The sequence below is a fragment of the Peromyscus eremicus genome, chromosome 5 (genome assembly GCF_949786415.1).
Source record: "Peromyscus eremicus chromosome 5, PerEre_H2_v1, whole genome shotgun sequence".
Taxonomy (NCBI): Eukaryota; Metazoa; Chordata; class Mammalia; order Rodentia; family Cricetidae; genus Peromyscus; species Peromyscus eremicus.
In genome coordinates this window covers 103,058,967-103,200,851 of record NC_081420.1, presented here as the reverse complement: position 1 = coordinate 103,200,851, position 141,885 = coordinate 103,058,967, and the positions used below count along the sequence as shown (strand labels likewise).

Below are 141,885 nucleotides of genomic sequence, written 5' to 3'. Positions count from 1 at the left end.
GATGATCTTGAACTCATGATCTCCCTGCCTCAGCCTCCCAAGCACTAGGATTTCAGGTGTGTGCTACCTTACCTGGCTTGGGAATTTTTTTTTTTTTGCATCAATTCCTAAATGATTCTGATCCATGGCTAGGGTATGTAACAACTTGGATCACATTTGCTTTCTGTCACTTTCCTGAGTGAACTCCAAGGAACAGGAACAAAGAGCAGTTCTGTTTTGATACGGGAGGAGAGAGAGAAGCTGACAGGGCACTTAGAAAGGGACAATGGATGTGAGTGAGGCCTCAGCAACACTTGGCAGAAGAAGTAGGGCAGAATAAGAGCCTGGAAGAGGAGGAGTACTCATAGGCAAGGGCTGGAATCAACCTAGTCTATTCCATATCTATTCCAAAAGCTTTCCATGGTGTGAGTAGGCTTGCAGTGTGTGTGTGTGTGTGTGTGTGTGTGTGTGTGTATACACTGTGGGTGAATATATTATAAACCACATATAGCTGCACTTGTATGCATATGTATACTCCCTGTGAACATGCATTTGTGTGTTTCTCATGTATACCTGTGTATGTATAAATTCGCAAGGGTGCATTGATGCAAATGTGTATGAGTAAGAATGTGTATAGATAATTCCAGCCATCCCAGAAATGAACCAGGCAGGGGCTGGGGAGGTGACTCAGTCAGTGAGGTATTTTCTGCACGTATGTGAGGACCTGGGTTAGGATGTCCAGAACCCATATGAAAAGCTATGGGGTGCATGACTGTACCCACAGTGCTGAAGAAGGAGAAACAGGTGGGTCCCTAGGGCTTGCTGGCCACCCAGTCCAGCCACTCAGTAAACTCAAGGTTCAATGAGAGACCCTGTTTCAAAAAATAAGGTAAAGAACAATTGCAGAAAACACCAGAAATCAACCACTACCCTCCATATGCATGTGTACAGCCACCACCATGGGCATGTTTACATCACACACACACACACACACACACACACACACACACACACACACACAGTAGGAAAAAAAGCAAATGAAAAAGAAACTAATCAAAAAACTAATTAAACCATTTAACAACCAGGAATAAAAAGGTGTAGCTATGTTCATATCAAACAGAAGTTAAAATAAATGCCCCTTTCAGCCCTGCATGGTGGCACATGCCTTTAATCCCAGCACTCAGGAAACAAAAGCAGGTGGATCTCTGTGAATTTGAGGCCAGCCTGATCTACATAGGGAGTTCCAGGACAGACAGGGATACATAATAGAGAGACCTTATCTCAAAAAATAAATAAACAAAATAAATGTCCCTTTCATTGATGTTAAATGACATAAAGAGAAATGGTTTATATAACAGACATGAACTTTTATGTACCTACCAACATGGCTTTGAAATCTTAAATAATGAAGAAAAACCTCATAGATGCACAAGAGAAATGAGACAGATACACAATTGTTTTTTTATACTTCCAAGGTTTTTTTAATTATTGTTTTAAGAAGCAGCACTAGGCTGAGGAGATGGCTTAGTGGGTAAAACACTTGCTGCATGAGCACAGAATTCAGATCCCCAGAAACATGTAAAAAGCTGGTGGTTTTGCCACCCTGCCTGCAATCCCAACCCAGGGGAGGCAGAGATAGGGAATCCCTGGAGCAAGCTATCTAACCAGACTAAGCAAAACAGCAAACTCTGGGCATGGTGATAGATCCTGCCTCAGTACATACAGTAGAAAACAATCAACTAACACATCTGATGTTAACCTCAAGTCTCAATATGCACAAGCAAACATGTGCATCTACACACATGCATGCACTTACACAAATGAACACATACTCGAGCATTAAAAAGTAGTGATTGGGACTGGAGAGATGGCTGAGTGGTTAACAGCACTGGCTGCCCTTCCAGAGGACCTGGGTTCAATTCCCAGCACCCACATGGCAGCTCACAACTGATTATAACCCCAGCTCGAGGGGATCCAACACTCTCACACAGACACAAATGCAGACAAGACACCAATGCACATAAAGTAAAATAAATAAAACCTTCTTTTTAAAAAAGTAGCGACTGAGGACTAGGGAGGTGGCTCAGCAGTTAAAAGCACTGGCTGCTCTTCTGAAGGAGCTAGATTCAATTCCCAGCATCCACACAGTAGTTCACAGATGTCAGTAACTCCAGTTTTAGAGAACCCAATGTCCTGTTCTGAATGTGGTACACAGATATACATGCACACAGAACACTCACAAACATAGGACTTTTAAATACTATTAAATATTAAATATTTAATAATAATTTACTGGTTGATTTTTATATATAAAGCAGCAGCAGCAGCTACCCAGGTCTGGCAGCGCACTCCTGTAATTCCAGCATTTGGGAGGCTGAGGCAGAAGGGTGATGGGTTCAAAGCCAACCTGAGTTATGTAGTGAGACTCTAGAGAGAAGTGGGGCAAGAGAAGAAAGAGAGGAGAAGGGAGGGGGAGGGGAGAGGGAATGGATGCCATGGCAGGGGTACCAGAATCCCGTCTGTGGCTGACAATAACGAGACAGACTGACTGTTCCTCTTCTCTTCCCAGGTGCTTTGCACACCAAGGAGCCTCTCGTGGTCACCAAATACGGGATCCTACAAGGAAAGCAAACACATGTGGGAAACATAACCGTCCAAGTCTTCCTGGGAGTCCCCTTCTCCAGACCTCCTGTGGGTGCCGGCAGGTTTGCTCCTCCGGAGCCCCCGCAGCCCTGGAATGGCATCAGACATGCCACCACCGACCCACCTTCGTAAGTGCCAGAGGATTGCGTGCGGGCTGGTAGATGAGCAGACCTGATGAGTAGGGTGGACCAGCGCCTAAAATAACTCACTAGAAACACCCTGTGTGACCACAGCAAACCCGGGCCCATGCTTGGCCTGTTTCCAAGCCTGTGTGTAATGAGGAAATTAGACCAAATGGCATTTAAGGCACTGATCGAACTGTGTTGGGTTCCTCACGGGAGAGGGATGTAGTCACTGGCTTTGCCACAGGACCTTCTGGGAAGCTGAATTTCCTAAATGCATCCCACCTCCAGTTCTCATCCACACTCCAGGCCCATGAACGATGGGCTCCAGCTTTGTAACAAACCCACAGGATACTGTCAGCCACTCCCTGCAGAGGGCGCTCCAAGATGGGAACTACAGGGCTGTTCCAGCTTTGAAGTTCCGGTGTCTTGCTGCCACCTACATGTAGCCTTCACACTACAAGACTTGAACAATGACTGCCCTTTGGAGGCCTGGGCTTGGCAGCTCAGCCAAAATAAGTGTATTTACTCTTTATTCAGACTACTGAGTAATCAACTGACCATAACATTGTGTGGCAATCATTAACAACGTTTAGCAGCAGCTGGTTAAAGCACAGGGTTTAAAACCTGGGTGCGAGTGATATTTTAAAAAAAAAAAAAAAAAAAAAAGCCCTATAATTCCCACTTGAGTGTCTATTCGTTAGGAAGAATTCCACTGTTAGGATATGATCAACCCGAGACCAAGGGTGGTCTTGCTCCACATCATCCATAGGAGAGGTACGGGTTCAATCTCGATAGACACACAGACAGATCAAGCCCCAGGCATTCTGATCATTCTCTGGTTATTATTTGGAATCCCTGTTGGCAAAACATGGAATGACCATTATCTGAAACTTGAAGGTGAGGCTTGGAGGTGAGGGTGCCCATTTTATACACGTGTGTGTCAGTCATTGGAACTCGCTATAAGCTGTCAGAATAAGGGATGTTTAGAACTTAGAGAGTCAAGTGTAAGAATCTGTGGATTACTTAGACCATTCTATAGGGTAATAATTAAGGGAGAGAGAAATGGTGCTTCTACAGGGAAGCTGGAAGGAAGCGATTGGATTCTAAATTTGTTTTAAAGGGAAAATGGATACTATTTTCTGGAGAATCAGATATGAGCCACGTGAAAAAATAATTTAATATAATGACTATATTTTGCTCAAGAGAATAAGGATGTCATTTCCCAAAATGGTGATCATAAGGGCAACAGCAAATTTGGGCAAAATAAGAGAAAATTCATTTGGCTACCAAGCATATGGCACACATTGATAATCCCAGTAATTTGGAGGCTGAGGCAGGAAGATCAAGAGCTCAAGGCCAGTCTTGACTACACAGCAAGTTTGCGGGCACCCTGGGCTATTTAAGACCATACCTCAAAGAAAAGAGAGAAGGACAGCCAGGTGTGATGGCTCATGCCTTTAACCCCAGCATTTGGGAGGCAGAGGGCAGGCAGATCTCTACTAGTTTGAGGCCAGCCTGGTCTACATACTGATTTCCAGGCAAGCTAAGGCTACATAGTGAGTGAGACCTTGTCTCAAAAAATTGTTTTTAAATAATAGTAACAATAGATAGATAGATAGATAGATAGATACATAGATAGATAGATAGATAGATAGAAAGCTTAGGGACTGGAGAAATACTCAGGGGTTAAGAGCACTGGCTGCTCTCCCAAAGGACCTGTGTTAGATCCCTGATACCCATTGGGTGGCTCACAGCTTGTCTGGAACACCAGTTCCAGGGGGATCCAATGCCCTCTTTGGTCTCTGCAGGCATTGCATGCACATGGTGCACAAACATATATGCAGGCAAAACACCTACACACAGAACATAAAAATAAATAAAATTCCCTAAAATTTTTAAAGAAAAATGGGAACCTGTGCTTCATAGCAACTTCTAGGCTAGTCTGTGCTATAAAATGAAACACAGTCTCAAAAAAGCAAAAAGAAAAGAGAGAACTAAGAGAGAGAAACTTGGGCTCTCTTTGCTGAGACCCGGGTCAGCAGGGGGATCCACCAGGGAGATAGAGGGAAAAGTTGGAGAGTAGAATGCTATAGAAACCTGGAGAGGGAATACTGTTCAAGCCCCAGAACCTATATAAAAAGCCAAGAGCCATGGCAAGAATTTGTAATACCAGTACTGGGGAGACAGAGACAAGAGGATAGCCAGCCAGCCTTGACTACTCAACAAGATCCAAGTAACTGAGAGGTCCTGTCTTTTAAAAAAAAATGGATGGCCTCCATAAGGAATAACACCAGAGGTTTTTCTCAGGCCTTCACATGCGTTCATTGACCTGTATACAAAAAGAAAAAAAGAAAAAAGAAAAAAAAAGAAAATGAAAGTTTGTCCTTGTAGGAAGAGAGCTTGGCTGGCTGCTGGTAAGGGTGGATGGGGACAATAGTTTGGGATGAGGCAGGTTGAAGTGTTGTGAGAAGGACATATGAAAACGGGAAAGGGGAGGTAGGCTGGGACAAGAGGAAAGCTAAAAGGAGGAACAGGCAGATAGGGATTCCAATCAAGTAAGGCCAGCTCCAGACTTGTAAGAATAGCCATTCCAGGGACTAGGCCAGCAGCAGAGAAGAGGGAGGTGGCCAGAGAGCCCATACTCTTCAAATGCTCCTAAAGTCCACATGGTGCCTGGCTGAGTGCTAGGACACACTGTCAACCTGCATTCAAGGAGTGGCTGAGTCACCCAGGAGAAAAACAATTAATTAAAATAATTTCAACCAGCACTACAGTCAAGAGTGGAGAAAGGTTTGCAGGACACAGATGGAGTGCCCATAAGAAGTGGGGTACCATTTGATCTGGCCTTAAACAGAAGTAGGAGCTTGCTGGGCAAGGAAGAAAGCATTTGGGAGAAGACACAGTCACAAGGGCTTGGAAATCAGAGGCAAGCAGCCAAGTCTCTCAGGAACCAAGGGTGGCTGGTGAGGTGACTGGGTGGGAAAAGGGCCTAAGCCAGACTGAGGGTGTATGGACTTTTTCTCTGAGGGCAGTGGAGAGTCAGGGAAGTGGGTTTGGGGGACATGGGTTCTTCCATGGTAGCTAAGGCTGTCCTGGGACCCTCTGTGTAGCCCAGAACAGCCTTGATTCCAGGTCTCACAAGGAAGAATTTAAGAAGGAAAGTGCCATGGTCTGCGTTGTGTCTTGCTTTGTTTTTAATCACGTTTATCAATATCCTCCAGAGAACAAATTGGAGGACTGTGAAGAAGTTGGGGGTGGGAGGGGTGTTCAGACCATAGATTTGATGGTCCTGTGTTTGAAGTGGGAAAACATGTTCTAGAGCTCTTTGGCCTGCTTGGGAGATAAAAGATTCTGGGAGGGTGGAACACGAAGGCAGAGAGGTACCTAGGGCACCCAAGTGTTGGCCTAGATCTCATTGGCAGTCTTCAACATGAGCAAAGACTATCCAAGCTAAGGGGTGAAGGGCAAGACTCATGGTAGAAGGAAGGATGGATCCTCAAGAGACCTGCCTGCCTCGAGGTCCTGGACCTGACCACTGGTGAAAGACTCCAGGAGGCATGCACACACGCACGGAGCCTGCCAGGCTTTTGTCTTAGGTTGCCCCCCCCCCATCACTGTTGACCCCAGGATTGAAATCATTCTCTTCACTGCCAATCCAAATCCACTGCATACCCACAGGTGCCTGCAGGAAACCTGGGGGCAGATAACCTCCATGTACTTAAGCACGCGGAAGCGGTATAAGTGGCTGCACTTCAGTGAGGATTGTCTCTACCTAAATGTTTATGCCCCAGTGCTCGCCGCTGGGGACCCTCTGCTGCCGGTGAGTAGTGTTTTCCACCACCCGTCATCCCCCTCTACTACCCTACAGCCCAGCTCAGGCTTTGGAGACCTTTCTTGCCCAGGTGATGGTTTGGTTCCCCGGAGGCGCCTTCCTCGTCGGCTCCGCTTCTACCTACGATGGCTCAGAGTTGGCCGCCCGCGAGAAAGTGGTGCTGGTGTGTCTGCAGTACAGGCTGGGGATCCTGGGCTTCTTCAGGTGGGCCTTGGACCAGGGGCGGGGCCTTCACCTACCTGCCTGGGGCACAGAAGGCGGGGACTGACGGAAGGGGGCGTGGTCCGTGGACCGAACCGAATGACCAGGGTGTTTTGAGCCGGGCCTGACCCGGTGGAGACGCTGGACACCGTCTCACGAGTGAGTCTAAGGAAGCCTTAGGTAGGGAGCCTTGGCAGCTCTCTGAATCCTAACCATCGAAGTTTGAAACACTGACCATGAATCTTGTGTGCCTAGCACGGGCGACAGCCAAGCCCGCGGAAACTGGGGGCTGCTGGACCAGGTAGCGGCTCTGCACTGGGTGCAGGAGAACATCGCGGCCTTTGGTGGAGACCCGGACAGTGTAACACTATTTGGCCAGTCGGCAGGAGCTATGAGCGTCTCGGGATTGGTGAGTGCGATTTCCATTGGACCAGCAGAGACACGGGCCAGCCTGTCCCCACACTGCACCTGTGTATCCACAAACCCCCGCCATCTCACCCCTCCCAAGGACACCATTCACTCCAGGAGCACAGTCGCTCGCAGAACAGGGCTGAGGACCAGAGTTCAATTCCTGGAGCTCACAAGGTGGAATTGGCTCCGGCAACTTGTCCTCTAACCAGGTTTCTGCCATATACACTAAATAAATGATTTTCTAGAAAAGGAAAAAAGAACAGCACTGATGACAAATCCAAGCCCCAACAAGGACAGGGTGAGGCTTTGTGGGTGCCTACCACCTCCTGCCTCTCTCAGAGCTCTTTCGCACAAACAGGGGCCAGGATCTACCCTCTAGGCAGAGCTGTGGACCAGCCTATGCCTGGAAGTCAGGGGCCTGCGTTAGAGACTTCACAGGGGTGGACGTGAGCAGGAGTCACACCAAGTATGGTTGTGAGGGCCACAGTAGTAATAAGGCCCAATCCTAAAAGAGTTGAGTGTGTTGATCCTAAAACTTGAGGGGATAGGAGAGTCACAGCTAACCTTAGCTACATAGTAAATTTGAAACCAATATGGACTACATGAAACCCTGTCACCAAAAAAAAAAAAAAAAAAAAAAAAAAATCCAAAGAGACAGGCAGATCTGTAATTCCAACATTCCAATGGCAGACCTGAAATGCCTGGCCAGCCTGAGCTACACAGCAAGGCCCTCCCTGTGCTAGTTCTTTCCATCTCCAGCCTCATCTTTGTTCTTCTCAATCAATTCTCCCCTGTGCTCTCAGAGAACCAGTATATATACCGAAGCAGTAATTCTTTGGCAAAGCAATGCGAGGCTTGAAGCTTTCAGGGTCACAGAGAGAGATGATAAGGATCCACACATAAAGCAATAATTTTCAGCTTCCAATTACAACCCAAAAGGGGAGTGACTAAAGAGGAGTTCTCTGATAGGGTCAACTAAGGGCTAAGATCATTTAGGGAATTTGTGTGCTCAAACTATAGTCTAGAAATGCTAGGTAGAATGTTAGGGGTCAATAAGTCACAATAAAGTAAACTGTCTTTGACGCCACTTTTCCCACTCATCCCGGCTGCAGCTGCTTTCTGATAGGGAAGGGGACACAGCTAGGTGGCTAAGCGACCCATATCAGAGCATGTAGTATTCGGTTAGTAAAAGCACTTTCACTCAGAGTAATTGCTGAGGAGAAAATCTAGGAATAGCACCTGGCTGCAGAGGAATTAAAACTTAATTTGCACAAGAAAGAAGCTTGGCACCTATCACCTGTCTAGCCTTGTAGGCAATCTCCTTGGGTCAGTGGGAAGTAACTGCCTTAACTCAGTAACCATCAAATGGCTAAAACATCATCCCAGGAATGTGAGCAGTAAATCTCTTAAGTTAGGGTCTTGTATAAATAATCCGGGGTGAAGGTAAGGAGTTGAGGATATAATTGTTATGATTCTTTTCTCTATCTGTGAGTGAGATGAGCTAATGTTTATCTATGTGCAGTTTTGTCCTTGGAAAAAGGTATCTTTGCTGAAATACTTTTGTCTGGAGAATGACCATGGTTAGATTTACGTTAATGAAAAATAAACACAGCTGGAGACAGTTATCCAAATATCCCAAATGTATAGGGAAAGTTGTGCCCAAGATTGAGATGCAATTGTGAGATTACATGTACACGTAACATGGAAATGCACGGTAAATGGGGAGAATCATAGCTGTTATTGCACAAGAAGTTTACAACAAGAGAAAATCAGTTCATTCAAAAGGCAGTATCTCCATAATGCCTTGGGTGATGGTTTCCTCTAACAGAACCCTTAGTTCGGATAGGTTGACCTTCTGAACTCTAGCTGTCACTGCTGTGTACTCATGGACTTTTGCCACCAGTGGCTCTCAGTAGTTGGCCTCAAACTTGTGGCTTGCAGCCATCCTCCTGAGAGCAGGGACAGATTTTAAGCAGGGAAGTGATAAGATCAGACGTGGATTCAGAGAGGTCTCTCGGTCTTCTGCATGAAGCAGGAACTCGGACTCGGAGGCCCAGTTGGGAGGTGAAGGAGCAGGGTTTATCCCAGAGGAGACAATGAGGGTAGGAGGAATGGAGAACAGAGGGTTGTTGCTGAGTGATTCACAAGACCAAATGGTCAGGAAGGACTGGAATAGTTACATGTGGCAGAGGGCAGAGGAGGGACAGACCCCAAGCTGGGTAGATAATGTCAAAGAGAGGTTCTACCCAGTTGGAGGTTGACTAGAACAGGTTTAAGACACATAAATTCTGAAGTATCCAAAGACGTAACTTCTCTGAAAGAGCTATTAGCATAGATAATTGGAGCTGTGACTATGGGGTCCCACCTACCCTCATTTGTAACCTATAGCAGAGGAAGGCCCCCTTAGCCATACCAGCAGATCACCTCCCATATCCTCAGGTCAACTCTGGGACCTCTAGAGCCCACTACATAGACCAAAGACTGGAAGATGCTGGCTTTAAGTCTAGGACTCTAGCCTAAGACCCATGGCTCCCTCCAAGATGCTCATCTCTCAGGCTACTGGGAAATGGCTAGGCGGGCACCCAAAATAAGTCAGTTGGCCCTCCCTATTTATGGGTCTCATGAGTGCTCTGCTTCCAATCCCTACAGCTGATGTCACCCCTAGCCCAAGGTCTATTCCATCGGGCCATTTCCCAGAGTGGTACTGCAATACTGAAATCCTTCATCACTCATGATCCATTGAAGGCAGCCAAGGTGGGCATCACTCTTCTCCCAGGGCTCAACAAGAAGGGGGAAGGATGGAGGCATCCCTGTGTACCCCTTCTCTCTACAGGAGGTTGCTCACATGGCTGGCTGCAACCACAACAACACTAGGATCATGGTAGAATGCCTGAGGGCTCTATCAGGGGATGAAGTGATGCATGTTTCCAAGAGGATGGTAGGTACAACATTCCAGTTGTCTTCCCTATCAGCCTGTGTACTATAGCCACCCATAGATACTTCCCTGGGGCACCTGTCACTGGAGCACATTGGGAGTTTCTTTTGATTCCTATCTTCTTCTCTCCTTTATAGTCATTCTTTCATGCCAACTTCAAGAAAGATCCAAAAGATGTGAGTAATCAGTGGCCTGCAATTTGAGTGTTTATTGAATACCTACTATGTGCCAGGTCCTTGGAATACCTGAGGAACTACACAGGCCAAATTCCCTTCCCTAGTGGAACTGATGCCCCTCTGGAGAGAGAGACAACAAGCCCTATAAATAAGTAAATTACTCAGCTTCCTAGAAAGCAATAGCAACAAGGAAGGGGTCAGGCATGATGAGAGTTATGGAACCTTAAATAGAGTGGATAATAAATGCCTCATTGAAATGATATTTCATAAGGATTTTCAAGAGATAAGGAATGAACTATGTATATGCCTGGAGCAAGCATCTAAAGTTGAGTAGCCTGGTCCTGTCTGTCCTGGTCCCTCCCAACACTCACCTTCTTAAGTATCAGTATGAGCAATCTTAGTTTTTACCGAAAGAGGTTAAGCTAGAGCAGCTCCTGGGACAGACCTGATGAGCTAAGCACCCAAGTCACAAAGGCCCTCAGAGGGTATGTGGGATGACTAGCTGGAAAATGCCCCTGGCCTTGCAGATTGTATGGTTCCTGAGTCCTGTGGTGGATGGTGTGGTGTTCCCAGAGGACCCTGTGGTGCTCCTGACCCATGGGCAGGTTACACCTGTGCCCTACCTTCTAGGTGTCAACAACGTGGAGTTCGAGTGGGCCTTGCCTTTTGTGAGTGGATGGGAAAGGTGCTCACTCAGTGGGTTTGCAACGGGATGCCCCTTGAACAGTGTGTGGGTACCAAGTTAGATCTCAGTGGCCCCATTGAGGATGTAGACATTACCTCTATTCCCTGTGCAGGGAGAGCTGACCAGGAATGATGGAGGGGAATTGGGAGAAGTGTAGTCAACCCCTGAGCCTGCAAACAACTATACACCTTAGGGACCTCCTTTATTCCTTGGGTCAAGGCAAATGCTGTAGCTCAAGGCAGGCCCTCCCAGCTCTGCTTCAGCTCAGAACCAGGTGGTAATGACAGACAGTGAGCAGGACAGGTTGTGGGTCTTTCTTGGGCTGTCTTGTCTGAGAATTCTACATGCAAACAGGCAAGAACTCAGGCCTGATTCAACCCTGTGTTCTTTTCTTGTGAGCAGCTCATGAAGTTCCAGATAACTCGGCATATGATGAACAAAAAATACTTCACCAAACTGCTCTGGAGTTTCAGCACCCTGCTGGTAAGGGGTCCCATGGTTTGGGTTGTTTAGTGTGAACAGCATTGAACACCACACACACTTCTTTAAAAACGTAGGACCTGCTCTATGCAAAGGTTCCTGAGACCTTAAAGGAGTTTGACATGGGATGAGATGGTTGCTGATGGGCAAGGTCTCCGAGGCACCCTTAGGGTCGTGGGAGGCAGTTCTCCTGTGGCAAAAGGGGGGGGGGGGGCGCGGTAAGAACAATCAGGATGGAGATCTTCTAGAAAACCCATTCCCAAAAGTCCTAGGGAGCTGAGGCTGGGTGCAAGCGAATGGTGAACCCATCCATGGCCCAGCTGGTATAGCAGACCTCAGGGTGGGTCTTGCATCCCTGGCCCAGAATATCACTAAGGAGCAGATCCCACTGGTGGTGAAGGAGTACTTGAACGATGCTGCCAATAAACATGACTGGACGACGTTCCGAAACCGGGTGATAGACCTAGTTGGAGATGCCACCTTCGTGTACTCCACACTTCAAGCTGCACGCTACCACCGGGGTATGGGGCCCCTAAGAATAATCACACCGCTCCCCTGCACTATCCAGCTGAACTGCTTCCAACTGGGGTCACCAGCTCTTCCCCCACACACTCCATACTTTGGGCTAGTATAGGACTCCAAGAGGCCACAGAGAAGGCAGCAAGCCAGAGGAAGAGCTGTCCTTAGGGATAAGGGCAGAACCTCAGCCACCCTAGAGGAGAAAGCTGGGGTGGCAGAGACAGTACCTAGGTTAAGAGGATGGGCTTAAGAGCAACTTAAAAAGCAGGCTGGCCAGGCGGTGGTGGCGCACGCCTTTAATCCCAGCACTCGGGAGGCAGAGGCAGGCAGATCTCTGTGAGTTCGAGGCCATCCTGGTCTACAGAGCAAGATCCAGGACAGGCACCAAAACTACCCAGAGAAACCCTGTCTTGGGGGGGCAGGGAGGCTGATTGGGCTTGGGAATATGAGGATGAGAGGTCAAAGGTGAGGCTGGAAAAGCCAGTCATTAAAAGCCCTTAAATACAGTGTCCAGAACAGAAGGCTCAGGGGAGGGGAGAAGACAGCTTCCATGACCCTTGCTATAGGCTTGCCAATTAGGTTTTAGTGTCCCCAACTCTGCAGATGAGGAACTGCAGCTCAGAGAGTTTGAGTGACATACTGATGGCTAGTGTGGGCAGGATTCTAACTTGCTCCACGACTGTAAAGCTGAAGGCCTGCCTGATTGTCGGTGGGTAGGACACAGTGGGTAGATGGGGAGCTTAGCTCAGTGAAGGCTCTTCCTGCAGCCCTCACCCATTTCATTTATTCACAGATGCTGGCTTCCCTGTCTACCTGTACGAGTTCAAGCACCATGCTCCCTCAGGCATAATTGTCAAACCTCGACATGATGGTGCAGACCATGGAGATGAGCTTTCCTATATCTTCGGAAGCCCTTTCTCCAAAGGTCCTAATGCCCTACCTGACACCTAGTCTCCCCACCATGTATGAAGACCCACACCTCCATTGGCTGACCACAGGAAGCTACCTAATCCCTAGTGTGGAATGTACTCCCAAATGCAGAGTGGGAGGTTGGTACCCCTGGATCTTTCCAAAATACCACGTCCTCTTCTGCCCCCAGGCTCATCCACCAATGAGGAAAAGGAATTCAGCCTCCAGATGATGAAATACTGGGCCAACTTTGCCCGCACCGGGTGAGTCTAGCCCCTTACACATATAAATAATACTAGGACCACAGGAACTAGACAGTCAAGCCTGGGCCCTTCTCCTTTTCCTTGTCAGTCATGGCATCTTAAATGTCCCTAGAATGTGTCCCCTCTGTGCAATGATGCACACTCTTCATTCATTCATTCATCCAGTAGTATCTCACCGATGTTCTCCTTTGTATCTGACCCTAGTACAGGAAGCTGGGGTGCAAGGATGGCGTAAGCGTGTGCTACATCCTCCTCACCCAACCATATGAAAACCGAATTCCAAGCAGGCACAATGGGAGCTGTCCCACTGGGAGCACTGGGCTGTAGAGCATCAAGGAGGGGCCTGGCCCTATTTGAGTGGCAGAAATGGCTTCCAGTGGAGGTGACACTTGAACCGAACTTTGGGTCCCCCATGCGTATCTTCCTAGCCCCACCTTCCCTCCCCCATCATGCTGTGACACTAGAGGAGTTGTTCTGAAATATCACCTAACGAAGTTACTCACTTGCTTAAAACCCTTGCTCATAGCCGGGCGGTGGTGGCGCACGCCTTTAATCCCAGCACTTGGGAGACAGAGCTAGGCAGATCTCTGTGAGTTCGAGGCCAGCCTGGGCTACCAAGTGAGCTCCAGGAAAGGCACAAAGCTACACAGAGAAACCCTGTCTCGAAAAAACAAAAAACAAAAAAACAAAAAACAAAAACCCTTGCTCATGTTCCCAGAGTAAAGCTCCATTCCCTTAGCACACCCATCCTCTTTATACTCGCCTTTATATTTTACCTCACCTTGCACTGCCTGGAAGCTCACTTCTCCCACCTCCTTCCCTGGGGCTTGCTATGCAGCCTACACTGGCCTCAAACTCACGATTCTCCTGCCGCCGCCTCCCGAGTGCTGAGATTCTAAGTGTTCACCTCACACCTAACTCTCCTACTCTCTCATAAAGACCTGTCTAAGCATCACTGCCACAAAGCCTTCTTGGATCTCAGCTTCCCAAGCGAAGGTACATGAAGGAAGGGTAAGAGGGACAAGCCGAATAAAAAGGAGTGACAGAAATCTCTTTCTACCTTGGGGTCAGGGACCCCAATCACAGAAAGCTGCCCTACTGGCCACGCTTTGACGAGGATGAAAAGTACCTGCAGTTGGATTTCGACACAAGTGTGGGTATGAAGCTCAAAGAGAAAAAGATGGCTTTCTGGGGGAGGCTGCGCCAGCCTCGGAGGACTTAGAAGCAGCAGCGACACTGAGAGTGACCAAGCAAGGGGGAACTATCCTACCGTCCTGCCTCAGGGAGATTGGCCCTGCATACAACTGAGGACAGCCGTCCTGTCCACCAAATGTAGGACCTGTAGACACTCCCGGCTACCTTCAGGCTATCGCTGGAGCCCTAGTCCATCATGGGGCTCAGCACTACCTGTCCAGCCTGACATCCCATGGCACCCCACATCTCACTGTCTAAACCAGGCCAGGGCCTTTCATCACACCGTGCTCTGCTCCCCACAAGCTCAGCCTCAGGATAATCTCTTCTCTCCCTTTTCCAAGTCCTCTTACCCTTCATGATGTATTTGCAGCCCCCTCTTATGGAAACGTCACACAGGCTGTCACGTTCTGTCATTGCACCCTGCTGTCATTGATCATCTACCCTCTTCAACCTGCCTGCTCATGCTGGCCTTGAGGCCCCAGACAATCTATTCATGACATGGTGCAAAACTTTGATGGCTTGGGATCTGTTCCCCTACCCACACTCATCTCCCCTAGGGCCCTTCCAAAGCCGGTACCTAGAAATGATGCTCAATTTAAAAAAAAAAAAAAAAAAAAAAAAAAAAAAAGTGTTCTTTTGATCCTCAATTTCTTTCTCTGTAAAATGATTGGGTGAAATGAATGTTATCTCAGTTTGAACCCTTAGGGTAATAAAATATTGCTACTTGCTGCTTCTTGGGTTGTATTTGCTAGAGGGGCTGAAGCAAAGTCATTTAGAGTGTAAAACATTTAGCTAGTGCCAGATGTGGTAGTTTATAAAAAAGAGGTAGCCCCACTTCAGAGTCAGCACAGGACATATCCAGACACCAAATTCTCAGCACAAAGGGGATTTATCACCCAAGAGGGGCAAAGGGGGAGGGTCTGCAAAGGCAAGCAATAAGCTGCAACAGCAGCAGCTGCAGCAAGCAAGCAGGTGTTTTTCTCCGGAGTGGGCTTTTTGTTTGTTTGTTTGTAGGTTGGTTTTTTTGTTCTTATTTTTGTTTTTGTTTGTTTATTGGTTGGTTGGTTGATTGGTTGGTTATTTGGTTGGTTTTTTAAGACAGGATTTCTCTGTATAGCCCTAGCTATCTGGGAACTCACTCTGTAGACCAGGCTGGCCTCAAACTCACAGAGATTCACCTGCCTCTGCCTCCCAAGTGCTGGGATTAATGGTATGTGCCACCACCACCCAGCAGGAGTAGGCTTTTAAGGAGAAAAAGGGGGAATCTGTGCTAGGGTGAGTTAGTAAATCCCGATCGGATATGTTAGCCAAATAATTAATTTTGATTGTTGGACCTTAGAATTTTGTCTCACGAATGAGTCAGTGGCTAAATAAAAGAATGAAGCTTGGGGACTAGCTTTAGAAATGTAACGTAATGGCTGTTAGTGTTAGGGGAGAGTCGGAACTTGTCAGCACCAGGTTTGCTGTGCTCCGGCCTGCTAGAGCCTTTCAGTAACAAACACTTGTAATCTCAGCATTTGGAAAGCGAGAAAGGAGAATCCAGGTGTTCAAGGTCATCTTCAGCTACACAGAGTTTGAGTCCAGCCTAGACGACATAAGACTCCATCTCAACAACAACAAAACCGAGAGAAAGAAAACCTTGGCTTGCTCCTTCTCTATCTTAAATGCAACATGCCTCTACCCCAAGGATATCAGGACACCACACCTCATGTTCACATCCATTCAGATCTAACCCTTCTATCCTCCTGACTCTCCCGAACATATCCCAACCTGTTCCACAAAAAATTGTGTTCTCTGTGTGTGTGTGTGTGTGTTTCTTCTTTTCATGTTTGTTTGTTTGTTTGTTTGTTTGTTTGTTTTTGAGACTGTCTCACTATGTATCCCTGGCTAACCTAGGACTTGTTATATAGACAGGGCTGGTCTTGAATTGCCTCTGTCTCCAGTGTTTTGGGATTAAAGGCACAAACCGTCATCTTTCTTCCATTTTGGGGGACCAGGTCTCACACTGGACTGTAACATAGGCTAGCAATTGCTCTGCCTCAGCTTCCTGAATACTAATTGGGCCACCAAATTTGGTCCTATTTTCCTTTTTAATATGCTTATTCAAGCTGGGCACGATGGCACACGCTGCAGAGGCAGGCAGACCTCTATAAGTTCCAGGCCAGCCTGGTCTACAAAGAGAATTCCAAGACAGCCAGGACTGTTACACAGAAAATCCATGACTCAAAAAAGAAACACGGGGGCTGGAGAGATGGCTCAGTGGTTAAGAGCATCGACTGCTCTTCCAAAGGTCCTGAGTTCAATTCCCAGCAACCACATGGTGGCTCACAACCACTTGTAATGAGATCTGGTGCCCTCTTCTGGCCTGCAGGGACACATGCAGGCAGAACACTGTATACATAATAAATAAATAAATCTTAAAAAAAAAAAAAAAAGAAACACATTCATTTATTATTTACTATTTTTTTCCATGTGGGGGTTGTGTGTGTGTGTGTGTGTGTGTTACTGTGCCCATGTGAAGGTCAGAATACAGCTTTCAAGAGTTGGTTCTCTCCTTCTACCATATGGGTTCCAGGAATCAAACACAAGCCATCAATCCTAGAAGCAAGCACCTTTATCTGCTGAGATACCTCTTCAGTCTCTTCCTTTTTTTTAAAGATTTGCTTTAATTTTTTATTTATGTGCATATATATGTATGTACCTGCATATGTGTGGGTACCCATGGAAGCCAGAGGAAGATTCAGATCTCCTGGAGTTACAAATGGTTATGAGCCACCTGACTGGGGTGCTGGGAACTGAGCTGGAGTCCTCTGGAAGGGCAGCAAGTGATAAGTGCTCTGCTGAGCCATCTCTCCAGACCCTGGGCCCCCACTCTCTGTCTTCATGAATTTGACTCTTTCAGGCACCTGATAGAGTAAATTCATACTTTTGTCCTTTCATGACTAGCATAATATCACGATGTCCAAAAAGTTCATCCATGTTGTTGAACGTAACAATTTTGTTTTATTTTATGTGTTTTTTATCCATTAGATATTTAAGTTGTTCAAAAGAGAAAAAAAAGATTTGAGTTGGGGGCTGGAAAGATGGCTCAGCAGTTAGGAGCACCGGCTGCTCTTCCAGAGGTCCTGAGTTCAATTCCCAGCAACCACATGGTAGCTCACAACCATCTGAGTGAGATCTGGTGCCCTCTTCTGGCCTGCAGGGACACATGCAGGCAGAACACTGTATACATAATAAATAAATAAATCTTTAAGGAAAAAAGAAAAGATTTGAGTTGTTTGCACCTCTTAGTTACTGTGACTAATACAGCTACACACACTTGTGTAATATTCTCCTGTAACACACAATAGGCTGATACATCCTCTAAAGATTTCAGCCTAGGTGGATCTCTTTCAGTTTGAGGCCAGCATGGACTACAGAGCAAGTTCCAGGACAGCCAAGGCTGTCTTGAAAAACAAACAAAAACAAACAAACAAAAAAAAAAAGGTATTTTCATTGATTCAATTCAGACTCCCCAAATTTTTTCAAAGAGAGCAAACTTTCTAAGGTTCTGTGTTTGTTTCAACCATGTCCAACTTTAGCAAGAGCCCTGCCAAGACCGTTTAACCAGAGATCCAGCTCCCACTCAATATCTGATCACCCTCCATAACTAATGGAGTTCCTCATCCCACACATCCTCCAGGTGATGTCTGAGCACCTGGGCCTATCTTCAGCCAGACTTGTTAGTGGGCTGGAAAGATGGGTCAGCATCTTAAAGCGCTGGCTGCTCTCTCAGAGGGCCCAAGTTCAGTTCCCAGCACCCCATCTCTGTCTCCAGTTCCAGGGACCCTGATGCCAGCCCTCTTCTGGCCTCTGCAAGAACTGAGTAGTGCACAGACACACGCAAGCAAGACATCCATACACATAAAATAAATATTTTTATTTTTTTGAACCTTTAATACTTCTTGTTAGTAATTTTTTCCAACTACTGACCACACTGCTCTTAACTATAAATTCCCACTTAGCTATGCTATATTGGGGTTTGAGCCAAATTTCTTTCTTCCTCACTGCAAAATCTCATTGCAAAGGTCCTATGTTCGTGTCAGTGACCTTGAATGAAGCCTGCCTGCCTTCCCTGAGCTTTAATGTTTTATTTACTCTATTTTTTAAAGATTTTTTTTCTGAATATGAGTGTTTTGCCTGCAAGTATGTATGTGCACTGTGTGTGTGCACACCCAGTGACTTCAGCGAGCACCCTGAAACTGGAATCACAGATGGTTAGAGCCACCATGTGGATGCTGGGAGTTGAACCTGGGTTTCCTGCAAGAGCAAAATGTGCTCTTAACCATTGAGCCAGTTCTCCAGCCCCTATTTGTTCTGTTTCTCAGATAGGGTTTCATATTGCAGTCCAAGCTGACCTAGAACTCATTAGGTAGAGCTGGGTCTGGCCTTGAACCCTTAGCAATCCTCCAGCTTCCAAGTTGCTGAGATTACTCACATGAGTCGCCACGCCCAATCTGATTTTCCTTCAACATCCTTCTTTAGGCATTTTCATCCAGACCTAAGGAAGGCTATTTCTCCTCCAAATTAAAGGAAGTACAGCTGAGCAGGAACAAGCATCCAGACTCCAGCACGGCTGTGGCTGACAGAATAATAAAGGACTACGGGAAACCCTTGGACCTTCGACCTCCCCTGGGGTTCCAGAATAGAATTCCAGTGGGCAATCTGGAAGGGAGCCAGGTGGACTACTGGTCCCACGTGTTCCCCATCCATCCAAACTGGTCTTCCACCAGCTCCTTGCCAGAGCGCACAGCTGGATAAGCTACCCGCTTGCCTATACCCTCTTCCCTCCCTTTACCTTTGCCTGCCAACCCCTCAGGGATGAAGAACACTCACAGGTACCAAGTCAGAGCCTTCCTAGCGCTCACACGTTCAGGATGCCCACCTTGGGGCTGGAGCCTGCCTTCGGACTTCCGCCTCCGGAAGCAGCGCCCTCTTCTTCTCCGACACCTCTATACCCGAAGCAGCAATTACCAGCCAAGCAGGCTGGGAAAGGGCCAATTAGTGTGGAGGACTCGGCTCTTCCATCGTTGCCGCTGACCACAGGCCCCTCAGCGAGGCAGCTGACTCCTCCTCTCGCCCCAGGCTCCCGCTACTCTACCCGGAGCGGGTCTCAGCCCTCCCTGCACACCGACAGCGCCAGCTGCCTGGGAGCCCCCAGGGGACGCGCCTTCGGGCCTCTTGCCAACTGCTGTGATGGATCTCGTCGCTGGCTCTTGTCCAGAGCCCAGGCGGACTCAAGGGCGCCTAGGCCTGGAACTCGCAGCGCCTGGTGGCTAGGCAAGAAGGTTGGCCCCGCTGCCAGGACTCCTGAGCCTCCCACCTCATGTGTCTCAGAGCCGATCATCAATTCGTCCTGCAACAGCTAGAAAACTGGGACAGTACAACCCAAATCTTAAACTGCCAGTGAGGCGCTTGGTGTCTGACTTGACTTCTAGCTTTCTCGGGGCAGGGAGGGGGAATGGGGGGTGGATGCGGGGGCACAGGCTTCATTGTTTCTCTGGGTCTGGTTAGCAGTGTCCAGACCAGTTCCCTAATGACCGTGGCAGGATCAGGTTTTGGAAACCCACCGTGGGTGCTTGTTCGTGCTCCTGCTGCAGTGAGGTAGGCAATATGAAGTCTCAGGTCCTCAACACTGCTAAGTGAATGTATGGACTTCCTCTCTAGGTCCCTGCTCTGAACAACACAAATCATTCACCCCAAAGGGATCAAACCTTACCTCCAGGCATCTGCAGGGTGCATGGGCAGAGGTTCTGGGGCTTTTAGCTTAGACCTCAACCCGTTAAAAAGCCTTGAGATCCAGGCAAGCATCAGGTGAAGAGGCGCTGGAAGAAGGAAGAGTGGGGGCCAGTGTGGACCACCAAACACTTCAGGACCCTTCTAACATGACTTTTGCAGCGGCTCTTGGACACAGCGGGGGCCCTAGAGTGATGGACCCAATGCCTAAAACATACAATGGTACGAGCTGAAAGGTCTCAAAGAAGCAAGGGGAGAGGATTTAGGAGGAATGGCCACAGCTGGGTTGACTAGAGAGCCTCCAGTGTGCAATGCTCTTCTTCCTCTATCAGTGCTACAAGGGCCTGGGCTAGAGGAGCTGAGGCCCTTGACCAGTCTTGGATGCAGTGGCCTTTTCTATGGCCACACTTCCTCTCAGATTGACCTCAGTGGGGAAAGGGCTGAGTGCCTACCCTGTGTTCAGAGATTTCCCTCAGGCCTAGTGGGTCCAGATTCTTTGGGGAAGAAAGGGTCACTTATATTAAAGAGTTTGAGACACCTTTCCATGCACCTGGGCCATTAACTGTGTAGAGAGAAACCAATGCCTGTGAGAAACTGGGCATGGAGACTGATAACGAAAGCATACAGTGACAATGAGACCACCTAGGGTACTTAATAGAGCAAGAGCAGATGAATGGGTGGGGAATGAGGAAAGAAATAAAGACAGATAGAGACAATAAAACGATTGGCCAAGAAAATCAGCGGGTGAAGGAAAGAAACAGAAGTCGGTTAAACACAGAGACACATTGGCAGAATGACAGAGAACAAGGACAGTGCTGAGGGCAATCTGAGCTGGGAGAGCACAGTGCTTACTTGGAGGTGCCAGCAGCAGACCAGATTCTTATCCTGGATGGCCGCTGACAGAGTCTGGGTGCGGAGGATGATAATAGAATGGGTCAACTGGAAGGCTATGGAACCACAGAGGAAACCACCTTACAGGTGGCGGTAGGGAGTCTAGGGGGCTTTCAGATGCAGCGTTTAAAAGGACTAGTAAAGACTGGATATGATGAGAGGAGGGAAGCTGTTCAATGGGAGGGGACAGCAGCAGCAGAAGTCTCAAGTCAGGCTTCTTTGTTTCCAGCAGTGTGGCTCAGCTGGCGCACCTGGTCCATAAATCCAAAGGAAGCATAGACCCTGCTCCAAAGCACTGGGGACCACAACAGGAACATGCCCTAGGCATATTTACTTTCCAGAAAGATCTTGGAGGTTACATAGTACATAGGAGAACTGGAATAGGAGAGAGTTGACCAGAGGGTGGTACAGAACTGGACAGTGAGTTAATTCTTCATAGAATGGAGTTAGCATGTTCACAACGTAGAGGGCTAGAACTTGGGGACATTTGAGGGCAAACAGGAGTTGAAGAAGGCTCTTAGATACACTATTTTCCTAAAGAGTCATGGGTAAAGGCAGGAGGTCAGCTCCAACCAATCCCAGCCCTCCATACAAGATGGCTCCTGAGGCACTCTGCCCAGAGGTCTCTCAGCCAGTCTAGCCTAGAAACTCTTTTGATCCTCCCTTGGATTGGAGACTTCATCTACTACCCAGTAGGCCCAGGAAAAGCCCCAAGAGGAAGTCCAGCCAGAGCCAGGTGCTGTCTAACCTACCCCAAAGAAAGCTAACCAAGACTGGACTCCAATCTCCTATCACCAACTTTGTGGTCAAAAGGGCTTGAGCCGGGCGGTGGTGGCGCACGCCTTTAATCCCAGCACTCGGGAGGCAGAGCCAGGCGGATCTCTGTGAGTTCGAGGCCAGCCTGGACTACCAAGTGAGTTCCAGGAAAGGCGCAAAGCTACACAGAGAAACCCTGTCTCGAAAAACCAAAAAAAAAAAAAGGGCTTGAACTTGGGACGTGTCTGGGGAGCCATTGATGGAGGTGTGGGTCTATTGAGCCCTGAAAGACCTCTAAGGCCAAGACTAGAGCACTCCACAGAACAGTATGCCCCATGACTCCTAGGCAGAATCTGGGAGCATTGTGTTCTTGTCTGGGCCTGACCTTGGTTCATCCTCAGGTAGGCCTCTTGCCTTCCATGCCCTACTTCTCCTCATCTGTACACTGGGAACAGTCCCTGTGCTGGAACAAGACTAGCCTCAGCTCCTTCCAGTTATTATCACAGAGCTGTTTTCACTTCCAGCCCTTCCTGTCATAGGAATTGGTAGACAAACATGGTCGTGACCTCACCAAGTAGCTACTGAGTGAATGTTACAGATCTTGCTCCTTTTAATGGGGAGGCTGAAGGTGGGAGAGAAGGGCTTTCAGGAAATTAGCACTAGTGGCAGGAAAATCCGTCAACATGGCAGAGGTGCCTACGGTTGATTCACGACTTCTGCCTAGGGAGCAGCTCTGCAGCCCTGGGGGAAAGGCTAGTGCAGCATCCAGAACCTCCCAAGGACATCAGGCCCAGGACTCCAAAACTCTGTCTGTTACTGGATCTTTCAAGGTCTCCTGGAGTCATCACCATGGATTTGCTCCTCCTGAGTCATGGCAAGTCACAGCGCTCAGAAAGGCGGGGGGTCCTGGGTTTTAACAAAGCTGTAGCCTCTAGTCTGTGACTTTTTAAGGTACTTTTTAATTCTTTACGTGTGTGTGTGTGTGTGTGTGTGTGTGTGTGTGTGTGTGTGTGTGTGTTTTCACGAACACACATAGGAATCTGAGTAGGACAGAAGAGGGCATTGGAATCCTCTGGAGCTGGAGTTATAGGTAATTATGAGCTGCCTGATTTGGGTACTAGGAACCAAACTTGGGTCCTCAGCTAGAGCAGTACTCACTCTTAACTGATAAGCCACATCTCCAGCCCCACTCTGGGATCTTGAACATTCAGTTGGCTTCTCCAATTCTCTAAGTCAGGAAAAATCCTGACCCACTTGGATCTTAGGTGAACAATCCATCCCAAGCACATCTGGGAAGAGTTGCATATATGCAACTATACCAAACCCAACATTTGTAGTGAGTGGGTCTAACGTGAGAAGTCAGGAGACAATGGAGAACTGAGGGTTCTGAGTTCCACTCTTCTCACCAACCTCAGGTATGGGTGACCGAGGAGCTACTGCAGTGTACACCTCCAGGAGGCACTGTTTCATTGCTTACATTTTGGAGGCCTTGAATGTGTGCTGACCTTCATACCTTGCCTACACTGGCTTCCAACACGAAAGCACGCTTACACCATGCACAGCTACCAAAGAAAGCACTGATTAGGCAGTCACTGGTAACCTCCCAACCCAGAGTACCCACACTGGCTAATTTCAGCTATCCATCTGAGCCAAGCCAGGCCTCTGGTCGGCTAGGTCGCTTAATGCTGAAAGAAGCAGGGGGATCATTTGAAGGGGTATTGAAAGTAGCAGGCCCTAAGGCCTCAAGCAGTACCTTCCAGAGCCATGCCCTGGTTTTAACACGTCTGCTGTTCCTAGCTTTCCTACAAAAGGAGGGAGGCCACTGGCACTTCTCTGTTACAGGAAAACATGAATTTCCCAGGTTTGTTTTGCTGGGGTTTTTTGTTTGTTTGTTTTGTTTTGTTTTTTCCCCAAACCCTTCTGACCTCGTTTTATAAGATTTCAGCTAGACCTTCTGTTATTTTCAGAGTTAGAAGGAACTTTTAAAAGTGTCATAGCCTGGGGCTGCAGAGATGGCTCAGCAAGGAGCGCTTGTTGCTCTTGCGGAGGACCAGGCTCAGTGCTCAGTTCTCCAGCTCTTGAGGATCTGATGCCCTCTTTTGGCCTCCACAGGCAACTGCACACATGAGGTGCACAGACATTCATTCAGGCAAAACACCCAGACCACATAAAATTATATATATATATAGTGAGAGAGAGAAAGTGTGTGTGTGTGTGTGTGTGTGTGTGTGTGTGTGTGTGTGTGTGTGATAGCCATTATTATTGGAGAGCTTTATGACTATGCTAAACATCAACCAAGGTACTTTCTGGTGTGTTGTCTACCTAGTACAGCTATTCCTTTTCCTGCGACATCACCCTATCCACAGCAATTCATTGAATCCAATTTTGAGATAAGCAAATAACTCAAATTTGGCCTATTGAGCTCAATCCCCAGATTTCTGTGGGAATGTCTGGAAAGGGCAGTCCTCAAGTCACAAACAGAATGAGTCTAGTGAAACTAGAACCGAACCAAGAAACGGGGCAAGAGGCACATTTTTGGTGATGGTGTTTGAACACCTAGATCCAGCCAAGCCTGAAGTCAGTGAGACAACTAGCATTTCCAGTCAAGTGAGCTAATACATAGTATAAAGTACTGCTGTTTGGTTTGGTTTGGTTTTTTGAGACAGGGTCTCACCATGTAGCCCTGGCTGACCTGGATAGAACTCACTATGTAAACCACCTGGACTCGAACTCACAGAGATCTGCCTGTCTCTGTCTCCCACGTGCTGGGATTAAAGGAGTGTGCCGCCATGCCCCGCTACTACTTCTTTTTTAATAAACCAGCTTCCTGATTTCCTCTTTCAGTTCTGGAGGTTGATCGTATCTCCTCATACATACTAGGAAAATGCTCTACCACTGAGCTGTATCAGCACTTTAAGTCAGTTTTGATTGGCTTTCTATCACCCACACTCAAAATAGACCTGGAAAGATAGCAATAGATGCCTTTTGGGGGGTGGGGGGGGATAAAGAGATGACTCAGTGGTTGAGAGCACTGACTGCTCTTCCAGGGGACCCACATGGCAGCTCGCAACTATCTGTAACCCCAGTTCCAGGGAACTCGATACCCATGGCAAAACACCAATGCACATAAAATTAAAATAAATAAATAAATAAAAAGATAATAGTTACCTTTGTCCTCGATTTATAAATAAAGAAACTGACTAGCAAGTTCTGGGTTTTGTTTTGTTTTGTTTTGTTTTTTTTCTTTTTGGTTTTTTCGAGATAGGGTTTCTCTGTGTAGCTTTGCGCCTTTCCTGGAACTAGCTTTGTAGACCAGGCTGGCCTCGAAGTCACAGAGATCCACCTGCCTCTGCCTCCCCATCGCTGGGATTAAAGGCATGCACCACCACTGCCCGACCAAGTTCTGGGATCTTAAGCAACTCACCAAAACTCTCAGACATCAGGTTATTCTGTAACAGATTAAAAGACTGGGCTGGGGATGGAGTTTAGTTGGTAGAGTGCTTACCTAGCATTACAGAAAGCCTTGATTCAATCCCAGGCACTGATTAAACTAGACAGGCTGGCACACATCTTTAATCCCAGCTCTTGGGAGGTGGAGACAGAAGGATCAGGATTTCAAGGTCATTTTGGCTACCTTGATTTCACTGTCAGCCTAGGATCCCTGCATACATAAGACCCTATCAAAAAAAAAAAAAAAAAAAAAAAAAAAGAACTGAATTTCTTCAATTTCTGTGTTCTTCCATCCTCTTGATCTCGCTGGGGTCTTCTACCTGGCAGTGAAACCTTTTGAATGACTCAGTTATCTGTTCTTAGTCTTAATCTCACGAGCTGCAAAGCAAGGCAGTAATCCTGTCCCCTCTTTACGGTGAAGGCATTTGTGAGTCCCTTAAGAGGGTGTCTGGAAATTGTTTTGTCATAAAGCAAATATATAGTACCTATATTTCACTATGTGGAATCTCAGGTCATACCAGACAACCATTACTATTCCCAAATGGCTATCTCTTCCAAAACATTTTTTAATTTAACTTTTTTTTTTTGAGACAGGGTCTTATGGATCTCCTGGGTTCAAACTCACTATGCACACTCCCTCCTAAGTCTGAGACTACAGGAATCTGCAACCATGCCCAGATTCCAAGACAATCTTTAATTTAAAAAAATAAAATAAAATAAGAGCTGGGTGTATTGGTGCATGCCCTTAATCCCAGCACTTGGGAAGCAGAGACAAGAGGATCTCCAAGTTCAAAGCCAGCCTGGTCTGTAGAGTGAGTTCCAGGACAGCCAGGGCTACACAGAGAAACCTCGTCTCGAAAAATCAAATAAATAAATAATTTTTAAAAAATAAATAAATAAATAAAGAGTTTTTCCAGAACCAGGAATCAAACCCAGGGCCTTCGTGTTTGAAAAATGTTCTACTACTGACTACATCCTCAACCCCATAATAAAATCTTGAAGTGTATTTATGAAGTGGCTTCCCCTCAGTATCTTCTTGGAAACAGTCTAATGTAGACCATACTTGGATGAAGGATGAGGGATGGCGCTACATAAAGCTTTCTTGAGAATGAGTCTTTGTCACTATCACAGTGTGAGCTATCTAGGAAGTTGCTTCCAGGTTAGAATCAACACTTGTAAATGCTACAAAGCATGCTGGGAACTCCCCTGGGACAGAATGGTACAGAGATGAAACTGGCATAAGGAAGAACTAGAGAAGCTACTGAGAAAGAGGATGAATATGTCTGATGGGAACTGTGCCTGCCTGCATGGTGTGGTTGGGAAACTTGGGAAAGAATCCAAGAGCAGGACAAAATGTCAAGGTGTCATCATCAGACATATAAAAGGAGAGGAGGTAGAAAAGGATGCATCTGGATTTCACAGTCAATAATGAGCCAGAAGTGAGTGTTAAATTATTCAACCTCCTTTATTGATCCATTGATCTCTATTTGCAGGTCTTGTTTTATTCTTGGTTGGCATTTCCTGTGTCTGAAGACACTGAAAACAGAGAAGGGAATAGATTTTGAGGCTCAGAAAGAAAGAAAAGGTAAAGGGCATGGTGTCGCACACCTACCACCCAGCACTTGGGATGATGAAACATGAGGACCACGAATCTGAGGATAGCCTGAGCTACTTTTGTTTGTTTTTTGAAATCGCTAGTTTGTTTGTTGTTGAGACAGGGTCCCACTATTTAGCACTGGCTGGCCTGGAATTCACTATGTAGACCAGGCTGGCCTCCGACTCACAGAGATTCTTTTGCCTGCCTTCCTTTCTCCCTCTGCTTCCCAAGTGTTGGGATTAAAGGTTTGTGCCATCATGCCTGCCCAGTCATAGTGAGATTTTTTTTTTAATTAAGAAAAGTTTTATTCATTTTACATACCAATCACAGATCTCCCTCTCTTCTTTTCTCCCACTCCACCTCCCCCACCCTGCCTTACCCCCCTCAACCCACTCCCCTATTCCCTCCTCTGAATAGGTAACGCCTCCCATGGGGAGTCAGCAGAGCCTGGTACATTCAGTTGAGGCAGGTCCAAGCCCCTCCCCCTCCATCAAAGCTGTGCAAGGTGTCCCACCATAGTGAGATCTTATCTGAAGAGGAGGAGGAGCAAGAGGAAGTGGAAGAGGCAGTGCCACAGAGAAATGTAGCCACATAACTTGTATAAGGAAATTTACAATGCCTATGTCTTTGGAACTAGTAGTTCTGCTTCTGAAAACTGGTACTAAAAACACTATCCAGAACTTTTAAGAGAAAGTCAATGTATTACAAGCTTTGTAGCAGCTTTAACTGCAATAACGAATAACAGGAAACAATCTAAGTGTCCAACAGTAGGGAATTGGAACAGTGAATCAAGAAGACACTATTAAAAATATTAAGTGATATCAGGGGAAAATATTTGTACCATAGGTTTAGGGCGATACCCCTAACAGAGAACAAAAAACTGCACATGTAGAATGTCAGAGCTATGTAGGAAAGTGTGTGGATGGAACAAGGCCAAGGGAAATACACTAAAATGTTAACAATTGTTCATTGTGGTGGTGCTAGTTTCTTGGGCTATTATTGTTGGTGGTGGTTTTTGAGATGAGGGTCTCACAGAGTTGCCCAGCCTGGCCTTGAACTTCTGGGATTAAGGTCAAGCAATCTACCAACTTCAGTTTTTGGGTCTGTAGCAATGATTGTTTTAAGGTGACAAGACTCTTTTTTTTCCTGTAATTCCTAATTTTTTTTTTTTTTTTACAAAAAAAGTTTACATTTTTGAATAATTTCTTTAAAATCTTAGTGCTGGCTGTATGATAATAGAATAAACACAAATTAGCAAGGAGCCAAATTCTTACAGGGTCAGGAGTGCTGCTGTGAATAGGTGGTAGGGCTAGGAATGTAGCTTAGTAGAATGCTTGCCTAGCATGTACAAGGCCCTGTGTTCAGTCCCCAGCACTTCAAAAAATAAAAACAATAAGCATGAGGCCAGCAAGATGGCTCACTGGGTAAAGGCATTTGCCTCCAAGCCGAGCAACCTGAGTTTGATCCCTGAAACCCACATGGTAGGAGAAAACCAATTACCACAAATTGTCATCTGATCTCCACATACCCTCGAATCGTATCGTATCGTATCATATCATATTGTATCATATCATAGCATGCATGCTCCCCGATCACACAAAATAAATAAAATGAAGAATAAAAGGGCTGGGAGGGGTGCTCAGTTACTCTGTGGGAGACAGAGGCCCCTAAACTCATATTTAAAGAAGGATGAGCTTCCCTGCAGAGAAGGGGGAGAAAGTCATGCCGGAGGCATGTGGGAAACATGAGCAGGCCAGTATGGATTGCAGGGTGCCATGAGGAGAAACAAGAGATGGAGTTGGAAAGGAAAGGAAAGATTGTCTGGGGTCTGGCATGCTACGCTGAAGGCCTTTGTCTTTCTGCCAAGAAAAAAACAAAAACGGGAGACTTGGGGGAGGGGTCTTAAGTAGGAGCATGGTGTGGTTCAAGTTCATGGCTGATATTCCCTAGCCTCCTGTCTAGTCTGTTTCCTATCACTTGCCAGAAGTCGGTGGGGGAGGGGGACAAAGCGTCAATGCAGCCCCATAAGATCAGCGGGGCCTCTTGACCTGAGCCAGGACCTCTTCCCACCACACCAGGCTCCCTCTCCGTCCGTCCTCAGGCACCCAGACAAATCCCTCCACCGCCTATGACAAAGAGGCTCATTTGGAGCCTGGGCAAGATTTGCAAACGTCAACCTTGTAATTACAAGGATGAAATCATCTGGTTCCTTTTAAGCAAAAGGGTTTATTGATCCCAACACTGAAGAAATTCTATTCTGGGTAAATTTGCTCTCTTTCCTTTCCCTATGGCTGAGCTGAGCTGGTGGGGGAGGGTGGCAAGAGAGCTGAACGGGGAAAACACTTTTGGAACTAAAGAGAAACTCTGTAGGGCCCAGGGGCAAATTTTATGGAATGTGAGTTCTACATAAAAAAAAAAAAAAAAAAAAAAAAAAAGAAGACGTTAAGGGCCCAGGAAACTGCCTTACTCAGGCAGATGACACATTCGTCCTGGATATTGGCCCATTGCCTTCTAAAACCTAGAAGCTGAGTGGAGCCAGGACTTTAGGCATGGTGCCAGTTACCAATTTCTCTTCCTTTCCCTCAAGTCTCATTTGTGGCTCAGATCCCAGTTTCAAGATGGTACAATATTTCCTTAGTAACTGAAGGGAAACTGTTTCCTTAGGAAAGAAGATGACAAAGGCACAGAGACCTGGAAAGTCGGATGTGGGGAGCTCAGGTACCAGACCCAGATAAAGCCATCCCTTCTGCGGGACTTTCCAAGACAAAGAAGGACAAACAGCTGGGGGCCGGGGCAGGGATAAATAACCTCAAACACAAGAGCTGCATCTCCTACAAATGCTTCCAATAGGACCCTGGTATTATGGTTAAGGAGTCTCTGGGACATGGCGGATACTCCAGTAGGAGAGATCCAGCTACAGCTTTCTATGAGTTTGCAGCTCCGTAAGAGGTATAGGCAGGACATTCACCATCTCCACCAGCAGAGAAGGATATGGTTAAGATCATTTTGAAACTGGAGATTTAGCTTAGTGGTAGAGTGCTTGCCTAGCAAGTGCAAGAGCCTAAGTGTGGACCCCAGCACCAGGGGGGGGGGGGGCAACGACGACACATAATAATCCTTTTAGGGGCGGTGGCACATACTTGCAATCCTAGCACTTGGGAGGCTGAAGCAAGAGGATTGAGAATTTTGGGACAGTCTGGATAACATAGAGAAACTATCTCAAACCACAAACTCACACAATCCTGGGATCATTTAGCCCCTCTGAGCCTCAGCTTCCTCATCTGTAGAATAGGTGCACTTACGTCAAACTTGCAGGACTGTGTGGAGGAGTAAATGAAAACGATATACTCAGTGCTTATAATCTAATGGGTCAGAGTCTTGTAATTTACCTTAATGCCTTTTCACTCTCTAATTTCCTCATCTGCCTGACAGGCACACAAGACCTGATTTAGAAAGTGGTTGTGTGAATGAACTGAAACAGGGACATTAAAACACTCGGGCCAGAGTTTCATAGTTGGGCTGGACAACTAAAGTTTCTCCATCCTTGCCCAGCACTGTTGTGTCATTTTCTTTGTGTGTACATTGTGTGTGCAGGTATAAATTAGCATGCATGAACGTGTGGGCCAGAGGTTGACATCCGTGTCTTCTTCAGTTGCACTCTGCCTTATTTTTTGCATCTTTCATTGAACCCAGAACTTACCAATTCAACTATTCTGACCAGCCAGCAAGTTCCAGGGATTCTCCTGCCTCTGCACACCCAGCACTAAGATTACAAGCATGAGCTCTGAGGCTCCACTTTTTAAAAATGTAGCTTCCAGGGACCTGAGCTTAGGTTTTCATGCTTACACGGCAGGCCATCTCCCTAGTATCCCTAGTGTATGCTTTCTGTTCACCTACTGGAGATCAGACTGGGGTCCCAGGAAGTGACTACCCAGATGGAAAGGTAGGGAAATGTGCAGAGGAGCCCCTGAGCTAGTTAGATGCTTAAGAAGGTCCCAGGTAACAAAGCTTCAGAGGAATCACTAGTGGCGGGGAGGTGATGGAAAGGGTATTTCTAAGCAGCACAAAGACACTCCCAGGTTGCCATCATGGACCTCCTAGAACTGGGTCTGAGCAAACTTCACAGAGCAGTCTGAATCCAGTCTTTACTCAACCAGACTGCTGCCAAAGCTGTTAGGAGTACAGACCTAAATGTACCTCATTTGGATGAAATTTTCCTTTATAAATTTCTTTTAATCCCATTTTTTAAATAAGAAAAAAAAATTTTAAAACAACTAAAACGGCATACCGAGGTCAGCTGAGGAGAGTTCCTAGAGCCAACAGCTTGTTTCCCAGCAGCGTTTTCCCGGACCAGGCCACTCAGATGCCAGACCATGCTGAGTGTGGGTTACCCTGTGGCCTGGAGTTGCCAAAGGCTGCAGTGATTCCGGGTGTGCTGGGCAGATTTTGCCATCTATTTCCCAAAGGACATCGTTCTCAGCCCCATCCAGCTGACAGTTAAAGTACTCTGGCTTGCTCTGTGTTCCCTGCATTCACACCCACCTAGGTCCAGATCCCTTGACCTTGCTACTATTTTTCCTTTCAGGGCACTAATAGAGATTGATTTTTCTTTCTTTCCTTTTTGTTTTTCAAGACAGGGTTTCTCTGTGTAGCCCTGGCTACCCTGGAACTCGCTCTGTAGACCAGGCTGGCCTCAAACTCACAGAGATCCACCTGCTTCTGCTTCTCTAGTGCTGGGATTAAAGGTGTGCACCACCACCACCCAGCTTCTTTTCTTTTATCTTCTTCTTTTCCTTTCTTTTTCTGCTTGTTTGGTTTGGTTGGTTGGTTGATTTGCTTTGTTTTGTTTTTGTTTTGTTTTGTTTTTGACAGTTTCACTGTGTATCAGTCCCTAAGCTGGCCCAGGACTTAACATCCTCTTGCCTCAGTCTTCCGAGTACTAGTCTAGTGTTACAGGACTGGGTCATTCTTCCCAGTTTCAGCTTTTATTTCCAATGGAAGAAACAATTACTGTTAGAAACAAAAGGCCAAGATGAGACACAAATGAGTAGGCCCACTGGAACCCACTGTAGAGCACTGGTGCTTTCTTAAGGTCACTTTGCAGAGGTTGAAACGGAAAGTGATACAAATGTCTACCTAAACAGAATGTGGTGGTGCCGGCTGATACCATATGGGATACACTTTATTCACTACCAACCCCACATGAGGGCCAGCAGCAAAAATGCCAGCAATAAACCCCTACACTAGCAGACAGGTCTTGCTGACTGGGAACCACGCCATCTCTTCTTGCTTAACAATGACTGTGCTGCCCTGTGCACAAAGATTCTCTTGGCTGGACTGGGAGACTTGAGGGTGATGCTGTAGATGCATAAAAGATCTTACTCCTGTGAGTAATTCAGATCTGCCTTGGGTGAAGGCTGCCTCACTTACCTCCTAACCCATGTGTCAGACATTTAATGCTAGTTTTGTCAATTATTTTGCCTATGGAAAATTTTTCCATCAGTTTGACCAAAATATTTATGCACTAATAAGAGTGGGATGCTTTGGGGCTAGAAATGTATCACTCATTTGATAGAGTGATTGCCTAACATGAGCAAAGCCCTGGGTCCCATCCATAGCACCACATGAACCAAGTGTGATGGATGGCTCATGCCTGCAATCCCAGCACTGCAGAGGTAGAGGCAGACGAAGCAGAAATTCAAGGTCTTTTTTTTATTATTATTACAAAGTGAGTCATGAGAATGAGAGCCCATCTTAAAAATAAATCAATAGAGCCAGGTAGTGATGGCACATGCCTTTAATCCCAGTACTCGGGAGGCAGAGGCAGGAGGATCGCCGTTAGTTCTAGGCCAGCCGGGTCTACAAAGGGAGTTCCAGGATAGTTCAAGACAGAGAAGCCTGTCTTGAAAAACAAAACAACAACAACAACAACAAAAATCAATAAAAACTGCAGCCAGATATAGCTGATACAAATTGTTTAGTGGTCCTGTAACACATTTTCATTCATTCCCTCTTTTGGGAAAATTTGCTTTTCCTTCTCTTTCAATTTATCAAACTGTCTCTGGCGCTGCCAATCACAGGCCTTCAAACCCTGATAAATAGGCATAGAATGTAAACTGATAGATTATATCAGTACATCTGTCTGGACATTATGATTTTACAGAAGGGAGTCTATGTGAACCCAGAAGGAGAATCAAAGTCCTTCCCTGTAATTTTCAAGAAGTTGAAGGGTAGCTGATGCCATCCTTTGCCAGGAAATGGAAGCCACCTAAGAGAGCCTCTGAGAATTGAGCAGTGAAGAGAAAGGAGAAACGGAAGTGAGTCCTTACTGTTGGGATGAGGTTCATTTACACCCCTCTTTGTTTACTTGAAATAAATGACCTCTTTGAGTTTTAAGTTTGTTGGGATAGGGTTTCCGTCCCTTGCAATTGAAAGGGGCCTGAGCAGGGCTGGTGAGAGAGCCCAGCATCATGTTCAAAAGCACTTGCTGTGTGAAAACCTGATGACCTGAGTTCAATTCCTGGAACCCAAGTAAAGGAGGCATTACAGAACTGACTACACAAAGGTGTCCTCTGAACTGTACATACAAGCCATGGCATGTGTGCACACATCACACACATCATACACACACACACACACACACACACACACACACACACACACACATTAAAAAATAAATAAATGAAAAGAGGCCAGAGTGGAAGATTGTGAAATAGCTGAAGGTCCATCAGTAGTTATTGTTTTTATCTACAACTGTACCCTTTCTATTCATGTACACATATCCGTTCTACAGGCTTAGAAGTGCGGCGGGTGATGTCTGTTCTAAGAAGGAGCTGATTTGCCAAGCATAATGGTGCAAGTCTTTAATCCCAGCACTCAGGAGGCAGAGGCACTCTGAGTTCGTTCGAAGGCCACTCTTGTCTGTAGAGCAAGTTCCAGGACAGCCAGGGCTACACAGAGAAACCCTGTCCCAGAAAACAAAAACAAACAAAACAAAGAGGAAGGAAGGCAGGGAGGAAGGGAAGGAGGGAGGGAGGGAGAGAGGGAGGGAGGGAGGAAGGAAGGAGCTGATTCCATATCTGCTAATGGAAAGAATATGACTCTCAAAACCATCAACTTACAGGACCTCCTTCCTCCTCCCCCCCCCTTTTTTTTTTTTTTTTTTTTTTTTTTTTTTGGTGTAGGTCCTAGGCTCAAGAAATCTTCCTGCCACAGTGCTGAAGTATCTGGGGCTATAAGTACATGTTGCCTACAAATTTGACTGCTAAAAAAAACTTGACCATGAAGGCTGGGAATATAGCTCAGTGGTATGGCACTTGCTGAGGTGAATCCCTGGGTTCGAACTACATCACCCAGGCTGTGGTGGTCTGAATGAGAAATGTCCCACATAGGCTCAGATGTTTAAATACTTAATCCCCAGTGGTAGTATTATGTGGGTAGGTTTAGGAGGCATGGCCTTGCTGGAGGAAGTATGTCCCTGGGGGGCCACCTTTGGGGTTTCAAAGCCACTGGCATTCCTAGATTTTATTGTTTCATGTTTTTTTATTTAAGATGTGAGTCCTCAGCCAGGCAGTAGCAGCACATGCCTTTAATCCCAGCTCTTTGGAGTCACAAGCAGGCAAATCTCAGAGTTCAAAGCCATCCTGGTCTACCAAGTGAGTTTCAGGACAGCCAGGACTACACAGAGAAACCCTGTCTCGACAAACCAAACAAAAAGATGTGAGCCCTCAGAGCTTCCTACTCCTGTCAACCATGCCCCATCATCATGGACTCTAACCTGTTGGAGTGGTAAGCCCAAATAAACTCTTCTATTAGTTCCTTGAACATGGTGTTTTATCACAGCAGTAGAAAAGTAATGCACACAACACACAAACCCAACAACAAACCCTTGACTTCGGGCAATCAACTCTCCAGACTTCAGTTAAGACGGTCAACCACCCTATGGGGACTGAGCAGCTTCAGAGGGTTGGGCAGGGGTGGGCCATTGCTAAAACAAGGACAGTCTCTGGCAAACTACGACAGTTGTTTACCCAAGTTTAGGTCTCTATCTATAAAGTAAGATTGAACTGGGCTGGCTGTAAAATTCTGCCAAAATCTGTATTCAAGCAGGCATTGCCAACTGACCTCAGAACTGATTCTGGTGACTTTGGGTGTATCCTCACAAGGCTTAGCATCTGGTCAGCTGCTGTCAGAACTGGCATCTATTTGCCATCCTTGAACTGAACTTTTGTTTGTTTGTTTTGTTTGTCTGTTTCGAGACAGGGTTTCTCTGTTTTGTTTTGGTGCCTGTCCTGGATCTCGCTCTGTAGACCAGGCTGGCCTCGAACTCACAGAGATCTGCCTGGCTCTGCCTCCCGAGTGCTGGGATTAAAGGTGTGTGCCACCACCAGCCGGCTTTGAACTGAACTTTTAACAAACTGGAATTTTAAGGATCGGGATTTATTGAGGATCAGCTTTAGATCAAGCTCTGTTGCAAATCCAGACTTTCTTCTGCTCTGGCTAAATGACTTCTCTAGAACTTGCAGATATTTTTCGTACTTAACTCCATATTTGGGTAAAAATATAGACTGGCAACGGGTTATATATAATTTAGATTGTTTTTCTTTAAATGATGTGCTAGACCTACATAAACACTCTCATACCAACGCTATGAATTTATGAGTGCATTTTGGGAATTACCAATCTGAGTCTCTTACTGACAAGTACTGGTGTGGTACTAAAACCTTCGTCTGCAGACAGACTCATTAATGCCCACCTGGCTCCAACAGCCACCACCTTTCCACCATGATTCAGCTAGATGTCTACTTCCACCTTTCAGTGCACAGTCCACATCCCTCCCAGACTGTGTGAAGTATGCAAAGTCTTCAAGGACTTAAGTTTCCTCGAATTCAAGTGGCTATCTGGGGTTACTCTGCGTGGCTGGCTAGAGAGCCAAGAAGTTCCAGATAGCCCAGAAAGGGGCAGAAAAAAAAGGGTCTGCGGGGCCGCTCCTAGCTGCTAAGGGAGGGGCAGATCCCTTCTGGGCGGTTGTTGGCTGAGAAGCCAGCGCACAGGCTAGGGTAAGGAGATTGTGCTGCGGAAGGAGCCGGGTTTCACTGCAACCCAGCGGCCCCGCAAGCTGGTGGGTGGCGCATGCGCGGCGCGGGTCGCGGAGTTGTGAATGGTGCGTCTTGTTTGCTAGAGTTTGAGGCGGGCGGGCGCGCGAGAAGGAGGGGTGGGGCCGGCGGGGAGGTGGGGAGAGAAGGGGGGGGCGGCGAGAGGAAGTGGCGGCCGCGGCCGGGGGAGGCTGGAGCTGTGTCTGCGCGGGCGGCAAGCAACGGCTGAGGCGGCGGCGGCGGTAGCGTGGGTTGGGCTCAAGCAGACGGCCGCACCTCAGACTCCCTGGAGCGGGAGCCCACGCGGGCGGGCTCCTGAAACAAAGAGCAGCGGGAGTCCAGACGCCGCGGGTGGGCGGTCAGCCGGTCAGCACCGAGCCCGCCAGCGGGTGCACCGCGCTAGCCCGGAGCGCGGCCGGCCGGCGCGGCCTGAGGGCGGGAAGATGCCGCGCGTCGTCCCCGACCAGAGAAGCAAGTTCGAGAACGAGGAGTTCTTCAGGAAGCTGAGCCGCGAGTGTGAGGTGAGGCGGGTGGGAGGCGCGGAGGCCTTGGCGCGCCCCGAGTGGGCCCGGGCGGAGAAAAGTTTGAGCGGCTTGGTTCCCGGGAGGCCCGAGGCGGCGAGCCGGCGGAGGGGTAATCTCACCCCGGCAGCAGTCCGCCCGCAGACTCTGCTTGCCCTTATCGGAGCCGCGGGGAGCGGGCGGGCGCCGCCGCGGATTTGACTCCTGATTTCGGGCCACCTCTGCCTTGCAGATTAAGTACACGGGCTTCAGGGACCGGCCTCACGAGGAGCGCCAGACACGCTTCCAGAACGCCTGCCGCGACGGCCGCTCGGAGATCGTAAGTCGGCGGGCCCGGGTGCGCGGGGAGGCCGCGGGGACCCAGGCGCGCGCCAGTCACTTGTTGCGCGCGGCCCAGGCGGGTTCCGGACCGCGCCGCGGACGCTGCGGCTCCCGGAACTGAGCGGGCGCAGTCTCACTTCCTAGTCCGGATTCGAAAGGCAAAAGGCAGACCCTGGCGGGTCCCCCGCCCTCGTCCCTAAACGGCTGCGACGGGTCAGTGGTTCCCGTGCAGGCTCGGCTCTCGGAGAGGAGCTCAAACCCGAGCCTGGCAAAGGTTATCGCCTAGCCCGTGACCTCGATCAGGGATCGGAGTGTTTATAGGAAGAATACACCCATTCGTAAAAAGAATCATTTGGGGTCAGCGATAGTTTGTTTCTGAGAAGCGAGATTGGTAAATCTATATGGGAAGATATCTCCTAATGCAGCCGAGAGTAAATCTACTCCACTTATCTGTCGTCCTAATAGTGGAGGGGGAGGGGGAGGCCCCAAAGGATGGACCTTTTTTTTTTTTTTTTCTTAGAATGTTGAGTCTGAAAGAAACGTTTATTTTCTTTTTTTCTAATCTAAACATGTCCCTCTTAGTATTGGAGTCCCTAAAGAATTGTCTGCCTCTACGAAACCAAACCCGTGGTTGATCTAGAGGCTCCTGTTTGATGTTTGAAGCCTACTACTCATCAAGTCCTGGGTGGAAAAATATCAGTGACCTAGTTCTTCTCTTGTCTGTTAGTTGTCCTCTTCAGATGGGTTGGTTAGGAAGCAACAAAGGGAAGAAACTGTAGGAAAGAGATTCTTAGGTTTCAGTTTGGGTTGTTTTGTTTTGTTTTTTTTGTTTGTTTTTTGTTTTAGTTGAAGCACCATGTAATGGAATCTTAATATTTGCTCAGTGACAGACCAATTGCCTTAGCCCAAACTTGAAGCAAAGGTACAATTTGAATATAGGTTAACTGTACAAGACTATTGATGAATGTATTCTATCCCCCCCACACAATTTTTTTTAATTGAGATGTAATTCATATCATGAACTCAATCAACTTTTGGCCACTGAAACCAGATTTATTTTTAAAGGTTATTTTAGTATTTAAAATGAAGGCTGTTGGAATTGAGTTGGTAGTGAGATAACTCTAATTAGCTATATCAAGAGCTGTTAACTATTCGATCATTAAGGTGTTTTATAAAAGAAAGCCCTGCCGCTTTCAACCCGTATCTGGTTTCTTGAGTAATTGTGATAGTTACATGATTGAAAAAGGCATTAGAAATGCTTTTTAGTTTTGGCTCTGAGTGGTAGAAGAAAATTCTTCAGTGGTCCAGTGATGATGGCATCCTTCCTGCATTTCAGAAGCAAAAGGTGGATGGTAGGTATGCTTGATAAAGAATTTCCTGGATGTTACCAATGTTAAATGTAAAGAACAAGATACAAATAAATTACTGTTTTTTAAAGCTGAGTTGATTTTTTTTAATGCAGTGATGCATAGCCAGTAGGATTTATTTATTTATTTGTCCCATCAGAGTTTGATGCATGTAATTATAAATTGGGCATAATAATTCAAGGCACAGTATGTCTAAACAGCTGTATTTTATTGTTGTGATATATCAGTGTTATAGTTATTTGTCATAACTTTCTTTCAGAGTGAATTAGACATCCTAGGCTAAGTATTTGATTCTTCAAATTTTATTTTCCTGTTTTTCTTTGAGAAAAGGTCATATTTAACCTAGACTGACAATATATATAACCTTGGATGAATTACAATTCTGCTTGGACCTCCCAAGTCCTAGGATTACAGGTGTTTGCCATGCCCGGTACAACTGAGAAGCACCCCCAGCTGCTTACAAATTTTAATAATCTTTGTTTATTTTCTGGAAAATTTTTTAAGTTAAGAAAGGTAGATTGAGTCGGGTGGTGGTGTCAACGCCTTTAATCCCAGCATTCAGGAGGCAGAGGCAGGAAGATCTCTTGAGTTTGAAGGCAATCTGGTCTACACATTGAGTTCCAGGACAGCCGGGGATATACGGAGAAACCTGTCATGGGGGGGGGGGGAGGAATGAATGAATATGTTTTTATTCCATATTCTTGGGTTTTTTTGAGATTATAATTACATTTCTCCCTTCCTTCCTTTCCTCCTTCCAAGCTTTCCCATATACCCCTCCCCACTCTCCTTCAAATTCACAGCCTTTTTTTTTCATTTTATTCATATACATGTATATATTTTATATGTGAATATATAATATAAATATATATATTTCTAAATATAACCTGTTCCATCCATACAATATTATTTGTATGTATGTTTTCAGGGCTGGACAGCCAATTGGTGTGTGCTTTTCCCTAGGGAAGACCACCTCTCCGGATCCCAGCTTCCCTTGGTTGCCTCACTTCTTTGTGTAGGGTTGAGGCCTAGTGGGTTTGTCCCCATCCACTTTGGCATGTCCAGTGTCATCCTTGTTCAGCTCATGTTTGCCCAGTCGTGTTGGTGAGATTTTATGAGTGTAGCTTCTGACTCTACTGGAGACACAGTCTCACGGCAATTCCCTGCTCTCTGGGTCTTACATAGTCTCTCTACCCCTTCTTCAGTGTTCCCTGAGGGTTAGGTACAGGAACGTTTTGTAAATGTATCCACTGGGACTGGGCTTCACAACAAGCAATTAATTGTTTAATTTCCCTTTTTAACATTAGTTGATTGAGTGGAGGGGGCAGTATGTGTGCCATGGTGAGTGAGTGGAGGTCATAGCGTAAGTTAGAGATATTGGTTCTTTCCTTTACCATGTGGGTCCCAGGGTTTGAATTCATGTTGGCAGGGTTAGCTATATAAGTACCTTTACCTTCTTATTGGCCCTTTGTTAAGTAATTTAATTATTTGTCTTTGGGAAGGAATTTCACATTTCCTTCTCTTTCTTACCTTTTAATTAATTGTTACCTATTCTCCCCACCCTAGTACTAAGACTTGAACCCTAAGGTCTTGAGCATGCTAGGCAAATATTCTGTATACCTGGGCTGTATCCATGGCCCTTTTGAAAAAGTTTTTTTTAGGCTTTGAAAGAGGGTCTTACTAAGTTGCTTTAACCTGTGATCCTTGTGCTTTTTGACTATGATTATGTTACCTTCATTTATTTTTGATGGATTTGTGGGCGTGGGCAGGCTCTCAAGTGGCCCAGGCTGGCCTCAAATTCAGTATATGGCTGAGGACTGAACTGATCCTTTTGCCTTACATATAAATACAGGATCCTGTCAGCTAGAGAGAGAGCTGTTGTAGCCAGTGGTTGATGTCATGCCTAGCCCTCTTCCAAAGAAAACTCCCAGGACCTTTAGCTCACAGAAACAGACTATATTCTGAGTATCTTCTGAATTTTTTTTTTCAAAAAAAAAATTGCTTTTTTTTGTTTTGCATCAAAGATATTTGATTATCTGAATTTTGAATTTAGAGGTTATATAATTTAATGCCTAAAATTTATGTCTTCTGAACTGGCTGTGGCGGAACTTGCTTTTTTGACCAGGCTGGCCTTGAACTTAGAGATCCACCTGCTTCTGCCTCCTGAGTGCTGGGATTAAAGATGTGTACCACCATGCCTGGTCATTAATTCTTAGAATAAGCGTGTTGGAAATGTCTTTATTACTAATAATACAAGAAATAATTAAGAGAAAAATTACTTGTGGGAGTTATGATTATTGTGAAAAAAAATAAAAGCTAATTCTGTGTGTGTGTGTGTGTGTGTGTGTGTGTGTGTGTGTGTGTGTCTGTCTGTCTGTGTGCGCGCGCGCTGAGACAGGTTCTCACTTTGTAACAGGCTAGCCTCAGACTCCTAATCCTCCTGCCTCTAATACATACATTTTTTTTTCATTTTCACACTAATACTTTTAATCCTGAAATTTGAATGGTTAGAAGTATGTTGGATTCTAAAACAAAGTGTGCTGTTTTAATGTTTTCAGAGTTTTCCTAACTTTTTCATAAGTGTAGGTATTTCATTTAAAAAAATGGGTTAGCTAGTGTTTTGCTGGGCAAGGTGGTCCATGCCTTTGATCCTAGATTTCAGGAGATAGGGAGATCAATGTGAATTTTAGGCCAGCCTGGTCTACATGGTGAATCAGGCTAACTAGAACTACATATGAGACCTTGTCTCAAAAATAAAAGGGAAGAAAAAGATGGGGTTGCAGTACTTGCTTATTAGTTTTTGCCACTTTTCATCCTCATGAGAAGAATCTTCAGATAATAGGCATGAAGTTAGTGAAGCAGAAACTTTTCTTTCTTTGAGTACTATAATTTTTATTTTATTTTATTTTTTGTGCACACACAGCACACGGCACCCACTCTCACACGAATGGTGTGCTTGTGGAAGTCAGAGGGAAGTTTAATGGAATCAGTTCTTTCTTTCCACCATGTGGATACTGGAGGTGAAATGTGGGTTGTCAGGCTTGTGCAGGAACACCTTTATCCACTGAACCATCTCCCAAGCCCCTGTTTTGTGTTTTGAGACAAGATCTCATGTAATACAGACTAGCCTTGGAACTCCTGATCCTTCTGCCTCTGCTGCTTGATTGCTGTAATTACAGGTGTGAGCAACACCCACCTTAGAAAGTCTGAGATTGCCATTCAAATAGGAAGTGAGGTAATAGGATCTGTGTCCAGCACAGAGCTGACTTTGGGCACTAGTAAACACAGCTGTCAACAGACAAGTTTCCTGGGCTGGATTTAACCTGCCAATTCTCTGCTCTGAAAATGTTATCTAAGGCCAAGAAAGTTAGCTCTTCTTGATAGTTTCTCTTTGGCTGTGTATGTGCTTTGTGCCTGTAGTTTCAGTATTGGAGACATTGAGTGAAAAAGGTGACTTAGGCCCTGGAGTTTGAAGACAGCGTAGGCAAAATAGCAAGATATAGTCTCAGCTTAGCATGAAGCTCCTGCTTGTGAATCCAGGACTTGGGTACTTGAGACAAAAGGACTGCCTTGAATTTGAGCAGCCTGAGCTCTGTGCTGAGTTTTAGGGCATTCTGTGGAGGGAGGGATTATTTCTCTTATATTATTCAGCACACGTTTATTAAGAAATTTTTTGTTTTGTTACTTTTTTCGAGACAGAGTTTCTCTGTAGCTTTGGAGCCTGTCCTGGAACTCACTCTGTAGACCAGGCTGGCCTCGAACTCACAGAGATCTGCCTGGCTCTGCCTCCCGAGTGCTGGGATTAAAGGTGTATGCCACCACCGCCCACATAGTACACATTTATATAGTGCTTATTGATACTTTTCTAAGCAGCTTAATAAATAAGGAAACTGAGATCATATAGCCTAGGCAGATTTCCTTCTAGAATTCTGGTTTTCATTTTTTGGAGGGGATGAGGTTGGGCAGGGTCTCATGGAGCCCAAGTTGGTTTTTAACTTAATATGTAGTCAGAGATGAACTTGAATTCATGAATCTGCTTTTCATTTGAACTTATGCTGGTGGGGCTTTTATGAGTAAAACTTGCCCAGTTGAGAGGTTGAGCAGTTAGGCTGATGAATTGTACTTATAGTACCAGTAATAGAAATAAATAGGAGGTGGAGAGAAAATATTAGTAAAGGCCAGCTTGGGCTGCATAGTGAGACCCCTTTCTTCTGAAGTTGTTATTCCTCAGGGGAACTGTTGGGAAAATTCATTATCTAGTAACTTTGAGCAAATCTCCCGAACGTGAGCCCCTTGCTTTCAAATGAAGATTATGTTTAGAAACAATGAATGCTTCAGAATTTAATAAGCAGGATAAAACTATGCTTCCATCTTCCATACATAGATGACTTTAAAACGTTTTTTTAAATGTATATGGGTGTTTTGCCTTCATGTATGTCTATGCCCTATGTGATGTGCCTGGTGCCCACAGAGGTAGGAATGGGGCATTGGATCCTCTGGAAGTTGTTACAGATGATTGTGAGCCTCCATATGGATGCTGAGAATCGAATTCTAGTCCTTTGAAAGTTGCCAGTGTTCTTAAGAGCTGAACTGTTGCTGGGTGGCGGTGGCACACGCCTTTAATCCCAGCACTCGGGAGGCGGATGTTTGTGAGCTCAGATCGAGAGCCAGGACAGGCACCAAAACTACACAGAGAAACCCTGTCTCGAAGGAAAAAAAAAAAAAAAAAGAACAAATTGTCTCTCCAGCCCCTAAAATGATCTCCCCCCCCCACCCCAAAGTCAGGGTCTTACTACATAGCTCTGGCTGTCCTGGAACTCACTATGTAGACCATGGGGGCCTTGGAATCACAGAAGTCTGCCTGTTTATGCCTCCCAGGTGCTAAGATTAAAGGCATGTGCCAATATGCACAGCTTAAAATGTTGAGGTTTTTTTTTTTTTTTTTTTTAATTTTTCTTGACGGGTTTCAAAGCTGGGGTGTCAGGTTTGGGCCATGCTGCCTGACTGTGTCAAGACACTCCGTTTTTGTTTTGTTTTGTTTTGTTTTTATTTCATATATCTCTGTATGCAAATTTGTGCACCGTGTGTGTGTGAAGTTCCCACAGAGGCTTAGGAGGGCATAAGATCCCTCCTAAGCCACCATGTGGGTGCTGGGAATTGAACCCGGGTCCTCTGCAAGAGCAGCCAGTGCTCTAACTGCTGAACCATCTCTCCAGATCAAAAATGTATTTTTTGGAAATGTGATTTTTACTTATTTCTTTCTAAATCTCTCTTGGAAAGGAAATAATGGTATTTTGGGGTTTTGTTTGTTTATTGGGGAAATAAGAGTTAAATTGCTCAGAGGCTGCATAAAATGATACTTTTGAAGATGGTTTTAGATTTGTTCTGTGTATTGAACTGTACCATCTTTTTTTTTTTTTTTTTTTTTTTTGAGACAGGATCATACTTTGTAGCCCTAGCTGTGCTGGAACTCAGTATGTAGACCAGGCTGGCCTTGAACTCACAGAGCTCTATCTGCCTCTGTCTCCTGTGCTGCTGGAATCAAAGGTGGGCACCATCACACCTGGCCTCCTAGTATGTTTTTTTCCTGGGCTTTGAAACTCATGCTTTAAAATGTACTTAAATACTGCAGGTTTTTTAAAATGCACCACACATGGTTGCATATTTTCTTGAGCCAAAGAATCAAAAGTTAAAATATCTCATTTATGCAACTTAAATTATGATATTCTTTAAAACTTAAACTCATGAGTGGTTTTTCACATTTGAAAATGAAGTTTTTAAATCCAAGGATAGAGGTTTTGGTTAGACACAGCAATGTGAGTTCCTAACGTCAGCAAAAAAATGACCTGAAAGAAAGTATTGATTCCATGTCTGATTTTATATTTAAGCAGCCAATGGCAAATGTCCTTAAAATGGAATCAGATGTTTGTAACTTAATACTTAAGAAAAATGATGAGTGCATGTTTTTTACTTTTAAGTATTCTCGGTGCTGCCTGGCTTAAGACATAAACTGATGTAAAAATAAATGACTGCCTGCATAATTTATGTAATGTCCTGCTCCTGATCCTGTTTGTATTGATTTTTCTAAAAGGCTTTTGTGGCCACAGGAACCAATCTGTCTCTCCAGTTTTTTCCGGCCAGCTGGCAGGGAGAACAGCGACAGACACCTAGCCGGGAATATGTCGACTTAGAAAGAGAAGCAGGCAAGGTAGGAAATATCTTTTTCAATTTCAAGTATTGTGGATTGTTTTATTATTGTCTAATTATTTGCATTTTAATAAGGAGATTATTATCTGACTACCCAGACATATGGTCAGATTTATTTTCATGTTAAAAGAATGTAAAATGATTTTCATGACTTACCTTTATAACATTTGATCCTAATTTTATAGATATAATAATTAACAAGATAAGTTCTAACTTATAGGAAAATAATATTGTACATTTAATATTCAAATTTTAATTTCTTTAAAAGTTAGCAAGAAATTTTTGTGTCTACTAAAATATATTATGATAGTCCTGTGAAAAATGAACTAAAGGGAAAAAATGGGGAAAACTGTATGTTTAAGAATTTTTTTAAAGAAAGCTCAATGTTTCTGTATTTACAAACAAATTACAGGTATTTTGTTAATGTAGCAAATTTGATTTTAAGAAAATCATAAGTAAACTTCTACTTGAAAATATTTTCTATTTATTTTAAGAAAAACTTTTTGGGAATTCAAATAAATACCTTACAATTTTTATGTTAGTAGTTGAGGCTAAAGTTATGAAAATATAGGTAGACATGTTTATATTGATAGCTATTAAAAATCTGTATTATGTTACTTGATAGAAATTTAATAAATGGTAAATGGTATTTTAGATTGGTTGATCTTTGATGAAGGAGTCAGACTTTCAAAGAATAAAAAATATTTTTTTAAAAAATCAACTGATTTTATGAACTTTTATATCCAGTTGTATACTCAATATCTCTCATACTTTCTCTGTAGGATGGTTTTGTTGGTGTTTGGGGGGGTTTGCTTGTTTGTTTTTCTGGGGCGTTTTTTGTTTTTCTTTTGAGATATATGGTCTCTTGTAGCCGTGGCCTACCTTAGAACTCTTTGATCCTCTTGACGCTACTTTGGACTGTCAGGGTTACAGGTGTGTGCCACCACACCCAGCTTATAGTATGTTACCATACCAGTTTCTGGCAGCTTGCTAAATTATTTTTCTAAGTGTCATCATGAATAGCATAAACTCTTGTATGGCTTGGCAGATTTTGCCTTTTTAGTTTGGGGGGCAGCTCCTGGACTTCTTAATGAATTCCAAATCGGCCCAGCTACAGTGAGACCCCATCTCAAAACAAAACAATGCTGGTGTGATGGCTCTGCAGGTAAAAATGTTGCCTGGCAACCTTGGTGACCTGAGTTGGATCCTCAGAGCCCATGTGGCTGTGGTCACAGCTTTAGCCTTCCTACTACAAGGTGGGAGATAGATCCAGAGGAGCTACAGAAGCTAGTGGAGTATCACAGTCACAGAAACAATAGGAGAGATCCTGCCTAAAACAAAAAATGGAAGGAAAGAGCTGGTTCCTGAAAAGCTGGTGTCTGGTGTTCAGACACATCTGTACCCCCTACACAAATAATAAAGTAACTCTTAAAAAAAAACCTGAAAAGAAGTAACAGCATAGAAGCATGTAAACACTAATTAAAAGATTTATCTGTTTTAAGCACGATGAAAGATTTTGTTTAGATCTGATCTTTTGTTTTGTTTTTCCAGACAGGGTTTCTCTGTTCGTAGCTCTGGATATAGACCAGGCTGGCCTTTAACTCACAGAGATCAACCTGCCTCTGTCTCCCAGTGCTGGGATTAAAGGTGTGTGCCACCATTACCTGACTAGATTTGATCTTTTATGGGCAACCAGCTAATCTTTAGATTGAAAAGGGAAAGGCCGCAGGATTTTGAAAACAATGAGTAATAGTTACATAATTTACTTTATTGTGTATTAACTTGCTTAATTGGAAAATGAAAATTAGTATTTATGATGTATCAATTTCAGTAGCAAATGATAAAACTGGTGCAAGTTATCAAAAAATTTACATCTTATTAATACTTGTTATAGAAGTTTTTCTAAAAGAGGGGCAGATGGTAAATATTTTCAGTTTTGCAGGCTTGAGTTCTCTCTTACAGCTGTTCACCTCTAGTTGTAATGTCAAAAGAGCGAAACAGATGATTAGGGCTGTATTCCAAGAATGTGGTAAAGCTAGTCAAAAAATCAGTATGTTTCTTTCATGTATAGTTTTGCCATCACCTATACTCACCAAAAGAAAGGCAGAAAGCAAACAGCACTCTCCTAGCATATTGCTGCTAAGATAAAGTACTCTGGTTGGTTTAAAAAAGGAATACTAACCTAGGTTTTCTCATCCATGGCATTCAGCCTGTGGAATCTTATGTTTTTCTTTCTCCCCTTTTATGCTTTGTTGTTACCTTTAGACTTTCTGTCTTCACGAGCCTAAGGCTGACTACCAAAAAGACAATTGGAAGAACTTTCCCAAACGTTAATTATTTGCCAATTTTAATTCTTATTTTTATCAGCTATCAAATGAGTATCATCTCATATTTTTTCCACCTAGTTTGAACTCATGATCCTTCTGTGCCTATACATCCCCAGTGCTGGGATTACAGGTTTGTAAATTCCATTGTTTTAACCTAGTCACCTCCCAATCAGCTCTTTTCTCTTAACTGGTAAGTGACCAGGAACATTTGTAGTTTTAAATACGTGGTGTTGGTAGAGAAGCAACCTAAAGAAGGTTAGAAAATGATGTGCCGCACAGTCATCTGGGGGAAGTGTTCTAGACAAGGAAAAAAACATTGTAAAGGCGCATGCACTACATACTGTATAAACAGCAAGCAGGCCAGGGTGGCTAGAGTAGACTAAGACAGGAGTAGAAGATGAGGTAAGAGAATTAAAATAAGGAGCTGCTTAATGTGACCACGGTAGACTGTTAAAATGACTTTTGGTTTTTCAAGACAGTTTCTCTGTAGCCCTGGCTATCCTGGAACTCATTCTGTAGACCAGGCTGGTCTCGAACTCAGAGATCTACTTTCCTCTGCTTTCTGAGTGCTGGCTTTAAAGGCATGTACCACCACCTCCTGACTGGCAGATTTTTTTTTTTAAAGGAAAATGTTATAATTTTATTTGTGTATATACATGTGTAAGGTTGTGGGAATCTGTGCTTCATATCGGTCCTAGGGATTGAACTCTAGTTATCAGGCTTGGCAATAAGTGTTTTACCTACTGAACAGTCTCACCTGCCCAAAGGTGGTGTTCTTTTTTATTTTTTTTTGTTTTTTTTTTTTGGTTTTTCAAGACAGGGTTTCTCTGTGTAGCTTTGCGCCTTTCCTGGAACTCACTTGGTAGCCCAGGCTGGCCTCGAACTCACAGAGATCCGCCTGGCTCTGCCTCCCAAGTGCTGGGATTAAAGGCGTGCGCCACCACCGCCCGGCTCTTTTTTATTTTTATTTTTTTAATTTCCCCTGGTTTATTTGTTTTATTTTGTTTTAGTTTTTAAAGTTAGGGTCTCACATAGCTCAGACTGATCTTGACTTTGCTATATAGCTAAGGTTGGCCTTGAACTTCTGATACTCTTCCCTCAGCCTCCAATATCCTGGATATAGGTGTGAGCCATTACACCTGGCTTGACATTGACTTTTATTCTGAGTGAGATTGAGAGTGGTTTCCGGGTTCCAAGCGTGATATGGTTTGTGTTAGGTTTTGACAGATTCACTCTGCATTCTAGATTGATAATAGATTGTAAGGGCCAAAATGAAGTAGGGAAACCAGTTTGGCTATTGAAGTAATCTTGGCAAGGCAGTGGTGGTATAGTGAGAGGTGAATGTGTTCTGAAATAAAACTGTCCGAATTTGTTTATAAATTGGATGTAGTGGGTGGGAAAGAGAGTGTTAAGAACAGCTCTACCTCTTTGGCTAGAACAACTGGAAATGTGGGGTTGCCATCATCTACGATGGGAAGGGCTGTAGATAGAGGAAGAAGCAGGTTTGCTCAGTTTAGGGTTTGTGATGGTTGCTTCTTTTTATAGCGTCTGTTTCCTTACAGCGTACTTTGAACTCCCAAAGCTAATTAACAAACTGCTTTGTTTGGTGGTGGTGGTGGTGATTTTTTTGTTGTGTTGTGTTTTGTTTTTTCTTTTCAAGACAAGGTCTCTGTGTAGCCTTGGCTGTCCTGGAACTCGCTCTGTAGACCAGGCTGGGCTCAAATTCACAGAGATCCACCTGCCTCTGCCTCCCCATCGCTGGGATTAAAGGCATGTGACACCACTGCCTGGCTAACAAACTGCTTTTTAAAGTGACCCTTCATCTGTTTATCTCAAGAGTTCAGTGACCTTTGAAAAAGATCAACTTTATTGAAATGTAGTTTAAATATAATAAAGTGCACTAGTTCAATGGTGTAATTTTTACTTTAACAAGTGTATGCATACATATAAATGCCACTGTGATTAAGGTAATATTTCAGCCACTCCAAAAGTTTTCTCAGACTCCTTTACACAAATCTGGGATTGTTGTAGCTGTGTGGTTCTGGGTCAGGTTCTCTCTTGAGGTTACATTTAATCTGTTAGATAGAGCTGGACAATCTCTGAAGAATGTCTAGAGCCAAAGGCTGCACTTCTAAGCTCATATGACTTCTGTTTCAAGACATGTGCTTCTCCGTACTGAGAAAGTGAATGAAGTCACCATGCTTTTTATGACTACTTCTCCGAGTCATTTGTGTCTCATTTGGTTTATTAGCAGCTAGTCACTAAGTCTAGGCCACATTCAACAGAGAAGGGGATTATTACACTTGGGTTTGAATACCAGGATGATGGGATCATTGGCCATGTTGGAGCCCAGCCACAATAATAATTCTTAAATTTAGTGAATTCAGAACAGCTTACAATGTTAGTAAAGAGGAAACAATAATTTTGTATTCAAAACAGCTTTGTGATTTATGAAAATGGCTTCAGAAAATAGCCCTTTTTATTCATCTTTTGCTTATGTGATAGCAAGAATATTTTCACTTAGGCCTGTTGGCTGAGGTCTATAATCCTAACTTCTCCAGAGGCCTAAGTGGGAGTATCAAGTTCAAGGCCTTCTTGACCCACAGAGTGAGTTCAAGGTCAGCTTGGGCAACTTAGGGAAACCTTGTCTCAAAAGGCAAAAAGAGAACTGGGGATGTAGATCAGTTTTAGAGCTCTTGCCTAGCACTTGTGAAGCCCTACGTTCAAACCCCCCCCCACACACACACACACACACTCAATTTTCCCCCAAAACTGAGGGTTTTGATTTTTTTTTCCAACCAAAGGTCTTTATAATGAGGAGGGTCTGTTAGCAGACTGTTACCTAAAAATAGATGCTTTATGTAAGTTCAGGTTAGAACATATTGTATATTTTTGTTTTGAAGTATTTAAAAACTTTTGGAGGAGGACAGCCTGACCTGGAACTCATTATATGGATCAGGCTAGCCTTGAAACAAAAAGAAAAGATGTGTATGGGTGTTTTGCCTGCTTGTTTTTTCACCCTTTGTGTGCCTGGTGCCCATGGAAGAGGCCAAAAGAGGGCATTGAATTCCCAAGGACTAGAGTTATAGAATATTATGAGCTGCTACATGGGTGCTAGGAATTGAATCTGAGTCCTCTGGAAGAATAGCCGGTGCTCTTAACTACTGAACCATCCCTTGTGGTGATATTGTGTTCCCCAATATATCGTGCACCCTAGTAAATTTATCTGGGGTCAGAGAACAGAACAGCCACTAGACAGACAGAGGCCAGAAAATGGTGGCACTCACACCTTTAATCCTAGCCTTCTGGAGGCAGAGATCCATCCAGATCTCTGTAAGTTCAAAGCCACACTGGAAACAGCCAGGCCTGGTGACTCACGCCTTTAATCCCAGGAAGTGATGGCAGAAAGCAGGAAGGTGTATAAGGCGTGAAAACAAGAACTAGATCTGGTTAAGCTTTCAAGCTTTTGAGCAGCAGTTCAGCTGAGATCCATTCGGATGAGGACACAGAGGCTTCCAGTCTGAGGAAACAGGATCAGCTGAGGAATTGGCGAGGTGAGGAAGCTGTGGCTTGTTCTGCTTCTCTGATCTTGCAGCATTCACCCAATACCTGGTTTCGGGTTTGATTTTATTAATAAGAACTTTTAAGATTCGTGCAACAATCCCTCCAGCCCCATTTGAAACAGTTGTCTAATTGAACTGTTTGCATTTGGCATGTCATTGTTTTTGTTTGTTTTGGATAGTACTGAGCGTGAGTTATTCAAGTACTCTACCACTGAGTTGTGTTTCTATCCCTTATCTTGGCTCTTGGTCTTCAGGGAAGATTCAGAATACTAGAGCATAGTAGAAAGGTAAAGTCAGTTCAAATCACAACTGTTTGCATAGTCACAAGTGGTAAGTAGACTGTTCCTCGTGTGAGGATTAAATGAAGTGCTAGAATATATGGAAAATATATTTTGAAATTTGAATTGTTTTGAGACTAGTCTCCTGTAACATAGGTTGGTCTTAAACTTATGTTTCTTCTGCTTCTACCTCCCAAGTGTATGGATTACAGGCTTGTGCCAGTATGCCCAGCATTGAAAATGCATCTTAAATTGTATCCAAAGTTAGGCTGTTCAGTGGTTTTATAGTGTAAGATTGTAAGTGAATCATAGTGATAGTGCTGTAGTATGACTTGGTAAGTTTATTTCAGGTGGGCCTACAGTGCTACTGGAATACTTCATCTTTCCCTAGTAGTCCGTCTTGGTGTGTTTTTAATTCTTCTTTAAACTGCTTCCTTGTAATTTAGCTATCAAAAGATCGCTAGGGAAAGGCAACTTATCACAACTTACATCATTCCTAAATTGAAGTTATATAGACTCAGCTTAATTCCTCTGCTCTTTCCTCTTAGGACTTATTTCCAGGTACATTTTATTTCAAATGAATGCAGATGGTTTTGGTTGACCATAATTAATAGTCTTGAGTGATCACATTAATTTTTTTTAATGTAATCTGTTTGACTATATATGGTAATTGTATGGCCCAGTTAGTATAAAGAGTATGAAGAAACCTGATTTCAAAAAAATGAAAAAATGGACTTGATTGTTTACTATCAAGTTGACCCTGTACTGATCCTATGAAAATTGAATATTCTCTTCCTGTACTGACCTCAGGAAGAGAAAGGTTAAACTCTTTTCTAAAAAGTAATTTTAGGGCATGGACCTCTTTTTTGAGACAGGGTCTCATGTAGCTCTTGGCTGTCCCCAAACTCAGAGATCTCTTACCTCTGCCACCAAGGTATGCACCACCATGCCTGTCCTAAGATATTTTTGATCCTTTTTCCTTAGCCTTTCAAATGCTGGGATTATAGGCTTGCCAGTGCTTATGAAGATAATAATAGCAAAGTGATTTTTAACAGAATTTGATTTAATGGATGAAGGAATTAATTTTTGAGTAGGCTTCTCTGTTTAAGATATATTGCCTCTTATTTTCCCTCCTTCCCTCCCGATTTTTAACATGTGTGTCTCTCTGTGTGTGTGTGTCTGCCTGCCTGCCTGCCTGCCTGTGTTGGGCAGCTTGTGGGCATAGGTTGCCTTTCTTCCACCATGTGGGTTCTAGGAATTGCACTCAGACTGCCAGGCTTGGCAGCAGTTGTTCTTACAGGGAGCCGTCTTGCCAGCCCTGAATACCGAATTTCAACTTAGACTAATGTTTCCAACTTAAAAACCATGTATACTTCATAATATGGCTATGGCTAGTACATAAATGTGTGTGTACTAAGAGCTCACAGAAGGAAGAGACAGGAGTGTTCTTAGATGGAACATAAACATGGATGTGGAAAGGACTGTCATTTTCAGATGAAGTTCTTGGAAGAGGATGAGCTGAATGGAGTCTCAGATTGCAACTGCATTCAGCTCTGTTGCAGATGCTTAAGAGCTCTTGGGGCAACAGGTGATGAAGCTCCCGCTTTGCGGCACTGCTGTGACTGCCAGCTTTTCACTTAGGGAAAAAGTACATTGAGGTTGAGTAAAAACGATTGTGTAGAAAGCATGTGATGTGTTTGTACAATTTTTGATTTTGTAGAAAAGTATATAGATCTGGGGGTGGGGGTGGGCGTGGGTTTTGTTTTTTGTTTTTGTGGTTTTGAGATGTGGTCTCATGTAGCTCAGGCTGGCATTGAACTAGTCAGTTAGCAAAGGATGACCCTCTCATCTTCTCCTAAGCACTGGGATTGAGGGTGTGAGCCACTGTGCCCAGCTCTTATGTAGTCTTAACAAAAGTCTGAGTTTAGTTTACATACTCTTTTTTTTTTTTTTTTGGTCCTTTTTGAGATAGATTCTTACGATGTAGCTCAGGCTGATATCAAACTCAATCCTCCTACCTCTGTCTTCCAAGGACTAGGATAACAGTTTTTGCCACTGTGCCCAGCAACATACTAATTTATTGAATATGTGTTTAAATGTGTGTACATATACATAAGCTTCAAAAATATTTTCTAGTTTTACATTTTACAATTTGTTGTTTGAACTACATAAAGTAGGTTTATACATTGCATTAGATCACTGTAAGAAGCTATGTTTTTTCCTACATGCAACCCAGTTGTTACTCAGAGGTGAGGGAATGAATGACTGTAGTGATTATCTGGCAGTGGCTGACTGTGCACTTAGGAACAGAGGGGACCATGTGGCTAACGGAGAATGAGTCAGAATGAAGTCTTTTAAAGGAATCTGTTAAGTAGTCTACAGGAATGATTACAGCTGGGCAGCAAGGTACATATTTCATCAGTGGAATCTTGTTTTCCTGGGTGCGTCTGGCCAGTCTAGCATTACCGCTAGCTTGTCTGATGATTCATTAGTTTGTGGGTAGAACAACTGTTCATTGCCTGGGGATGGGGTCGGAGGATGGCTCTTTCCCTTGGAAAAAAATTGCTAGGTAGAGCATTGGTGGAAATGTAGATGTAAGCAGTGTTTCTGTGGTGGTCTGTGTTTTTACTTACGTTGTCTTGTCTAATTTTTACTAAAGGAGATAGAGTCCCAGCAATGATTATAAAATGTGAGGAATCTGGTGCAGATAAGTGAAAATAAGTAGTGTGAAGGCCAAGCATGGTGGTACACACTTATAATCCCAGCACTTAGGAGACGAAGACAGGAAGGCTTACGAGTTCAAAGCCATACTGGGCTACATAGTAAGAACTTGTTTCAAAAACAAAAACCTCAAATAAACAGTAATAACAAAAAAGTAAGTAGTTTGAAGATAATTAATATAGGGAAGCTAAGAACTTTTTTTTTCTATTTTCTTACTCTTTTATTAGTAAATATTTAAATATTTATGGGGAGGCTGGAGAGATGACTCAGTGGTTAAGAGCACTGGCTACTCTTTCAAAGGACACTGGTTCAATTCCTTAGCACCCACAGGACAGCTGGAAAACATCCATAACTCCAGTTGCAGTAGATCTAATGGATGCATTCTTCTGGCGTTTAAGGCACCAGGCAAGAGACAGATAAGGTACACACACATATATGTAAGCAAAACTGAATGTCACCAGTTTATTTTTATTATTTATTTGTTTGTTTTTTTGTTTGTTTATTTTTAAAGGCAGGGTTTCTCTGTGTAGTCCTGGCTGTCCTGGAACTTGCGCTGTAGGCCAGGCTGGTCTCAAACTTAAGATTCACCTGCTTCTGTCTCCCAAGTGCTGGAATTAAAGGCAAGTGTCACCATGCCCAGCTTATCAATTTGTATTATAGAGACGTGAAATGCTCTTTCCAATTGAAAGATGATGGTGATGATGATGATTTTGAAGAATGAAGGTCTTTGCTTCTTGCTTTTGTCAATAGCTTTGGGATTGGTTTCTGTGCCTATTGATTTGTGACTCAATACTGATGTGCATTGGGTATGTTTGTAGATTTACAATTATTGTGCTTTGCTTATCTCAAAATTATCTTCTTCAGAACTCAAACAAGGAAATTCTTTGAATCATAGCTTTTCTACTTCCAGTTTGCCTCACCTCAGCTATCTAGTTGCTAGAAAATGCTCTTTCCTAAAATAGGGTCAGCATGGCAGGGGAAAAGACATCTGAGTTGAAGATGCCACCGCTGCTTCCAAATTGTTTATTCTTACAACAAGCAGCTTCTAGACCTTCAAAGAAGGAAATACTGTCCAAGTTAATAAATGAGAAATTGATCAGATTTTCTCATACCCTTCTTCTGATGCTTAAATTTCTGGACCCAAGTTTACCATTTTATTTTTAACTTTTTTAGCTGTCTAAGAGGGAGTACAGTTAAAAGAAGTGAGGTTTGGTATCTTGCTCAGTGGTCATATTTACTTAGCACATGCAAAGCTTTGGATTTGATCTCCATTAACAACTAATACAACTCTCTCTCTCTTTCTCTCCCCTGTCCATTTACTAGAAGGAAGAGTACTTATCATTTCATGGTCTATACTGCAAAGACCTTGGTGTCCATCTATGAAGGAGGATTAGAAGAGTTTTTTTTTACCATCATACTGAATGCTTTGCATACCCCTTTGAGAAGCTAATGAAATTAATAATATTCTTTAGAAAAATACACCTGAATTCAAAAGTAAATTATTATTCAGAATTTTACAAAGTTTCTGGTTTTACTGAAATATACCTATAAATTCCAACCTCCTTATGGGTTTTCTGAACTTGAGAGGCAGAGGCAGGTGAATCTCTGAGTTTGAGGCCAACCTAATCTACATACAAGTTCCAGGCCAGCCAAGGACTACATAGTGAGGCCCTGTCTCAGTAAAATAAAATAAATCTCCCATTATCAAGGTATGATAGTAGAGGCCTGTAGTCCCTAACTCCAGAGGCTAAGACACGAAACTTGAGTTTGAGGCTAGCCACTAGCAAGTAGTGAGTAACAGGCCTGTCAGGGCTATATAGTTAGACCTTGTCTGATAAAAATCAGGAGGAGGATATTTGTGACAAAACTTTGTTGCTGTAAATAAAAGAGACCTAAGGTCCCATAACGTGTAGCCAACAAAGGGGAACTCAACCTATGATTATAATATGTGTTCTTGTTTGCTTAATGGCTACTCATAGTCTGCTCTGCATTTTCTTCTGCCCTAATTGAAAAGTTGGACTTTGTCCAAGTTCTTCATCAGTCCTCATTTTCTATTTATTCTTCAAGGAATCTCTCCTCCCTTCCTCAAGATTTAAACCCATAATGGTACTGTTAGTGGCCACCATATTTATTGTATCAGCCCAGATCTCTTAGAAAACCGAAATCTCATGTTTCCTTTCTATCTCCTCTCAATTTGCCTGTTGTGATTAATTTAATAATTTTGACCTTTTCCTGACTTATTTTACTTAGTATAGCGGCTTTGGGGTTCATCTGTGTTATAGAAGCAGTACTTGATTTTTATTTTTGTTGTTTGTTTGAATTTTTATTTTGTTGGTGGTGATAGTGGGGTTTTTGTTTGTTCTGAGACGGTCATCTTGTGTAGTGCAGGCTTACCTTGAGTTTGCACTGGTCCTTCCACTTTAGCCTTCTAAGTGCTGGAATTAGAGGCAAGTGCCATCGTGTCCAAATAATATACCCTTATATTAATAATATAGTTGGATGATACAAGCATGTTTTTATTGAATCTCTTTGTGGTTTGAATGATGGGGATTTTGAAGCTGTAGGTTGAAAATTAAGTGATTTATATAATTTGGATTCAATATGACATCAAAAATAGTGATGTTTAGATCTTGAGTTAAATTCTGCTAAGCCAGCTTTTACCTTTCTTTTTAAAAAAAAATGAGGCTATAGTCACTTTTAAACCTGTGAAGTCTCATTTTGTAGTATTTAGCTTTTGGAAAGATAAGCTGTTTTGTTGCTCCCTGTGATTGGCTGCATCTATTTACTAGTTTTTAAGACTTTGTGGAATCCATTTCTATAACATGGTTTTTTTTTAGGACAATTGAGCTTCATTTTGGAAGATATAATAACCTTTCTTTTCAAAGTTTGAAATAAGGCATCATTTTCAGTGAAATAAATGTCTTTGTGTCTAAATGACATTATTGAATTAACATTACAAAATATCAGCTGTTAAGAGACAGCAGTATATTTTCTTCAGACTTTGAGGCCTAGTATTCATGAATATATAAAAGCAGCAAACATTTACTTTGAAGATTACACATAAAACTGTTTATTTCAGTGTGAACATTAAATAAATCACCAGGATCATCTAGATGTTATTTTAAAAAATATTAGGAGTCCAGACATTATTCTTCAGAATGAATATATCCATTTTCTAAAGCCATTTAGGAATTTCCCAAAACAGATCGGTGGTGGTCTCCTTTTCATGAAAGATTTATAAAGAAGTAAAAGATGGGCTTTAAAAAAATGAATTTCATAAGGGAAATACTTTTGACTGTGGATGTTAATATGAATAAACTAAGAAATTGTAGAATCTGCAATTCTGAGATATAAACCATTTGTGAATAACACAAATCTGGTTTAAAGGTAGCATGAAGTTGACCTTTTTTTGGCTGTTAGTTACATGAGAAGAATTACCCATAATTAGTATCAGAATTTAGCATAATAGAGGCTTTAGTAGTGAAATGTTACACTCTCTGTCATGTGCTGTAACTCTTTGGAGGTGTGGTAAGTCAAGTTCTCTTGATGTGAAATGTAGAGGAATGTTGTTCTTAGGTTTCTCCGGGGTCCTGAGTGGAAAGTCAGCTTAGTCGCTTGACTAAGGTGTACACTGATGGAGTAAATGTGGCTGGACTTGGTGGTGAGTAGGTGTGATTACCAGCACAAGGAAGATGAAAGCAGGAGGATCCGGAGTTCAAGGTCACTCTCAGCTACATATCAATTTAGCGGCCAGGCTGTGTTTCATGACACTCTGTCTCAAAAAAGGATAAATAAATAACATTTATAATGTGGAAAGGAATGAACACTTATCAGAACAAAAGGAAATGTGTGGTTAAACGGTTTTAACTATAACTGTAGACTGTTTCCCTTGCTCAAATGGGAGGAGAAATAGAACCTTAAGCTTTTTGAGAGTCTTCTTTTATAAGTAGAAATTGGTTCAGTGTGGTTTATTGAAACCTTGGTTTTAAAAAAGGTTGTTCTTAGCCAGGTGGCAGTGGCAAATGCCTTTAATCCTAGTGCTCGGGAGGCAGAATCAGGCAGATCTCTGAGTTCTAGGCCAGCTTGGTCTACAGAGCGAGATCCAGGACAGGCACCAAAACTACACAGAGAAACCCTGTCTTGAAAAAACCAAAAAAAAAAAAAAAAAAAGGTTCTTAGCATAAGGAGAAAAACATACATATATAGCATAAAGGCATAAATCTTATAGATTTATGTTTACAGGTACCTGAGGAATAACTTTTCTATCATTTATTTATTTGGTTTTTCTAGCTTTTCTGTCATTTATAAACTGACATTTTTATTAAGTATCTCTGAAAACAAGAATCCAAACTTTGCTCAGGAGACTGCTAAATTGAATAAAGATAAAAGGATGCTTCCAGCTTTTCAGGCGCGCGCCGCCGTCGGCGGCCCCCCCGGCCCACCCCCCCACCCCCCCACCCCCCCACCCCCGTTTTCTCCAGACAGAGTTTCTTTGTGTAGCTCTGGCTACCCTGGTACTCACTCTGTAGACCAGGCTGGCCTTGAACTCACTGAGATCAACCTGCCTCTGCCTCCTGAGTGCTGCAATTAAAGATGTGCCAGGTTTTTCTCTTAAAATGAGAAACTCCTACCACTTTTCTGTCATGTAAGTAATAAAAATGCCAGTTTTGTTCATAAAACCCTAGACTAGTCCGATGAGACATACTTTATATATGTAGATGAAAATCTCACTTATGAAGATGATTATTTGGAGTTTTGAAAATTCATTGAAGCTCCATGTCCTCTGAATTTCAGATAGCTTTTTAAGGCAGTGAATGATTTAAATTTATGCTGATTTTCATTCAGAAGCCTGTGTTAAGTGAGGTAGAAAAGATACAAAGAAAAATTTTTTTTTTTTTTTTTTTTTTTTTTTTTTTTTTTTTTTTTTTTTTTTTAGCTGAGGATTGAACCCAGGGCCTTGAGCTTGCTAGGCAAGCGCTCAACCACTGAGCTAAATCCCCAACCCCGAAAAAAATTTTTTAAATAGCCAGGTATGGTGGACATAGGGCTCTAATCCCATTACTTGAGAGGTAGTTGCAGGAGGATCGTTCAAGGCCAGCTGGGCTACATGAAGTTCTCTCTCAAAACCCGACAAAACTGTTAATTGTTATTTTTATTTTAATTATTTAGTTTTTGAGATTATAATATAATCATATCATTTTCCTATTCCCTTCTCCCTCCTTAGTTTGTTTTTTGTTTTGTTTTGTTTTGTTTTTTGAGACCATGCTGGCCTTGAACTTACAGAGATCCACCTGTACCTGCCTCTAGAGTGCTAGGAGGCACCACCATGCCTGGTAGATATGGTGACTCTTGACTGTAGTCTCAGAGTTTAAGGTAGAAGCAGAATGATTCTGAGTTCAAAGCCATCCTGAGATCCATAGCAGCTTGACATTAGGGCAGAGAAGATTGTAGGAACTATGGTAAATTTCTCTCTTGCTTCATATCTGTGTCTTGAGTAGTAGTAGCAACCGTCCTTTCTACTTGGATCTTTATTCTTGAGAAAAATCAGCCAATGTGAGATTTAATGTGGAAATCTCAGTTTGGAAATTCTACCTAAAGTGACTTTTGCTCTAGTGTTATTTACTTGAAAACTTTTGGTGACTGTATTGGTTATCTTTAGAGAAAAAAAATATAAAACTGTAAAAATTCAAGTCACCTCAGCGTGTAAGGATGTTGGAATTTTCTGGTAGTACTAAAAGTTTATGAGGTGAATAGTTTTGAACTCAGCAAATTTGAAATAGCATTTATTGATACCTTTTTAAACTTAAAGCATGGAGTGGGTTACATATTTTAAATTTTTCAGTGACTTAAGATGTTACAACATCCCAGAGTATTCCTTTTGGGTAATTTTCTAACATACAAGCAGAAATGTGTATTAGTGTGTTATAAGAGCTCTCTTTATCTTACCGGAAATAATTTTGTGGGGGGAGTTCACATTCCCACTAATTAAGAATTAATACTGGGACTTGGGAGGCAGAGGCAGGCGGATCTCAGTGAGTTCCATGACAGCCAAAAAGCTACATGGAGAAACCCTGTCTCCAAAAAAAAAAAAAAAAATTACCTACACTTTTACACATTCTCTACCCCCTCTCCAGTAGGTGACACAAGGGATAAAACTCAGGACCTTGCACGTGCTGGGGAAACCTGAGCCATTTCCCAGTCCTTTCACAAATCCTAGGAAATTTTCTTTTTAAAGTAGTCTAGAAGAATTGTAACTGGAAATAAAATTCTAAGGGCTAGAGAGATATAGCTCTCTCACATGCAGGGCCCTGGGTTTAATCTCTGACATCACAAAAAGAAAAAATTTACTGAATGAAACCAAAGTCTTTCCAGGCCAGGCATGGTAATGCACTCGGGAGGCAGAGACTGGAGGATCTCTGTGAATTCAAGGCCAGTCTGATCTACATAGTGAGTTTCAGGATAGCCAGGGTTACATAGTAAGACCCTTTCTCAAAAAAAAGATTTTTAAAAATTAATTATATATATATATATATATATACTCTTTTCCTATAATTCTTAATTTTGCCATCATATGTTCTCAAAAAGAAAACTGCAAGATTGACAAGTAAGCTTAATCCTTTATATTTTCATATCTGGGGCCTGCAAAGATAGTTCAGCAGTTAAGAAAACTGGCAGTTCTTTCAGAGGACCCAGGTTTGATTTCCAACACCAACATGGTAGCTCACAACTATCTGTAACTCCAGTTCTAGGGATCCAGCACCCTTTCCTGGCCTCTATGGACACTGCATGCATGAAGTGCACAGATATACATGGAGGCAAAACACTCATATACACACAAAAAAAAAATTGTGTCTGGGGCTAAAGAGATATCTTAGCTATTGAAAACACCGTGACTGCTCTTCCAGGGGTCATGGGTTCAATTTCCAGCACCCAAATGGCAGCTCACAACCGTCTATAACTATAGTCCTATGGACCGGGCAGCGGTGACACACGCCTTTAATCCCAGCACTCGGGAGGCAGAGCCAGGCAGATCTCTGTGAGTTGGAGACCAGCCTGGTCTACAGAGCGAGCTCCAGGACAGGCATCAAAACTACACAGAGAAACCCTGTCTCGGGAAAAAAAAAAAAAAAAAAAAACTATAGTCCTGTGGGATCCAATGCCCTCTTCTGGTGTGTAGATGTACATGTAGATAAAACATCCAGCCAGGCACTGATGGGGCACGCCTGTAATCTCAGCACTTGGGAGGCAGAGGCAGGTGGATCTCTGAGTTCAAGGCCAGCCTGGTTTACCGAGCTAGTCCAGGACAGGCTCCAAAGCTACAGAGAAACCCTGTCTCGAAAAAAAAAAAAAATCCATATATATTAAACATTTTTTTAAAAATTAAAAGAATTCTAAGGGAAGAAAATTCAGGTCTGATGACTTTTCGTTGGTTTTCAACTGTCTTTTTTATGTTTTTTTGTTGTTTTGTTTAGGTATACTTGAAGGCGCCCATGATTCTGAATGGAGTATGTGTTATCTGGAAGGGCTGGATTGATCTCCACAGATTGGATGGTATGGGTTGCCTGGAGTTTGATGAGGAGCGAGCCCAGGTAGGGTGATTTCAGGCTTTGCTGGGGATAGTCCTTTTATTTAACTCCTAATCTTGTCTTTGGGGAACTATTTTCCCTAATCTTTAGAGTAGTATGTTTGGACTTTTGAGGTGATTTAGCAGGTAACCAGCACCTGCTGCCATGCCTGAGGACCTGAGTTTTATCTCCAGGACCTATATATGTGGTGGAGAGAGAACCAATTCCTATGCACATGTACACACCCACAAAACAAAATGTAGTAAAATATTTTTTAAAAATAAAGAGTAGCCGAGCCGTGGTGGCGCACGCCTTTAGTCCCAGCACTCGGGAGGCAGAGCCAGGCGGATCTCTATGAGTTCAAGACCAGCCTGGGCTACAGAGCGAGATCCAGGAAAGGCACAAAGCTACACAGAGAAACCCTGTCTCGAAAAACCAAATAAATAAATAAATAAATAAATAAATAAATAAATAAATAAATAAATAAATAGTAGTAATATCTTAGTTAGGGTTATCATTGCTGTGAATGAAGCACGATTACCCAAAGTTGGGGAGGAAAGGGTTTGTGGGCTGGGCCCTCCACCATCATCATCAGTTAAGAAAATGCCCTAAAGGCTTGCCTACGACCTGATTCCATGGAAGGCATTTTCTCAGGTGAGGCTCTCTCCTCTCTGATGATTCTAGCTTGTGTCAAGTTGACAGAAAACTAACCAGCACAAGGAGTATGCTCATAATAAATAAACTGGAAAGTATTGAGGACCACATTCTGGTCCTAATTTTGGGAGTCTGTCCTTCATTGGAAATCAGCTGGCTAATCATTGGATTACCCGTGTCTGCCTGGTAGGAAATTAAAAGTCCAGTAAATGATTCTTTTCTTTTCTCTTTTCTTTTCTTTTCTTTGGGGGAGGGGAGGCATTTGGATAGGGTTTCTGTGTGTAACAGTCCTTGGTTGTCCTGGAACTCACTTTGTAGACCAGGCTGGCCTTGAACTCACAGAGATCTGTCTGCCTCTGCCTCCCAAGTGCTGGGATTAAAGGTGTACACCACCACCGCCCAGCTAAATGATTCTTTCCAATACTTTTTCTTGGTTTGTCAGAATACTATGGGGGGGGGGGGAAGAGAGAGAGAGAGAGAGAGAGAGAGAGAGAGAGAGAGAGAGAAACAATTGAAAAAGCATGTATAAGAAAACGCTTTTAGATGGACTGAGAGCTGGAGAGATGGCTCAGTGGTTAAGAGCGCTAACTGCTCTTCTAGAGGTCCTGAGTTAATTCCCAGCAACCACATGGTGGCTCACAACCACCCATAATGAAATCTGGTGCCCTCTTCTGGCCTACAAGGACACATGAAGGCAGAACACTGTGTACATAATAAATAAATAAGTAAATCTTAAAAAAAAAAGAATTAAATGTTTAGAAAAAAAAAAAAGAAAGAAAAAGAAAGAGCCTGGTATGGTGATGGACACCTTTAGTCCCAAGAGATAGAGGCTGGTGGATCTTGGTGAGTTCAAGGCTAGCCTGCTCTTCATAGTGAGTTCCAGGCTAGCAAGGGCTTTATAGTGAGACCCTATCTTTAAAAACAAAAACCCAAATGAATGAATGACATTGTAGAAGTTCTTCAGTAGCAAGGGCTTTATAGTGAGACCCTATCTTTAAAAACAAAAACCCAAATGAATGAATGACATTGTAGAAGTTCTTCAGTACCCCCCAATTTTCTAAAGTACCAAAGATATTACTCTCATGATGAATTTTACTTAGTTTTTAGATTTATGTGTGTTTCTTTTGCCTGCATTTATGTATGTGCACCACATGCATATCTGGTGCCTGAAGAGGTCAGAAGACCTCTGAAACTGGAGTTATAGGCAGTCGTGAGCTGCCTGGTGTGGGTGCTGGGAACTGAACTCCTCATACCTAACCAATGGGCAATCTCAGCTCCGTGGTGAATTTTATATCCAGCATCAACGTGTCACACACACTCTACATAGAATGGTTATTTAATCGTGGTTATATAAGGGTATTTATAAGTTGTATAACTGAATTATAAGTGATTAGCAGAACATCTCAGTTCTTTGTTTGTATTGCTATGTACCAGAAGTATCTAATAAATTTGTACTTTGTATTTTATAACTCAGTAAGAACATTGTTAGTAGCCAGGCAGTGGTGGCACAGGCGTTTAATCCTAGCACTTGGGAGACAGAGCCAGATCTCTGAGTTCAAGGCCAGCCTGGTCCACAAAGTGAGTTCCAGGACAGCCAGGGCTGTTACACAGAGAAACCCTGTCTGGAAAAAAATAAAAAGGAAGAAAGAAAGAACATTGTTATATTTTGGGATAGGGTTTCATATAGCCCAACTCGTCATGTAGCTGAGAATGACCATAAACTCCTGATTTTTTCTTTCACCACACCCAGCAGAAGAGCATCGTTATGTTCCACCAACTCTTGCATTGTCAACATGAGTGCCAGTATTGAAATTAGCATTTCTCATTTAAGTACCAGATGGCACTGATGTAAAACAGATGTCTTCTAGTGTAGGTAGAACTAACTGGGAAGAGTCATGGTTTAAATGAAAAGTTGTGTTCTACAGAGTAATGAGTTAAAGAAATGCACCGTTTGCCAAAATTTATGCTCATTGACTGCCTTTGAGCAAGTTGCTTTCCTTTGACTTTTCTTCCATGTGTGACATCATTCTGACCTTCATAGAATAGTAAATGTCAATATTTTGTGCAAATTATATAGTCACCACCAACTTTCTTACAATTTGATTACTAATTTTTCATTAAACACGTTTTAAAATCCATTGCTGAAGAAAGATGTTACCACCAAACTTAAAATTATAAATTTAGGAAATAAAGTAAAATCACTGAAGCAAGATTGGTCAGACTCTTCTACATCTGCTCTGTGCCAGATTGTTAAACATTTATTTCCCATGGGGATTTTGGATACCTAACTATGTCTTGGTTTAATTATTTTTATTACATTTTATGTATGTACTTTTGTGTGTGTGTATGCATGTGTACATGTTCATGCGTGTTCATTTGAAGGACAAGGGACAACTTGGCAGAACTCATTTCTCTCCATGTGAGTCCTGGAGATCAAGTAAGGTCACCAGGCTTGACAGAAGCTCTTTTACTTCCTGACCCTTCTCTTTGAACCTGTTTTAGGATTTCTTTCATTGCTGTTGTTTTCGAGTGAGTCTGTCTCTGTGTATATGTCGGTGTTGGTGTTGGTGCACATATGTGTGTGTGTGTGTGTGTGTGCACTTGGAGGCTAGAGGTCAACAATGGAGGTCTTCTTCCATTATTGTTCTCTACCTTGTTTTTCGAAACTGTCTCTCATAAAACCTGAAATTCACCAATTTGGATAGATTGGCTGTGCTGTGAACTTCAGACATCCACCTGTCTCCACTCCCTGAAGCTAAGATTGGCAGATGTGCTATGCTGTACCCAGCTTTTTAGGTGTGGTCCAGTCCTCTTGTTTGCACAGCAGGTACTTCAGCTGCTGAGCCATTTCTCTAGCCTACTTTTTGTGTGTATGTGTGAGGGTTTTATTGTTTATGTGTAAGGATATTTTGCCTGTGTGTATATCTGTGCACTATGCGTGTCTTGTGCTCATAGAGACCAGAAAAGGACATCACATTTCTGGGACTGGAGTTACAAATATTTGTGAGCTGCCATGTGGGCTCTGGGGCTCAAACCTGGGTCTTCTGGAAGAGCAGCCAGTGCTGTCTGTCATCTCTCTATTCTTGATTTGTTGTTTTCTGAAGACTCTTGATACTGTTCAGGCTGGTGTCTTAACTCCAAAACTCAGATGATCCTTCTGCCTCAGCTTCCCACATTGTGGGTTACAGGTACATGCCACAGTGGCCCACTCCAACTTTGTTGTGTTGACCCCATCTGGCTGTTTTATGCATGTTTTCATATAGAATAGTAAGTTAGTATGACACATGGCCCAGGAGAGTAAAATTTTGCAAATTCCTCTAACCATTGCCTGAGGCTGGATAAAGTTAATGTCTTTGGCCATTAGTCTCCTTTCATGGGTGAGCAGGTAATTTTATTAGCAGGTAGTATCCTTAAAAGGAAAGTGTTAAAGGATGAGGCCTATCAGCTTTCCCATTTTACCATTTGTTAAGAGTGAGAATTCTATTCACTCCACATGCATCTCAATTGTCACCAGAAAAGACCATGACAGAAATTGGAACTAGGAAATAGAGGACTACTAAATCTTTCCCGGCTCATTTTTTCTGCAGCAATTCGTAGTACTTTTCAGTCATTTCATGGGGAAACTTTATGCCCATTTCTAGAGCACACAGTGTCCAATAACTTTCTTAGGGAATTAGGTCACAGCTTGTGTACACTCTCATTTTATCCTCCTAATTCCCCCTGTTGTACGTAATCACAGTTGATAACTATGTTGATTTGTTAATTAGGTTTTTTTTTTTTTTTTTTTTTTTTGGTTTTTTTGTTTTTGTTTTTTGGCTACCAACCCCAGCAGCTATCTGAGGAAAAACAATATTGCCTCATGTTCTATTCATGGCACTAAGCACAATGGCCTACCCGTAATAAAAGCTAAGCAAGGGGGCTGGAGAGATGGCTCAGAGGTTAAGAGCACTGGCTGCTCTTCCGGAGGTCCTAAGTTCAATTCCCAGTAACCACATGGTGGCTCACAACCATCTATAATGAGATCTGATGCCTTCTTCTGGCATACAGGCATATATGCAGGCAGAACACTGTATACATAAGTAAGTAAATCTTAAGAAAAAATAAAATAAAAAAGCTAAGCAAATACTTGTGAAATAAGTGAAAAGGTGAATACGGGACAGTGAAGTGGCATAGGGTGAAAGCATTTGTCACCAGGCCTGGTGACCTGAGTTAGATTCTCAAGCCCCACGTGGTGGGAGGAGAGAGCCAGCCCCTGCAAGTTGTTCTCTAGCCTCTATATCTAAGCTGCAATATGTGTACACGTGTGCACAAATGTGTGCACATACACTAAATGTAATAAATTTTGAGAAAAAAAGTAAGTAAATGAATGTAACAGAAGGGATACCTTGTCATTAGCCGGTATGTCCCAGTTGATACCTCACTGGTAATAGAATGCCTTAGGAATGGCCGACATTCTTTTCTAGGTACCTCAGGCTTGTATAGAATATTCTGGAAGTATAGTAGACATGAATAATTATGTTTAGTTAAGTATGTGGCTTTTATATATCCACAAGTGCTTGTAACTTAAAGCACTTACTGAATACTGTCTTAAGTATTTTTAGTGTGTTGTAGTAGTTTGAATAGCCCCCATAGACTCATGTGTTCGAATAGTTGACCTATAGAGAGTGGCACTATTAGGAGGTGTGGCCTCATTGGAGGAGGTGTGTCTCTGTGGAGGTGGGCTTTGAGGTCTCATATGCTCAAGCTATGTATGTGGGACACAGACTCTCATTCTGCTGCCTTCAGATCAAGATGTAGAACTCTCAGCTCCTTGTCCAACACCATGTCTGCCTGCATGCCACCTGCCATGATGATAATGGACTAAATCTCTGAACTGTAAGCTAGCCCCAATTAACTGTTTTCCCTTATAAGAGTTGCCTTGGTCATGGTGTCCCTTCGTAGTAATAGAAACCCTAACTAAGACAGTGTTGTCTTGTTTACTCGTAACAAAGATGTGAAATATTACTATGCCCATATTTTATATGAATTTAATGAGGCTTAGAGAAATTAAGTATCTTGCCTTGGGTCCTAACACTAGCAGGTATATCATAAGAATGTGTTTAGGGGCTAAATTATTCGGCAGTTAAGAGAACTGGCTTCTTTTCTAGAGAACCCAGTTTCAATTCTCAGCACCCATATAGCAACTCACAACTGAGTACTCCTATACCAGGGGAATCCAGTGCCCTCTTTTGGCCTCCACAGGCACCAGGCACACAAGTAGTGCACAGACATGTATGCAGGCAAAACACCCATGTACATAAAACTTTAGGAAAGAAAAAATGTGCTTTCCCACTCCTAAGTGCTAGAAATTGGACCTGGAACCTTGTGCTTGCTAGACAAATGCTCCACCACTAAGTTCTATCCCTAGCCCCAAGTATGGGAATTTGATCATACGATCATACCTTTAAATTATAGATACTGCAAATGAAAATTACAACTTTTTTCCTTTTTTTCTTTCTTTTTTTTTTGCTGTTGTTGTGGTTGTTGTGGTGGTGGTGGTGGTGGTGGTGGTGGTGGTGGTGGTGGTGGTGGTGGTGGTGGTGGTGGTTTGGTTTGGTTTGGGTTGGGTTTTTTGAGACTAGGTTTCTCTGTATAACAATCCTGGCTATCCGGAACTCACTCTGTAGACCAGGCTGGCCTTGAACTCACAGAAATCTGCCTGCCTCTGCCTCCTGAGTGCTGGAATTAAAGACTTAACGTACCATGGCCCAGCTGAAAATTATAAATATTAACGTTATAACAGTGACAATTTATTGCACACAGCAAGATATCTAGCATAGTCAGGCGTGGTATAGTATTTATTATTATATTATCAGAGGCCCAGGTCCTTTCCTCTTCCTGTTGATGCTAACCTGCAGCTCTAGCCTCAAATTTGCCAGATGGCTAAGTCTCTGAACATTGTGTCAGTTCCCAGGAAGGAAGAATGGTGAAATTTCTCTTTATGATTTTTTAAAAATTTTATTTGCATTGGGTTTTGCTTACACTTTTGCCTGTGTGAGGGCATCGGGCTCCCCAGAACTAGAATAACGGGCAGTTGTGAGTTGCCATGTAGGTACTGGGAATTGAACCCAGGTCCTCTGGAAGAGCAGCCAGTGCTCTAACCACTGAACCATCTCTCCAGCCTGAAATTTCTCATATAGCCTTCTTGGAAACCTCATTAGGTGCCTTGTGCTGTTATCTCATTGGTAGAAGTCACATGACCAGCCTTTGTACTGATTCTAGGAAAATGAACATTGATAACTTTTTTTGGTATTGTTCTGGATCTTTTAGTTTCTGCAGATGTACCATCAAAAATATAGCATGCATACTAAGTGGTATGTGACTGGCAAAAGTTGAAATTTTTAAGCTGAAGAATATAGGCAGTGAGGGAGCTTTTAAAATTAAGAGTCATTGTGATCACATTGTGCTTTAGGTATACGTGGATGGCAGAGAGAGGAGTGGGGTGCAGTAACAGAAGGGACCAGGAGCAGTCTTTGGGAGACTTCTCTAGCTAAGAGCTCTTTGGGTTCCAAATCAAGAAAATGTTTATAGAAATGAAGGGAAGATTAAAGATTCCAATAAGAAGCAAATAGGTAGTATGCTAATCCAGTGTATGGAGGTAAGGAAAGGGTTACAAGTCAAAGATGTCTCAGATTTCTGTTAGAATGTGGTGGCACACGTCCATAATCTCAGCACTGGAGAGGCTAAGGCAGGAGGATCATGTTTCAGAATAGCCAAGGGTATAATGAGACTCTGACTCCAAAATAAAGTAAAAGTACCTCTGAAGTTAGGTAGGATGGGGGATTGGTATTAGTATTTTCAGAATTACTCTTCAGTTGGTCTCCTTTTTTAAAAAATCCCAAAATTTAATTTTTTATATAAATCAAAATTAAAATAATTATTTCATGTACTCTGACAGCAGGAAGATGCATTAGCACAACAGGCCTTCGAAGAGGCTCGAAGAAGAACTCGCGAATTTGAGGATAGAGACAGGTCTCACCGGGAGGAAATGGAGGTGAGAGTTTCACAGCTGCTGGCAGTAACTGGTTAGTACTTTCCCCAAACTCTCAGGATATGTTTGTGATATTTATGCATAACGTTTTTTAATGTTTTAATTTTGTCCTTTATTTTTAAAAGTTATATATTCTTGCTTGAATTTATTGTATGCAATTGCTGTAAAAATGTTTTAAGGTTGTGTATTGATTTCTCATTGATCTTCATAAAAAAACTTTTACTATAATAAGGTATATTTTCTTTTAATTCATTGATTTAAATATCTTGTTCAGCCTCTTGCCTCCAATTTCTAAGTACTGGGATTACAGTTGTGTGCCATCACACACTTTCTTGTAAAAAGTGCCTCTTGTTAATACAGTTTATTATCAAAACATTATTTAAAACATTACTAAAAATCCTCGGAGGCTAATACTATTTTCTGTTTTTCTATACTATTTATCTTGGTTTTGAAAATTACAGGGTAGGTTTCTTTGTTCATTTTCTCATAGTGCTGAGCATTTAACCTGAGTCCTGAGGAGGGCTAGGCAAGATGCTTTATCACGTAAGCCACATTGCTGGTCCATCATTTTGAAACAGAATAGACTTTGTCATTTGTGTAACCCTTTAGAGGACAGCTTAATATTTTCAAAATACCGTAAGAATAGAGGCAGAGGCGGGGGAATCTCTAAGTTCAAGGCCAGCCTGGTCTACAAAGCGAGTTCCAGGAGATCTAGGGCTGTTACACAGAAAAACCCTGTTTTGAAAAAAACCAAAAAAATAAAAATAGTTTTAAAACAAGTCGGACTAAAGCAATTTGGGTTACCTGCAACCACCTAAAAGTCTAAGGGGCTTGGTGACCCTCCTGTAACACTAGTAACTGAGAGACAAAGATGTATATAGGAAGGAAAGGAGGGCTAGAGGGATGGCTCAGCACTTAAGAGCATTGGTTACTCTTCCAGAGGACCTAGGTTCAATTTCCAGGACTCTGTGACAGCTCACAACCATCTGTAACCCTGAGAGCATCAGGCACAAAAGTGATACATATCCATGCATGCAGAACACCCATACACATGATACATTTTTTAAAGTCACTGTTATTACTTAAGGTAGTCAGACTTGTAAACACAAATTAAATGATTGTTGCCACGAAGATGAGGAGTGGCTGTTTTAATAGGTATAGAGTTTAAGTTTTGCAAGATAAAAATGTTCTAGACATTTGTTGCACATCAATATGAGTGTACTTAACACTACTGATGTTCATAAAAATGGTTAAGATGCTATATGTATTTTAACACAATTTAATTTTGTTTCTGCTTTTTCGAGATGAAAGTCTCACTGTGTATCTCTGGCTGTCCAAGAACTCACTCTGTAGGCTAGCTTCAAGCTCAGAGATCACCTGCCTGTGCCTCCTGAGTGCTGGGATTAAAGGCATGCGGTACCACGCCTAGCTGCAATTTAATTTTTTTAATGTTTTTAAGTCAGTGTTGTATAATATAGAAAAATTTTCAAGAACAAAAATTACTTATATACTGTATTTAAATTATGACAGGAGAGAGAGGGTGTGTGTGTGTCTGTGTCTGTGTCTGTGTCTGTCTGTCCACTAAAAGATAGTTAGAAACCCAGGCCCTGGAGCAAGAGTTCTGACTGTGTGTGTGTCTGTGTCTGTCTGTCCACTAAAAGATAGTTAGAAACCCAGGCCCTGGAGCAAGAGTTCTGACTGTGTGTGTGTCTGTGTGTCTGTGTCTGTCTGTCCACTAAAAGATAGTTAGAAACCCAGGCCCTGGAGCAAGAGTTCTGACTCTGACTCTGTCACTTACTTTGTTACCTGCAATAACATACTTCACCTTTTTATGATGTTTCTTCATGTATAAAAGGCTTTTAATAATACACTATCTCGCCGGGCGGTGGTGGCGCACGCCTTTAATCCCAGCACTCGGGAGGCAGAGCCAGGCGGATCTCTGTGAGTTCGAGGCCAGCCTGGGCTACCAAGTGAGTTTCAGGAAAGGCGCAAAGCTACACAGAGAAACCTTGTCTCGAAAAACCAAAAAAAAAAAAAAAAAAAAAAAAAAAAAAAAAATACACTATCTCAGAGTCTAAGATGGGAAAGCATCTTAGAGTATATGGCACTAAGTTGATATCAACTGCTGTCATTATTTCCTTTTCTGTGTTATTGTGTTTATCTATTTTAGAATAATTCTAAAATCTAATATCCAGCTTACTCAATGGTTATTTTGTGTAGTTAAATAAGATTCAGTGTCTTTTAATGATTGATAGATTCCTTTGTTGATGGGTTAATTTACCTAAAGGACTGACAGTAGATGAGTCTATCGCTAGAAATTTTAGCTAGAAGAGTATAGAGATAAATACACCAATACACACACACACACACACACACACACACACACACACACACACACACGAATACTTGGGATTGTTTTGGTTTTTTGTGTGTGTTTGAAGCTTTTACGATTCTTTTTGTTTTTGTTTTTGTCAAGACACAGTTTTCTATGTAGCCCTGGCTGGCCTCGAACTCAGAGATCTGCCTGCCTCTGCCTCCTGAGTGCTGGCATCAAAGGCGTGCACCACAACCGCCCGGCATACAGTTCTTGATTTTCTTACATTACTTACCATTTTGCTTGTTGTACTCTGTGAGATGTCCTTTTCTACCCATTCATCAAGGTGCAGCTTAAGTGATGTCAGACCCTCCTCTAGTGTTTCCACAGCACTTAATTACTTCCTCCCTTGTTTTCTCTTCTGCCTCCCTCTTGCCTTGGACCACTTTTCATCCTCCTCTTGCCCCTCTTGTCTTACTTTCCCTTCTTGTGGTGTGTTTGCTGTGGGTTTTTGTTTGTTTTTTAGACAGGGTCTCTTCTAGCACAAGCCAGATGAGCTCACTGTATAAAGAGAATCAGTTGAATTATTGATCCTCCTGACTCCAGCTCCTAAGTGCTAGGAGTAGAAGCATGTGCTGCCACTCCCAGCCACCTTCTTATTTCTGTTAAAGTATTTATTGAGCCAGGTGTTGAAACAACTATAATTCTGTATCTGTCCTTCCCTTCCTTGAGATCCCATAAAATGAAACTCTTATTCTTTATGTCCCCTGAGTTATCTACCACAATGTTCATACATTGTGTTTACTTAGAAAATGAGCTGGGCGGTTTTGGCGCACCCCATTAATCCCAGCGCTTGGGAGGCAGAGGCAGGTGGGTCTCTCTGAGTTTGAGGCCAGCCTGGGCTGTTTCACAGAGAAACCCTGTCTTGAAAAGTCAAGATTAAAAAAAAAAAAAAAAGAATGAACAGTTCTATTCTACCTGTCTGAGAGCTATGGGCTTTGTTGTTGGTTTTGGTTTGGTTTGGTTTGGTTTTCATCATGGTGTCTATATAGTCCTGGCTGTCCTGGAACTCACTGTGTAGACCAAGCTGGCCTCAAACTCACAGAGATCTACTTGCACTACCTCTGCCTCTGGGGACTAGGATTAAAGGTGTGCACCACCACTCCTGGCTTCTGCAAAGATTTTAATAAAGATACTTACTTAAATTTATCGATTTATGTTAATTGGTTAAATAGTAGCCTTTGTTGTGCTGCACTCTTCAGTAGACATAGACCTTTGCACATCTTTCAGTCTTGGCAGAAAGTGGGTGTAAAAACCGGTAATTGTGGTGTCTTACTTAAAACTTACATAAAAACAGTTCAAAAGAACATAGTGCAGTGCAGAAGAGAGAGCATTTAAGTTTCTGCTTGGGAACTTCACAGAGTATACTTGGAGGGTTCAAAAGAACGTGTTTGCCAGATAGACTGGGGAAGGCTTTCCCGGCAGGAAGACTGTGCAAAGGAATGAACGAGTATTGGAGCTTGCCAAGACAGAGTGTGGTCAGTCTTTCTGCAGAAATAACTGAGAATTAATGGGACAGTTACTTAGGAAGCTTTCTTATATTTCTTGAGTTCAATTATTGTATAAAGTGTTTATGGCATGTCTCACTGTGTAGCCCTGGACTAGACCCTCTTGCCAGAGAATCTCCTAGTGCTGGGATTAAATGTATGCCACTGTGCCCAACACAAATTATCTATTTTAAATAGTTTGGTATTTTTCCTAATTTACAGTGTTGCCACTTGAAAATATTTTGGTGTTTTTATGATGGGCTGTGCACAAAAGTAAAACCTGTTGACAGAGGTGTCAAATAATGTGTCATTCAGATAGAATATTCTGTTATCATCAGCAGTTGAGAGCCTGGCTTTGTAGTCAGGCCCAGTTCACATTCCTGTTCAGTCACTTGCCAGTCTCTCTCAAGCCCCAGTTTTATTACAGAAGTTGTCACAATTCAATGAGAAACACTTATAAAACACTAATGTGGTACTCAGGCCACGTGTGCCGACCGAAATAATAGCTCTAAAGTGCTTCCTTAGTGCTAAAAGCTCTGCCCGGTGTTGGCTCCAGTTAATTGAATTGTCTGGCTGATAGAGCATCCTTTTAGTTCTCTAAAGTGTATTTGGCACTAAAGCATTACAACCTAGAAGACAGAGAAAACGGTTAATTTTCATCAATGATTTAAGATCCGCTAGTCCAACAGTTCTCAACTGTTGGCCTCGACCCCTTTGAGGGTGGAAAGTCCTTTTACAGGGGTGGAATATCAGATATCCTGCTTATCAGATATTTACATTACGATTAATAACAGCAAAATTACAGTTATGAAATAGCAATGAAAATAATTTTATGAGGAATTGTATTAAAGGGTCACTGCATTCCGAAGGTTGAGAACCACTGCCCTAGTCCTTACAGCAATAATTTGAAATATAGTTCGTTTTAGAGAGCTGTCATATAAAAACAGTGGACTGGAGTCTGTCTCCAGAGTACACACTGACAACCGAGGAGGAGTTTATGGTCTGTGTGTCTTGCAGTACTTTGTGTGTATTTTGCTGACTATATACCTCTTTTAAAAAAACAACAGTGGCCACACGGTGGTGGCGCACGCCTCTAATCCCAGCACTTGGGAGACAGAGGCAGGTAGATCTCTGTGAGTGTGAGGCCAGCCTAATCTACAAAAGTGAGTTCCAGGACAGCCAGGACTGTTACACAGAGAAACCTTGTCTTTAACACCACCACCACCACCACCACCCCAAAAAAAAAACCTGAAAGAAAACATTTCCTCCCTATAATTTAAACATCTTTGGGGCTGGGTGTGGTTACCCACTCTGGAGGCAGAGGGACAAACAGATGGATCTCTGCAGTTTGAGGCCAACTTAATCCACATAGCAAGTTCCAGGCCATCCAGGACTACATAATGAGACCCTTTCTCAAAACACAATCAAATATCTTTTGGATTTAAATAATCATCTAACTCATTTTTATAACACTTTGTAAAAACAAAACTCCCAGAAAAATTGGTATACTGTCTTTCAAATAGTTTGCTAGTATAATAAAAAGCAAGGAATTAAACCATAGTCTTCTAACCCAGGCGTCTACACAAATATAGTCTAGCAATAGGAAATAAAGATGATTAAGCTGAAAAATAAAATCTGCCAGGCGACATTAGAAATCATTTTCCCTGGAAAAGAAAGGCTGAGGCAGAAAAGAATAATATTGGTTCTAGTGGGTGGTCCTGGTGCCTGACTGGAAACGAGGGCCAGGGAACAGTGGTAACTCGTGGGTGGCACTGAGAAATGATCTTTGAAGGCTGAGGTTTTTGGCAGCAGTGAAGCTTAGGGGTGTCCACCACTGTTTGAATAACCTCTGAAATCTCTAGCCCTGCCATACTAAAGTTGTAATGATACTGCTCGTGAACATTTAATACTTATGTAAAGTTATCGTTCTGTTGGTTGGAAGCAGAATTTCAAGTGGTTGGTGGCTTAAGGCTTTTCAGTTTTCACTGTTGTCTTTATATGAAATTCCTTGCGTAAGACTTCTTGTACATGCTTCCAGTTTGACACTTGTAAAATGTTTTCTATCCATCATTCATGGTAGGATTTAACATTTCTTTTTTTTGCTGCCGTTTGTTTTATTTGTTTGTTTGTTTTTTGAGACAAGGTTTCTCTGTGTAGCCCTGGCTGTCCTAAAATAAAACTCACTCTATAGACCAGGCTGACCTCGAACTCACAGAGATCCACCTGCTTCTGCCTCCTGGGTGCTGGGATTAAAGGTGTGTGCATCACAACTGCCTAGCTTTTTTCTGTCTTTTTAGGACGAGGCTTTCACTAGTATGGTATTTTGTCTACCTTTTAATTGACTTGGCAAATGATAAATGAACTGGCAAAAAGATTTATTTTAGTAGCCTTAACCAAATATTGTTAAATAATCTTAAAATAAAATGAGATACTAACAGTACACAATATTATGTCTAATATCTTATCCTATACATATTTTTAAGATGAATATGTTTGTTTGAATGTGAGTAGTAGGTGACATAAGAAACTGAAACTGGAAACCAGATATGAGGGATAGGTGGGAAAATGGATGGTATTGGGGCTGGAGAGATGGCTCAGTATTTAAAGCACAGATTGCTCTTGCAGAGGATCCAAATTCAGTTCCCAACAACCTCTAGCTCCTGGGTATCTGACATGTTCTGGCTTCCATGGATACCTGCACATACATGCATATACCCACACACAGACATATACCCATAAATAAGTCATAGGGAATCTGGAAAGAGATGGCTCAGCGATTAAGAATGCTAACTGTTCTTACAGAGTTTAATTCTCAGCACCCATGCTAGCTGCTCGTGTCAACTGCCTCTTAACTCCAGAGCCATTGGGATCCCATGCCTCTGACCTTCCTGGGCACCTGCATTAATGTCCTCAGAATCACACAAAGACACACACAGATACACATAATTTAAAATAATTTTTTTCTAAATGGAAGGCTTAACTTTGACTATATATCTTTAGTACTTTATGAGACTGGTATCACATGCATCTGTTCCTTATTTAGAAAGGAAGAAAATTTGATTTTAGGGGCCTGGGGAGAAGGCTCAGCAGTTAAGAATGTTTACTGCTCCTGCAGAGGACTAGAATTTGGTTTTCAGTAGCTTCTTTGGGAGTCAGAGGGCTCACAACCATCCCTTAACTCCAGCTGCAAGGGGTCTGGCGCCACCTTTTGGCCTCCTGAGGAACCAACATGCATGTGTGTGTACAGACACACAGAACATAAATCAAAAGTAAATTTTTAAAAAAACAGAAAAATTGCTCTTAGCATAAAACTAAATAATAAAAACAGAAGATTATTTAATTTGTTATCTGCATGTACTAGCATATAGGCTTTCTTTGTTTTGTTTTACTGAGTGGGAGTAACACTGTGTTGCCCAAGTTGGTTTCAAACATTTGATCCTCTGCCTTAGCCTCCAAAATGCTGGCATTATAGGTATATTGCCACGATAGCCTGTGGTAAATAGGCTACTTTTAAAACAGTAAACACCTTTTTTCATTTGATATGTTGTAATGTGCCCCCAGTATATAAAAGAGGAAAAGGTTGCTGAGTCAAAGCAAGAGTAGAGATTATTGGTCTTCCTCTGGGGTTCCTAGAGAGTGTTTTCAGGGAACCCAGAAGATGTAGATTACTTGAGGACCTTTGGTGTGTAGAATGAGCATACTTTTCTATGACCTGCTGTGACCAAGCAACTTAAAAGAGAGTGTTTCATTGACCCTAAGGTTTCAGAGGCAGAACAAAGGCATAGTTACAGGAACCAGGAAGCAGAGAGAGCCAACTCAAAAATGGCAGGAGTCTTTTGAAACCTTAAAGCATACCCCAGTGACATACTTCCTCCAGCAAGGCCACATCTCCTAATCATCCCAGTTATCAACTGGAGACCAGGTATTCAGACAGTACCCTTTGGGGGACCTTGCTCATTCAGATTACTACAGCTGGTAATAAACACCTGGTTTAAGCCAGTTCTGTCTCTAGTTGCTGTTTCACTGACAGTTCAAAAGTTGCTTGTTCTCCTTGTCCTTTAGTATCTGTGCTTTGAATGGAGGCTCATGGAATCTAGTATTTGGCTCACAATGTGTCTGGGATGCCCGTAAGTGGGCTTACTCTAATTTTAGACTGAAACACAAAGATATTTTGCCAGACTTTTAGGTTGTGGCTTTTTGGTGGTGGTGATGGTCAATAAGTTCCCAAACAACCAAAAATACTGAACTTTGCCTGGTTCTGCTGGCTACAGAGGTAGCATTTTCCCAGGCTTGCATAGTCTGGGAAGTGTTTTGGTAATGAATTGGAAAAATGCCTCCTTTCTCTGTCTAGTAGTGGTTGTTGTATTTTCTATTGCTAGAGACTGCTTTTGGTTTGATTGTCCTCTTAACCTAAGCTAATAGAACACTATTAGCATATAATTCATCTACAGGGCACTACAGCAGTTTTTTTCTCTAGCATTGTCTAGAAAATGCTTTCTTCTGGTTAGATTATAAAGTGTTAGCAAAAAGCTATTTTAATATCATGGAATGGATTAATAATTACTGAATATTCTATCTCTTAAAGTTTAATTCTCAGCAAACCAAGAAAATTTTGATTGAAAATCAAACAAGCAAAAGCTTTATGTGGGTGTTTGTTTGTTTTCTGAGACAAAGTATATAACAGTCTTGGCTGTCCTGGAACTCACTCGGTAGACCAGGCTGGCCTCGAACTCACAGAGATCCATCTGCCCCTGCCTCCTGAGTGCTGGGATTAAAGGCCTGTGCCACCACTGCCCGGTGCTTTATGTGTTTTTTTGGACTGGTGTTATGCATGATTTTGGAGCCTGTGTAGTCCAAGTAAAAAGAATATCTCAGCCTCTATGTATTTTAAATTCCTCAATGTTTGCATTAACAGCACATTTAACTTTGTACAAAATACTCATTTTTGTATAAGAAAAAAATCAGTATCTGTATTTGTGTGTGTGTGTGTGTGTGTGCACATTTATATGTGTACATGCCTACACTATGGTGCAAATATGGCCGTCAGAGGACAACTTATAGGAATTGGTTCTCTGTTTCCACCATGTGGATCCCAGGGGTTGACCTCAGGCTTGTTGACAAGTGCCTTTCCCCATGGAGCTGTGTCTCTGGCCTAGTTTTTACCTTTTTAATGAGTTAGGGGGAAGTGCATCCAAGTCAGGAACTTAAAACTTCTGCTTTGTATCTGTGAGCCTTAGCAATAAGAAGAAATAGCAGTAGCTAGGGATAGTGTAATTAAATTTTTCTAGATTTACTTGCCCTATGAGTGTCTAGCTATCACTGATCCTTGGTTGCAGGCTTATCATCTGTATAATGAGTTAAGTCAGATCTCTTATACTTTTAGCCAAGTATCAAATATAAAGTGGGTATGAGAAGGATATTATTTATATATAGTACATACTCAGTGAATTATAGCTATTTTCAATTATTAAAGCGTTTTTCTATGAATAGTTTTCCATGTTTGTTTACTGGCTAATTAAAAAAAATAGCAGTCAACCAAAACCTTTGACTTATTTAACTAATAAACCCTGCTCTTGGCTATTTCTCCAAGTCCTGACTAGTGACTACTTTGTCACTCTTTTACATTCATCTTGCAGTGACCTCCTAGAAACTAGATTTGCTGTATTTCTGAATGATGTTGTACCAAAAAAGTTCTAGGAAGAATAGGTAGTAAGAGGTCTGTAATGAGATGTCTAGATTAATTTAAGAACAAACTATGGACTTGATGCTAAGAGTGAGTTCAGGGAGGACGTCTTTGTCATTATCTAGTGTAGCTTACTACCCATAGAAGAGTTTCCTCTAAAACAGCCAACCTACATTAGAAATGGCCAAAATTAACTTAAGAGGCAGAGGCAGGTGAGCTCCCTGTGAGTTTGAGGCCAGCCAGGTCTACATAGTGAGACCCTATTTAAAAAAAAAAGAAAGACAGCCAAAGTTGGTAGCATAACTTCTCAAAGTCCTCTCTGTGGAAGCTAGTCACAGGAGCTAAGTCTGTTTCTCTGTCTCCTTCAGACAGCCTGTCCATCTTCCCTCCATCTCCCAGAACTCTCGCTCTTCCCTGTTCCAGCTCCTACTGTTCATTCCTGCACAGGGAGTCTCCTTAGTCCCTTACTCACAAGGTAAATGGAAACTCACAGCACAAGCCAAGGAAATTTCTTTTCTTTACTTTTTGTTCTCCAGGCTTTCTACCAAAATATGGGATGCTTTAGACAAGTGTCCCTCAGCTGTTGGTGACTGTCACCTATTTTAAATCATTCCATTATCATTAATAAAATTTGAAAATAAGCCGGGCCGTGGTGGCACATGCCTTTAATCCCAGCACTCGGGAGGCAGGTGGATCTCTGTGAATTTGAGGACAGCCTGGTCTACAGAGAGAGAGAGTTAGGACAGCTAGGGCTACACAGAGAAACCCTGTCACCAAAAAACAAACAAAAAGTGCAACTTATAACATATTTAAGTATCTTTATAATAGTATTTAACAATTAAGAAACAATAATTATAAACACTGAGCATTTCAAGGTTCACTGAAGAATGAACATCCTATTTAAATTACCTATGACAAATTACTTAATATCTATCAGGGCTGGAGAGATGGCTCAGGTTAAGAGCACCAGCTGCTCTTCTTAGAGGTCCTGAGTTCAATTCTCAGCATCCACGTGGTAGCTCACAACCATCTATAATGAGATCTGGTGCCCTCTTCCGGCATCCAAGCATACATTCAGGCAGAACACTGTACATAATAAATAAATATTTACTTTAAAAAAAAAAAGAAAAGAAAACATCTATCAAGTAAAATATCATGTATGACACTCTGGCAATATATAATATGGTGCCCCTTTCGGCCATGTACAACTTTAAAAATAAATATTTAGTTTTTATTATATTCAATATTGTATATGTGTGGATGTTGTGCATGCAGGTGCTTATGGAAGCCAGGAGAGGGAGTCAGATCTCCTGAAGATAGAGTTACAGATGGTGTGAGCTGCCTGGCATGGGTCTTAGGCCCTGAACACAGTCATCTGGAAGAGCAATAAACATGGAGTACTAAGCTCAGGTAGTCAGGCTTGGCAGAGGGTGCCTTTAATCATTGAGACATCTCACTAGCCTCCCCACATGGCAATATTCTCTAGAATCTTGCACAGATTTTAATGTACTTTAAAGCTTTTTCAATCCTTCCGAATGTTGACTTAAGTACAAACATCTATTTGTAACCAGAACCTGGTTCCTTCAATGTAAGTTTTCCAGTGTTAGATAATGGCAACTCCATTTTGCCAGTTGTTTAGGCAGAAAACCTTGGGTTACCTTTAACGTGTCTTTTCCCCGTACCCAGTAACAAATTCTGATGGTTCATCTTTAAAGATATCGTTATTTTGAACACTTCTATCTCTGTCACTTTCTGTCTAGACCAGGCCACCATGTTTCACTTCCACTTTCTTCTTAGTCAGTTCTGTTATATGCCAGCAATTGGGACTAATTACAATTACCTCTGTGATTTATTTAGCTTAATTTTCTGGAATTGTGTATTAAAGCATCGACTAATTTTTCTATCATTTATGTCATTTTTTAAAACAAATTTAACAGAGGCTGGAGAGATGACTTAGAGGTTTAGAGCATTGGCTGCTCTTCCGGAGGAACTGAGTTCAATTCCCAGCACCCACATGGCAGCTTTCAACCAATTTTAACTCGCATTCCAGGGAATCTGACACCTTCACACAGACATACATGCAGGCAAAAAACACCAGTGCACATAAAAGAAAAATAAATTATTAAAAAAAACAAATTTAACAAAAAACTACATTTAACTGGAGGTCTTACTTAGGCTGAGCATAATGACACACAGAATTAGATTCTGGTACCTGGAAGGCTGAAGCAGGAAGATCAAGAGTATAAGGCCAGCCGGGCGGTGGTGGCGCACGCCTTTAATCCCAGCACTCGGGAGGCAGAGCCAGGCGGATCTCTGTGAGTTCGAGGCCAGCCTGGACTACCAAGTGAGTCCCAGGAAAGGCGCAAAGTTACACAGAGAAACCCTGTCTCGAAAAACCAAAAAAAAAAAAAAAAAGTATAAGGCCAGTCACCTGAGCAAAAGAGATCTTGTTTCAAAAACAGTTATTAGAGAAAGAACATTCCTGACCTTCCAAATAAAGGCTCAAGTCTCATTTATACTGCAAGCTCAAATTTTATTTTTTTAGCACTAGGCATCAAAGCCAGGGCCCTGTGCACACTAAGAATTCATTCTACAAATGAGCCACAATCAGCCCTAAGGTAGGTTTATAACCAGCCCTAAGGTTGGATTGTTAGACAATCCAGAGCTACGTCATCAGTTAAGAACAGTGTTGTTTCTACAACTGCCTGGTGTAATGGCATCTAGAAGCAGGGCAGCCAGATCTGGGGCCAGTCTGGGCCAGCCAGCAAGTTCCAGGAGACACTGTGCCCAAAAAAACAAACCAAAAAAGGAAACAACCCAAAAGCCAAATTAACCACAACAAAAAGACAGTTTGCCTTATTTACCTCTAAACAAAATAAAATTCAGCAGTAACTCCTCTAGCAGATGGATTTAAGCCATTTTTGTCAGCAGACTTCTCACAGCTCAGTTTAGCATACCCTTTTTCAGTTAGAATACTCAAGCTGAGATTAAAAACTTACAGGTGCCCATGCACCAGAAAACCAAATTATGCCCCACACATAATCAATGTTAAGTGTGCTGTAAAGACCAGTCAATTCTGCAGACACACACAGAGACTGATTTAGGAATCTGGTTTCAGTCAATAAAGATCAGAAAGGGGCTGAGCAATGAAGAAACACTAAGGAAAATCAATCTGAATTATATATTTATAAATCACTAACCTACCAATACAGTTCTTTGTGAACAGTATAACCTTTGGATTTGATCCATGGGGTTTTTTTGTTGTCGTCCCCCCCCCCCCCAGACAGGGTTTCTCTGTATAGCCCTGGCTGTCCTTGAACTCATAGATATGCCTGCCTCTGCCTCCTGAGTGCTGGGATTAAAGGCGTGTGCCACCACTGCCCAACAAATTGCACTCTTTTTAATTTTACTTATTTCATTTCTTGAGATTTCTAGTTAAAATTCATTTAGCAGAGATTAAATTCATTGTCTTGTTTTTCAGTTAATTAATAAATAATGCATATATATTTCTGTGACTCAGTTTCTTTTTCTTTTTTTTTTTTTTTCTTTAGTTTTTAGTTTTTTGAGATGGGGTTTCTCTGTGTAACAGCCCTGGCTGTCCTTGATCACAGATATCCCTGCCTCTTCTGGAGTACTGGGATTAAAGGTGTACTACACCACCACCACCACCACCACCACCACCACCACCACCACCACCACCACCACCACCACCACCACCACCACCACGCCCAGCCACTCAATTTCTCTATAGAATGGGGAAAAATAATGGTACCTATTGTAGGTTGTTGGTAACTATTTAGTTCATTCTTGGAGAGTACTTAAGACAATGCCTCATATATATAATTGTTGCTTATTATTACTAAAAGGAAAAGTTTGCTTCTAAGATGATTAGTGTATATTAGTGTAGTAAAAGTTAAGCCTCTGATTCTAAAAAATAAACCATAGATTTTTTCTTTTATATGTAGTACATACTTACAATATCCTTTTGAATATAAAATAATTATTATTGAATATTATAAAATGGTCATATATAGTTTTAATTGTATGACCATTTCTTATGTAACACTGTGTCTGAATATCTTATATATGTATCATTTAAGTTTTCAAATCACATTCTTGACTTCATATTATAATTTTGTCATTGCAGGCAAGAAGACAACAAGACCCTAGTCCTGGTTCCAATTTAGGTGGTGGTGATGATCTCAAGCTTCGTTAATATGTGCGGCCCATCTCTACATACACACTGCTTCTAGTTGGTATAAATAACTCATTGTGCGACCAGAAACTGTGATAACTGGAGGTTCTACAGTATGTTTTGTGACCTGAGGCAGTAAAAGACATCATCAGCTGCCATGGTTTTGCACTATAATACCTGCATTTCTGATTTTTAAAACATGTAGCCAGTAATAATTTGGAATTTTTTTCTATGCAAGCTTATCTTGTTGGCATTATTTTAGTTGGGTTGAAAGTCTCTACTTTCTCCATTTTAATTTAAAAAAAGCTCATGTCATTAAAAAACAAGATAAGAAATTGAAATTTGTATCAGGGTTTTCTTCAGCAGTTGCTTAAAATTATTTTATACTTTCAGACAAGTTGGTTCTACAGCTTTCCTTCTAGATAAGCATTCTTTGTTTGTGTTTGTTTTCTCCATATCATTTTGTGTTTTTTGTATTCTACATTATTCTACAAATGAAGATGTGTTTGCATTTTTTTACAAGCTAAAAACCTAGCAGCGTAGAGCTGTCTGCCACAGCCTCCTAAAACAAAAGTTTACAGTTGTTAAAGTCACAGTATCCTTTTAAATACTAATATTCACCCTTTCTTGCCCTTTTCAACATAAAAATTTTAAATTAGTATTTTTATTTGTCTCAGATCTGTTTCAGGTTGTATTCTATAATTATGAGTTTGGGTAGAGGTGTATTCTCCCTAGTCGATAATGTTCTACAGAAATGCCCAAAGAAGTCACAGACTGGCTTCTGTTTTATTCAGGGATTTTTTTTTTTTTTTTAAGTCAATCAGAAAAGGGATACTGGAACTTCTTGTATGTAACAGCATATTAAACTGGAGGCAGTGATGAATCAGCTTCAAGGGTAAATTGTATTAAAATCATGTTTAAGATAGCTGCTTTCATGTGTATTTTGTATTGCATGCTTTTGTAGAAATAATACTGGGTGATGAAGATTAGTCTTAGAAAATGTTCAACTGTGCAGAAGATACATTTTCTTCCATTAATTCTGGGCAAAAACATTCACAGTTATATATGATAGTATTTTGCAAAAGGACTTAATAGTGCATTTTGAGATGAATCGGTGTAACAATATTTTTAAAATAGGCTTAGTGTCAAATTGCAATTTTTTTAAATATAAAACTGGAAAAAAGTGCTAAGTCATTTGGCACATGCTTACAGATACTTTTCTTGGTCATATTCATTAAATGTTACTACATTTCTGAATTTTTGCAAAAATGTATTTTATCATAAAATGGCATTATTTTAGAGAATTTTAAAAACTGACATGGTCAATTCAGAAAAGTCTGAATAAGGTCATTGCATTTAAAAAGCATATAAAGATACTTGATTGTGGAGGTGTGTCTTTCATTGTATATAAGTCTTATAATTCATAAACAAATACCCTGTATCTCAAAATAAAAATATTTGTTATATATTTGAAGTTGTGCATGGTAAGGATTGTGTTTTAATTATTATAAACAATGTGTTACAAAAGATCATGCTGGCTTTGTATAACTAAGTACTATGAATGAATTTGGTTGGTATTTGGTGTTGTACAGCTCACATGTTTACACTCTCAGTGCCCTAATTCCTCTGGGGGAATTATCTTTTTAAAGTGATCCTTACAGGGGTGTTTTAAGGTTACTTTAATCACACAGCTCCTTCGTTTTGACCTCTGCACTTAATTTTATTTTTTAAAATAACATGTTGGTGGTACATTTTCTCTGCTTCTAGCCAAGAGCTTTCAGTCCACCAGTAAATAAGATCACATGGTATTAAATTTTGTTGTTGCCATCTTTCTGTAAATAGTGAATTTTTTTTTATTAGCTTGGCACTGCTTCTGTCTGTCTTAATGCTGGCATTAAGATCATAAACCCCTTTTCTCCGGTAGTGCAGGCTTTGAAAATTACTTTAAGTTATTGATGCAATTTCATATTTTTTCATAATCTATATTTAAAATTACATCATTGCATCATCTTTTCTAAATTCCTCTCCATTAAAACTTGCCTTAAGCTACCAGGTTGCTTTTACCATTAGCTTTACTGTATATTTGTATGTTTAATTTAGTTTCACATTAAAATTTTGTGTAGTGAAAACAAAGTCTTGGCTGTTTATTGATATAATGTGATAATTTCTATCCTTCGAGCTACAATTCTTATGATCCAATTTATTTATTTTTTTTTTAAGGAAAGCAACAACAGTGCCATCTAGTGGTCATATCTTCTAGTTCAAGAGAGACCACCCTTTAAATCACAATGTACAGTAATTTTCCAGTGTATGATGTGGTTTTCAAAAAGTCTGATGGAAGTTGAGTGGGAAGTGGGAGCAAGAAGATCAGAAATTCAAGGTCATCCTTGGCTACTACACAGAGTTCAAAGCCTGGGCTGTATAGTCTCAATAAACCAAAATGGACTGGAGAGATGACTCAGGTTAAGAGCCATTGCTGCTTTGTTTGATTCCTAGCACCCAGAGTAGTCAACTCACAGTCGTCTCAGAAAAGGGATCCAGTGACCTTTTCTGGCCTCCGTGAACACGGTGTACATGTGCGTGAGCAAGTACACACAGATACTTATTATCTAAAATAAAAACAAAAGCAAAACACCTTATTTCTTTTTTAAAAGGGAGGGGGCTGGAAAGATGGTTCAGTGGTTAAGGTTACTGTCTACTCTTGTTCAATTCCCAGCACCTACATGGCAACTCTATGACTCCAGTTCCAGGGAATCTAATACCCTCATGTAGCCTCCTTAGACACTAGACACCAATGTGGCATGTAGACATACATATAGACAAAACACCCATACATATAATAAATGAGGATCACCATGGATTTATACTATAGAGTGAGACCAGACCTTGGGACAACCCCTGGCCCCAGCAACAACAAAATTTCATAGGTTTATTCATATTCTGAGGTGTGACCATAAAAGAATGACTTCTCGACAAAATAAATAAACATACATCCAAATTAGTACCATCTTCCAGGCTAGTTTTAGAAATAATACATATTAGTATGTGGATATTAAATCCAACATTCCTAGAGCAGGTCCATTTATCTACACCAGAAAATTAAGCTTTTTACTTTAGGAGCATTCCATAAGTTTTATCTATAATGAACAGATTTACAAATTTGCTTGCTCACTACCAGATTTCATACAAATGACAAAAACACCTTAAATACTGAATTGGCACCATTAAGGAGTTTTGGACCAGCATCAGGAAGACTAAAGCAAGAGGATTATGAATTCAAGGCCAGTCTGGGCTACATAATGAGACCCTATTGAAGTGGGGGAGGGGACATAAAACAATTTTAAATGCTGACTATAAGCAAGAGCGTGGTGGACAGGGCCAGACCACTCCGTGGTAGAAAGAAAAGTTTATTGGGGATCAAACTGCCAAGGCTGTCTCAGGTAGGGGGACAGAAGAGCAAAATGGGGAAAGCAAGCAGATTTTGTGGGGGGGGGGGGGGGGGGGGGGGCAGGTCTTTGAGCTGTTGAGGATTGACCAGTATTTAGATGCCCTTGCCTGAGGTCCCCTCTTTTAAAGGAGGTTCCACATAAATCCACAGTTCACTGGCCGGTGGTACCATATGCCTTTAATCCCAGCACTCAGGAGGCAGAGCCAGGTGAATCTCTGTGAGTTCAAGGCCAGCCTGGTCTACAGAGCGAGATCCAAGACAGGCACCAAAACTACACAGAGAAACCCTGTCTCGAAAAACAAAACAAACCAACCCAGATTCATACCTTTGTTTACCCAGTAACAATCCTGTCTAAGACAAGCCACCAGCACTGCGGTGTGTGTGTGTGTGTGTGTGTGTGTGTGTGTGTGTTGGGGGGGGTCCTTCGGACCTAACATAGTTACCAGTCTCTCCAGCACACTACCAGGAAATTTTAAATTGCTTATATTGCTGTCATCAATTATCAAGATAAATGGGTAATTAATTATAAAATGGAAATTTTAATAACGAATGTTGAAGCTATACTATTGGGCTTTAAAATTAAACCAAAATATATTGGCTGGAAAGATAGCTCAGCAGTTAAAAGCACTTGTTGCTCTTGCAGGTTCCCATCGTCTACATGGTGTCTCAACAACCATCTCTAACTCCAGTTGCAGGAAATACAGCATCGTTTTCTGAACTCCTTGGGCACCAGGCATGCACATACATACATGCAAGCAAGACAGTTATACACATAAAATAAACTTTAAAAAAACTATTAATCATTTATGATAACTTGGAGATATAATACGTAGAAATTGAGTGCCCTAAATAGACATCATCTCTGCCCTCAAGGAACCTAGTCTATCCCCAAAGCTGACCCAAAGCAGTAGCAACCTTTAAATTCTCTAGGAAGCATTGACAGTTCAGTGTATCTGTTTTGAATAATCAGAATAGCCTAACCCGAGGAGACATCTGACATCAACCAGAGGAAATACTGAGAGTGCAGGTAGCAGCTAGTTAGTAGCTTAGCAAGCTTGAAAGAACATCAAATAAGGCCTACAGCATAGATTTGGAAGGGGCTGCAGAGGCCTGGGTGAGATACAAGCAGTGCTGGGCTGATTGTGTCAACTACATAGACGACATTTGGACTGCTGCTTAGGAGAGGACAGGAAGTCACTGCAGTTGGGAGGTTTGTAGGATGAGTGCTTGAGAAACTTCCTTCGTTGACTGAAAAGATGAAGGCCAGAAACAAATTTGTTCTCCTTAGTCATAGGGTAACCAGGTGGGTATGAAGACTTAGAGCTAAGGGGGAAAGTGCAGGAACTGTAATGAAATTTTGTACCCATTTTTTGTTAAAAATGGTCCTTGTGTTAATCTTAAAACATACCAAAAAATGGGGCTGGGGAGATGGCTCATTGGTTAAGATCTAGTTTTTTAAAAGCTAACAGCTTGAAAATTTTGAGCTAAATGTCAGTGGTATGCCTAGCCTTATAGAGCAGAATTGAACACTGTCCGCCATTGAGACAGAACAAGAAAGGAGGTGGTATAAAGAGGGATTTGGAAATACCTAAAGTGGACATTATCTTCTGTTTTTATTGGACCAAGGTAATCACAATGTTTCAGGGCTCCCACCAGAGAAGACCATTCAGATACAGCCTAAGAGTCAATTGGAAGTCTTTATTCCAGCTAGCTGGTAACCACACCTGGATGTTCTGAACCCAAGTGCAGCCATGAGCCTTTCCTGGAGTCCATATTTAAGCAAGAAAACCACATCCTGGCTGGAAAGTCCCCAAGATTCCTTTCCCACAACTGCAAGCAGATAGTGACAAAAGGCAAAATATTCAATTAGCAAAAAGAGGGAGGTCAGGCAACCTTTCAAAGAGCCTTCATCCTTGAGCTGTTTTTCTTCCAGGGATGGTTTTTTAAGTTCCCCTATAGTTACTGGCACTTTCCTCATCAGGACAAAATTCATCTCAGGTACCAAAATGGAGTTATAGTCAACTTATAGCCCTTGTCACAGCAACAACACTCACCTTCCTAAGTGAGGGGATTGCAGTCCTAATTTTTCCCTAGAAGAATCAGGATGTTTGTGGATAGCTCTAATAACTACCACATGTCACTCTCAATTATTAAATACTTTGGGCTGGGAGTGTAACTATTAACACTTGTCTAGCACACACAAGACTCTGGGTTGGATCCTGAGCACTACCATGAAAAAGAACAAAAGGGCCAGGTGGTGGTGGTGTATATCTTTACTCCCTGCTCTCTAGAGGCAGAGGCAGGCAGATGTCTGAGTTCAAGACCAGCCTGGTCTACAGTTCTAGTTCCAGGACAGCGCTACACAGAGAAACCCTATCTTGAAAAACCAGAAAAAAAGGAAGTAACTGTTATTGGTCCATAACTGAAATGGCATTGAAAGCCCTTAGACTCCTTTGTCTTTCAAGCTCATCAACATCTTGCTTTCAAAGTTATCACATTATTTTTACCAGAAAGATTGGTGTACACTGACAGCTCCTCCAGCTCCTTTCCTGAATGACTCTCTCTATTCAGCATCTACTTCAGTTAGAAAATGGAATGTTTATTCTGTTGTTTATTCTTTCAAGATTTAGTGTATGTGTGTGTGTGTGGTGTATGATGTGTGCCTGAGAAGGCCTGAGAGGACATCAGGTACCCTGGAGCTGGAGTTAAGTGATTGTGAGGTGCCAGGCATGAGTGCTTGGGTCATCTCTCCATCCCAGAGCTGACTCCCCCTCTTCTCTTACATGCAATCTGTAATTCCTGCCAATTCCATCATGTAATTTTGAAGTTATATACAAAGTGTTTTCATACAAGCCAGACACTTAGAAAGGTGCAGACCCACTAACAGGTCTGTGAGGTAGGTATGGGTTGGTGGGTTTGGGGACTTTGTTTTTGTTTTGAGACGGGGTCTCAAGGTAACCTTAGATTTCCTGGAATTCACTATATAGACCAGGATGGCCTAGAATTTACTACGTCTGCTTCTGGGAAGAGCTTTTCTGCTACTCAAAGCTTTTTTTTTTTTTTTTAATTAAAACAAGTTTATTCTTGCACACAGGCTACCTCCCCCTAAGGCGGGTTGCAAGGCGGGCATAACCAAAGCTGCTTTTATTCATGACAACTTGAGCGGGTCACATTTAAATAAGCAAAGATAACATCCTTTGTTCATGAAAATCACTACACACTATCCCAACTGAGAGTTTCCTGGAAGTTGCTTCAATATTCCTGGTTTTGTGGTTTATTCAAACTTTAAAAATCATTTTCACTAAAAATCCTTTTCACTTTGTATTTAGAGGCATGCAGCTTTTAATCGTTGTCTTGCTTCTCCCAAGACCCCGCACAGCCAGCTGCATCTCAATTCAGGCCCCATACTCTTTCGCCTCGCTATAAATAAAATCAACTGTTTTTTTGTTAGTTTAACCATTCCCAGTCTGGTTTGGATTAGACTTTGTTTGTTTGTTTGTCTTTCTGACAAGACCTCCTGTGTCTCAAACTGGCCTTGAACTCTTGTAGGACAGCATGACCTTGAACTTCCTTACAGCCCAACTGCTGGGATTTCTGGCAGGCACAAACCACCACACCCAGCCTCTAAACATAACATAAGTAATTACACATGTCAGTGTTTATTCAGTCACTTCCCCACTGGACAACCCAGTGACCCAGTTGTTTTGGCATGCAACTGTGCTACTCAAAGACATCCTACTGGTTTTTGTTTTGTCTAATGCCCATAGCAATGGCTTTTTTTTTTTTTCCGGTTTTTCGAGACAAGATTTCTCCGTGTAGTTTTGGTGTCTGTTCTGGCTTTCACTCTGTAGACCAGGCTGGCCTCGAACTTACAGAGATCTGCCTGACTCTGCCTCCCGTGTGCTGGGATTAAAGGCATGCACTACCGCCACCCGGCTTAAATTTTGGTGAAACATCCCCTGTGTGCTCCTGTGTAGCCAGTTTGAGTATTTAGTCTGTCACTTTCCTGCTAAATATTATCTGCTAAATACTATCTCTGGAGCACAATAATGGAAATTGACCTCAGCTGCCTAGGATGATCAAGGAACCTTGGATAAACTCTTTACCCTCCTTGAGCCTCATTTATTCCTCTAAAATGAGACTGGGGGTGAAGTATTGCCATCAAAAGAGGCTTCAGCTGCCTTTTAATTTTAGGATACCCTAGAGCAGGCAGGTTCAAAGTTAAGGCTGAATACAACTAGAGCCCCTCTTCCACTCACGGGAAACAAGCACAGAATGCTTAAGGGTATGGGCAAAACCATAAAGCATTATCAAGCAGCAAAGAAGATCCCAGGCGGAGCTGCTGGAGGCAGCCTCTTTCCTTAGAATGCACGCTCCCGGCTGAGCACTTCCGAATGAGACCTGGCCCTACCCCTTACCCACACACTTGCACATCATCAACTATGAGGTGGATCCTGCTCAGAGACAACTAGGTCCGAGGGAGCGTCCATTTCTGCACAGCTACAGGTAGTTACGGCCAGCGTCAGTACTATGACAAGCGAGATGATTGTGGGGGAGCCCGCAGGCCGTGAGTCTCTGGGACTGGGTCCTTCCTGTCCCTTTTGGTCCTAGGGCACATTAATGGGACAGGTGTGTAGACGGCAGCCAGCTTCATTCCTGTGTGATGTGTTGTGGGCGTTGTTCCTTTCCTTCTGTAGGCATGTATGGAGTGCTGTGCAGTTTGCAGGGCCTCGAGAGTACGACCTTTACCTTCTAAAGCCGCCGGTCTTTCTGCTTTACTCGGCCGCCACTTCGCCGGTCAAGCCTCCGATAGAGTTTGCGCGTGCGCGACTCCTCCTCAGGCTCCGCCCCCTAGATTTGAGCTCCGCCTTTGCCACGCTTTACGGCCCGGCACGCCGCTTTTGCTGCAGTTGCTCCGGACGCTGCTGCTGCTGTTGCCGCTCCAGCCGCGGCTGCTGCCCGGGAGGTGAAGGGAGGTGAAGTGTGTTGTTGTGTCGGTGCTGCTGCCGCCGCCCGGAACGGAGTGGAGAGCCGAACGTCCGCGGGCTGGCGAGAGCGGCGAGTCAGCAGCTGCGTGGTTTCCTCAGGCCGGGTCCTGTCTGCGCTGCCGCAGGGAGGCCGCCCGGCCCAGCGAACCGAACCAATGCTGGACCTGGAGGTGGTGCCTGAACGCTCTCTGGGGAACGAGCAATGGGAATTCACGCTCGGTGAGTGTGGGATCCTTTCAAGACCCTATTTACTGGCCCCTGCTTCTCTCTGGCCCCTTCCGCTGCTGGTCTCTGCCCCAGGTCCGCGGCTCTCTGCCTTTTCGTACCCTCTGGTCTTTTGGTTCCAGGCTTTAGATACTCGCTCCTCCCATCTGTCATAGGATAAGCGATGCCCTCTCCTTGGGTTTCAGCAGGGTCCTTCTTAGGTAGTATTAGTAATTATAATAATAGCCGATACACTCCAAATACTTCGTGAGAAGGCCCTGCTCTTTTGAATTTATCTCTAGTAACCGTCCCTAAGATCTGAGGATCGATACTATTGTTATGCCCATTTTGCAGAATATGGGCAACCCGCTGGTCTCTGATCTGTCTTTCTTCGGTTTTAGAAAGAGGCAGAGGGATCGGGAGGACATGGGTTACTTTTTTCAGAAGGAAAACCTAAGCTCAAATCTCATCATAAGATGATGCGGGAAGTTGAGCTTGCTTTGTTAAAGGAACTTCTGACTTGTTTTCTTCTTCTCTTTTGAAATGTAGCCTTAGCGTGTGATGTCGTAATACTAGATGCCAGAGTTAAAAGTTGAGTGAAGTGGAAATTACACATAGCTTTGTAGACAATTCAGTTTGGTCACTTTGGGGTTAGTTGACCTTTTTATGTGAACAAGCATATTTGCATTTAGTAACTCCAGTGTGTTTACTTTATGCCAGCACTAAGAAAAGGGGGTGGGAAGCAGGTGTTGCTGCCGCTTGTTTGTGTGGGCCTGAGCCTCTGTCACTCTGGTGTGGGCTCCTAGGCTGTCAGCTGCTCCACTTGATTATGGCTTGTCCTTGACTGTGGAAGGTTCAGGTCTATAGAGACAGCACATTGGAAAAAACAAGCTGGGTAGATTGCTGGAAAGAACCTGCTGGGGCTTGGTGGCTGCCTCCCTGCCGCCTGCCCCTTGGAGAAGCCAGTTTATCAAGGCCTCTCTTCTCCCGGAATTTAGACTGCCTGCCTGATCCTATAGAGTTATCAGAATTTTATATGCTATCAAAATGTTCCATTCAACTTCTTGTAAGGCACCAAGAGCTTGATTGAAAAGCTAATGCTGTTTGGCTTTTAATTAATATCCTTTCCTCCCCTGACAACTCCTACCTAACCTGGACCTTCCTGGACCTGCTAAGAACCACAGCTTCAGCGTCCGACTCAGAGGGTATAATTAGAGTGTGGATCTCTTTGTTTGAGTTAGTGACTATAGAAGATGGGTTGAGGTAAGGAAACTTCCAGAACACTGAGGTATATAACTAACTACCAAGGGCTTCCTCTGGTAAATGTTTGACCATCAACCCTTAAGCTGCCAGTTTTCAGGAACCAAGAATTTGAGTAGTTCTTTCAAACTGTCTTTGCAGTAGCCAGAAGTAACAGCACACTGGGTTCAGAGTTGAACTTTTCCGGGAAGCTCATAGGGAAGACCTGAGCCTTTGAGATTACTTGTAAACATTTTCATTATTGTTTTTGTTTTTAAGTTGGGTTTCATTTGCTTGTTTGTTTTTCAGACAGTTACTAGCCCAGACTGGCTTCAAACTCCCTATATAGCTGAAGTTTATTTTAACTTATATTTCTGCCTCCATCTGCGTTTCTGTAGTACTAGAGATCAAATCCAGTAGCCAGCACAAGAGTGTGCTACCATGTCCATTTAAAATCTGTGGGTTTTTTGAGGGGAGGGGTTTTTGTTTTATTTCATGTGCATTGGTGGTTCACCTGCATGTTATGTGTGAGGGTGTCCCGATCCTCTGGAACTGGAGTTACAGACAGTTATGAGCTGCCATATGTGTGCTGGGAATTGAACCAGGGTCCCCTGGAAGAGCAGCCAGTGCTCTTAACCACCGAGCCATCTCTCCAGCCCCCAACTCTTGAGTTTTTAATTTTAAATTTCTTTAGGAGGAAAGTTCAGTAGTTAAGAGCACTGGCTGCTCTTCCGAAGGACCAGAGCTAGATTCCTAACCCCCACCCCACCCCCACCCCCACCCCCACCCCATTCTTTCCTCCACAGGCACTACATGCACATCCTGCATATACATACACTGCAGGCAAACACATACACATTAAAAAAAATGTATGGGGAGGAACCTGTGTATGTGTGTCTGTGTCAGTGTGGGGGTCAGAGGACAATCGGCAGGAGTTGGTTCTCTCCACCATGTTTGTCCTAGTGACCAAACTTGGGTGTCCAGGTTTGCCAGTAAGCACCCTTGCTGACTGTGCCATCTTACTGCCCCTGAAATCTGCAGTTTTAGATTATGTAAATCCAGGACTGAGTGTGGTGACACACACATGCCTTTAATCCCAGGATTCCAATTTTTGTTTGTTTGGTTTTGTTTTTTTGAGATAGTGTCTCTACATGGCCCTGGCTGTCCTGGACTCAGCTATGTACAACAGGCTGGTCACAGAGATCCACCTGCCTCTGGCATTCGCCACTACATCCAGCAAAAGACTATAATCCTTTATAACTAAATTATTAAAGGAAATAGAAGGCTCATTTTAGGAATTACCCAATGAGATACCAAACCACAAATTTAAAAAATAAGGGTTTTTTTTTTTTTTTTTTTTTTGGTTTGGGTGGGTTTTTTTATTTTGTGGAGGAGTTGTTGTTATTTGGTTGGTTGGGTTTTTGTTTTTCAAGACAGGGTTTCTCTGTATCCTTGGCTGTCCTGGAACTCACTCTGTAGACAGGCTGGCCTCTGACTCAGAGAGATCCACCTGCCTCTGTCTCCCAAGTGCTGGGATTAAAGGCGCATGCTGCTGCCGCCCAGCATAAGGTGTTTTTAATTATGGTGATTTAGAAAGCTGGCAAAATATAGTGAATGAACAAAGTTTAGATAGTAGTTTGGTTGAAGGAACTTTTTGAAAGGATACACAGAGGCATAAAGATCCTCTTCGAAGAACACCTTTCTGTTGCATTCAAGGGTTGTGCCTGTGTTTATTATTATTATTATTATTTGGTTAACATACAAAGAAGTGGGTTTCACTGACCATACTTTGTAATTATTTGTCCCCACCCTGCCCTTCACCATCTCCCTATTTCCTCCTCTGGTTGGTCTTCCTCTCACCACTGCACTGGAATTCTACCTTTATCTATTCCACCTTTATAGTAAAAATAGATAAAAGCATATTTGTTGAGGAACACAAAATGAAGGAAAGAACTGAAGGCTCCTGTGGCTCTAGATCATGTGAGTTAAAGGTGTTTAATTCTAGGTTGGGTTTGGACTGTTTTTTAAATCGCTGGAGAATTTTTCAAGATTTTTTTTTTTTTTTTGGTGTGTGTGTGTGTGTGTGTGTGTGTGTGTGTGTGTGTGTGTGTGTGTAGTGTATGTGTCTGTGTGTGTATTTGTGTGAGAGGGTGTAGGATCCCCTGGAGCTGGAGTTACAGGCAATGTGAGCAGCCCAGTATGAGTGCTGGGAACAAAACTCAGGTCCTGTGGAAAAGCACTCTTAATCATGGGGCCATCTCTCCAGCCTCTGGATTTGAATTTGGATTTCCATACTAGCTAGCCTATCTTGGATCACCATGGACCAGCAACCTCGGGCCCATCACTTCTCCTATTCCTTTTCATCTTGAGTAATGAAAGGACTGCATTCTGCTGGGAATGGTCACATGGCTTCTGTGCCCGAGGAAGCTCTATGGACTCTTGATAGATTAGTGATAGCCTGTCATAGGGAGAGATGGCATGGGACTCTACTAGCTGTCACCCAGTCTCCATGTTATTTCAGGTGTGTTTTGCAGGAACTCACTTAGTTGTCACAATGTAACAAGCAGGAAGCAGATGTAGCCTAATATTTTGCCTATGGCAAAGGAGCAAATAGATATACTTAGAGAGTCTACTTGTTTCTCAGGACTCTAACCTTCAAAATCAAGGAGTAGCTTCCTAACAGGCTTTTATAATCCTCTAGAAACCATTCACTCATGAATTTAGCTAAGCTTTTATTTTTGTTTTGTTTTGTTTTGTTTTGTCTTTTGAGATAGGGTCTCCCCATGTAACCCTGGCTGGCCTTGAACTCACAGAGATCTGCCTGGGATTAAAGGGTGTGCTCCTCCATGTCTGGCTTTCTGGACTCCATCTTTAATCTCAGCACTCTTCACAGTGAGTTGGGGAGACTGGGGGTGAATCAGTTTTCCCCTCTCAATCTCCCCTAATCCCAACCATCCAAACTGCAGTTGGGGCTGTTAGGTGGGGATAAGTATGGAATAAATATGGAATCTGCTTTAAAACATGTTAATAGGTTAGAGAACCAGGCAGTTCTTACCTCGTTACCACAATACTGTAAGGTTCTCTTCATTTGCCGGCTAACCTTACTGTATTGAGTTAGGTGAAGATGATAAACACATAGCTAACTAAAGAGAGATTTCCTAGTTCTTATTGTAACCTGTGCAAATGCAGATGTATCTGGCCATTGTAATCATTGCCTAGCATTATAATGGAAAGCTGCATCAGCCTCTTGGCTGCCTTCCTGGCCTTCGTATAATGTTGGGAGATTTGGGAAATGCCAGCAACACAGAGACAACAAAACCTAAGCAGAATCTCTGCAAATACCACAGATGGTTTGACCATTGTGGAATAAAGACATTGCAAATTGAAATAATGGTTTCAGTAAGACTTGAAAAATACATTGATGTGGCAGCATATGTCTGGATTTGTTTTTAGTTTTCTGAGACAGAATCATGCCCATACTAGTCTTGGAACTCTGAGCAATCAATCCTCCTGCCTTAGTTTAGTATTCTGAGTGCTGGATTACAGGTCTGAGTCACTGTGCTTGGCTTAGATTTGTTTTTGATTCTCATCTTTAGAATACCTAAAGGCAGATTTAAAGGGTCATTTGAGAAAATGTTCTCCAGCATTGCCTTGTTGTACGGAAACAGATGGCTTGCTGTATCCAACATAGCATGTATGTCTGTGGGATCTGCTCATAAACATTGGAATTGTATAGGAAATGATCCTACTCAAAAAGGTCATTGATTGTAATGCATTTTATTTTAATAGTTCATTTTATTATAATAGAAGATGTGGAGGCTGTTGTGGAAAGAGAAGGGATTGACCTAAACTAGGTCCCTAGAGAAGGATTGGTATTAACCCACAGGAGAAAAATAATAATGTATGCAGGAAAACATAATAAATTTGGATTTATAATTAGAGCATGGTGTCCTGGCAAAAGAGTAATAGCCAGGCATGGTACTCCCCCACCCCCTCAATCTCAGGACTCAGGTGGCTGAGACAGATGGATTTCTATGAGTTTGAGGCCAGCCTGGGCTATATAGTGAGTTCCAGACCAGCCAGGACTACACAGTGAGAACCAGTCTCCAAAAAAAAAATTTTTTTTTTCCTGTAATCCTAATTTTGTTTGATATTAACTGTCTGGGACACTGTAAAACCTCTGGGTTCATGAGAAAGAAGGTAAAGTCAGTTGTGGGCTTCCATTAGGAAGTACAGTTTATAAACTGGATTCAGAGAGGCAGGGAAGGAAGACTTTGGAGGTTTTTGAGTTAAGATACACTCACTGATTATTGGAAGTAGTAAGAGAGACCCAGAATACAGAGAAGATGAAAAACATCTGTTAGCTCTTATTTGACTTTAGTTATACACAGAAAGCAGATCGACATTCTAGTTGGAATCTGCAAAGTTGGCTGACTGAGACATAAGCAGAAGAAATAGTGCCGTGTGGTCATTTTGTCAAGTATACCGTCACTTACCTATAGAGCCTGAGAAAACCGAGGAACACAGGGAAGAGTGGTGTTTGTGCAGAGATGGGCAGACTGGGGTGTGAGACCTGTGTGTTCTACGAATTGTTTTGTCTCTCGGATGTCTGTAGCACAGATGATCGTCCATTGCAGGAGTGGCAAGCTGAGTAAGAATCCTAGTTGTTTGTGTTCTCAGCAGCTTTGTCCTTTGTGCATTAGACCCCATGCTGTAGAAGGCTGGAAAGTGTTTTAATTGATTAGAATTCAGGACTGGGGGTTAGCTTAGTAAAGTGCTTGTCTAGCAAGCATGAGGATCATCTGAGTTCAGTCCTGAGAACTCACATTAAAAATAAATTTAAAAAAACAAAAGACTGGGTGTGGTAGCATGGGTTTGAAATCTCAGCATTGGAGAGATGGGGACAGGTGCATCCCTGGGACTTACTGGCCAGCTGGCCGGCCTAGCCTACTTGATGAGCTCTAGGCCAATGAGAGGTGCTATCTCAAAAAACCAAGATGAACAGCTCCTGAAGAATGAACCTGAGAATGTCCTTGGACCTCCACTTGAACACACGTGTGCATGTACATACACACATGCACATATAAAAAAAGAAAATTACATTTGGCCTTCTGATTGATTGCTTTTACCTTTCTTAAAACTGAACAACAGCTCCTTGAATGAGAATGAAATGGAATTGTTTAAATGGGGTGGACCACAACTTCCAACACTTCATCTGAAAGCTCTTTTCTGCATATCTCCTTTTCTCAATCTAGAATACCTCATCTGAGTGTGCTCTTCCTCGTGGCCCTGGGTGATATGTTAAGTTAGTCCCTCTTCTTCCCTTTCTTGTGCCGCTTACCCACAGTCCTTAAGCCCCACAGTGTAAGTATTCTACAGCCATAGGCTGTCAGCTCTGAGCAGGGAGTAAGTATTCTACAGCCATATGCCGTCAGCTCTGAGCAGGGAGCTGGGAAATCAGGCAGTAGTAAATAGCCCATCCTGTCATTGCATTCATGAAACTGAGTTGTTTTTAGATTTTCCAGAACTTATCTTTCTGTTTCTTCCTGTTTAATGTTATGGACCCTGAAAACAAACTTGATATCGCTGTGAGTCCCTAGAATGTTAGAGGTGTCTATTTGGACACTGGAGGTAAATGTAAATCTGCTTGTAATAGGCCTTGCCTTCAAAACTAAGTATTTAAGAGATATTTGTGGGTTTTTAAGTAGGAATTAAATGAAATTCTTGGTGAAATAAATTGATTTTTTTTTTTTTTTAAAGATTTATTTATTTATTATGTATACAGTATTCTGCCTGCATGTGTCCCTGCAGACCAGAAGAGGGCACCAGATCTCATTACAGGTGGTTGTGAGCCACCATGTGGTTGCTGGGAATTGAACTCAGGACCTCTGGAAGAACAGTCAGTGCTCTTAACCGCTGAGCCATCTCTCCAGCCCCGAAATAAATTGATTTTGATCAGTATGTGACTTTAAACTTCTCCTGCCTCTGCCTTATAAGAATTGGAATTTAACTCCCCCTGTTTCTTTTTCGAGACAGAGATTCTCAGTGTAGTTTTGGTGCCTGTCCTGGAACTCGCTCTGTAGACCAGGCTGGCCTCGAACTCACAGAGATGAGTTCGCCTAGCTCTGCCTCCTGAGTGCTGGGATTAAAGGCGTGCGCCGCTGCTGCTGCTGCTGCTGCTGCTGCTGCTGCTGCTGCCGCCGCCGCCGCCCGGCTAAAACTTCTTTAATGAAGTCTTATAAGTCCTATGTCTTAATACACTCTCACATGGGATGTTGAGATAGATGCCAGAGAGGCAGAGAAGGGACCTGTGCAGGGTCAAGACTAGAAGAAGCCTGGCTTCCGGAGTCATGAAGTTTGTGCTTTTTCCAGCCTATTCTTGGTTCATGCTGACTTTGTCTTTGAGCTCTTTGACTGCTTAGGATCAGTTTGACTATCACTAGGAAGCTTTTTCTGTGTTCCATTTCTCTCCTTGGACAATCTTGTGGTGCCTTGGTGTTTGCTTTTTGACTTTATTTTAACTTACTTTAGTGACTCCACCCTGTGTGCCGGCTTCAGAGATAATGCTCAGCACTGTGTAGGTGTCAGTAAACGGATAGACCGAGTAACCACATGGGTGTCCTTCCTTTATTTCAGGAATGCCTCTGGCTCAGGCAGTAGCCATTCTTCAGAAGCATTGTCGCATCATCAAAAATGTCCAGGTTCTCTACAGTGAGCAGGTGAGTGGTGGCTGACTTGTTTACTGAAATAGAAACCTTGGTCAGTGAGTGAGTTTACCCCCAGAGGAGACACCTTGGGGGGGCTAGCTGGGGGAGTTGCTGCTTTCCAGCAGGAGAGTCTGAGGTCAGTTTCCAGGTATGTCTTCTTGGTTTGGAAACTTAAGTTTTGATAATCTGGTGCTGCCAGGTTTAGAAAGAAGAGCAGTATAAAAAAACTAAACCTGTTGTTTTGTTTTGTTTAAATCTGTTCTTACCTACTGACCCTTAAAATGGGGACCTTTTCATGAGAAATCACCTCAAACTGTCTCTGACTCTAAAGTGCTTGTTGCACCTTCTTTTGTGATTAAAAGTATGTCACTTGTGCTTTGTTGATTGTCTTATGTTCAGAATTATTGCAGGAAAGATCTCTAGCTAGCAGAGCATATGAGCTGAAAGGAAGCAGAGCTAGCTCACCCTCCCTCCTATTCCTCTCCAAGACCATCTCCTCTCCACTGAGCTTGGAAGCCTGCAGTTCTGGGACATTAGAACTAACATAGGCAGCTTTGTGAATTAGCCTCTGTGTTGCAAAGCTTGGGAACCAGTTTGAGCCTCCCGAGGCCAAAGGCTGTCCCTGTGGCTTTGCTGAGACTCTTGAGTACTGGCTTGATGTTTTAATAAGTTTCAACTCTTAAAGCAGACAACAGCTTGTTTTTGACAAGAAGAAATGTTTAGATTATAAGTGGGTAAGATTTCTGTGAAGCTTCCCAATTTGGCTGAGCGCAACGGCTATATTAGGCCTGTTACCACTACCAGAGACAAGTTCTGCAGTACTGTATCCCTTAGCCACTCTGAAGGTCTACTAAGAAGGGGAATGCTTAGTCTCCAGGCAAGTGTGCTTAGGTATCCATGTGGTATCTGCCACAAAATATGGAACTTGGCAGAATGTACAGGGGTTCCTTGAGCCACGGTGACAGAGTGGGTTCTCATTTAAAGGATGGATGGTGGCTTTTTAAACTCTTTGCTCTCAGTCATCCCTAATGTAATCTGACAGGTAGTGGCCATTAAAACAGGAAGTAGGCTTGCTTGTAAACCTTGAGCTGAAATAAGATTGTCACTCGGGAGAGTGAATGGCTTTGAAAATAGCCTTTATGCTTTCTAACCATTTTGTACAAATACGTGGTTCTCCTGTCATTTGTCATTCCAGTGTTTGCAGGAATGCTAACATTAAGTTCATTTTCCCCAGTATTTTCTTTTAATTGTATTAGTGTTTTGCCTGTGTGAATATATGTACCAGGTGCATGCAATGCCCGGTGCCTGCAGAGGCCAGAAAAGGGTTTGGATCCCCTGAAACTGGAGTTAACAGGTGGTTGTGAGCCACCGTGTGGGTGTTGGGAACTGAACTTGAGTCCTCCATAAAAGCAGCAAGTGCTCTTAACCACTGAGCCATCTCTCCATCTCCTCCCTAATATCTTCTGAACATCCGTAACTACTAGTAGACACAGTTGGCTTTGGAATTTTAAGACCAGGTTTCATGTAGCCAGGGCTGGGCTTGAACATCTGAGCCTCCTGTCTCTACCTCCCAAGTGCTGGGATTTCAGACAGATGATACTATGCCCAACTAAAAACATGAATTTTTGAGTCTAGCATTACATTCCTCCCATTTTTTTAGTTGTGTGGTTTGTGAAAACTTAGTAACTAGTCTGTCATTCATATATTATTAGAACAGTCTTTTGAGACAGTCCTGGCTCGCCTGTAACTCACTATATAGATCAGGTTGTCCTCAAACTCAAGCAGCTGTCTGCCTGCCTCTGCCTCCCAGATGCTAGGACTAAGGTTGTGTGTTGGGCTTTGAACAGTGTTTGACAAGGATCTAAAGATGCTATTGGAAGTTGGGAGGTGGTGACGCATGTCTGTAATCCCAGCACTTAGGAGGCAGAGGCAGGTGTATCTCCATGTTTGAGGCCAGCCTGGTCTACAGAGTGAGTTCCAGGATAGCCAGAGTTGTTACAGAGAAACCCTGTCTCGAAAAACAAAACAAGCCGGGCGGTGGTGGCGCACGCCTTTAATCCCAGCACTCGGGAGGCAGAGCCAGGCGGATCTCTGTGAGTTCGAGGCCAGCCTGGTCTCCAAAGTGAATTCCAGGAAAGGAGCAAAGCTACCCAGAGAAACTCTGTCTCGAAAAACCAAAAAAAAAAAAAAAAAAGAGTCCTCAATGAAAAACAAAACAAAAAAGATACTCTGGTGTAATGCTGTTTTTCAGACAGAATCTTACTATGTAGTCCAGACTGTAATCCTTCTGTCTCAGCTTTCTAAGTGCTGGGGTCACCGGTATGTGTCAACACACTGCCTTTGTTGTGGTGCTTCTGAAATTCAGTTCTGTCCGCTCTTACCTTCTTTTTCTCTACTTAGTTTTCTTTTTTACTTCCAAGTGCAAAAAACATATTGCTCCTATTAAAAGTTCCAGAAAATTTTTTTTCATCCTGTCCTTTCTTTCTCTTTTTTGGTAGTGGTGGGGGTGAAACCTGGGCCTTCAAGTATACTAAGCAAGTACTCTACCACTAAGGTACATTCCCATCATGGAAATACCTTATCTGTACAACTCACACCTTGGAACTTACACGAAGACCAATTGACTCCATCTTATTTAGAGGGCAGAACAAGTGTTGATGGTACCACCTAGGTCTGCTGCCTTGTGAGTGAGAAGAACAAACAGTTTGAGCTAATTCCAGAAGGCTCTTTGGAGGGAACTTCCCTATAAGGCCTACCGGGGTAGCTGAGATAGTGGGATTTTTCCCTTCAATTTGTAGTAGTCTGAGTCAGTTCTGTAAGAGTCTTTAAGACATTAAGTCTTTGATTACATTGGAAAGAAGCAGGAAGGTTAAGGCAGACATTGTTCTGACCTACCCTCCTTGTCCTCAGAACAACCTTGGAGGAAAGAGGTGACAGTACTCCAGGTGGGAACCAGAGTCACCAAAGTTCTAAGAGACATCTAAGGTCATCAGAGCTCTGTTCACAGATGTGGCCTGCCACTCCCCACAGGCCTAGGGACAGATGTAGAAATGTGACTCCTTAGATCTTAAACGTGGGCTTTTCAGAAAGAAGCATTTATGGGATGGTGGGGGGTGAGAAAGGAGAGTTCTTCTGTCTTTTGTATTACCAGGTCACGAGGTGTTTCTTATTCCAAGAATTTGGCCCAAAATACTCAAACATGTGATCACTATGGATAGTACCAAGAGCCTGGTGAGCTGACATGCACAACCAGTACCTTGCCAAGTTTGGATCCTGAGGCTTTTTGCATGACATGTACTGCTAATAGGCTTCTCTGTTAGTGTGATGGCAGAAAACTATTAAGGTAGCTGTCACCCTGTGGCCCCAAGAAAATGACCTGTTTACTACTTTTTGTCTATTTGTCCCCTTATTTCTACTAAAGTCTGAAAGGGAAAAGGCTCTTTTCGGCCAACATTTTAAAGCAGGAGTTGCAGGTCAGAAGTAAGAGACAGTGAATTCTGGCACGTGTGTGTGTGTGTGTGTGTGTGTGTGTGTGTGTGTGTGTGTGTATGTTGGTTGCCTAACTTCATTAGTTGGGTGAAAGGGACTGTCTTACATATCTCCTCTGTGTTGCATTTTTGTTGTATGGCTTTTCAGTAGGTGCTGGTGAATAAATCAGTTGTTCAAAGTGTGTTTTATTTTTGTTTTGTAGTCTCCTCTAAGCCATGACCTCATCCTTAACCTGACTCAGGACGGGATCAAACTACTGTTTGATGCTTTCAATCAGAGACTTAAGGTAACCATAAATGACAACTATAGTTTCATATCTGGCTGGTCCAGTCTGTCTGGAGTTGATTAATAATTTGTGCTATTGTTTTTTTGTTGTTGTTTTTGTTTTTGTTTTTTAAAGATTTATTTATTTATTATGTATACAGTATTCTGCCTGCATGTGTCCCTGCAGGCCAGATGAGGGCACCAGATCTCATTACAAGTGGTTGTGAGCCACCATGTGGTTGCTGGGAATTGAACTCAGGACCTCTGGAAGAGCAGTCGGTGCTCTTAACCACTGAGCCATCTCTCCAGCCCCTAATTTGTGCTATTGTGAGGTGTTTTGGAAACTTATATTTTGGAAACTTTGGGTGTAGACTTCTTTGGTTCAAAGACCACAGTGTAGAAAACTAAAGGTGTGCCTATTCCTCTAAAGGTGGGTAGAAAAATGGAGCTAAACTAAGCTGGGATGGTTGAGAGAGCTTTTGTTGTCCTTTGCTCAAGAGCCAATAAGAGTGTTGTAGATTTGGGGGAGCATGCTGGGAGAAGGAGAAAGGGTGTTTGAAAATGCTGTAGAGAAGTTAACCTAAATCTTGTTTAAGCTGGAGAGATGGCTCAGAGGTTAAGAGCACTGACTGCTCTTCCAGAGGTCCTGAGTTCAATTCCCAGCAACCACATGGTGGCTCACAACCATCTGTAATGAGATTTGGTGCCCTCTTCTGGCCTACAGGGATACACGCTGTATACATAATAAATAAATAAATCTTAAAAAAAAAAAAAAAAGCTGGGCAGTGGTGGCGCACGCCTTTAATCCCAGCACTCGGGAGGCAGAGCCAGGCGGATCTCTGTGAGTTCGAGGCCAACCTGGGCTACCAAGTGAGTCCCTGGAAAGGCGCAAAGCTACACAGAGAAACCCTGTCTCGAAAAAAAAAAAAAAAAAAAAAATCTTGTTTAAAAGGTGCTGAGAATGGAGCCTAACTATAGACTTTAGTCAGGTTTATATGTCTTGTTTTTCTTTGTTTTAACGCCAGACAGTGTACCCTAGAAGATTGAAAATGGAAATTTCTTCTGGGATTTATGGTTTGCTGTTAATCTTACCAGTAGTGAGTTGATTCTTTAACCCCATTGTGGAGATTTAACAACTTGCTGGTGTGTAGGGTATCTTAATGGGCATTGGTGTGCAGTTTGCCGGCACCTGTTCAGTCCAGGATGTTTTTAATACACTCTGTTTTCAAGTGCCTGGACTGCATAGGTTAATCATGTGACACTAAACTAATGCCTCAGAGTCATGAGGTTAGATGGCACACCAGTGCTGTTTTCCTGCTTAGGCTATGAAGTAGCCCTTCCAAAGGTGACATGCTTCCCAGCTCCTGTCATCCAGTCACAAGAAGAGAAAATAGGACACGGAAAGGATTTCCTTGGAGATCCTTCTGGGAGGTTGTTGGCCAGCCATAGTTGTAGCTGTCAGAGAGAGAATGCCTGCATCTTATACAAGCAGAGCTTCTGGCTGAAAGTAGACAGTCTCTGTTAGTGCAAGGTCCTAACCTCAGTGAAATGGCAGCCAGTTTGGCATGGTGTACTGCCGTGCCTGGGCATTCTGAAGGGGACCCTGGCTACCTTCTGAATCATGCTGTTCCTGTCTTCCTTTGCAGGGCCTCTCTTAGCACCAGCTTCCACACTTATGAGCTTCATACTACCATATGAGGTAGACTTACCCAATATGCATTAATACCTTCCCTGTGCAAAATAAGTCATTACCCATGGCTTAATGGGACCAGTGAACAGCTCACCCAAGTTTGAATAAAAGGATTCCTTCAGGTGCCAAAAAAGGCCCAGCAGACAGAGCCAGTCTTTCCATTAGGAAAGATCAAAACAGCTTAGTAATTGTGGAGAGGTTTCTAACTTGAGTCAGTGTCATGTTGGTGTGTGTGTATGTGTGTGTGTGTGTGTGTGTGCATGTAGAGGTCAGTTCTCTCTACATGTGGGTCCTGGGGGTTGAACTCAGGTCCTCTGGCTTGGTGGCAAATGCCTTTACCCTCTGAGCCATCTCACCAGCACCAGTGCTAATGTTTTTTTAAAAAAAAAAGTTAGGAACAGGGCTGGGAATATATATTAGTAGAGTGCCTGCCCTTGGTTCAGTCCCCATCACCATATGAACCAAGAGTGGTAGCACACACCTGTAATTCCAGCACTGGGAGAGAGAGCCACAAGGATCAAGAGTTCAAGATCATCCTTGACTACATAGGGACTTGAAGGCCAGCCTGGGCTACATGAGACCCTGTCTCAAAAAAGAAAAAAAGAAAAAAGGAGCTGAGTGTGGTGGCGGAGACAGGCAGATCTATCTCTAAGTTTGAAGCCAGCCTCGTCTATAGAGCTAGTTCCAGGACAGCCAAGGCTACACAAAGAGACCCTGTCTTAAAAAAACCAAAAATCGGGGGCTGGAGAGATGGCTCAGCGGTTAAGAGCACTGACTGCTCTTCCAGAGGTCTTGAGTTCAATTCCCAGCAACCACTTGGTGGCTCACAACTATCTGTAATGAGATCTGGTGCCCTCTTCTGGCTTGCTGTCATATATGCTGTATACATAATAAAAAAATAAATCTTTAAAAAAAAAAAAAAAACCAAAAATCAAAAGAAAAAGAAAAGTTAGGTATGGTCTCTTGTCAGAAGTTCAGTACTTCTGAATATGAGGTGAATGTCCTGGTTTCTGTGTAAGTGCTGATGCTCCCCACAGCCTCTTCCACATCTGAGCTCAGAGTGACAGGACAAACCAGACATGGAGCCAGCTCTGCTTGTGCCAGCCCCCACTGGAGGAATAAATGGTGCCTCCAACCCCCAACCAGCTATGTTGTTGGCTGCCAAGCCATGACATCACAGTGTCAAGGACTTTGTTGTATGTATCACTTGGTGCCAGTAATGCCTGAGTGTTCAGTGCCTTTTCATTTGTCTCTGCTCTGACTCCTGGCATTTCATCTGAGGCTGAACCTATTAAAGGGACAACTTCACAAGGGCCCTCAGGATCTTCAGGTTCAACCAGATCCCCTTTATGAGGGATATAATCAGTTCTGTACTGATGACCCTCTTCCTCCATTGTTTTACATTGTAAATAAAGTAAGCTAATTTGTAGAGTTGGTTTGTTTTGGTTTTGTTTTTTGTTTGTTTTTGTTGTTGTTTGGTTGTTTTTGTTTGTTTGGTTTTTTTTGTTTTTCAAGACAGGGTTTCTCTGTAGCCCTGGCTGTCCTTGAGCTTACTTTGTAGACCAGACTGGCCTCTGCCCCCCTAATGCTGGGATTAAAGGCATGTGCCAACACACTCTGCTGGTTTTTGTTTTTTATAATATATTAATTATGACTTGGGGCCTAATGTATTGGTGCACACCTTTAATCCCAGCACTTAAGAAGCAGAAGCAGGAAGATCTCTGAGTTCAAGGCCAGCTTGGTCTACCTTGTGAGTCCTGAGCCATCCAGGGATACATAGTGAGACCTTGTCTCCAAAAAAAAAAAAAAAAAAAAAATGATGTAGAAGAGGAAAAGGTCACAATACTGAACACATAGCATCAACAAGCTGATTGGATATGTTTCCTGGAATGTGGCATTATCTTGTAGAATGATATGTATTCCAGTATGGCTCAGCAGTGGATAAGATGTAAGGACCTTGATTGAAAGCATCTACATCACTTAGACAATATTGAAAGAGGGGAAGTTAAGGCTGGGTGTGGTGCCACATACCTTGTAGTCCCAGCAGTTGGGAAGCAGGGACAAAAGAGTCATTGCAAGTAGGAGGACAGCCAGGGCTAAATAATGAGATTTTATCTCAAAAAAAAGAGAGAGAGAAAGAAAAGAAATTTATGGAGGAAAGTCAGGATTTGTGTTTTTCTTTCTGGTTTTGTTCTTTATTTGGAGATGGAGTCTTACTCTTTGCTCAGGCTAGTGTCAGATTCATCACTCCAAGTGATCTTCCATCCTCAGCCTCCTGAGTAGATAAGACTACAGCTGTGCAACATCACACATGGCTCTTCCCCTCCCCAAATTTAAAATGAGAACAAAAGATAACATGCAGTACTTCAGGAGACTCTTTTGCTGAATGGGGTACTGGTGGTGAAGCTGAGACCATATTAAACATACGTTGTATTGCTAAGCTGTGCCCTCAAATTTGTATTTTGCTTGAGACAGAGTCTCAAATAGCTCAGGCTGGGCTTGAATCCTCCTGCCATAGCCTCTGAAGTACATCTGTCTTTGTATCAACTTGAACATTTACAGCTCCTAAACAATTTGTTTTATTTTTTTAGGTGATTGAAGTTTATGACTTGACAAAAGTAAAGTTAAAATATTGGTAAGTTTTCTCCCTTACTGATGTGTTATATTTGGTGCAGACCAGCTTTATCTACTGTCTTCATTAAAACACTAAAGGAATTCATATCCTGCAGTCCAGGAATTACAGCCTGGTACCATAGTTCCCTGAGGCAGCCTCCCAGCCTACTCAGATTCTTGAGGAAGTAAGCCTCATTAAGAACATGCTGGGTGTTTAATACGTTACATGTATATATAAAATCTAGTTCACCTCTCTTAACAGAGTACCACTTCAGCTCAGGAATGCTATGACAGTCTCCTGAGTCATAACTGCCCTTCCCTGCATAGCCTTTCTTTGTCACCTCTTTTTGGGTTTTTCTGAGTAACAGAAATGGAACGAACCAGGTAGCTCTGACTCCAAAACCAGCACTAAGGAGACAGCCATTTTAGAGCAGAAACTGCGAGTTTTAGAACGAGAACAGAGAGAAACAAAGATGGCAGCAGCCACCGGCACCTGCCGTGGAGCTCCGTGGAGTCTGAGACCCGTGGAGGCTCTGAAGGGTGGGTGACAGGGCGGCAGGAAAGGAGTCTGCAGAGCCCGAAGTAGCTCCAGAACAACCTAAAATAAGAAGAATGAGAACAGGATGGCCTTTACAAGCCTTAGATACTTGAGCCTTGGTTGGCAGAGTGCTGTGCTCACATTTAGAACACAACTTTCAGGTGCTAGGAATAAACTGAGCTCCAGTGGTGGTGCACTTGCCTGGCGTACATGGGCCCTTGGGTTCATTCCCCAGAACTGCAACAACCAGACTACCTTCCAGTAAGCCTTTGTAGGCTTCTCCCTACTGAAAACATGACAGAGACCCAATTCCTGGGGCAGTTCAGACAGCGTTTGCTGACAGAGGAATGGACAGACAAGTATGCAGTGACACCAGATCCATTTGTTCTTTAGTGTTACTTTCTAGAACCTTCTTACCTCAAGGTCTGTCTTGTCTTCTCTGTCCTTTTTGTTTGGAGCCAGTAATGTATTGGGAAGCCCCAGAAAGTCAGCTCTGTATATGGTCTTCCAAGAATTGACCTATTTCTCACCTAATTAATTCTTCTCGTTTGCAATTTATTTAATTTTAAATTTATTTGTTTATTTTGAGACAGAGTCTCACTATGTGGCTTTGGCTAGCCTGACACTCTGTATGTAGACCAGGCTGGCCTTGAACTCACTAAGATCTGCCTCCCAAGTGCTAATTAAACTTGTGAACCACCATGCCTAGCCATTTTATTTTTACACAATGTGTTTTAAGAATAACTCTTTAAACTCTTAAAGGCCAGGTGGTGATAGTGAGTATCTTTAATCCCAGCACTAAGAGGCAGAGGCAGGCGGATGTGAGGTCCAGGACAGCCAGGGCTACACAGAGAAACCCTGTATGGAAAAACAAAACAGCAGCAACAGAAAACAGTAGCTCTTATACTGAATACAGTGGCACACACTGGTAATCCCAACAACTGGGAGGCCAAGACAGAAGGATTGCAGTGTTTTCAAGGCCAGCCAGGGTACATGACAAGATTCTGTCTCTTAATAAATAATAACTTCAGCCACCATTTCTCATGATCTAAGCCCATCTTGTTAAACTTGGTATTAAAAATACTTGTATTTTTCAGTGGAGTGCATTTTAACTCTCAGGCCATCGCTCCTACCATTGAGCAAATTGACCAGTCTTTTGGCGCAACCCATCCTGGAGGTAAGCCAAGTTCATCTGACTCCTCTGGTCATTAGAGGCAGCAATAAACCTGGTGTGATCTCTCCTCATCTCAGGTACTTGGATGGGTGTGGAGGACCCTCCTCTCCCTTGTTTTCATCCTAGTGGGTCAGTTCAGAAGCTAGAATAAGGAATGTCCTGCTGTAATCATTACTTCCTGCCAAGTTTACTTTGGAGAGTAGATGCCAGTCAACCGTGTCACTCTTTCTCCTCACTCCACAGTGTACAACTCTGCTGAGCAGCTCTTCCACCTCAACTTCAGAGGACTCTCTTTCTCTTTCCAGTTAGACTCGTGGTCGGAGGCTCCCAAGTACGAGGTTGGCACTTCCTGTCCCTTAGTATGTTTTATTTCCCAGTATCCATGTGGAATAAGGAACAGATAGGACACCTTTCTTTGGTTGTCTTGTCTTTGAGTTCTTTAAGGGCCAGAGAGGCAGAATGGGTAGAGCTGACAGGAAGAACAAGGCTCAGGCCAGCATTTCTAGGAAGACGGTATTCTGCACTGCAAAGGACATTAAGGCCTTACATTTTCAGAGGTTTATCCAGCCATTTTCTAACTTAAACACCCTAAACAGAGATTAGAGAGTTCATTCTCTGAATTTTCAGTTACTTGTTGCTTTAAAGATGAACAAGCCAGAAGTGATGATGCACACTGCAATCCCAGTACTTAGGAGGCTGGGCAGAGGGATCTCTGGTTCAAGGCCAACCTGGGTTAGATAAACCCTGTCTCCAAAAAAAGCAATAAAACTCAAAGATGAAAGATGCACTTGCTGATCTAAAGTGATTGCTTATCTAAAGTGAGTTAGTTGACTCAGAGCCAAGTTTGATCATGTGCTTTGACCAGACCAGTTCTTAAAAACCATTTAGTGCCAAGGAGGACTAGATGCTGAGTCATGTGATCTCCATAATGTTCTTAATAAAATTTTTGTCTGTTTGCAGCCCAATTTTGCCCATGGTCTAGCTTCTCTTCAGATACCCCATGGAGCGACTGTAAAACGAATGTACATCTACAATGGAAACAGCCTCCAGGATACCAAGTAAGTGTGAGGGACATGAGCTTTGTGCTGGGCCCATGACCTGTCTAGGAGGGAGATCCATGTCTTGTTTATTCCATGCCTCCTCCAGGGCTCCTGTGATGCCCCTGAGCTGTTTCCTGGGGAATGTATATGCTGAAAGTGTAGATGTTCTTCGAGATGGAACTGGACCCTCAGGGTTGCGACTTCGCTTACTTGCTGCAGGTAGGTCCCCCTTGGTATCCATGTAGAGACACTCTACCATCCGAAGTATCTGATGAAATCTCGTTCCTGGTTTATAGACACGTTTACCATTACTTACGTTCCTGTGTTGGAAAAGGACCACTGTTAGGCCCAGATCGCAGGGATCCCCAAAAGACCACCACAGAGATCAAATCCCACATGTAAAAGCAAAGAGCCTTTATTTCAAGCTCCAGAGCTTGGTCCTTTTGTCTGTCCAACACAGCAGTGAGAGCAGAGAGCCCTGAGCTCAGGTGGGGCAGAGTTTTTTGTCATAACAGAGGTTGGGGTGAGGAGATTTCCAGGGTCCAGGACCCTGATTGGCTGACAATTGTCTAGGGGTATCTGTAAAACAAAAAATAGGTGTGTGCTAGACTCTCCCCTGGCCACCTTATCTAATGGTTGGAATGTTTGGGATGTCAGGTACTTCCTCACTCCTGGGTGGATCCCTGGGTGGTATCAGCTTAAGGCTTTTCCTGAATCTGGGTGTTGCCTGCCAGTAAGCCTGTCACAGAAGCTGTGTCTAGGCCCCTAAGCCTGTCATGGCTGCTGTGTGGTCAAGCTGTTTTGGGGCCCCTTCACACCACTAGCTCTCAGGTTTCCTTGTATAAACACTAATCACAGTTGTGAGGTTTCTACCTCCCAGAAGCAGAACTTCCTAATACTTAGAGTTCTTTGTAGTCTTTGTGGCTCAATTGTCCCATTTGTAAACTAGGTGTAACGACATAATTCTGCCATGAGCACTTGAAAGATGATTGACCATAAAGTGCCTAGATGGCTGGCTAGCACCCAGCAAAAGTTCAACAAATGTCCCCTGGCCTAGGCATGGGCACACATTCCAGACACCTAGTCACCACTTAAAGATTAGTGAACTGGGGCTGTTAGAAGTGTCACAATTTTAGCATGAGTAGCATGGGCATCTTCTACCTGAAAATAACCTGGAACTTACAGAAGCCCAGAAGATCCATGGGATGATGCTCTGAATGGCTCTAAGTGGAGAATGATTATTCTGTGGGAGCCCCAGCCCTTCTTGGGGGCCTTGGGGTCACTGTGGTCCAAGCTCCTTCCCTAATCTGACTGTAGCCCCCACCCACCCACCTTGGGATTTTCACCTGCTACTTACCACCTCTACAGGTGTTCCTGGCCCAACTTATCTGGTCCCTAAAACCATTTCAAGGACAAAAAGAGGCTCTGTGGGGACATTAGTCCTGCTTCTTGGCAATAACACCAATCTCCTCTCCCTTCTCCCTGCTGGAGCTCACAGGCCTCCCTTCCTACCAGCCCTGGCTCTTGGGCCGTGGGTTACCCTTGCTGGAATTAAAGGAATGTGCTGCTTTTTTTTTTTTTTCTTAAACATGGGTGCTGGGAGTTCAAACTTAACTACCTTCTTAACTACCAAGCAGTCTCTCCCCAGCCCTACAACTTTATCTTCAGTAAGTGCGTTTTGGGAGTTTTGTTTTGTTTTCAGAGACAGGGTCTTATAATGTAGTCTGGATTGGCCAGGAACTTAAATCATCCTCCTGTTTTGACCTCCTGAGTAATCGGATTATGGGGAAATACTACCACTTGTCTGTCTTTGGAAATCTGAATAAACAACAGTAGTTTGCTCATAAATACAAGGCTTGCGCATAAGGCCACTGCAGAGACATATACCTTTGCAGTGATTTCCAGATTGGTCCTGAATATGTCTGGGCTGCAGAGATCATGCCATCTTCTAGCTCTTAGTCCAGCCTGCATATCTCACCCATTAGGAGCTTGTATTATTCCCTGGGTGTGGTGGCTCAAATCTGTAACCCCACCACTTTAAGAGACCGGGAAAAAGGATCACCATGACTTTGAGACTAGCCTGGGCTACATTTTAAGACCCTGCCTCAAAAAAAGGGGGGGGGGGGCTTACTGAATTAACTCCTGAACAATTAGTCTACAACCTCTGGGTAGAACTTTCTTAGAATGTATATAGTTATTGTTGATGATGATGACTAGTATTGATTGGAGTTGATTCTCTCCTTTATTCTTTCTGTGGGTTCCAGGGGTCAAACTCAGGCTTGCAGAGTGAGCACTGTACACTGAGTGCTGGCTCCAAAATATGTTTATAACTAGGGCAGAACAACTGCCTACAGGAATATTGCACTTGAGCTGTTCTCTGACAAAACTGACATAGAACAGGCAACAAAGTCGGGTGATGTTCTCTCTCTTCTCAGGAGGATCATTCCTGAATACAGCAGGTCTCAATCTAGAACAGCAGTGATCACAGGCGACAAGAGGAACCCATTGAGTGTAGAGATTTCAGCCAATGCTGCCTGTCTTCTGTATAGCACGCTTCTAATACTCTCACTGCCTGAACTGTCAGTGGAGGAAAAACACTTTCTGTTATTTTACGAAGAAGTGTCCAGTCCAGTTTCCTTTGGCAAACACAGAGGTTTTCTCCAACCCATTCTGCACATCTATTTCTTATGTAGTGTGGCTTTGGTGATATTTTTAACAAGAAGTCAGTTCAGTTGTGGCCACCACAACCATTGGTAAAAAGACACTTAAGAAATCACAGACTGCGAGCAGTTGTACCTGGATGGTCTTCTTTGTCCAGTAAACTCATTAACGATAACCTTGGAACATAAAAATGTGTCCATGTCAAATTAAGAAGTGAAAACAACATGGGGCTAGAGAGATAGCTCAGCAGTTAAGAGTACTGACTGCTCCTCCAGAGGACCCAGGTTTAATTCCCAGCACCCACATGGTAGCTCACAATTGTCTGTAACTCCAAGACCTGACACCCTCACAGAGACATACATGCAGGCAAAACACTAATGCACATAAAATAAAAATAAATTTTAAAAAAAGAAGTGAAAACTGACTTCTCTTGGATTAATTTGACCAAGAGTGAGCCCAAATTTGAATTCTTCACTTTCCTGTCTGTCTAAGTCTGGTTAGCAGCTTGTCTCTAACCTATCTGTTGTGTCTGTCTGTCCCTTACAAAGGGCTTTGCTCTGTATTTATTGAACAGAACAGAAAGCATCAAATAGGATAGGGATGAGTAATACTTTTTCTTCAAGAAGAGATAACTTTACTGACCCAACATGACTTAGAACAGCAAACATAACTGCAAACAAATGTTATCAGCTATCTCCACCTTTGCAACGTTTATGGTGGATGCTTATTTTATAAGGTTACTTCTAACCTGTTGGCTGCTTTCAGCAAATGATTAGCACAGCATCTACAAACACACATATATTACTCCAGATCAGGGCATGAAAGAGTGTATCATTTAAGATTAAAGATATACATTAGCTAGGTTGCAAAAGCTGATTGTGTTGGAAATGTAAGGCATAGTAAGGTTAATACATTGTTTTCTTAAAGGCAGGTTAAACAGACTGAGTACATAGTAGGACAACACAGACAGGTTAAGTACATAGTCTTAAATGATCTCAAGGAGTATGTTCATAGCCAGGTACACCTTTAATTCCAACACTCCAGAGGCAGAGGCAGGCAAATCTCTGAGTTGGAGGCCAGCCTGGTCTGCAGAGTGAGTTCCAGATAGTCAGGTCTATACAGAGAAACCTGTTTCGAGAGAGAGATTTTTATAAAAATATATATTTATATATACATATATCATATGTATGATATATATATATAAAATTACAGTCTTTAAGCAGTGAATAAAACAACAGTTTCATCTTTGAAGGATCACTTCCTGCAACCCTATTCATAGGAATCTGATACCTAAAGAAATACGTAAGACAACTGGAGACTCTGGGCTCATATTAGCAGCACTTTGGATGTGTTCCGTAGGTCACCAAGGCTTGCCTAAGCTGCAGTATTTATGAACGTTGTAAACATTATGAGCATTATGCTCTTCCTAAGACCTGGTTAGTTTAAATAGTAAAGAACCTCAAATCTGTGATCCTTCTGTCTCAGATCCTTTGTTTGCCATTCAGAGTATATGTGCTGTAAGGTGGTGGTAGCATACACCTATAATTCCTGCTTTTGGGAGGTTGTAGCAAGAGAATCATGAGTTTTGAGGATAGCCTGTCCTTCATAGTAAGACCCTGTCTCAAAAAGAGTTGGTGTACTGAGAATAGAATTGAGTTAGTCAGAGAACTTGGTACCTAGTTATTTCAGATTTGGGTTCTCTGAAGTTGTTCAAATACAGCAAGTTGATTGTTACACATGAAAAAGTTAAGACAAATGTAATAATGCCCTTGCAGAGTAAGGTGGTGTCTTGTTAACATGATACCAGAAATTTTCTCTGACTTTTGGCTACTTTTAAAAAATATGTTAATCGGGGCTGGAGAGATGGCTCAGAGGTTAAGAGCACTGTTTGTTCTTCCAAAGGTCCTGAGTTCAATTCCCAGCAACCACATGGTGGCTCACAACCATCTGTAATGAGATCTGGTGCCCTCTTCTGGCCAGCAGGGATATGTGCAGACAGAACACTGTATACATAATAAATAAATAAATCTTTAAAAAAAAAAAAAAAAATATGTTAATCATCCATATCTCCCACCCACAGAATGTGGATATTTTACTTTCATTGTGTCCGCCACTTACGATACAAGCACTTCTCCATTTGTATGGGTATATCATTGACCCAAATAAACTTTGACACATCACTTTTACTATTTTTCTTCCTGGTTTGCCTCTTTAAGTGATAGTATTCTTATTCCCTGGGTTGGAAGGCACTGTCAGACATTTCTTTAGGGTGAGGAAGTAAACGGTCATATACTTGACTCTTGCTCTTCTGGAGAAGTGGTTCTGTAGGTACAGCCTCTGGTTAGTGTTATAAAAAAATATCTCTTGGCCTGGCGGTAGTGGCGCACACCTTTAATATCAGCACTCAGAGGCAGGCAGATCTCTGTGAGTTCAAGGCCAGCCTGGTCTATAGATCAAGTTCCAGGACAGCCTGGGATACAAAGAGACCCTGTCTCAAAAAACCAAAAGAAAAGTGTGCCTCTTGCCAGGAATGGTATATATGCCTTTAATCCCAGCACTCAGGCCGAGGCAGAAGGATCACAAATTTGAGGTTTTTTAACTGTTCATTTTCATAATACCCACTGCTGCTGATGGTACTAATAGCTATCCAGTGACTAGACCACACTTAAACTCTTAACAGTAGACATTTTGGGAAGAGATGAGGCAGTTTTACTCACAGTGTTCTAGCCCATGGTAGGTAATAAACACTTGGGTAACTTGAGTTGCTTGAGTGTGTTATCACACTGCCTGTATAATCTTAGCACTGGAAGTAGAGGCAGGAGGATTTCAATGTCATCCTTGACTCCTTTGCAAGTTTGAGGCCACCTTGGGCTATGTGAGCTCTTGTCTCAAAACCAAAATCAATATATGGGTTTGTTTTTGTTTTGTTTTTTTGAAGCAAGATTTCTTTGTACAACAGCCCTGGCTGTCCTAGAACTGTAGACCAGGCTGGCCTGGAACTCAGAGATCTGCCTGCCTCTGCCTCCTAAGTGCTGCGATTAAAGGCCTGTGCCACCATGCTGAGCAAGAAATACATGTTAAAAAGAAAATAAGTACTTAAGTGTTTGGTGAATAGATTAATTCTCCAGAGTCCCTGGCACTATTTTCAAGTAGATAGTGGTTTCTCAAATTCTTGTTGAATTAATTCCTTTTGACCTGGTATTTACACTTGAATGCAGTCTTTTTTTTTTTTTTTTTTTTTTTTGTTTTGTTTTGTTTTTTTGAGACAGGGTTTCTCTGTGTAGCTTTGCGCCTTTCCTGGGACTCACTTGGTAGCCCAGGCTGGCTTCGAACTCACAGAGATCCGCCTGGCTCTGCCTCCCGAGTGCTGGGATTAAAGGCGTGCACCACCACCGCCCGGCTTGAATGCAGTCTTGCCCTTTGCCTGGTCAAGAGGAAGCTGTTAGCTTCTTGGAGAAAAATGACCTTAGGTTGCTGTTTCCAGTCCTGACCAGAACCTGACAACCTTTCCCTTGTGTACAGGTTGTGGACCCGGAGTATTAGCAGATGCCAAAATGCGAGTATTTGAACGCTCGGTGTATTTTGGTGATTCTTGCCAAGATGTCCTTAGCATGCTTGGCTCTCCACACAAGGTCTTCTATAAATCCGAAGACAAGGTAGGGGAAAGGTATTTACAGTGTGACTAGGCAGTCCCTACCTTGATTCACCAGTACTTTAATATGCATAAATGAAGTCTGATGTTTTCCCACAGAATCTATTCTACTTGAAGTAAAAGCTTTTCTCTAATGACTCTGAACTTGTCACTTCTGCCCACTTGGAGATCTGTCCATATTAACAGATCTGCCTCCCCAGTCTTAATTATCTAACCACTTAATGTTAGACAAGGAACACAATGTATGCTTTATTTAACTAGAAACTATTTTAAAGGGATTTTAATTTATTGTTATTTTCCCCCAACAGATGAAAATTCACTCTCCTTCCCCTCATAAACAAGTTCCATCCAAGTGCAATGACTACTTTTTTAACTATTTCACTCTTGGAGTGGTAAGTGTGACGACTTGAAAAGGGTTTCACTTCTGTTGGCATAGGCAGAGCACCCTTGAGTACCTGTGTAAACGTGCAGCCATTACCTTCCAGGGAATCAAAGAACTTTGGCTCCTCCTCATGGTTGTGCCAGGTATTATTTTTCATAGGTTCTGGTACCCAGTGTAGACATTCCTGCCACCAAAAGTACTGAGAAACATCAGGATGCTGGGTTTGCTGGTACATCCTGCGTTCTTTTTGGGGGAAAACATGCTTCACCATATGGGAACCATGGAAATCACTTGCATTAAAATGGGGAGTTACCCTGTAATACATAAGACACCCTTCTGAAGTCTGGGGGAGACTGGGAAGGACCAGGCAGTAAGAGTGTGCTTTTGTATTTTTAGAGAAAGCACCCCGGAGACACTAATGAAGCTATATATTCTGGACCTAGGCGCTAGTGGACTCGGTGGCTATCCTCAGGGTTGGCAGTCCATGTTTGAGAAAGGAGTGTGTAAATACGCCAGAAGGAACCATCTCGAGGCAAAGTTGACCTGTGCCATGGGTCGTTGTTGTTTTTTAACTTTTTTTGAGACAGGGTCTTGTTATGTAGCCAAAGCTGGTATCAGACTCTGAGTCATCTCGTGTCTGTGATTACAGGCATGTGTTTCAATACCTAGCCAGACCATGAGTCTTAAGTTACCTTTGAGCTTTCCATGGTCTGAAAGTTCAAAGGCAGAAAGAGTAGATGATAGAGAGGGAGAAAACGAAATCGGGCACGCCTACATGGAAAGGCCAAGCACAAGTCAGGAATCCTTGGGGAGCTTTATCGGGACAGACTTCTGAGGGTAGGCTAGTGGTAGGAGGGAATGATGCTGTTGGAGTTCAAGGGCCAATGGTGGTAGTGAGAAGGATTGCCAGAGTCCAGCTTAAGTGGGGTTCAGGTCCCAAAGAGGAGGCGTGGAGTCAGCAAAGAAAAGGAGGAGACTGACTAACTGAGGGTGAATCAGGATGGCTGTTCATTTATTGAAAAAAGGCTACAACTTTTATACTCCATAACTGCACAAAAGATTAATGAGCCAGGCGGTGGTGGCACACGCCTTTAATCCCAGCACTCGGGAGGCAGAGCCAGGCGGATCTCTGTGAGTTCGAGGCCAGCCTGGGCTACCAAGTGAGTTCCAGGAAAGGCGCAAAGCTACACAAAGAAACACTGTCTCAAAAAACCAAAAAAAAAAAAAAAAAAAAAAAAAAAAAAAAGATTAAATGAGAGGAAGGGGGATTGTGAGCAAGGATTGAGGGGGCTAGCATTGACCTTGGCAAGTTAATAGGCACCACAGTCATGTTAATGGAAGAGCCACAAGTTCCCCTTGCCAGACAAGCAGCAGTGGTTGCCACGCGGTCCACAAAAGGTGGCAAGAATGGAGAACTTCGGTTGGCTGTTGGTAATGGAGTAGAGTGAGAAATGACCCTGAGATTCCCTGACCTCAGCAGCCCACGGAAACTAGGAAAGTGGTAGGTACAGGAGGAAAGGGCCAATGGGTGGCATCAGTTTCGGGTTTGAGTCCTAGTGAGAGGTTAGATTGAATTCCATTAGTTGTCAGTTTCTACAGAAGCAGAGGGCCTGGTTGGTTATAGCATTTACCTAGGTGTCCTGAGCCTTTCAAGAGTGACTGACTTTTGAGCTGAAATCTGCATTTAGGGGGGATTTTTCTTGGCTGTTTAAATTGGCAAGCAGTGCATCTGTGGTCCCTCTGCCTGCCAGGACCTCCACAAAGATGCCTAGTTGAGGCTGCTGGGAATATGTGGGAGGAAGCTGCTAGCATTCTCATGGTTGAAGATTCCAAGTTGGAATGTTTTTGGTAAGGCCCCTGGCCTTCCTTGGTAACTTTTCCTACTTGAACATCTTATTTTCTTTGTCAGGACATCCTCTTTGATGCAAATACACACCAAGTGAAGAAGTTTGTCCTGCATACCAATTACCCTGGGCATTACAATTTTAACATGTGAGTACACCTTTGGTGAGCAAGAGGAACTGAACTTTGGCTGAGTGTTAAATGTGTCTCTACCAGATTTCTTCCCTTCAGTTGTGGTGCTGGTGATTGAACCCAGGGCCTGGAGTGGGTTGTGTAAGCCCTTTACCACTGAGCGGCACTAACTGTCTCTATCTCACACTTCTGTTTCATGGGAAATCAGTGTGTGCTGAATGTCTACTGTGTTCCTGCCCCAGGATTCAGTGCTTTAGATCTGCGCATGTACTCAGTTTACAAATCGGGAGATACAGGCAGAAACGGTTAGATCTTTTTTGAGAAAGGGTCCTGTTCTATCACTCTGGCTGACCCCAAACTCAAAGCACTCCCCATCTCTCAGCCTCCCAATGCTGGGATTTCAAGTATGAGCCACCATACCCAACTAGAAACCTTTATAGCTTATCTAAGTTAGTCTTTTTACCTGGGAGCCATGTCCTTTTTCTGTTTGACTTCAGTTCCTGAGTTGGGCCTTCCCCAGTGAATGTTGTCAAAGACCCCAGGCCAGGGCTTTGGGCAGGTATATTGGGTTCTAGCTTTTATGGGATGGACGGTAGAGATGTGAGAGCAGTTGGGGCAAGAAACAGCATTTACTTACCTATCTTCCTTCTAGTTACCACCGCTGTGAGTTCAAGATCCCACTAGCCGTAAAGAAAGGTGAGTGCAGAAGTATCTCGGGTTAAAGGGGATGTGGAATTACTGGGTTAAGACGTGGGGAGAGGCAGCAGAGTGCTGGGTCAGGCTGGTTAAGTGTTTGCTCACTGTCTCCTCCCCAGAGCCTCAGCTCCTCTGGGATGGGTCCTTTGTTTTGGAGGCCATGAAGGCTTTCTCCTGTGACTGGGACTGTTGGCTAGTGGACAGAGGAGTTTCTTGTCTGCAGATTATCATCCAGCACTCCTTACACATCCTTTGTGCCCCCTGTCAATTAGTATAACTCACACCACCAAGACTGGCCTTCCTTTGCTTTTCCACATCCTTCCAAACAACCTGTCTTTGCTCCCCATGTACTCCAGCCACAGCAGGAAGGGTGGCTAGGTCTGGATTCTGCCTATGGCTGGGGCTACAGTTAGCCAAGAGCAGCCAAACCCAGCCTGTACCATCTTCTCTTTCCAGAAAATGCAGGTGGTCAGACTGAAACATGCACAACCTACAGCAAGGTGAGTTTCTATTTTTTGTCTAATAGTCTGAGAATAAGGTGGCTATGTCTAGGGCCGTAAACTGGGCATTCCATTAGTCACAGCGTGGACTGGTCCTTGTTGACCTCTACTGCCCCTGTCCCTTTTGCAGTGGGACAACATCCAGGAGCTTCTGGGCCATCCTGTGGAGAAGCCTGTTGTCTTGCACAGGTAAGTGGGGGGTGGTTGTGTCTGGCCACCCCATCCTGCTCCTTGAAGCTCAAAAGGCTCAAGGAAGTCTTAGCAGTGGTTACTATACAAATTACACAAGTTTCTGGACTGGGGATGCAGCTCAGTGTAGTATATGCCTAGCATGTGCCAGCCCTGAGCTAAATTCCAACCTCCGGGGTGGAGTGGGGGAGGATATGTTGGTGTTGCTAAGACATACTTCCTGCCCCGTCGTGTATGTTCAGATTAGATGAGGTGATCCTCGTGTTTACTTTAAGAGGTTGTCCCTGGTACAGCTTCCCTTCCCCTGCCCTGTCTCTAGGGGTCCTCTCTCCCCTTATTCACAAGCAGTATCTGACTCTGTCTTCAGCTTTCCTTTCCCATCAACTCTGCCTCGTGCTGTAGTTCATTACCCCGTGGTTGCCATGCTAAGGTGCCCTCCCACCTGAAGGGCCTTCCTGACTTACCACCCCATTCAGTTCTGTAATGACTGTCCTAATTTGATCTCTGTTGCTGTGGGGAGAAAAGGGTTTATTTGGCTTGTACGTCTGGATAAAATTCATCATTAAGGGGAGTCAGGGCAGAACCATGGCGGGAAGTCACTTACTGGCTTGCTTTCTTTTTTGGTTTTTCGAGACAGGGTTTCTCTGTGTAGCTTTGCGCCTCTCCTGGAACTCACTTGGTAGCCCAGGCTGGCCTCGAACTCACAGAGATTCGCCTGGCTCTGCCTCCCGAGTGCTGGGATTAAAGGCGTGCGCCACCACCGCCCGGCCTGGCTTGCTTTCTATGGCTTGTTCAGTTTTCTTTCTTTTGAGGAGTGGGTGGGTGGGTAGAAAGACTCTTTCTGTGTAGCCCTGGCTGTCCTTGAACTCTCAGAGATCCATCTGCTCCTGCCTCCTGGATGCTGTGATTAAAGGCCTGCACCACCATGCCCAGCTACAGCTTGTTTCCTTACACAACTCATACACAACTCGGCACCCCTGCCCAGGAGTGGCATCCGACATAGTATGCTGGGCCCTCCCACATCAGTCATTAAGAATGCCCTACAGACATGCCCTCATGCCAGTCTGATGAGGCAGTTTCTCAGCTGAGGTGTTCTCTTCCCAGGTGACTGTAGTTCAGCTGAGAAAAGCAGTAACTTTCCTTTGATCTTTGAGTCATAGAGGAATCTGAGTTTAATGAAGCTACTTCTTCCCACGTGACCTTGAGGGCCTATGTAGGAAACACTGTCATGAAAGACCACTGGCCAAAAACCCACATCCCAGAAGGGACCGGGCCTTCTGCTGTTTGGCCTTTGTTTCGCTCTTTAATTGTGCATTCTCTGGCCTCAGGTCCTCATCCCCAAACAACACCAACCCATTTGGCTCCACATTTTGCTTTGGTCTTCAGCGGATGATCTTTGAGGTAAGTCCTGGAGGCCAGAGAAGCTGCTAAGGGCTTTGTGGTTGTAGCAAGAACGGGCAAGTGACTGAGGAGAATTGTGGAGGGTTACCAGCCATGCTGCACGGATGAACCCTTCCTCATCTCTGCTGTCCAAAGGTTCAGAAATGTAGATAAGAGAGCCAGTGAGATAGCTCAGCAGGTAAAGGCGAGCACTGCCAGGCCTGAGGACCTGAGTTCAATCCCTGGTGTCCACATGATAAGAGAGAACAGTCTCCTGAAAGTTGTCCTCTGACCTCCACAGGTATACTGTGGCAAATGCATGCCCCTTGCCACAAACAAAATTAATAATAATGTAAACAAGAAAAGACTAGGTTGGGGAAATCTGGGGTCACAGAGCCTGAACAGGATGAGCCTGTCAGCAGTTCCTTAATTTGAATCAATAAGCAGTACAGCATGGTGAGGAACCTCAAAGCAAGTATAGCCAACCTTGGGCATGCTGATCCTTGAGTCCTGTGTGGATGAGTGGCCTGGGCACCCCACGGGTTTGAGAGAGACTGGGGAGCCCATATTTTCGGGCTGGATCTGGATGCCATACCTCAGCAGGCCCTTTGCACTTGGAGAAAGACTACATAAGTGAGTCTGTGAAGGTCACATACGCTGTGAAGAATAGACAGACCCTTGAGCAGAAGTAAGCCCCACTGACATGAAGCTGGTGGTTCAGGAAGTGCAGAGCCCAGGCCTGTACAAGTACGACATTCGTACATCCTTTACCGCCCAATCCTGGGGACCTGTCTGCCTACATCCCTCCCTCCTGACCTGTTCTCTTCTTACACCAGGTCATGCAGAACAACCACATTGCCTCAGTGACCCTGTATGGCCCCCCTAGGCCTGGTGCCCATCTGAGAACAGCAGAGCTGCCCTGAGGACATCAGTACCCATTCCCCTCTGTCCATGGAACTGTGCATCACATCCAGCTCAGTGGGTCTCTGTGCCACCCTGCGTGTTTTCTTGGGCACCTTGGCAGTGTTGAAGGGCTCTGGGATTCGGAAGGGTTCAGAAGTAGGATTCGAGCTGAGTCTTCTACCTTGGGATAGAGAACCCAGATATTCCTCTGTCCAAAGCCTGCTGTTGCCAGCAGAGAACACAGTCTGCAAAGAGAAGCACAAACTTTGGGCCTTGATACCTGGACCCAGGGCCTCTCAACTAACGTAATGAAGGACATGTCAGCCCCTGTCCTGCACACGTAGGGAAGATGGGCTCTTTCTCTGGCTAAGAAAATAGGTGTCTAGGATGAGATCAGGGTCCTGCTTTTGGCCCGACATTGCCATGTGGCCCTTAAGGTGAGCAGAGCAGGTAGCATGTCCATAGTACTTGGTTGCAATATTTGCACTACATCCACTTTAGTTACTTGATGAGCTGGCTGTGGCTGGTGTGGCCCACATGCCCTTTTCTGTTTCTTTTGTGCACGTGCTCCCTGCCATGCCCAGGTGGCACATCTGAGTGGTTGAAATACAATTTTGTACCAGGTATGAACCCAGGTATGGTTCCCACTGCTGCTCTGGGAGCCAGCCCTCAAGGTCACCTGTGTCTCTTGGTCCAGCCTGGCTGACAGGGCTGCATGTTTCCATCTTGTTTGCCTCTTTTATTTAATGCCAAAGTGTTAGCCAAAGACACCTTCCTCCTTCTGTTACAGCATTCTGTTGTGCACTGTGGGCCAGCTCCCTGCCCCACTTGTGGGCACTGGCCTGGCCACTTGATTTGAGGCCTAGGGGCTCAAAGAAGATTGGGCTGCTGCGTTTCTTACATGGGTCTTGCTAATGGAAAGTCGCATATATGTGCTTTAAATATTAATCCTTTTGAAAAGAATTGAGAAGAGAAACGTATAATTTTATCCCATTTTTAATATTTTGGTCTAGCAACTTGTGATACATAGATGACAATTTTGTGAGTTTTTCAAATGTGTGTACAGATTTTTGTAAATAATGACTTTTGTAATTAACTCATGTACAGCCTCATCTTGTATAGTTCATAATGAATGTGCAGGGGACCTGCCCCAGCTGTCTGTATGGTTCCTGGGCCTACAGCCAGGCCTGTGTGGCACTCCCATGACTCTGATTGACAGGTGTCTTCCCATTTGGACCTTGATCTGGCCAGAGACCCTGCACATCCCACTGTCAGGGTAGCCAGGACTGTTCCCATCCTCTTGAACAGAGGAAACTTCCTCATCCCCTTTCCAATAAAGCACCTATGCCCTCAGTGACAGCTTGCTGTGTGCTGCTGCCTGAGGTGTTTGTACTGAAATGTGAACTGTTGGTTTTCTTGAAGCTGTGGTTGAGGACTATGAGAAGTTTTATAGTAGAGGAGTCTTAGGACTCCTGGGAAGGGGACGGGTCCACTGACATAGTGTGTGTGCACACAGTGGACAAGACCATGACACATCCTGGCCCCATCCCTCATGTTACAGGCAAACGTGGGCCTAAAGGATTGGCTCCAACACAGCAGACCTCAAAGGGGACAGATAAGATATGGCCACTGGGAATCCAGATGTGGAGAACGAAGGAAGCAAATAACTAAAGTGCCTGCCAGGTCTGTGAGGGCTGGGAGGCCTGGCCATGGGGATACCAGCATGTGTTTGTATCATCCTAAGCATTCCAGCCAGATCCTCACTGGTACACACAATGATGCTGTTGGCTACTAGAATCATTAAATATGCCAGCTTCTTTTGAGTCTGCTGGTCAAGACACCTTGGCCCTGGCTTTTTCTCAGTGAGTCAGTGCTGCGCACTCAGTAATCTGGAGAAAAGCCATGTACACCATTAACCCACATGGGAAACCTTTCGAGCTCTTTAATGTTACCTTCTGGAGCTGAGTGAAAGGCTTGATACTGTGATAGGTAGTTAAGAGTTCCATTGGAATGGACCTGTTGCCACAGGCTGTGGATGTGCGCAGACTGGTCCCTGAGGCCCATGCAGCAAGCGCCACATAAGCCAGATGTCAGCTGCAGATAGCCCATGCACTACCACCAGTTCTCGGTAGAAACAGGGGTCAAAGGTGCGGAGATGCGGTGCAGCTGAAGGCTGGGCGATGCCAAAGGTGCGAAACGCTGGATGAGGCTCAGGTGTGAGCCGCAGGCGCTGCAAACACATGCCCAGAAAGACATCGTCTATGGGAAAGAGCTCAACCTGTGAGCAGGCCTCTGCTAGGCGGCGGAGCGTGGCTCCGGAAAGAACAAAGCCGCCGCCCCCCGCATAGGCCGGGTAAGCAGGCAGTCCATACACAGCCTCGGGAATGAAATACTTGCTGACTCTCTTGCGGATTGGCCTTGCCTGCACAATCACATCACCGGCAAGAAGGTCCTGTGCCGGATCCCGCGGCTCCAGGAACTGCAGCAGGTTCCTCACGTGCACGAACACATCCGCATCGCCCTTAAAAACAAAGCGTACATCTGGACAGAAAGCTGAGGCCCAAGCTAAAAAGTGAATCTCCTTAAGCGTTAGATTGAAGAAGGTGTCTTCGAAAGCCCAGAGCAGAATGTCTGCATAAGCACGGCTCTCAGCTTCCAGCAGGGCGCGCCAGTGCGTCTGCGTGCCCGCCCTGCCCGAGCCGGTGCCCCTGGGCACGCCCAGCAAGAACACTCGGCGCACGAGTGCCCCCTGCACACGACCCTCGGCGCCCCAAGTCTGACGTACGGCTTCCCGCCGCTCGAAGTCCGCGGCCACAGACTTGACCGCAATGAGCAGGTCCGGCGGGCCTCCAGATGCGCCGTCTCTGCGGCATTTGCGCGGCTGGTTAATGAGCAGCGGGAAGCGCCGTTGATCTTTGGCGCGCAGATACCTGCCGAAGTCAAAGGGGCCCGTAGGTGTCGGGGGCACCGGGGTGTCGTCCTCGTAGGCCAGCGGGGCCGCACGGGCGGTGTTGGGGAGCCCGCGTGCTCGGAGACCAGAAGTGGGCCGCGGGGGCTGGCCTCGCGCTGGTGGTGCTCTGGTCGTGGGGGCTGCCCCGTCGCGCTGCGCGTAAAGCAGGAGGCCGAGGGCGGCGCTGAGCAGCAGCGTGAGCCACGCGTCCCGGCAAAGGCGCAGCCTCCTCCTCATGTCCAGCCCCGCCCTTCCCGGGGGTCCGCTAGCCTTCCTTCATCCGCTCTGTCGACCTCCGCCCCGGGCCCTGACGCACGGCAGCAGCCTAAGGGACAAGAAGTTCAGCTTCCAACTTCGGCCCCGGCCCAGGAAGGGTACCCAAGGCTGGGCAGGGAGACGCAGGCCTCGACCCCCGACCGGGTGCACCAAAGCTGAATCCCTTCTTCCTCTTCCTCTCTCCCTCCCCGCCGCTGATCTTGGTCCTGAGGACCCCAGCACTCACGCTTGGCCGCAGGGGTGTAAAGGGGGATGTCGCAGCGCCTGAACGCAGGGAGCCCTCCAACTGTCAGCTCAGGGTCCCAAGGGCAGCCATGACCCGGGCTTGAGCCAAATGCAGCGTTGGCAGGAAGGGGGCTGAGGCCATGCCACGTGATCCTCCTGCTGTGTACGCCCTGACATCTGGAGCTCAGCTCCGCCCTGGTGTAGGGAATGCCATCTCTGAGTGTGAGCTGATTCCTAAGAGGATTTCTTACAAGCGATTCTCACTGGTCTTTTTGCTGTCTCAGATGCCCGAATTCCGTGTTTCTGAGGTTTGGGAAGCGGTACATGTCTCTGGGTACCCTCTGCAGAAGGCTGACAGGAGTCCCCATTCTGGCTGATGGGACCCAAATCCCTAGGCTTGAGTGCCTTAACTTTCAGCTCTTTGGCCACCATCCCAGGCCATTTTTCAGAACACCTCTCCTCAGCAGCCCTGGTCCACCAAGCAGGAGCCATAAACTGCCCCAGTGGTATGTAGCTGCCCCCATCCTCCTAGCTGCCACACTTGCCACCAGTAAACGCGAGCACACACAACCCCAAGACACAAGACAGCAAGTTCTGTTCCTACAGACTTGCCGGCAGCTCTTTGCCCAGAGAGGACCACTGCTTTGTGGGTTAAGTGACTTGGCCCAAGATGACACAGGCAGAAACTAGTGCCCCAGGTTTCGTGGAATCCAGGAATCTCCCAGTGCTTCCTTGCCCTCTTCATCCAATGGATACAGAAAATGGAGCCACTTCCATTTACATTAATTTCCCAGGCAAGCACTTCATTCCTGTCTCCTTGCCCAGATCCAGTTTTGAGTTTCCTGATCCCCAACATACAGTATCCTTGCAGGTAGTAATGACTGTGTTGTTGCTTCTGCAATCTAGATCGGGCCGTCAGGGACTGGTATTGTTGGGGGGAGGCTTCTAAGAGGGGCCAAAGAGCCAACGTAGGCTGTCCCGTTTTCTAGACCTGGTTTCCCTTCCTCCTTGAACTGCTTTCATTCAGACCGTCTTATGCCACACACCTCACTGATCTTTTGGGGTTTTGTTTTTTTTTTTAAAGATTTATTTATTTATTATGTATACAGGAGAGGGTGCCAGAGCTCATTACAGATGGTAGTGAGCCACCATGTGGGTGCTGGGAATTGAACTCAGGACCTCTGGAAGAGCAGCCAGTGCTCTTAACCTCTGAGCCATCTCTCCAGCCCTCTTTTGGGTTTTTAAAGACAGGCCATGCTGGCCGGGCTGTGATGGCACACACCTTTAATCCCAGCACTTGGGAGACAGAGGCAGGCAGATCTCTTGAGTTCGAGGCCCACCTGGGCTACAGAGTAAGTTCCAGGAAAGGCACAAAGCTACACAGAGAAACCCTGTCTCAAAAAACCAAAAAAATAAAAAAATAAAGATAGACCATGCTATGTACCCCCTCAGAGCCTGGAGCTGATGACCCATCTGCCTCAGCCCCCGAAGTGTTGGGATTACAAGCCTGCACCAGTATTCCCAGCTCCAGGTTCATCCAAAAATCCTGCAGGATAATCATTCCCTGTGACGAGACAATCAGGGCCTCCCCCAGATCTTCATCCCACTGGCAACTAACTACAAACTCCTGGTCATCACTTAACCCATTCCTCATCCAAGGCCACAGGCCGGTTACATCCTTCCTCCCAAATAGCTGTTGGCATTCATCCCCAGCACTCAGGAGAATCAGAAGTTCAGGGTCATTCAGTGATTTGATTCATTCATCAAAATCCCTTGGTTTCATAGGGAATTTGATGTCAAGCTGGGCTACATGAGACATTGTCTCAAAAAAGGGGCAGGGAAAAAATCCAAACTCTGGCTTTTCTGAGCAGCTACTGAAGGAGGAGTTTCTGGGTCAGCTGTGCATGCCTGATCATACAGATGTGCAAGTGCAGTGTATGGGATCAGGAGGTGGAATCAGAATCTGAACTTCGCTGTTCTGTGCTTTCTCCCCAACAACTATTTGGCAGTAGTGGGCATTTATGTATGTATTCTTTTTTATTTTCATTTCTAAATTTTTTTTTTAAGATTTGTTTGTTTATTATGTATACAGTGTTCTGTCTGCACATATCCCTGCAAGCCAGAAGAGGGCACCAGATCTCATTACAGGTAGTTGTGAGCCACCATGTGGTTGCTGGGAATTGAACTCAGGACCTTTGGAAGAACAAGCAGTGTTCTTAACCTCTGAACCATCTCTCCAGCCCCCTCTAAATTTTTTAAATTAGGCTTTGGTATAGTGGGGAAGGAGTAAAGGATAAAGAAGTTTCAGAAGAGCAGGAGGAAGACAGAAATTAAGAAGTTTAATGTGGGGTTATTTAAAAACAACACTCCATAGTAATCGTAGCACTCAGAGGCAGGCAGATCTCCAGATTTTGGCCAGCCTGGACTACATAGTGAGTTCCAGGACAGCCAACGTTACATAGTGAGACCCTATCTCAAAAGAAAAAAAGAAGCAAAGCCCCAGTGATAACAGTTGGTCCTTAATAACTGCTGTGTGTCTGTGGAAAATAGTTTATGTGTATGGATGATTTGCTTGCTTGTTCAACTGTGCACTGTGCACATGCCTGGTGCCAGAAGAGGGCATTGGATCCCCTGGAAGTGGAATTAAAGGTGTTTGTGAGCTGCCATGTGGTTCCTGGGAATCAAACCTTGATCTTCCAGAAGAACCACCAAGCCATCTCTTCAGCCCCTGAAGATCTTTAAATTATGTATATGCATGTGTGTGGGTATATACATGTGAATGCTTGTGCCTGAGGCCAGAACCCTAACCATGGCTGATCTGGAACTCACAATTTATCTCAGGCTGGCCTCTAACTCACAGGGATCCATCTGCCTTTGCCTGCCAAGGATTAATGATGTGCCACCATGCCCAGCTCCCCAGATGATATTTTAAAAACAGACTTCCTAGCACAATTTGGTGGACATCTGTAATCACAACACCCAGAAATTGCAAGTAGGAGAATCATGAATTCTAGGCCAGCCTTAGCTACATGATGAGATTGTCTCAAAAAACAAACAAAAACCAAGAGCCAGAATGTGGCTCAATGGTAGAACACTTTCTGGGAGCCTGGGTTCTACCCCTACCACCACAAAAATCAATCAGCCAACTCTAGAGTTTCTGAATATGTGTAATTCGGGATTAATTTCACTAGCCCAGGCTTCTAGCTTAAATAAACTTAGAAGGTTGAACTTACAAGTTCAGTTGGAAGTACTAGCAAAAAAAAGGGGGGAGAGTCAAGATTTTTTTGTTTGGTTGGGTTTTATTTTAGGGGGGCTACATCTCAATATGTAGCTCATGCTGGCTTCCAAGTTGATGCAATCCTCCTGCCCCAACGTCCCAAATGCCACATGCCCTGTAAACATCTGAATCTTATGCTTCAGTCTCAGTGAAAACAAGGTCAAAGTGGAAACTGAAAAATCTTAAACTTCGGAAAGTCTTGGATTTCTTAAACTGAGACCACAAACCTGGGGGTTAAGAGAAGGTGTTTTTGAGTTAAGAGAAGGTGTGTTATGAGTTGCTGCTGCAGCAAATCATAAACTGAGAAGAATGTGACCGGAGAGCGAAACCATGTCTTGGGGCAGGAAGAGGAGATGATTACAAGGAAGCTTGCCTACCTACAGAGGAGATGGAGCAGGCTCAGAATTGGGGAGGGAAAGAGAAGCAGGCATTTAGGACTTAGATAAAATGCAGGCCCGGCACGGTGGCGTATGTAATCTCAGCTCTTGGGTTTGAGGATGGAGGAAAAGCCTGGTCTACAGAGGGAGACCCTGAAAAGAGTGCCTGCTATAAGCCGCAAAAATATTTGAAGTAGGATTTCAGCTGATTATGGCAAGCTAATACCTGGAAGAAGCCAAGGGCCTTCCAGAGGTCAAGCTGAGGCTCATGGAGTCTTGGTGATACTGACTTTTGAGTATTAGCCATTTCCTACCATGAATTTCTCATGTGCTATTATAGTTTTTCCATCATTCATTGGGCACCATTTCCCCTCTACTAAAGGAATATTTAGACAACCTCTGTGCAGCAATGCAGCCAGGATCCCTAATCTCAGGCCTTTCTGTCATTATCCTCTTTAGCAGCACCCAGCCAGGACCATCCCTCAAAGGACGAAAGTATCTTATCAGAGATACCTCTGTACTCTCTAAGAACAGACTTAAGCATCCAGACTACCTGTTTGAGAAGGCCTGACAGATGTGCTAATTAAGCTTAACTTTCTCCCTTTCCCAAGTCTTATCTCTAGTTTTAGATCTACCTTTAACTATTAACTCAGAACTAAAGTGTTTCTACTTACAGGTACATCAAGCCGACTCAGGCTGCCCAGTCACCGAGTACACTCCCCTGCCCTGCCAGAAAGCAGTAGCCAAGATAGGTTGGACAGATAAGGGGCCAAAGGAAAAGAAGGCAGTTTTATTTTCATTTGTCACTGATAGACTCCTAACACTTTAACTAACCACTTCTAAGAATATAGTTGAGCACATAAAATCTCCCTTGCTCAGATATTAACCGAATTTAGCCCTCAGTTGATTTTATTCCCCATTAGTCACCTCCCTTTTGGGTTGCAGATGATGGCTGCCAGTTACTGCTCCTTTGTGTGGGTCTTATTGCCCCTCCTTTTGACCCTGAGGGAATTCAGGCCTGGTGACCTTGCTTTAACCCGAGCATTGCTATTGCATGGGTATATAACTACAAACCTCAGAGACTTGGGAGGAAGAGAAGAAAAAAGAGAATGGAAGAACTAGATGGGTAAGAACTGGAGGGGAATGAACTGAGATGGGGAAGAACTAGATTGAAGGGCTAGAAGAGAATAATAAGAGGAATGAGATGGAAGATGAGGAAGAGCCAGATGGGGAAGAACAAGATGAGAGAGAAGGAGATGGGAGAGAAGATGGGAAAGAACTGGATGGATGAAAACCTAGATGGGGCAGAACTAAGATGAGAGAATGAAGACAGAACTTAGAGGACAGCAGATAAATGTAGACAGAAATCGGGCAAGAAAGGAGCTAGGCATGAGAGCAGGACTGAAGCTGTGTAGACAGAATTTTATCCCAGAGGAATAAAGTAGATGGACAAAGAGCTCGGTGTACCTAGATTCTTTTCCCGAAAATAATTCACGCTGTTCGTAGCTTCTCTTCTGGGTCCCTGGGAAGAAGGTTACTAAGGCTGGATCATAGTTCACTAAAAGTGAGGAGGAAGGATCTCAAGATGAAGAAATGCATTATTATTGAAGAAGAAAAATGAGGAAGAAAGTGTTCCTCAGGAAGGGGAAATTCACAGAGACGATGACATCATCCTGAGATCAGGTCCCTGGCATACAGAGGAGTCCCTGCAGAAAAGAATGTATACTTGTTATAGGAAAGATGCAGTTTTACTGTATTTGCCTGATCATTTCAATTAGGATTTACTAGTCGGTAAAACTGTGCATCCCTTTCCAATTGTAAAGTTCCCTAATAATGTATTTGAAATACTAATTTGTTTCCTTTTGTTTGTTTTTTGAGACAGGGTTTCTCTGTGTAGCCCTGGCTGTCCAGGAACTCACTCAAACTCAGAGATCTGCCTATCTCTTCCTCCCCAGTGCTGGGTGCAAAGGTGTGTGCCACCACTGCTTGGCTGAAATTTTAATTTTTCTAATTAAAGCTCATTGCAATATCTGTTTTAAGCCCATACTTAAAAGATGATCACTTAACCATCACAGTCGAGAAGATAGGGTGTCAAAAAAAAAAAAAAAAAAAAAAAACTGGGCAGCGGTAGCACATGCCTTTAATCCCAGTACTCAGAGACAGAGCCAGGCGGAGCTCTGTGAGTTCAAGGCCAGCCTGGTCTACACAGTGAGAGTCAGGACAGGCACCAAAACTACACAAAGAAACCCTGTCTTTAAAAAACAACAACAACAAAAAAGATGATCACAAAAAACAAACAAACACCAAACAAACAAACAAACAAACAAAAACAACTATACAATGGTTCACCAAACCCCCACTAACAGGACAGGAAGCAACCCCTCTTCCCATCTAGCCCCGCTAAACTTGTCCTAACATCCCTCCTTCTCACCTTCCTTAAGGCCCCACCTAAGCCTGATGTACCCAGAACCCTGCCCCTCCTCTTCCTACTCCACCTGGTTCACTCATCCCTTGAAGGAGCCTGACCCCAACCTGGGCTAGACCTCGGTATTCCGATGAGTCTGTAAAAGGGTTACATTTTATTATCGTTGCAAAGTGCTTAGGTCCCACGTTGAGTATGAGCCAAGGACAGGGAAGATTCTTGCATCCTGATCACAACAGTATTTACAGCATCTTGAATGACAGACATCTAGACCTCAGAAGGTCCAGGTACTTGGTGAGTTTTTTTTTGTTTGTTTGTTTTTTTGTTTTGTTTTGTTTTGTTTTGTTTTGTTTTTCGAGACAGGGTTTCTCTGTGTAGCTTTGCGCCTTTCCTGGGACTCACTTGGTAGCCCAGGCTGGCCTCGAACTCACAGAGATCCGCCTGGCTCTGCCTCCCGAGTGCTGGGATTAAAGGCGTGCGCCACCACCGCCCGGCCTTGGTGAGTTTTTTTCAGGAAGTCGTCTTTTAGGATGGGAAGACAGAGACATCTACACTGTCTCCATCAAAGAATCTGGAGTAGAATCCTCAGTGATGTACCCCTGAAGTTCCGTGGTGCTTGCCTGGCTCCTGAGGAAGGCAGTCAGTTCCGCTCCAGCAGCTCGGCAAAGTGGGCAAGTCCAGTGGATGGAAAGTGGTCAGCGGTAGCAAGAGCAGCAGTAAAAAGACCCCAACAGCCACCGGTGGGGTCCAAACCCTGGCTCAACCAGACCTAGGCCAGGCCGCCATCCGGCTCCGCCTGGCCTAGCAGATCCTCTGCGAGACTGGTGAGCTCGTTCTCCTCCAGCGCCTCCACCAGGCGCTGCAGCGTGGCACGGCGGCCCTCGGCTTGCATGAAGCGGCGCAGAAGCTGGAAGGCCTGCTCATATAGCCCGTCTCGCTCATACTCATAGGCCAGCGAGTCGAGAGCAGGATCCCTCAGGGCTCGACAGCTACGCTGCAGCGAGCGCCCCACCCTGCGCCATTTGAGGCCCACTGAGCGAGCGAACGTCTGCTGGTCTTGCAGAGTCAGTGGCCGGTTCACTGCCGAGAAAATGAGGAGACGTGGGTGAGCACCGGTTTCCCTAGAGCCAGCACCCTCCCGCGCCTGCTTGCGGATCCCTGGGCCCAGCCATGCTCCAGCCCCGATCAACCTATTGGTGACCCGCTTCTGCTGGTGAACCTCACCTATGGGCTGACCATGGAACAGAAAAGTTTGGCAGGCCGCCGGCAGTGGCTTATCCTTGGCCGGAGAGGGAACCAGGGACTTAGAAGCGGCTGAGTCAACCTGTATGGTTCCACCCTGGCCAGTGCAGTCGCACGTCAGCTTGCCCAGCTCCTTCTCCAGTTCCGCGAGTTCCTCGTCCCGGAGCCGGTCCGGCTGCGCAAAAGGGTGCACAGTAAGTGCTGCTTTGGGCCGCAAATCCCCGCCCATCCCATCCTAACTCCAGATGGTAGCACCTTCTGGGCTAAGATGTAATTCAAACAGCGCTCCTCGTCGGTCAGCCAAGTGTCCAGCTGCTCTGCGCCAGCATGCAACTCCAATTGCAGCCGCACGGCTTCCAGGGCAAGTGCGGAGGCCATGCACCTCTGCAGCGCGGCGCGCAGCGCCCCCTCGCGGTAGGCTTGAAGGAACCGGCCGCACAACAGGCGCCCGCAGAAACGCAATTGCACGATGAGCTGCGGGTCGCTGCAATGGATCTTGAGTATCTGCAGTACGTCAGGGCCGTCCGCACTCTCTGCAGAGGCGGGCAGTCAGGCCATTTGCTGTCCCCAAACAGGACTTCTCTCCAAGCAGCCAGAGCAGGAGGCTAAACCTATAGTCAGACCATTCTCCCGACCCCAACCAGCTACAGCTTCCTGTGGTCTCTGCCCTGAGAAGGGGAAGGGGAACAGAAAGGATAGGTACTGGGGAAGGATTGGGCAAAGAGTATTGCAGGGAGAGGGGAAAAGGAGACAGAAAAGTGCAATTAGTAGCAAAGAGTGAATGGGTTGCTCACAAGTGGGAATGGATGTACAGCAAGGTGACATTAGAAAAGAAACATGTATAGCTAGATAGACACAGACAAGCGCACAAATGTCTACACTCAAGGACATATGAGCAGTAAGCAAAGGTTGCGGACCTCACACAGCCGGGCGGAGGGGTGGGGGGAGCCAGCGGCGGGGTCCTCCCTCTCTCCTCATACCTTTTCCAACCCCATACCAAAATAACCTTTTTCTTCAAGGTGTCTGAGCCGAAACCCACAGAGGCAAAGACGTGGGGCCCCAAACCCAGTCCCACTCACAACGTCCCACAGTGTTTGTCCTCCGCCTGTCCAGCCACACACCTGACAGTGCAGTCTGCAGGGCCTGGTATATGGCCACCTTCTTCTGGGGATCTGTGTAGGCTTCCGACAGGACCACCTTGTCCATCGAAGACTCCAAAAACAGGTATGCGCTGCCTACCCACTCTTCATGCCCATTCTGCCCAGCTGCCATCTCGCCTCCTAGAAATGCAAACAATTTGTCTCCAGACTTGGAAACAAATATCCAGTCTCACGTGGCCTAGCTGGCCTTCCACAGAAGTCCCAACTCTTGGCTCTGCCCACAGTCTGGCCCAGTCCGACCCAGACTTGAACCCGGGATTGTCCCTCCACCACTTTTGACAAGAAGTCTAGGGTCGCCGGGCGGTGGTGGCGCAAGCCTTTAATCCCAGCACTCGGGAGGCAGAGCCAGGCGGATCTCTGTGAGTTCGAGGCCAGCCTGGTCTCCAAAGCGAGTTCCAGGAAAGGCGCAAAGCTACACAGAGAAACCCTGTCTCGAAAAAAACAAAAAAAAAAAAAAAGAAGTCTAGGGTCACAGTAGCAGAATAACGGAAGTGGGCCCTGCAGTGGGCCCCAGGCCAGTATGTCCCTCTTACCAAGGCTGACAAAAGACATCTTCCTTCTGGATCGTGCCCATGCTTCAAGATCAACCAGGTTCATGTCTTAGCTTTGCCTTCAGCTTAACAGTAAGTTCCCAAAACCCTTTCAGATGCAAAGTACCACTATGTTCCCACTATACCTGGCTTCACTTAATTTTCACTGCCTAGATCCAAGTTTGGATGTGAAAAGCAAGGCTGACCAGTCTACACATCCCACTCACCATTCATCAGAAGCCAGTCAAGACTCAATATAGGGCTCAAACTAGACTAAAGAAACTCAACTCTGCCAGGCGGTGGAGGTGCACACCTTTAGTCCCAGCACTCCAGAGGCAGAGCCAGGCGGATCTCTGTGAGTTCGAGGCCAGTCTGGGCTACAGAGTGAGATCCAGGACAGGCAACAAAGCTACACAGAGAAACCCTGTCTCAAAAAAACCAGGAAAAGAAAAAGAAAGAAACTTAACTCTGCATCCCTGAGTGGATCACTAAGGAAGTGGCATTAATTTCCCTACCCTTGGGGATGAATTGGAGGGAAGGAGGAATAGGTCTCTTTGGCTACTGTTTAGAAAGAACCTATCTGAGGGAAGGAGAGAGCCTACATGGAAAGAAACATGGCCAAACGATGAGAACATACCCTTTTTTTTCTTTTCCTTTTTCTTTCTTTTTTATTTTTATTTTCTTTTCTTTTGAGACAGGGTCCCTCTGAGTAGCCCTGCCTGGTCTGGAACTCACCATGCACATGAGATTGACCTCCACCTCATAGAGATCTGCCTGCCTCTGCCTCCCAAGTGCTGGAATTAAAAGTGTGCGCCACCATGTCTGGCAGGACACACACTCTTATTTTTTTATTGTTTTGCCTGCTTGTATGCCTGCATGCACATCTGGTGCTCATAAAGACCAGAAAAGGGTACCAATTTCCTGGGATGGATGGTTGTGAGCCATTGTGTGGGTGCTGGGCATCTAACTGGGTCCTCTGGAAGAGCAGCCAGTGCTCTTAACTGTTGAGCTATATATTGCATCTCAGAACATACAAGGTTTTGGGTTTTTTGTTTTGTTTTGTTTTGTTTTGTTTTGTTTTTTTTTTTTTGGTTTTTCGAGACAGGGTTTCTCTGTGTAGCTTTGCGCCTTTCCTGGATCTCGCTCTGTATACCAGGCTAGCCTCTAACTCACAGAGATCCGCCTGGCTCTGCCTCCCAAGTACTGGGATTAAAGGCATGCACCACCACCGCCCGGCAAGGTTTTTTTTTTTAAGATTTTTTTTTCCTCTTTTTTTTTTAGCTGAGGATCAAACCCAAGGCCTTGCACTGGCTAGGCAAGCGCTCTACCACTGAGCTAAATCCCCAGCCCCAAGATTTATTTATTTTTTATGTGCATTGGTGTTTTGCCTTCCTGCATGTCTGTGTGAGGGTGTCAGGTCCCCTGGAACTGGAGTTACAATCAGTTGCGAGATGCCATGTGGGTGCTGGGAATTGAACAGGGTCCTCACAGTGCTCTTAACCCCTGAGCCATCTCTCCAGCCTCCAGGACATACACTCTTGTTTTTGTTTTGTTTTGTTTGTTTTTCAAGACAGGGTTTCTCTGTATAGCCCTAGCTGTCCTGGATCTCACTCTGTAGACCAGGCTGACCTCAACTCACGGAGATCTGCCTGCCTCTGCCTCCTGAGTGCTGCGTTTAAAGACGTGTGCTACCACCACCTGGCAGATCATACACTCTTAACCATAGATCCACATCCTGACTGCTCAGTTATGTAAGCTAAATCATTCTACTTTGTTATAAGTCCCTTGTTTTCTTCAGGTGTTCCTAAACAGATTCCCTAATTGTCAAGAGAGACAGAGCCCCTCGGTGCTATGATATCTTCCATTCATCACCTGTCAGAATCCTGCTTCTAAACCTCTAATGAGGGTCAAGGTTAAGAAAGCCCCTGAGAGCCAGGAGGATCTCTGTGAGTTCGAGGCCAGCCTGGTCTACAGAGTGAGATCCAGGACAGGCACCAAAACTACACTGAGAAACCCTGTCTCAAAACAAAAAACAAAAAAAAACCCAAAAAAACAAAAACAACAACAACTTTAGCCCCTGGGCAAGGTGTCACACAAACCTTACCAAGAGAAATGATAAGTTGGCAATTTAGGGGACACAGCTTTTGAAACCCTCCTTCATCAGTGTCTTCATAGGAAACATACTAACACATGTATATTTGCTAAAACAGCCTGAAAGTTATTGTTTATCTCTGGGCAGGCGGGGGTTGAGTTCAATTTTCTTTGTATTTAACAATATCTTCTATTTTGTATATAATAGACATATTTCTTTAGTATTAAGAGAAAAGAGGTGGGGCATAGTGGGACATGCCTTTAATCCAGCATTCAGGAGGCAGAGGCCAGCCTGGTCTACATAGTGAGTCCCTGGCTCAATAAGCCAAAAAAAAAAGAAAAGAAAAGAAAAGAAAAAAGGCCGGAATAAATAGTTCGGTGATAAAGTGCTTGCCTAACATGTGCGAGGAGGAGGAGGAGGAGGAGGAGGAGGAGGAGGAGGAGGAAGAGGAGGAGAAAAGACCTTGTTATGATGGTACCAGCACTCAGGGGCCAGAGGCAGGAAGATCAGGAGGTTGAAGCCAGCCTGTACTACAAAGCAAGACCCCAGTCTCTTCCATACTTGGGATTGAACCCTGGGCCATGTGTATGCAGCCAAATTCTCAGCCACCAAGCCACACCCCAGTGCATAAAGGTCTTTCTTAAAAAGTAATGAAGGATGCCCTGACAGTGGTGGCACATGCCTTTAATCCCAGCACTCAGGAGGCAGAGGCAGGGGAATTTCTTAGTTCGAGGTCAGTCTGGTCTACAGAGAGATTCAGGGCAGCCAGGGTTACACAGAGAAACCCTATCTCACACACACACACACACACACACACACACACACACACACACACGCGCGCGCGCAAAAGAAAAAAAAGAAATCCTTACCAGGAGTCCTTCCACGAATGCCTACCACCCACTGAGAGGCTTCTAGGCTGGGTCCTAGGACACCAATACCAACTTAGTAACAAATGCCCCCATTAATGCATAACAGTCCCCAGGCAACCCCACTTCTGGCTGGGTGGGCAAGCATAGCACCCCACTGGAGAACTGAAAGTTTGAGATTCCCATACCATTAGGGCACGCCCCTGCTTGGCTGCGCTGTACGCCACCTAGCAGAGGGAGGTTCCCAGACTCCCCACTACCCCGCCTTCAAGCTAGGGGTTCACACATGCCAGGGCTCAGGCAGAAAGGGGGCTCTCAGAACCATTCCGGGCCAGCCCTGAAGCCAAATCCTCTTGCCTGCAGGGCCCTGAATCCCATTTCGTTCACACTCACTTAGTTGGGACAAGAAACCAAGAAGGTGGAGGTCCGAAGACCCTCGCGCCTCCCACCGAAGCAGCCCAACAGGCACCCACCACTAAATAGCCAGCAATTGCGTGTCACCCCGGCGCGGTGCCCACCCTCGGGAGCCAGATCGCTCTCTGCTCCGGTTGCACCAAGGGAGCCCACCCATTCTCCGTACTAACCTGGAGGCCACACACTCGCTCCGCTCCGCTGCGCGCGGCTTCCGGGTGTGCGCGGAGACGCAGGGGCGGCGCCCCAGTCCAAGCCGCCGGGTCAGCCCGCGCGTCCCGCCTTCTCCGCTCAGGGCCTCTTCTTCCTGCCCTGCTGTCCTCCGTGGCCAGTCCCCTGCCTCCGGGCAAAGCCCACCTAGTCCGCTGAGCAGGTAAGAAAACGACACCCAAGGTTAGATGGCAGGACGAACTGCCCACTAGTCATGACTTAAGCAGCTTGAGATTTTGGAGGCCAAAGGGCTCCAGAGTGAGAGCTGCCAAACTAAATTCAGTTCTTGGGGTTCAATCAGAGGGTGTTTCCTGGAGATGAGAATTTTTCTGGCGCCCCCTAGGAATCTAGTTCGGTGATCTAATCTCGGCTACTCTTTAGCACTTAAAATGGGGGACCGTGATTCCAGAACAAGCCTGGCTCCGGGTATCCGAAACTCTAGAGTATACTTGGAGCAAATTCCACGAGAAACCATACGCTTGGAAGACATGGGGAAATTAAATGGCAAGTGGTATGAACATTTACAAAAACCTCCAGCACCTTGAAACAAAACTGTCAGCTTCAAAAAGAACTCACAGCTTCCAACAACCCCATCCTCCTTCTAAAAGCTGAGCTCTAGAGTGGGTCTGTGGAGTTCCAGCCAAACCTTAATTAGCTCGCGAGAACCAGGGCTACACAAGAATCAGGGTCCTAACTTGAACAACAACCCTTCAAGGTGCCAGAGCAGTCCGGCTCCAAAGCTGCAAGCTTTTTTCCATAGGTCTGTCCCAGAAAGCATGCGGGAAGTCAGTTCCTGGGGGTGGAGACAGCACGAAGGAGCCTCATTTCCTGATTGGCTAGTGATCTCAATGTGTGTGTGTGTGTGTGTGTGTATATATATATATATATACACACACACACACACATTTCACTAAGATACACGCCTGATAAACACAGCAGTCACTTTCTAGTGGAAGGGCTGGGGACAGGATTCCTCAACTCAAAACCGATGGAGTCAAGTAAAGTTTGTTGAACAAATGAGAAAGTAGTTTAAAGAACCGTTGAGAGCCAGGCTTGGCGGCACATACCCTTAGTCACAGCACTCCAAAGCAGAGGCAAGTGGATCTCTGTGAGTTCAAGGCCAGCCTGGTCTACATAGTGAGTTCCAGGCCAGCCAAGACTTTTTGAAAAAGAGGAAGAGGAGGAGGAGGAGGAGGAGGAGGAGGAGGAGGAGGAGGAGGAGGAGGAGGAGGTGGAGGTGATGGTGCTGGTGGTGCTGGTGGTGCTGGTGGTGCTGGTGGTGCTGGTGGTGCTGGTGGTGCTGGTGGTGCTGGTTGGAGAGATGGCTCAGAGGTTAAGAGCACTGGCTGCTCTTCCAGAGGTCCTGAGTTCAATTCTCAGCAACCACATGGTGGCTCACAACCATCTGTAGTGAGATCTGGTGCCCTCTTCTGGCCTGCAGGCATACATGCAGGCAAAACACTGTATACATAAGTAAATAAATCTTTAAAAAATAAAAATGAAAGAAGGGGCCGGGCGTTGGTGGCGCACGCCTTTAATCCCAACACTTGGGAGGCAGAGCCAGGCAGATCTTTGTGAGTTCGAGGCCAGCCTGGTCTACAGAGTGAGATCCAGGACAGGCACCAAAGCTACACAGAGAAACCCTGTCTCAGAAAAACCAAAAAGAAAAAGAAAAAAAGAAAGAAGGAAAACCAAACCGCCTGGAGTATCTCAACTTCAACACCAGGCAGGCTACACAGCAGAGATGAGAAAGAAGAAAAAAGAAGAGAGGAGAGAGGGGAACGAAGTGTGTGTGTGTGTGTGTGTGTGTGTGTGTGTGTGGCACAACCACCAAGCTACACCCTTAACCCTTTGGGGAAAATTAATAACATTCTGAACAGAAACCTCTGCGTTTTCTTTTCTTGTTTGTTTGTTTTGTTTATTTATTTGTTTGTTTTGGTTTTTTGAGACAGGATTTTTCTGTGTAAAGGTCCTGGCTGTCCTGGAACTCACTCTGTAGACCAGGCTGGCCTTGAACTCAGAGGCCTTGAACACCTGCCTCTGCCTCCTGAGTGCTAAGATTAAAGGCCTGCACCACGCCCAGCTAGCATTTTCTTTCTTTTCTTTCTTTTTTCTTTTTTTTTCCAGGGCTGAGGACCGAACCCAGGGCCTTGCGCTTGCTAGGCAAGCACTCTACCACTGAGCTAAGTCCCCAACCCTGCATTTTCTTTTTTTAATTAACTAATTTATTTAATGTGTATTGTTTGCATGTATGTCTATGTAACATGAGTGGGCAGTGCCGTGGAGGCGAGAAGAGAGTATTAGACCTCCTAGAACTGGAGTTACAAAATCCCCACCTTCTATGAGGGCAATGAATGCTCTTAATTGATGAGCCATCTCCTCAGTCTTTTTGGTTTTTTGTTTTGTTTTGTTTTGTTTTGTTTTGTTTGTTTTGTTTTTTGAGACAGGGTTTCTCTGTATAGCTTTTGGTGCCTGTCCTGGAACTCACTCTGTAGCCCAGGCTGGCCTCAAACTCACAGAGATTCGCCTGGGCTCTGCCTCCCAAGTGCTGGGATTACAGGTGTGCGCCACCGCCACCCGGATCTCTTCAGTCTTTAAATGATTAAAAAATCATTTTTAGATTTGCATTTTTATGTGTATGGGTGTTGGTCTGCATGTATGTATGGGTGTGTGTGCCTGGTGCCCACAGAAGCTAGAAGAGGTGTCACATCCCTGGAACTGGAGTTAAGGACAGTTGTGAGCCACCATGTGGGTGCTGGGGCTAAGCCTGGATCCTCTGCAAGAGCAGCCAGCTCTCTTTGCTGCTAAGCCATCTCCCCAGGCCCATCCTGTTGTTGTTGTTGTTGTTGTTGCTGTTGTTTAAATCCATCATTTATTTATTTATTTATTCATGTGCGTATGTGTATGGAAGTGCTCCATCCAGGGTGGACATGCATGCCAGTGGAGGTCAGAGGTCAACTTACAGAAGTCACTTCTTTCTGCCACTGATTCCCAGGGATAGAACTCAGGTCATCAGTGTTGAGGGCAAGTGCCTTTATCTGCTGAGCCATCTCACAGGCTGGGATCTCTACATTTTCTGCAAATTTTGGATAGCATCTCCCAGGCTATTGGCATCGCCCAAGCGTTGGCAGTTCCGAAATCCTCCGGCCTTTCTGAGCCCAGGGCTCCTCCCTCTTTTGCTCTAGGCCCAGTTGCTGGGAGCAGCAGACCCTTCCCCCCCAGCCACACCATGGTGGAGCCCGTAGAAAAACTGCCAGAGGAAGTGTTGGCACTCATCTTCCGTGAACTGTCTCTCAGGGACCGTGCTGTGGCTGCCAGAGTCTGCAAGGCCTGGGCTGTGGCCGCCACCAGCAGTGCCGTGTGGCACGCCACCAGCGTCAGGTGAGTTGCTTCCTGCTGACCACTGTCTTCAGACTTGACAACAAAAACTCATTGGCTGCCTACTATATACCAATTAGTACTGGGTAGTTTTGTTTTGTTTTTTGAGTACCGGGGATTGAACCTAGGGTCTCACACTTGCTAGGCAAGGATTCTACCACTAAGCTCTGACCCCAACCCCCAAGGAGTGTTCTAAGTGCCTAACATAAATTAGCTCATATAATCCTCATAAGAAGCCCCTGTAGCAGGTAGATAGTATTTCCTTTGCACAGGCAGGAAACTGAGACGTAATCACTTGGGCCTGGAGGCTTCATCCAGCAACTAAGTGACAGAGGCAGAATTTGAACCTGGCAGTCTGGAGGCCCTGCTCCACTTCCACAGACTAATGAGCAAGCCTAGTTCCTTAAATAAAAAAACCATTGGTTTTTCACAGGGCTGGGGGCAGGGTGGGTGTTCAACCTGAGGCAGAAGCCTCTGAAGACATCTAAAAGAATAGAGCCAGGGGCAGTGGTGGCGCACGCCTTTAATCCCA

At 44.0% G+C, this 141,885-nt stretch overlaps 6 protein-coding genes across 7 annotated transcripts in view; 4 read left to right on the top strand and 2 right to left on the bottom strand.

The window, feature by feature from the left end:
• Positions 1–6,425: 6,425 nt before the first annotated feature.
• On the top strand, positions 6,426–14,944 carry Ces4a (carboxylesterase 4A). The gene is made up of 10 exons (XM_059264188.1): positions 6,426–6,567; positions 6,650–6,783; positions 7,036–7,189; positions 9,841–9,945; positions 10,025–10,129; positions 10,264–10,302; positions 10,830–10,970; positions 11,390–11,470; positions 11,832–11,988; positions 14,230–14,944. Exons 1-10 carry the CDS (start codon positions 6,460–6,462, stop codon positions 14,319–14,321), a joined length of 1,116 nt encoding a protein of 371 aa, XP_059120171.1. The 5' UTR covers positions 6,426–6,459; the 3' UTR covers positions 14,322–14,944.
• A 21,153-nt stretch (positions 14,945–36,097) lies between these two features.
• On the top strand, positions 36,098–83,680 carry Cbfb (core-binding factor subunit beta). Of its 2 annotated transcripts, none has more exons than XM_059264185.1 (6): positions 36,098–36,437; positions 36,670–36,756; positions 44,214–44,330; positions 60,691–60,807; positions 68,375–68,470; positions 82,159–83,680. In XM_059264185.1, the coding sequence occupies exons 1-6, from the start codon at positions 36,360–36,362 to the stop codon at positions 82,225–82,227; spliced, it is 564 nt and encodes a 187-aa protein (XP_059120168.1). In that variant the 5' UTR covers positions 36,098–36,359; the 3' UTR covers positions 82,228–83,680. The 2 variants fall into 2 exon arrangements, with proteins under 2 accessions (XP_059120168.1, XP_059120169.1); XM_059264186.1 differs by having other exon boundaries at positions 36,099–36,437; positions 68,375–68,501.
• Positions 83,681–90,578: 6,898 nt separating this feature from the next.
• On the top strand, positions 90,579–123,341 carry Phaf1 (phagosome assembly factor 1). Its single transcript, XM_059264183.1, has 16 exons — positions 90,579–90,861; positions 98,722–98,804; positions 102,484–102,567; positions 106,827–106,870; positions 108,484–108,563; positions 108,804–108,898; positions 109,521–109,618; positions 109,707–109,819; positions 115,784–115,917; positions 116,222–116,305; positions 118,205–118,287; positions 118,922–118,965; positions 119,422–119,465; positions 119,596–119,654; positions 120,983–121,055; positions 121,871–123,341. Exons 1-16 carry the CDS (start codon positions 90,798–90,800, stop codon positions 121,955–121,957), a joined length of 1,269 nt encoding a protein of 422 aa, XP_059120166.1. The 5' UTR covers positions 90,579–90,797; the 3' UTR covers positions 121,958–123,341.
• Positions 122,918–125,612, bottom strand: B3gnt9 (UDP-GlcNAc:betaGal beta-1,3-N-acetylglucosaminyltransferase 9). The gene is made up of 2 exons (XM_059264184.1): positions 125,390–125,612; positions 122,918–125,212 (listed from the first exon to the last, which is right to left on the bottom strand). The coding sequence occupies exon 2, from the start codon at positions 125,122–125,124 to the stop codon at positions 123,931–123,933; it is 1,194 nt and encodes a 397-aa protein (XP_059120167.1). The 5' UTR covers positions 125,125–125,212; positions 125,390–125,612; the 3' UTR covers positions 122,918–123,930.
• Positions 125,613–132,231: 6,619 nt separating this feature from the next.
• Tradd (TNFRSF1A associated via death domain) lies at positions 132,232–134,017 on the bottom strand. Its single transcript, XM_059262588.1, has 4 exons — positions 133,828–134,017; positions 132,962–133,239; positions 132,689–132,881; positions 132,232–132,544 (listed from the first exon to the last, which is right to left on the bottom strand). Exons 1-4 carry the CDS (start codon positions 133,976–133,978, stop codon positions 132,234–132,236), a joined length of 933 nt encoding a protein of 310 aa, XP_059118571.1. The 5' UTR covers positions 133,979–134,017; the 3' UTR covers positions 132,232–132,233.
• A 7,011-nt stretch (positions 134,018–141,028) lies between these two features.
• Fbxl8 (F-box and leucine rich repeat protein 8) overlaps positions 141,029–141,885 on the top strand; it is a 3,219-nt gene continuing 2,362 nt past the window's right edge. The window contains exon 1 of the mRNA XM_059262586.1: positions 141,029–141,356. Within this exon, the coding sequence (XP_059118569.1) occupies positions 141,205–141,356 (152 nt within the window). The 5' untranslated portion in view covers positions 141,029–141,204. The remainder of the gene's footprint in view (positions 141,357–141,885) is intronic.

Excerpts from the sequence above, each read along its gene's own strand:
- Ces4a (XM_059264188.1), top strand. The coding sequence starts at position 6,460 with ATGTACTTAAGCACGCGGAAGCGGTATAAGTGGCTGCACTTCAGTGAG. Across the intron at positions 6,784-7,035 it reads GGGATCCTGGGCTTCTTCAG|CACGGGCGACAGCCAAGCCC; the intron begins GTGGGCCTTGGA and ends TTGTGTGCCTAG. Across the intron at positions 11,989-14,229 it reads AGCTGCACGCTACCACCGGG|GGACCCCAATCACAGAAAGC; the intron begins GTATGGGGCCCC and ends CCTTGGGGTCAG.
- Cbfb (XM_059264185.1), top strand. The coding sequence starts at position 36,360 with ATGCCGCGCGTCGTCCCCGACCAGAGAAGCAAGTTCGAGAACGAGGAG. Across the intron at positions 44,331-60,690 it reads TAGAAAGAGAAGCAGGCAAG|GTATACTTGAAGGCGCCCAT; the intron begins GTAGGAAATATC and ends TGTTTTGTTTAG. Across the intron at positions 68,471-82,158 it reads CTCACCGGGAGGAAATGGAG|GCAAGAAGACAACAAGACCC; the intron begins GTGAGAGTTTCA and ends TTGTCATTGCAG.
- Phaf1 (XM_059264183.1), top strand. The coding sequence starts at position 90,798 with ATGCTGGACCTGGAGGTGGTGCCTGAACGCTCTCTGGGGAACGAGCAA. Across the intron at positions 90,862-98,721 it reads GCAATGGGAATTCACGCTCG|GAATGCCTCTGGCTCAGGCA; the intron begins GTGAGTGTGGGA and ends CCTTTATTTCAG. Across the intron at positions 109,619-109,706 it reads AACAGCCTCCAGGATACCAA|GGCTCCTGTGATGCCCCTGA; the intron begins GTAAGTGTGAGG and ends TGCCTCCTCCAG.
- B3gnt9 (XM_059264184.1), bottom strand. The coding sequence starts at position 125,124 with ATGAGGAGGAGGCTGCGCCTTTGCCGGGACGCGTGGCTCACGCTGCTG.
- Tradd (XM_059262588.1), bottom strand. The coding sequence starts at position 133,978 with ATGGCAGCTGGGCAGAATGGGCATGAAGAGTGGGTAGGCAGCGCATAC. Across the intron at positions 133,240-133,827 it reads CCTGCAGACTGCACTGTCAG|AGAGTGCGGACGGCCCTGAC; the intron begins GTGTGTGGCTGG and ends CCGCCTCTGCAG. Across the intron at positions 132,882-132,961 it reads ATTACATCTTAGCCCAGAAG|CCGGACCGGCTCCGGGACGA; the intron begins GTGCTACCATCT and ends CCTTTTGCGCAG.